The following is a 137109-nucleotide window of genomic DNA, read 5'->3' as shown; positions in this document are numbered from 1 at the left end:
ACGACTGTGGAGCGACGTCTCCAGGTAGATGTCCTCTGAGGACCGCGGTGGAGCGCCTTCTCGAGGTAGATGTCCTTTTAGGACCGCTGTGGAGCGCCGTCTCCAGGTAGATGTCCTCTGAGGACCGCAGTGGAGCGCCTTCTCGAGGTAGATGTCCTTTTAGGACCGCTGTGGAGCGCCGTCTCCAGGTAGATGTCCTTTGAGGACGACTGTGGAGCGCCGTCTCCAGGTAGATGTCCTTTGAGGACGACTGTGGAGCGCCGTCTCCAGGTACATGTCCTTTTAGGACCGCTGTGGAGCGCCGTCTCCAGGTAGATGTCCTTTGAGGACCGCTGTGGAGCGCCGTCTCGAGGTAGATGTCCTTTGAGGACCGTTGTGGAGCGCCGTCCGTGGGGTAGATGTCCCCTGAGGACCACTTTGGAGCGACGTCTGACGGCCGCGGGGTAGATGTCCCCTGAAGATGACTGTGGAGCGACGGCGCGGGTAGCTGTGGTTTGAGTACCGCTGTGGAGCGCCATCTCGAGGTAGATGTCCTTTGAGGACCGTTGTGGAGCGCCGTCCGTGGGGTAGATGTCCCCTGAGGACCACTTTGGAGCGACGTCTGGCGGCCGCGGGGTAGATGTCCCCTGAAGACGACGGTGGAGCGACGGCGCGGGTAGCTGTGGTTTGAGTACCACTGTGGAGCGACGGCCGCGGGGTAGATGTCCCCTGAGGAGCACTGTGAAGCGACGTCTCCAGGGTAGATGTCCCCTGAGGACCGCTGTGGAGCGACGTCCGCAGGTAGCTGTGCTTTGAGGATGACTGTGGAGCTACGTCTCCAGGTAGATGTCCTCTGAGGACCGCGGTGGAGCGCCTTCTCCAGGTAGATGTCCTTTGAGGACCGCTGTGGAGCGCCGTCTCGAGGTAGATGTCCGTTGAGGACCGCTGTGGAGCGCCGTCTCGAGGTAGATGTCCTTTGAGGACCGTTGTGGCGCGCCGTCCGTGGGGTAGATGTCCTCTGAGGACCACTTTGGAGCGACGTCTGACGGCCGCGGGGTAGATGTCCCCTGAAGATGACTGTGGAGCGACGGCGCGGGTAGCTGTGGTTTGAGTACCGCTGTGGAGCGCCGTCTCGAGGTAGATGTCCTTTGAGAACCGTTGTGTAGCGCCGTCCGTGGGGTAGATGTCCCCTGAAGACGACTGTGGAGCGACGGCGCGGGTAGCTGTGGTTTGAGTACCACTGTGGAGCGACGGCCGCGGGGTAGATGTCCCCTGAGGAGCACTGTGAAGCGACGTCTCCAGGGTAGATGTCCCCTGAGGACCGCTGTGGAGCGACGTCCGCAGGTAGCTGTGCTTTGAGGACGACTGTGGAGCGACGTCTCCAGGTAGATGTCCTCTGAGGACCGCGGTGGAGCGCCTTCTCGAGGTAGATGTCCTTTTAGGACCGCTGTGGAGCGCCGTCTCCAGGTAGATGTCCTCTGAGGACCGCAGTGGAGCGCCTTCTCGAGGTAGATGTCCTTTTAGGACCGCTGTGGAGCGCCGTCTCCAGGTAGATGTCCTTTGAGGACGACTGTGGAGCGCCGTCTCCAGGTAGATGTCCTTTGAGGACGACTGTGGAGCGCCGTCTCCAGGTACATGTCCTTTTAGGACCGCTGTGGAGCGCCGTCTCCAGGTAGATGTCCTTTGAGGACCGCTGTGGAGCGCCGTCTCGAGGTAGATGTCCTTTGAGGACCGTTGTGGAGCGCCGTCCGTGGGGTAGATGTCCCCTGAGGACCACTTTGGAGCGACGTCTGACGGCCGCGGGGTAGATGTCCCCTGAAGATGACTGTGGAGCGACGGCGCGGGTAGCTGTGGTTTGAGTACCGCTGTGGAGCGCCATCTCGAGGTAGATGTCCTTTGAGGACCGTTGTGGAGCGCCGTCCGTGGGGTAGATGTCCCCTGAGGACCACTTTGGAGCGACGTCTGGCGGCCGCGGGGTAGATGTCCCCTGAAGACGACGGTGGAGCGACGGCGCGGGTAGCTGTGGTTTGAGTACCGCTGTGGAGCGCCGTCTCGAGGTAGATGTCCTTTGAGAACCGTTGTGTAGCGCCGTCCGTGGGGTAGATGTCCCCTGAAGACGACTGTGGAGCGACGGCGCGGGTAGCTGTGGTTTGAGTACCACTGTGGAGCGACGGCCGCGGGGTAGATGTCCCCTGAGGAGCACTGTGAAGCGACGTCTCCAGGGTAGATGTCCCCTGAGGACCGCTGTGGAGCGACGTCCGCAGGTAGCTGTGCTTTGAGGACGACTGTGGAGCGACGTCTCCAGGTAGATGTCCTCTGAGGACCGCGGTGGAGCGCCTTCTCGAGGTAGATGTCCTTTTAGGACCGCTGTGGAGCGCCGTCTCCAGGTAGATGTCCTCTGAGGACCGCAGTGGAGCGCCTTCTCGAGGTAGATGTCCTTTTAGGACCGCTGTGGAGCGCCGTCTCCAGGTAGATGTCCTTTGAGGACGACTGGAGCGCCGTCTCCAGGTAGATGTCCTTTGAGGACGACTGTGGAGCGCCGTCTCCAGGTACATGTCCTTTTAGGACCGCTGTGGAGCGCCGTCTCCAGGTAGATGTCCTTTGAGGACCGCTGTGGAGCGCCGTCTCGAGGTAGATGTCCTTTGAGGACCGTTGTGGAGCGCCGTCCGTGGGGTAGATGTCCCCTGAGGACCACTTTGGAGCGACGTCTGACGGCCGCGGGGTAGATGTCCCCTGAAGATGACTGTGGAGCGACGGCGCGGGTAGCTGTGGTTTGAGTACCGCTGTGGAGCGCCATCTCGAGGTAGATGTCCTTTGAGGACCGTTGTGGAGCGCCGTCCGTGGGGTAGATGTCCCCTGAGGACCACTTTGGAGCGACGTCTGGCGGCCGCGGGGTAGATGTCCCCTGAAGACGACGGTGGAGCGACGGCGCGGGTAGCTGTGGTTTGAGTACCACTGTGGAGCGACGGCCGCGGGGTAGATGTCCCCTGAGGAGCACTGTGAAGCGACGTCTCCAGGGTAGATGTCCCCTGAGGACCGCTGTGGAGCGACGTCCGCAGGTAGCTGTGCTTTGAGGATGACTGTGGAGCTACGTCTCCAGGTAGATGTCCTCTGAGGACCGCGGTGGAGCGCCTTCTCCAGGTAGATGTCCTTTGAGGACCGCTGTAGAGCGCCGTCTCGAGGTAGATGTCCGTTGAGGACCGCTGTGGAGCGCCGTCTCGAGGTAGATGTCCTTTGAGGACCGTTGTGGCGCGCCGTCCGTGGGGTAGATGTCCTCTGAGGACCACTTTGGAGCGACGTCTGACGGCCGCGGGGTAGATGTCCCCTGAAGATGACTGTGGAGCGACGGCGCGGGTAGCTGTGGTTTGAGTACCGCTGTGGAGCGCCGTCTCGAGGTAGATGTCCTTTGAGAACCGTTGTGTAGCGCCGTCCGTGGGGTAGATGTCCCCTGAAGACGACTGTGGAGCGACGGCGCGGGTAGCTGTGGTTTGAGTACCACTGTGGAGCGACGGCCGCGGGGTAGATGTCCCCTGAGGAGCACTGTGAAGCGACGTCTCCAGGGTAGATGTCCCCTGAGGACCGCTGTGGAGCGACGTCCACAGGTAGCTGTGCTTTGAGGACGACTGTGGAGCGACGTCTCCAGGTAGATGTCCTCTGAGGACCACGGTGGAGCGCCGTCTCCAGGTACATGTCCTTTTAGGACCGCTGTGGAGCGCCGTCTCCAGGTAGATGTCCTCTGAGGACCGCGGTGGAGCGCCTTCTCGAGGTAGATGTCCTTTTAGGACCGCTGTGGAGCGCCGTCTCCAGGTAGATGTCCTTTGAGGACGACTGTGGAGCGCCGTCTCCAGGTAGATGTCCTTTGAGGACGACTGTGGAGCGCCGTCTCCAGGTACATGTCCTTTTAGGACCGCTGTGGAGCGCCGTCTCCAGGTAGATGTCCTTTGAGTACCGCTGTGGAGCGCCGTCTCGAGGTAGATGTCCTTTGAGAACCGTTGTGTAGCGCCGTCCGTGGGGTAGATGTCCCCTGAGGACCAGTTTGGAGCGACGTCTGACGGCCGCGGGGTAGATGTCCCCTGAAGACGACTGTGGAGCGACGGCGCGGGTAGCTGTGGTTTGAGTACCACTGTGGAGCGACGGCCGCGGGGTAGATGTCCCCTGAGGAGCACTGTGAAGCGACGTCTCCAGGGTAGATGTCCCCTGAGGACCGCTGTGGAGCGACGTCCGCAGGTAGCTGTGCTTTGAGGACGACTGTGGAGCGACGTCTCCAGGTAGATGTCCTCTGAGGACCGCGGTGGAGCGCCTTCTCGAGGTAGATGTCCTTTTAGGACCGCTGTGGAGCGCCGTCTCCAGGTAGATGTCCTCTGAGGACCGCAGTGGAGCGCCTTCTCGAGGTAGATGTCCTTTTAGGACCGCTGTGGAGCGCCGTCTCCAGGTAGATGTCCTTTGAGGACGACTGTGGAGCGCCGTCTCCAGGTAGATGTCCTTTGAGGACGACTGTGGAGCGCCGTCTCCAGGTACATGTCCTTTTAGGACCGCTGTGGAGCGCCGTCTCCAGGTAGATGTCCTTTGAGGACCGCTGTGGAGCGCCGTCTCGAGGTAGATGTCCTTTGAGGACCGTTGTGGAGCGCCGTCCGTGGGGTAGATGTCCCCTGAGGACCACTTTGGAGCGACGTCTGACGGCCGCGGGGTAGATGTCCCCTGAAGATGACTGTGGAGCGACGGCGCGGGTAGCTGTGGTTTGAGTACCGCTGTGGAGCGCCATCTCGAGGTAGATGTCCTTTGAGGACCGTTGTGGAGCGCCGTCCGTGGGGTAGATGTCCCCTGAGGACCACTTTGGAGCGACGTCTGGCGGCCGCGGGGTAGATGTCCCCTGAAGACGACGGTGGAGCGACGGCGCGGGTAGCTGTGGTTTGAGTACCACTGTGGAGCGACGGCCGCGGGGTAGATGTCCCCTGAGGAGCACTGTGAAGCGACGTCTCCAGGGTAGATGTCCCCTGAGGACCGCTGTGGAGCGACGTCCGCAGGTAGCTGTGCTTTGAGGACGACTGTGGAGCTACGTCTCCAGGTAGATGTCCTCTGAGGACCGCGGTGGAGCGCCTTCTCGAGGTAGATGTCCTTTTAGGACCGCTGTGGAGCGCCGTCTCCAGGTAGAAGTCCTTTGAGGACGACTGTGGAGCGCCGTCTCCAGGTAGATGTCCTTTGAGGACCGCTGTGGAGCGCCGTCTCGAGGTAGATGTCCGTTGAGGACCGCTGTGGAGCGCCGTCTCGAGGTAGATGTCCTTTGAGGACCGTTGTGGCGCGCCGTCCGTGGGGTAGATGTCCCCTGAGGACCACTTTGGAGCGACGTCTGACGGCCGCGGGGTAGATGTCCCCTGAAGATGACTGTGGAGCGACGGCGCGGGTAGCTGTGGTTTGAGTACCGCTGTGGAGCGCCGTCTCGAGGTAGATGTCCTTTGAGAACCGTTGTGTAGCGCCGTCCTTGGGGTAGATGTCCCCTGAAGACGACTGTGGAGCGACGGCGCGGGTAGCTGTGGTTTGAGTACCACTGTGGAGCGACGGCCGCGGGGTAGATGTCCCCTGAGGAGCACTGTGAAGCGACGTCTCCAGGGTAGATGTCCCCTGAGGACCGCTGTGGAGCGACGTCCGCAGGTAGCTGTGCTTTGAGGACGACTGTGGAGCGACGTCTCCAGGTAGATGTCCTCTGAGGACCACGGTGGAGCGCCGTCTCCAGGTACATGTCCTTTTAGGACCGCTGTGGAGCGCCGTCTCCAGGTAGATGTCCTCTGAGGACCGCGGTGGAGCGCCTTCTCGAGGTAGATGTCCTTTTAGGACCGCTGTGGAGCGCCGTCTCCAGGTAGATGTCCTTTGAGGACGACTGTGGAGCGCCGTCTCCAGGTACATGTCCTTTTAGGACCGCTGTGGAGCGCCGTCTCCAGGTAGATGTCCTTTGAGGACCGCTGTGGAGCGCCGTCTCGAGGTAGATGTCCTTTGAGGACCGTTGTGGAGCGCCGTCCGTGGGGTAGATGTCCCCTGAGGACCACTTTGGAGCGACGTCTGACGGCCGCGGGGTAGATGTCCCCTGAAGATGACTGTGGAGCGACGGCGCGGGTAGCTGTGGTTTGAGTACCGCTGTGGAGCGCCGTCTCGAGGTAGATGTCCTTTGAGAACCGTTGTGTAGCGCCGTCCGTGGGGTAGATGTCCCCTGAGGACCAGTTTGGAGCGACGTCTGACGGCCGCGGGGTAGATGTCCCCTGAAGACGACTGTGGAGCGACGGCGCGGGTAGCTGTGGTTTGAGTACCACTGTGGAGCAACGGCCGCGGGGTAGATGTCCCCTGAGGAGCACTGTGAAGCGACGTCTCCAGGGTAGATGTCCCCTGAGGACCGCTGTGGAGCGACGTCCGCAGGTAGCTGTGCTTTGAGGACGACTGTGGAGCGACGTCTCCAGGTAGATGTCCTCTGAGGACCGCGGTGGAGCGCCTTCTCGAGGTAGATGTCCTTTGAGGACGACTGTGGAGCGCCGTCTCCAGGTAGATGTCCTTTGAGGACCGCTGTGGAGTGCCGTCTCAAGGTAGATGTCCGTTGAGGACCGCTGTGGAGCGCCGTCTCGAGGTAGATGTCCTTTGAGGACCGTTGTGGCGCGCCGTCCGTGGGGTAGATGTCCCCTGAGGACCACTTTGGAGCGACGTCTGACGGCCGCGGGGTAGATGTCCCCTGAAGATGACTGTGGAGCGACGGCGCGGGTAGCTGTGGTTTGAGTACCGCTGTGGAGCGCCGTCTTGAGGTAGATGTCCTTTGAGAACCGTTGTGTAGCGCCGTCCGTGGGGTAGATGTCCCCTGAGGACCAGTTTGGAGCGACGTCTGACGGCCGCGGGGTAGATGTCCCCTGAAGACGACTGTGGAGCGACGGCGCGGGTAGCTGTGGTTTGAGTACCACTGTGGAGCGACGGCCGCGGGGTAGATGTCCCCTGAGGAGCACTGTGAAGCGACGTCTCCAGGGTAGATGTCCCCTAAGGACCGCTGTGGAGCGACGTCCGCAGGTAGCTGTGCTTTGAGGACGACTGTGGAGCGACGTCTCCAGGTAGATGTCCTCTGAGGACCACGGTGGAGCGCCGTCTCCAGGTACATGTCCTTTTAGGACCGCTGTGGAGCGCCGTCTCCAGGTAGATGTCCTCTGAGGACCGCGGTGGAGCGCCTTCTCGAGGTAGATGTCCTTTTAGGACCGCTGTGGAGCGCCGTCTCCAGGTAGATGTCCTTTGAGGACGACTGTGGAGCGCCGTCTCCAGGTAGATGTCCTTTGAGGACGACTGTGGAGCGCCGTCTCCAGGTACATGTCCTTTTAGGACCGCTGTGGAGCGCCGTCTCCAGGTAGATGTCCTTTGAGGACCGCTGTGGAGCGCCGTCTCGAGGTAGATGTCCTTTGAGGACCGTTGTGGAGCGCCGTCCGTGGGGTAGATGTCCCCTGAGGACCACTTTGGAGCGACGTCTGACGGCCGCGGGGTAGATGTCCCCTGAAGATGACTGTGGAGCGACGGCGCGGGTAGCTGTGGTTTGAGTACCGCTGTGGAGCGCCGTCTCGAGGTAGATGTCCTTTGAGAACCGTTGTGTAGCGCCGTCCGTGGGGTAGATGTCCCCTGAGGACCAGTTTGGAGCGACGTCTGACGGCCGCGGGGTAGATGTCCCCTGAAGACGACTGTGGAGCGACGGCGCAGGTAGCTGTGGTTTGAGTACCACTGTGGAGCGACGGCCGCGGGGTAGATGTCCCCTGAGGAGCACTGTGAAGCGACGTCTCCAGGGTAGATGTCCCCTGAGGACCGCTGTGGAGCGACGTCCGCAGGTAGCTGTGCTTTGAGGACGACTGTGGAGCGACGTCTCCAGGTAGATGTCCTCTGAGGACCGCGGTGGAGCGCCTTCTCGAGGTAGATGTCCTTTTAGGACCGCTGTGGAGCGCCGTCTCCAGGTAGATGTCCTTTGAGGACGACTGTGGAGCGCCGTCTCCAGGTAGATGTCCTTTGAGGACCGCTGTGGAGCGCCGTCTCAAGGTAGATGTCCGTTGAGGACCGCTGTGGAGCGCCGTCTCGAGGTAGATGTCCTTTGAGGACCGTTGTGGCGCGCCGTCCGTGGGGTAGATGTCCCCTGAGGACCACTTTGGAGCGACGTCTGACGGCCGCGGGGTAGATGTCCCCTGAAGATGACTGTGGAGCGACGGCGCGGGTAGCTGTGGTTTGAGTACCGCTGTGGAGCGCCGTCTTGAGGTAGATGTCCTTTGAGAACCGTTGTGTAGCGCCGTCCGTGGGGTAGATGTCCCCTGAGGACCAGTTTGGAGCGACGTCTGACGGCCGCGGGGTAGATGTCCCCTGAAGACGACTGTGGAGCGACGGCGCGGGTAGCTGTGGTTTGAGTACCACTGTGGAGCGACGGCCGCGGGGTAGATGTCCCCTGAGGAGCACTGTGAAGCGACGTCTCCAGGGTAGATGTCCCCTAAGGACCGCTGTGGAGCGACGTCCGCAGGTAGCTGTGCTTTGAGGACGACTGTGGAGCGACGTCTCCAGGTAGATGTCCTCTGAGGACCACGGTGGAGCGCCGTCTCCAGGTAGATGTCCTTTGAGGACGACTGTGGAGCGCCGTCTCCAGGTAGATGTCCTTTGAGGACGACTGTGGAGCGCCGTCTCCAGGTACATGTCCTTTTAGGACCGCTGTGGAGCGCCGTCTCCAGGTAGATGTCTTTTGAGGACCGCTGTGGAGCGCCGTCTCGAGGTAGATGTCCTTTGAGGACCGTTGTGGCGCGCCGTCCGTGGGGTAGATGTCCCCTGAGGACCACTTTGGAGCGACGTCTGACGGCCGCGGGGTAGATGTCCCCTGAAGATGACTGTGGAGCGACGGCGCGGGTAGCTGTGGTTTGAGTACCGCTGTGGAGCGCCGTCTTGAGGTAGATGTCCTTTGAGAACCGTTGTGTAGCGCCGTCCGTGGGGTAGATGTCCCCTGAGGACCAGTTTGGAGCGACGTCTGACGGCCGCGGGGTAGATGTCCCCTGAAGACGACTGTGGAGCGACGGCGCGGGTAGCTGTGGTTTGAGTACCACTGTGGAGCGACGGCCGCGGGGTAGATGTCCCCTGAGGAGCACTGTGAAGCGACGTCTCCAGGGTAGATGTCCCCTAAGGACCGCTGTGGAGCGACGTCCGCAGGTAGCTGTGCTTTGAGGACGACTGTGGAGCGACGTCTCCAGGTAGATGTCCTCTGAGGACCACGGTGGAGCGCCGTCTCCAGGTAGATGTCCTTTGAGGACGACTGTGGAGCGCCGTCTCCAGGTAGATGTCCTTTGAGGACGACTGTGGAGCGCCGTCTCCAGGTACATGTCCTTTTAGGACCGCTGTGGAGCGCCGTCTCCAGGTAGATGTCTTTTGAGGACCGCTGTGGAGCGCCGTCTCGAGGTAGATGTCCTTTGAGGACCGTTGTGGAGCGCCGTCCGTGGGGTAGATGTCCCCTGAGGACCACTTTGGAGCGACGTCTGACGGCCGCGGGGTAGATGTCCCCTGAAGATGACTGTGGAGCGACGGCGCGGGTAGCTGTGGTTTGAGTACCGCTGTGGAGCGCCATCTCGAGGTAGATGTCCTTTGAGGACCGTTGTGGAGCGCCGTCCGTGGGGTAGATGTCCCCTGAGGACCACTTTGGAGCGACGTCTGGCGGCTGCGGGGTAGATGTCCCCTGAAGACGACGGTGGAGCGACGGCGCGGGTAGCTGTGGTTTGAGTACCACTGTGGAGCGACGGCCGCGGGGTAGATGTCCCCTGAGGAGCACTGTGAAGCGACGTCTCCAGGGTAGATGTCCCCTGAGGACCGCTGTGGAGCGCCTTCTCGAGGTAGATGTCCTTTTAGGACCGCTGTGGAGCGCCGTCTCCAGGTAGATGTCCTTTGAGGACGACTGTGGAGCGCCGTCTCCAGGTAGATGTCCTTTGAGGACCGCTGTGGAGCGCCGTCTCGAGGTAGATGTCCGTTGAGGACCGCTGTGGAGCGCCGTCTCGAGGTAGATGTCCTTTGAGGACCGTTGTGGCGCGCCGTCCGTGGGGTAGATGTCCCCTGAGGACCACTTTGGAGCGACGTCTGACGGCCGCGGGGTAGATGTCCCCTGAAGATGACTGTGGAGCGACGGCGTGGGTAGCTGTGGTTTGAGTACCGCTGTGGAGCGCCGTCTCGAGGTAGATGTCCTTTGAGAACCGTTGTGTAGCGCCGTCCGTGGGGTAGATGTCCCCTGAGGACCAGTTTGGAGCGACGTCTGACGGCCGCGGGGTAGATGTCCCCTGAAGACGACTGTGGAGCGACAGCGCGGGTAGCTGTGGTTTGAGTACCACTGTGGAGCGACGGCCGCGGGGTAGATGTCCCCTGAGGAGCACTGTGAAGCGACGTCTCCAGGGTAGATGTCCCCTGAGGACCGCTGTGGAGCGACGTCCGCAGGTAGCTGTGCTTTGAGGACGACTGTGGAGCGACGTCTCCAGGTAGATGTCCTCTGAGGACCGCGGTGGAGCGCCTTCTCGAGGTAGATGTCCTTTTAGGACCGCTGCGGAGCGCCGTCTCCAGGTAGATGTCCTTTGAGGACGACTGTGGAGCGCCGTCTCCAGGTAGATGTCCTTTGAGGACCGCTGTGGAGCGCCGTCTCGAGGTAGATGTCCGTTGAGGACCGCTGTGGAGCGCCGTCTCGAGGTAGATGTCCTTTGAGGACCGTTGTGGCGCGCCGTCCGTGGGGTAGATGTCCCCTGAGGACCACTTTGGAGCGACGTCTGACGGCCGCGGGGTAGATGTCCCCTGAAGATGACTGTGGAGCGACGGCGCGGGTAGCTGTGGTTTGAGTACCGCTGTGGAGCGCCGTCTCGAGGTAGATGTCCTTTGAGAACCGTTGTGTAGCGCCGTCCGTGGGGTAGATGTCCCCTGAGGACCAGTTTGGAGCGACGTCTGACGGCCGCGGGGTAGATGTCCCCTGAAGACGACTGTGGAGCGACAGCGCGGGTAGCTGTGGTTTGAGTACCACTGTGGAGTGACGGCCGCGGGGTAGATGTCCCCTGAGGAGCACTGTGAAGCGACGTCTCCAGGGTAGATGTCCCCTAAGGACCGCTGTGGAGCGACGTCCGCAGGTAGCTGTGCTTTGAGGACGACTGTGGAGCGATGTCTCCAGGTAGATGTCCTCTGAGGACCACGGTGGAGCGCCGTCTCCAGGTCCATGTCCTTTTAGGACCGCTGTGGAGCGCCGTCTCCAGGTAGATGTCCTCTGAGGACCGCGGTGGAGCGCCTTCTCGAGGTAGATGTCCTTTTAGGACCGCTGTGGAGCGCCGTCTCCAGGTAGATGTCCTTTGAGGACGACTGTGGAGCGCCGTCTCCAGGTAGATGTCCTTTGAGGACGACTGTGGAGCGCCGTCTCCAGGTACATGTCCTTTGAGGACCGCTGTGGAGCGCCGTCTCGAGGTAGGTGTCCGTTGAGGACCGCTGTGGAGCGCCGTCTCCAGGTACATGTCCTTTTAGGACCGCTGTGGAGCGCCGTCTCCAGGTAGATGTCCTTTGAGGACGACTGTGGAGCGCCGTCTCCAGGTACATGTCCTTTTAGGACTGCTGTGGAGCGCCGTCTCCAAGTAGATGTCCTTTGAGGACGACTGTGGAGCGACGTCTCCAGGTAGATGTCCTCTGAGGACCGCGGTGGAGCGCCGTCTCGAGGTAGATGTCCTTTTAGGACCGCTGTGGAGCGCCGTCTCCAGGTAGATGTCCTTTGAGGACAACTGTGGCGCGACGTCTCCGGGTAGCTGTGCTTTGAGGACGACTGTGGAGCGACGTCTCCGGGTAGATATCCTTTGAGGACGACTGTGGAGCGACGTCTCCAGGTAGATGTCCTCTGAGGACCACGGTGGAGCGCCGTCTCCAGGTACATGTCCTTTTAGGACCGCTGTGGAGCGCCGTCTCTAGGTAGATGTCCTTTGAGGACGACTGTGGAGCGCCGTCTCCAGGTAGATGTCCTTTGAGGACCGCTGTGGAGCGCCGTCTCGAGGTAGATGTCCGTTGAGGACCGCTGTGGAGCGCCGTCTCGAGGTAGATGTCCTTTGAGGACCGTTGTGGCGCGCCGTCCGTGGGGTAGATGTCCCCTGAGGACCACTTTGGAGCGACGTCTGACGGCCGAGGGGTAGATGTCCCCTGAAGATGACTGTGGAGCGACGGCGCGGGTAGCTGTGGTTTGAGTACCGCTGTGGAGCGCCGTCTCGAGGTAGATGTCCTTTGAGAACCGTTGTGTAGCGCCGTCCGTGGGGTAGATGTCCCCTGAGGACCAGTTTGGAGCGACGTCTGACGGCCGCGGGGTAGATGTCCCCTGAAGACGACTGTGGAGCGACGGCGCGGGTAGCTGTGGTTTGAGTACCACTGTGGAGCGACGGCCGCGGGGTAGATGTCCCCTGAGGAGCACTGTGAAGCGACGTCTCCAGGGTAGATGTCCCCTAAGGACCGCTGTGGAGCGACGTCCGCAGGTAGCTGTGCTTTGAGGACGACTGTGGAGCGACGTCTCCAGGTAGATGTCCTCTGAGGACCACGGTGGAGCGCCGTCTCCAGGTCCATGTCCTTTTAGGACCGCTGTGGAGCGCCGTCTCCAGGTAGATGTCCTTTGAGGACCGCTGTGGAGCGCCGTCTCGAGGTAGATGTCCTTTGAGGACCGCTGTGGAGCGCCGTCTCCAGGTAGATGTCCTTTTAGGACCGCTGTGGAGCGCCGTCTCCAGGTAGATGTCCTTTGAGGACAACTGTGGAGCGCCGTCTCCAGGTAGATGTCCTTTGAGGACCGCTGTGGCGCGCTGTCTCGAGGTAGATGTCCTTTGAGGACCGCTGTGGAGCGCCGTCTCGAGGTAGATGTCCTTTGAGGACCGTTGTGGCGCGCCGTCCGTGGGGTAGATGTCCCCTGAGGCCCACTTTGGAGCGACGTCTGACGGCCGCGGGGTAGATGTCCCCTGAAGATGACTGTGGAGCGACGGCGCGGGTAGCTGTGGTTTGAGTACCGCTGTGGAGCGCCGTCTCGAGGTAGATGTCCTTTGAGAACCGTTGTGTAGCGCCGTCCGTGGGGTAGATGTCCCCTGAGGACCAGTTTGGAGCGACGTCTGACGGCCGCGGGGTAGATGTCCCCTGAAGACGACTGTGGAGCGACGGCGCGGGTAGCTGTGGTTTGAGTACCACTGTGGAGCGACGGCCGCGGGGTAGATGTCCCCTGAGGAGCACTGTGAAGCGACGTCTCCAGGGTAGATGTCCCCTGAGGACCGCTGTGGAGCGACGTCCGCAGGTAGCTGTGCTTTGAGGACGACTGTGCAGCGACGTCTCCAGGTAGATGTCCTCTGAGGACCACGGTGGAGCGCCGTCTCCAGGTACATGTCCTTTTAGGACCGCTGTGGAGCGCCGTCTCCAGGTAGATGTCCTCTGAGGACCGCGGTGGAGCGCCTTCTCGAGGTAGATGTCCTTTTAGGACCGCTATGGAGCGCCGTCTCCAGGTAGATGTCCTTTGAGGACGACTGTGGAGCGCCGTCTCCAGGTAGATGTCCTTTGAGGACGACTTTGGAGCGCCGTCTCCAGGTAGATGTCCTTTGAGGACCGCTGTGGAGCGCCGTCTCGAGGTAGATGTCCGTTGAGGACCGCTGTGGAGCGCCGTCTCCAGGTAGATGTCCTTTTAGGACCGCTGTGGAGCGCCGTCTCCAGGTAGATGTCCTTTGAGGACGACTGTGGAGCGCCGTCTCCAGGTAGATGTCCTTTGAGGACCGCTGTGGAGCGCCGTCTCCAGGTAGATGTCCTTTGAGGACGACTGTGGAGCGCCGTCTCCAGGTAGATGTCCCCTGAGGACCGCTGTGGAGCGACGTCCGCAGGTAGCTGTGCTTTGAGGACGACTGTGGCGCAATGTCTCCGGGTAGCTGTGCTTTGAGGACGACTGTGGAGCGCCGTCTCCAGGTACATGTCCTTTGAGAACAACTGTGGGGCGCCGTCTCCAGGTACATGTCCTTTGAGGACGACTGTGGCGCGACGTCTCCGGGTAGCTGTGCTTTGAGGACCGCGGTGGAGCGCCGTCTCCTGGTAGATGTCCTTTTAGGACCGCTGTGGAGCGACGTCTCCAGGTACATGTCCTTTGAGGACCGTTGTGGAGCGCCGTCCGTGGGGTAGATGTCCCCTGAGGACCACTTTGGAGCGACGTCTGACGGCCGCGGGGTAGATGTCCCCTGAGGACCACTTTGGAGCGACGTCTGACTGCCGCGGGGTAGATGTCCCCTGAAGATGACTGTGGAGCGACGGCGCGGGTAGCTGTGGTTTGAGTACCGCTGTGGAGCGCCGTCTCGAGGTAGATGTCCTTTGAGGACCGTTGTGGAGCGACGTCCGTGGGGTAGATGTCCCCTGAGGAGCACTGTGGAGCGACGTCTCCAGGGTAGATGTCCCCTGAGGACCGCTGTTGAGCGACGTCCGCAGGTAGCTGTGCTTTGAGGACGACTGTGGAACGACGTCTGGAGGTAGCTGTCTCCTGAGGACCATTTTGGAGCGATGGCCGATGGCCGCGGAGTAGATGACCCCTGAAGACGACTGTGGAGCGACGTCTGGAGGTAGCTGTCTCGTGAGGACCATTTTGGAGCGATGGCCGACGGCCGCGGAGTAGATGACCCCTGAAGACGACTGTGGAGCGACGGCGCGGGTAGCTGTGGTTTGAGTACCGCTGTGGAGCGCCATCTCGAGGTAGATGTCCTTTTAGGACCGCTGTGGAGCGCCGTCTCCAGGTAGATGTCCTTTGAGGACGACTGTGGAGCGCCGTCTCCAGGTAGATGTCCTTTGAGGACCGCTGTGGAGCGCCGTCTCGAGGTAGATGTCCGTTGAGGGCCGCTGTGGAGCGCCGTCTCCAGGTAGATGTCCTTTGAGGACGCCTGTGGAGCGCCGTCTCCAGGTAGATGTCCTTTGAGGACCGCTGTGGCGCGCCGTCTCGAGGTAGATGTCCTTTGAGGACCGCTGTGGAGCGCCGTCTCGAGGTAGATGTCCTTTGAGGACCGTTGTGGCGCGCCGTCCGTGGGGTAGATGTCCCCTGAGGACCACTTTGGAGCGACGTCTGACGGCCGCGGGGTAGATGTCCCCTGAAGATGACTGTGGAGCGACGGCGCGGGTAGCTGTGGTTTGAGTACCGCTGTGGAGCGCCGTCTCGAGGTAGATGTCCTTTGAGAACCGTTGTGTAGCGCCGTCCGTGGGGTAGATGTCCCCTGAGGACCAGTTTGGAGCGACGTCTGACGGCCGCGGGGTAGATGTCCCCTGAAGACGACTGTGGAGCGACGGCGCGGGTAGCTGCGGTTTGAGTACCACTGTGGAGCGACGGCCGCGGGGTAGATGTCCCCTGAGGAGCACTGTGAAGCGACGTCTCCAGGGTAGATGTCCCCTGAGGACCGCTGTGGAGCGACGTCCGCAGGTAGCTGTGCTTTGAGGACGACTGTGGAGCGACGTCTCCAGGTAGATGTCCTCTGAGGACCACGGTGGAGCGCCTTCTCCAGGTACATGTCCTTTTAGGACCGCTGTGGAGCGCCGTCTCCAGGTAGATGTCCTCTGAGGACCGCGGTGGAGCGCCTTCTCGAGGTAGATGTCCTTTTAGGACCGCTGTGGAGCGCCGTCTCTAGGTAGATGTCCTTTGAGGACGACTGTGGAGCGCCGTCTCCAGGTAGATGTCCTTTGAGGACCGCTGTGGAGCGCCGTCTCGAGGTAGATGTCCGTTGAGGACCGCTGTGGAGCGCCGTCTCCAGGTACATGTCCTTTTAGGACCGCTGTGGAGCGCCGTCTCCAGGTAGATGTCCTTTGAGGACGACTGTGGAGCGACGTCTCCAGGTAGATGTCCTCTGAGGACCGCGGTGGAGCGCCGTCTCGAGGTAGATGTCCTTTTAGAACCGCTGTGGAGCGCCGTCTCCAGGTAGATGTCCTTTTAGGACCGCTGTGGAGCGCCGTCTCCAGGTAGATGTCCTTTGAGGACGACTGTGGAGCGCCGTCTCCAGGTAGATGTCCTTTGAGGACCGCTGTGGAGCGCCGTCTCGAGGTAGATGTCCGTTGAGGACCACTGTGGAGCGCCGTCTCCAGGTAGATGTCCTTTGAGGACGCCTGTGGAGCGCCGTCTCCAGGTAGATGTCCTTTGAGGACCGCTGTGGCGCGCCGTCTCGAGGTAGATGTCCTTTGAGGACCGCTGTGGAGCGCCGTCTCGAGGTAGATGTCCTTTGAGGACCGTTGTGGCGCGCCGTCCGTGGGGTAGATGTCCCCTGAGGACCACTTTGGAGCGACGTCTGACGGCCGCGGGGTAGATGTCCCCTGAAGATGACTGTGGAGCGACGGCGCGGGTAGCTGTGGTTTGAGTACTGCTGTGGAGCGCCGTCTCGAGGTAGATGTCCTTTGAGAACCGTTGTGTAGCGCCGTCCGTGGGGTAGATGTCCCCTGAGGACCAGTTTGGAGCGACGTCTGACGGCCGCGGGGTAGATGTCCCCTGAAGACGACTGTGGAGCGCCGTCTCCAGGTAGATGTCCTTTGAGGACCGCTGTGGAGCGCCGTCTCGAGGTAGCTGTCTCCTGAGGACCATTTTGGAGCGATGGCCGACGGCCGCGGAGTAGATGACCCCTGAAGACGACTGTGGAGCGACGGCGCGGGTAGCTGTGGTTTGAGTACCGCTGTGGAGCGCCATCTCGAGGTAGATGTCCTTTTAGGACCGCTGTGGAGCGCCGTCTCCAGGTAGATGTCCTTTGAGGATGACTGTGGAGCGCCGTCTCCAGGTAGATGTCCTTTGAGGACCGCTGTGGAGCGCCGTCTCGAGGTAGATGTCCGTTGAGGACCGCTGTGGAGCGCCGTCTCCAGGTAGATGTCCTTTGAGGACGCCTGTGGAGCGCCGTCTCCAGGTAGATGTCCTTTGAGGACCGCTGTGGAGCGCCGTCTCGAGGTAGATGTCCTTTGAGGACCGTTGTGGAGCGCCGTCCGTGGGGTAGATGTCCCCTGAGGACCACTTTGGAGCGACGTCTGAAGGCCGCGGGGTAGATGTCCCCTGAAGACGACTGTGGAGCGACGGCGCGGGTAGATGTGGTTTGAGTACCACTGTGGAGCGACGGCCGCGGGGTAGATGTCCCCTGAGGAGCACTGTGAAGCGACGTCTCCTGGGTAGATGTCCCCTGAGTACCACTTTGGAGCGACATCCGACGGCCGTGGGGTAGATGTCCCCTGAAGACGACTGTGGAGCGACGGCGCGGGGTAGATGTCCCCTGAGGAGCACTGTGGAGCGACGTCTCCGGGGTAGATGTCCCCTGAGGACCGCTGTGGAGCGACGTCCGCAGGTAGCTGTGCTTTGGGGACGACTGTGGCGCAACGTCTCCGGGTGGCTGTGCTTTGAGGACGACTGTGGAGCGACGTCTCCGGGTAGATGTCCTTTGAGGACGACTATGGAGCGCCGTCTCCAGGTACATGTCCTTTGAGGACGACTGTGGAGCGCCGTCTCCAGGTACATGTCCTTTGAGGACGACTGTGGAGTGCCGTCCCGAGGTAGATGTCCTTTGAGGACCGTTGTGGAGCGCCGTCCGTGGGGTAGATGTCCCCTGAAGACGACTGTGGAGTGCCGTCTCGAGGTAGATGTCCTTTGAGGACCGTTGTGGAGCGCCGTCCGTGGGGTAGATGTCCCCTGAAGACGACTGTGGAGCGACGGCGCGGGGTCGATGTCCCCTGAGGAGCACTGTGGAGCGACGTCTCCGGGGTAGATGTCCCCTGAGGACCGCTGTGGAGCGACGTCTCCGGGGTAGATGTCCCCTGAGGACCGCTGTGGAGCGACGTCCGCAGGTAGCTGTGCTTTGAGGACGACTGTGGACCGCCGTTTCCAGGTAGATGTCCTTTGAGGACGACTGTGGACCGCCGTTTCCAGGTAGATGTCCTTTGAGGACCGCTGTGGAGCGCCGTCTCGAGGTAGATGTCCTTTGAGGACCGTTGTGGAGCGCCGTCTCCAGGTACATGTCCTTTGAGGACGACTGTGGAGCGCCGTCTCCAGGTAGATGTCCTTTGAGGTCCGTTGTGGAGCGCCGTCCGTGGGGTAGATGTCCCCTGAAGACGACTGTGGAGCAACGGCGCGGGTAGCTGTGCTTTGAGGACGACTGTGGCGCGACGTCTCCGGGTAGATGTCCTTTGAGGACGACTGTGGAGCGCCATCTCCAGGTACATGTCCCCTGAGGACTGCTGTGGAGCGACGTCTGCAAGCAGGTGTCCTCTGAGGACGACTGTGGAGCCACGTCTGCAGGTAAGTGTCCTCTGAGGACGACTGTCCCGGAACAGTTCATTTCATTCGCTAACTGTCCCTGAAGGTTTGTTGTCCTGCTTCACTGAGTGAACCATCGCTGCTCCTTCGTGTCTCTCCAGGAGGTAAGAAATACTTGGGACAGTGGTTGGACACTCAGCGTCATGGCAACGCTGTTGTCTGCTCCCAGTACGGCGTGTATTATGAACAACAGGATGAGTACAAGTATTCATAACATACCTTTGAGGTGTGGCCTGAGGAGCTGCAGGCGCCAGCGGGCTCCGTTCAGGTCATTTGTGTGATTCAGGAATACGTAATAGAAGCATGCTTTTCTAGTTTGTTTGTTTTTTGCATTCTTTCAGTACTTCTAAATACGCACTCGACACGTGTCCCTAAACGGGACATTCTGTTTGTTGGACTGAGGCAACATTATACTGAAGTGTAACTTGAAACATTATAAATGTTGAAAGTGTTTTATTGTGTTCCTGAAAGTCCGCGTCTTCATTCAGCAGCAGCTTCACCCCATCAGACGTTTGGGGAGCCCATACAGGAAGTCAAGCCTGTGCTCCACGGCGACTTCCTGTGGTGCACGGATGACCTGCTTCCTGTCTTCCTCCATGTGGTGCGTTGTCTCACACACACACACACACACACACACACACAGATCTGTTTGCTGCTCTACTCCACAGGATCAGGAATCTGGGAGCTGAGGTCAGTCTGATGGAACATTGAATGGATCCCAATGTCCTGCAGGGGGAGCTGTGACTGAAGGTAGGACCCCCCCCCCCCCCAACACAGATAATAATCTGATCTGCTGCCGACTCTTTGCACATTGTTAAAACACAAAATTCCAATTGCGGTTGATAAATAAATCATCATGGATATATTGCTAAATGATATTTAGAGGGCTGTGCAGCGTTTTTATCTGATATCTAATATTCTGCATCGTCCTTTAACCAGCACTTAATGACTCTGCTACAGGCCAGCAGGAGGCGCCGAGGGAGGAGCTCACACCGAGGAGCCATCAGAAACGAAACCAGTCCAAACCACTGCCCTCTACTGGAGGACTCTGGACACTGCACCGGGCCGAGGCAGTGGGATAAAACCATTCAAACCACTGCCCTCTGCTGGAGGACTCTGGACACTGCACTGGGAGGAGAGCGTTACTCCTTCACATTCTGCCTCAGGACAAGGAGAAGCTCTTCACTGACCAGTGTAACATGGCAGCACATCAGTCCCTGGTTTTCACAGTGAAGCAGCACGGCGCCCTCTAGTGGACAATTTAAAACTCCCCAAAGTGAACTCCAGTGTTTAAAAGTCTATAAATGATATATTTCTAAATGTTTCACTTGACAGTATTTTAATATGACACCATGGTAAATCATTGACAGTCTAAAAAGGTGCAGCTATCCATTATAGCAGGGGCCTAAGTCATATCCTCCGAGGGCCACATCAGCATTATGGATGTCTTCAAAGGGCCAGTAGTAACTAACGCACTGTAAATGTAACTTACGATGCAACGGTGACGCACCGAGCGGTCGGCCGCTTCATTTCAAGATTTATTAGCGCAGCATAACGGTAAAGTTAACTTTCACACTGAGAACCGGGGGTTTCAGACAAGGTGGGGGTCGGAGTCCATGTTCATGGAGGAAGCTGGAGAACCTGCGTGTCTTCTGTGTGGAGGAAGTGAGGCGGTGCTGAAAGAGTATAATCTGAGACATTATGGAACGAAACACGGACAAAAACAAGAATACGGACACGGAACAAAGGCTGCAGAAGGTTGAGGAATTAAAACGAGGCCTCAAATCTCAACAGGCTCTGTTCAGAAAAGCTAAATCACAAATCAGGCTGTTGTCAAGGGCAGTTTGTTTGGCAGAAGAGATCGCTAAATCAACAATTGATGGAATCTTACGAAGATTGTCTGATTTGAAGATTGTATCTGCTGTAAAATCCGGATCTCTGGATATTTATCTCAAATAAACCATTTCTTGCTCTTTAAATTTCATACCTTTAATAATTCTTTGCCAGACCTTAATGTTTCCTATACAAGTGTTTTCTCACGCTGAGTCTGAATATGGCAGATTTTATTAACTGTACCTTATTTGTTTCCGTCACTTATCCAAACATTCACCTGAGCTACTTTCAAGATGTCTCTGTCTGGCAGCCCGAACCCAACCCCCCCCCCCCCCCCCTGCATCCCCTGATTATAGATTATAGCTACAGACATGAGGCCGTGATCCCGGTCACTGAAGGTGCTGAAACCAAGTCGGTGGTAATAAACATGCTACTTGGGACTTAGGAGGTTTCGTGCTACAACCGAGCTGCTGCTGGACCAAGTTGCTCACAAACAGTGTTTTCAGACACGGTCCCTCCATCACGTCCCACCCAGGAAGGCGTCTCTTTATTTTCTCAGCATCAGATTGAATGCATGACGCACAAAGCAGAGTTGATGCATAGTTTCACTTCCTGCCAACGTAACCCCCCCCCCCCCGCTGTGTCATTGACTCATCTAAATAGCTAGCAGTGAGAGTTCAACATTAAACGTTGGCGCTGAAACCGAAAGGAGACAATTAAATGCTGCCCTTTGAAACGCATCGATCCGATTGGTTGATTTGATGTCGGCAGAGCACCGGACAGAGAGTTGATCTGATCTCAGTCCAGTCCGTCGCACTCTAGACTGTTGTCTCCAGAGTCCTACACATGTATACTACAGTATGTGGTAGACCCTACGCTGATGTCATCGGACCCTTTTAGCCAATCATCGAACCCGTCCTCCAGAAGGTTTGTTCAGAACCTTTTGAGTAAACCCAACAACAAACAAACAGACAAAACCTCCTTGGAGGTAAACCTAAACCTAAAATTCAACCCAAAGTGAAGGGAACATGGAGTTCTGATACAAAATCAATATGTTCTAGATTATTAGCATGTCATAATTACAACCATCATTTTTTCCACCTTCCGAAAATAAAACGTTATTACAGTACATCTCATTAAAATGTCAGGCGTTGGTAAGCAGCTGTTCTAAAACCGAGGTCAGCTCCTGGGGGGGCGTGTCGCTGACCCTCGTCAGCTCCTGGGGGGCGCGCTTCGCTGACCCTCGTCAGCTCCTGGGGGGGGCGCGTCGCTGACCCTCGTCAGCTCCTGGGGGGGGCGTGTCGCTGACCCTCGTCAGCTCCTGGGGGGGGCGTGTCGCTGACCCTCGTCAGCTCCTGGGGGGGGCGTGTCGCTGACCCTCGTCAGCTCCTGGGGGGGGCGTGTCGCTGACCCTCGTCAGCTCCTGGGGGGCGCGCGTCGCTGACCCTCGTCAGCTCCTGGAGGGGCGCGTCGCTGACCCTCGTCAGCTCCTGGGGGGGGCGCGTCGCTGACCCTCCCCTCCTCGGTGACAGTAAAGACACGTTGCAGGGAAACGGCACACACAAAGCAGCATCGTGTGAAAACACGGGAGTGAGGTGTGTCGACGCCGCCCATCAGCACCTGTAGCCCCGCCTCTCCTCACTGAGCTCCGAGGCTTCAAGCATTTTCTGCAAACAGAACAAAACACACAATGTGGATTTGCTGCAGGGGGGGGGGGGGCATCCCCTCCTTCCTTGTTAGCTGTGTTTCTAAAAGGCAGGGGGGACGCAGAGCTCAGAGTGGCTGAACGTCAGACCGCATCGAACTGGGAGAGACATGGAGGACATCAATGGACTGTGCGCAGCGCTGGACGACAACGCGGTGCCATGACCTGCCTGAAGGACACATCCAATGGTTGGCTGATGCCCTTTCATTGAGTTCAGTTAATCTGGTGCAATTGATCAGATTCCCTTTTTGAATCAATAAATGCCCACGGTGAGGCGGCGGGCTGGTGTGGGCTTGCTTAGCACCACAACTCAGCCGCCATGTGTTGGAGTTCACCCCAGTGAACGAAAGGGTCGCTTTCCTGGAGGAGACTGAGGGCATTAAGTCCGAGTGGACCATGCTCTCCATGTCGTCTGCAGGCAGCAACCCCCGAACCCGGTGGTGGAGTCTGGAAGTAAGGGATACCGTTAAGCTGAAGAAGGAGTCTGATCGTGTCTTGTTGACTCGTAGGACTCGGGAGGCAGCTAACAGGTACCAGAAGGCTAAGCGTACTGCGGCCCGAGTGGTTATGGAAGCAAAAAACCCGGGCCTGGGAGGAGTTCGGCGAGGCCATGGAAAACGACCATCAGTCAGCCTCGAATACATTCTGGCGAATTGTCCGACGCATCAGGAGGGGAAAGCGATCCACAGCCAACACTTTACAGCGAAAGCGGCGAGCTGCTGACCTCGACTGGCGATATTGTTGAACAGTGGAAAGAACAATTCAAAGGTCTCCTCAATCCCGGTACCGTGTCTTTTATGGAGGAAGCAGAGGCGGACGCCTCCACCGCCGGGCTGAGGTGACTGAGGCGGTTCTCCAGCAGGACGAGATTCACCCTGACTATCTTAAGTCTCTGGATGTGCAGGGACTGTCCTTTTCAAGAAGGGGAAGTGGAGGGTGTGCTTTAACTGCAGGGGGTTCACGCTCATCAGCCTTCCAGGGCGCCGGGAGGAGGATTTGACCAATAGTCAAACCTCGGATTCAGGACGAACAATGTGGTTTTCGTCAAGGTCAGAGAACACTGGATCAACTGTACACCCTCGATCAGGTACTCGAGGGTTCGTGGGAGTTCTCCCAACCAGTCCACATGCGTTTTGTGGATTTGAAAAAGGCTTTTGCCTGGACTAAGTCATATTCAGATGTTGGTTTCTGCTGTTATTTCTCCAGACACCTTGTTCCGAGGCATCACGTTTTGTTTTTGCTGACACTGACAGGATGTTGGGAGGAAACCAGATCAAACTTTTATTGTCACAAATGGAGGCTCATTAAGACCTGAAAGCAAACGCAACATTCCTTCACTAATTACATGGATAACTGATCGTTTCCAGCATTCTACTGTCCCGCCTTCTTGTCCCGTGAGGGTCGCCACAGCAACCCAACCTCACGTAGAGAGGGAGGAAACGAGAGTGTCTGGTGTTGGGGAGGACGATGCAAAGGACAGGGTGAAGTGGAGAAGGTTGATCTGCTGCTGCTCACGGGACAAGACGAAAGGACGGGAGTTCTCAATGTGAGGACAGCACAGAAACAAACGGCACTGTGGTCGCTGTTGTTTGTAGTGTTGACGCCATCTTGCTGACTAAAGTGTTGAGATGTTGTCTTTGAAACGGCGTCTCTGTGGTGCTTCACCTTTTTCTTGAGGGCCTCCAGCGATTCAAACTCCAGGCGGGACAGTTTAATGCGGACGTGTTTGGGAACATCTGGGATGAGGAAGGCCAGGATGAACTTGAAGGCTAGCAGCACATGCTAAAATCACAGAATAGCAAACATCTTACATTAAAATACTTCTGGGACAGCTTTTACACGCATCATTTATTAAATAAAAACAGCGAGGACATGAACACGCTTTGAAAGGGAGGACTGATGCCATGCTTCTTAATAACGTTACCTAAGGGAAGCATATACAGCGTGAACAGAATAGGTCCAAGCACTGAACCCTGTGGAACTCCATATTTAACTTCTGTGTACGTAGAAGATTTATCATGAACACGTACAAACTGAAATCTATCAGATAAATATGATCTAAACCAGTTCAATGCAGATCCTCTAACACCAACAGATTGTTCCAGCCTCTGTAACAGAATCTGATGATCTGTCAACACTGACATTAGCATTAGCATCCTCTCTCTCCCTCCCTCCCTCCCCAGCCGGTCAGACAGATGGCCGTCCACCATGAGCCTAGGTTCTGTCCAAGGTTTCTGCCTGTTAAAGGGAAGTATTTTCTTGCCTCCGTCTCCAAAGTTCTTGCTCTTGTGGGTCACGTTGGGTTCTGTGTTTCCCTGCTACTCCTGTAAAGTACCTTGAGATGACTTCCTGTTCTGATCTGGTGCTATAGAATCTCAATTGACTTAAAATAGAATTGAGTTGAATAACCAACATCTGTGTGTCGGTGAATTACCTCAATGGCTGCTGTCCAAAGTATGAGCTGTGTCTCTGATGCTGGGAAGTAAGCCTTGACTTGTGGAGACATGCCGATCAGCGCACAATTTGTCACAACAGCAATCACACTCATGGCCTCGAAGGCGAGCTAGACAGAGACAGAGACAGAGACGTCAGACACATTGTCTTAAGCTCTTGAGGAGGTGAATTTGCTTGTATAGTCAGATGTTCGGTTTCTTCCATCACCTGCCAGACGCCCATGTTGGCCGCCGGGTCAGAGAAGGGACGTTGGAACACACGACACATCTTGAAGGCATCAGAGTACATCTCTGTGAAGTTGTTCAACAACACCAGGACAGCAGCCAGAGGGTAGACACAGGAGAACAGGCTGACGTACCCGAACAGCAGAAACAGCTCCAGGTAGTCGTCGAAGGTACCCTGACGGGGCGAGACGCAGACACGCAGATCTACGTAGCACACACACGAACGAACAGGAGAGCAAGATGCAGATCTGCGTGAACCTACCAGGTACGTGCTCATGTAGGCCTCCAGCCGGACCTGCTCCGCCAGAGGAAGCTCTTTGTCCTGCAGAGAACTTGTCACCTGGACTTTCCGGATCATCTTCTTGTTACGTCTCCTCTGAAGCCAATAAGGCATGAAGGCTTCCATAAACTGATTCAAGATCTGACTGGTGATCAACAAGGTGGCCAGACTCTGGACAGAAGAGCACAATGCTAACCAGGACGAGTGGAGCAGCGGCTCGGGTGGGCAGACGGGGAGACAGGAAGCCTACCTGCCTCAGAAGCACCATGTCCTGCATGACGAAGGCGATGTAGAACAGTGAGGAGAAACAGTTGACAAAGTTGAACTGTGAAAATGAAAGAAATACTGCACTCTGATCACGGAAGCATGAAAGTGGCAAAGCTGAAAGACATAAGTATGCGATTCCTACTCACGACCAACACTTTGAGGACCAAGTGATTCTGATACGAAGACTCCAGCCTGTGATTTTCTAAAAGCACAGAGAAGAGAAGCCGTTTGGAGCAGGAGCAGGAGCATGGAAGCTACAGCTAATGGCAGCTACAGCTAATGGCAGCTACAGCTAATGGCAGCTGTGTCCACGGAGACACGCTACACGTCCTCACGCATACAGCGTCACAAAAAAAAGTATCTGCTGTACTGCAGTAGTAGCAGGTAGAAGCAGCATCTGCTGTACTGCAGTAGTAGCAGGTAGAAGCAGTATCTGCTGTACTGCAGTAGTAGCAGGTAGAAGCAGTATCTGCTGTACTGCAGTAGTAGCCGGTAGAAGCAGTATCTTCTGTACTGCAGTAGGAGCCGGTAGAAGCAGTATCTGCTGTACTGCAGTAGTAGCCGGTAGAACGTGATACGTAACAGATCCTGCCTGTCAAACAGTCTGAAACTAGCACATATGCGTACTGTTGCGTACACAAACACGTTTCCACCACTGCATTGCAGCATTAAATACGCAGAACGACTCACCCCAGTCGGTCAGGAACTCGGCACCGCATCTGTAGATGAGATTCATCACCTCTATGACCACAGCGTAGACCAGGCATGGGCAAACCCAGGCCCGCGGGCCATATGTGGCCCGTTGGGCTATTTAATCCGGCCCGCCGAACTTGTCCAAATTATATCATTAAATAAAATTGTATTATAATTAAACCTATTTCATTTGACCTTTTCCCTGTAATGCTACCTGTAAAATGCCAAATCCTTTCATGTAATGGCTTTTACACATCATTTCTATTCGCTCACACAAATACTCCATTCATCTGTTCCTCGCCCGGCCCGTCTATCAAATTTTAGAACCCATTGTGGCCCGCGAGTCAAAAGGTTTGCCCACCCCTGGCGTAGACGATACTGGGCACGAACAGCAGCATGCCCGTCCAGAATGTGGGCTCCTCGTCGTGGAGGGCGTGTGCCCATCCCTCCATCACAAAGTAGATCATCATGACATGGAGGGAGAGGGAGAGGCAGAGCAGGACGAAGGGCAGGGACACAAGGTAGATGCGCAGCTGCCTCTTGGTGTTGGGGTAGAGAGGCTCCTCGCGGCCCGTCACGGGGTTGAGCCCGAGGACACCGTGGAACCCAGGACGGGGCTCTTCGAAGGCCTTCTTCCTGCTCAGCGTGCCCCAGCGGTAGGCTAGAGAGGCACTGCGGCGCTTCCACAGCTGGAGGAGGAAAGCTTTTCTTACAAAGATATTCATCCCAGCAACAACTGGTCTCATTAAACTGGTTGTAGGCGTGGTGCTGGTGTGAGTATCTTCTAAGCCGGTGGGTTTATCACTATGTAGTATTTGACTAAGCAGCTGCTGTCAGAGCTCCTACAAACAGGACAGCAGTGGCAGCGCAAGCACCCATCGCCTCGGCCAGGGAGGGCCTGCCTTTGGTTGGAAAGCTGCTGCATGGATCTCGACGGAAATGTGTTTTTTTACCCTCGCCAAAGAGGAGGCGAGGGTATTGCAATTTGGTCCGCTTGTCTGTTTGTTTGAGCGCATAACTCAAAAACTAGTAACCCAATCGACTTGAAATTTTTACACAAGCAAGGTTCCGTCCGTGGCTCGGTCCTCCCCGAGAATGGCGTTGATCCGGATCTGGATCCAGATTCTAGAATTATTTTTACATCTGGAATTGTGCCTGTGCTGTAAACTGCCACTTTAAGAGGGAGGGACATGAATGGCACGATGGGAAAAAGAGTCCAGAAGGAGTCTTGTAGTACGTTCCGGAGCAGCAAGCTAGAGCAGGTTTGGCCCCTCTGATCCGGAAGCCCTGTTTACTGTCTCACAAGATCCAATAGTCTATTGGAGGCGGGGTCTGCAGTCTCTGATTGTCTTTCTAGTTTGAAGATGGTTCCCGGTCTAACTTAGATCCAATGAAATGTTCACTCTGTGGGAGGAGCCAATCGAGTCCAGTAATGAGAGGAAGGCAGTAGCAAGGCAGTCGTCACTGAATCTACATGAATGTTAAAATATCCCACAACAAGTATCTGTTCTGCTTTCAGAACTAAGCTTGTTAAACATTCTGAACATTCTGACATGAAATCAGAGTCTGGGCCTGGAGGGCGGTAAACTAGAACAATCAGGACTGGCTGGCTTGATTTCCATGTTGGAAGTGACAGACTAAGAATAAGACTCTCAAAGGAGGTATAGTTTAATTTAGGTTTAGGGTTCATCTGGAGCTCAGAGTTATAGATGGCTCCGACTCCACCTCCTCGGCCGGCGTCTCCAGAAATGTGAGAGTTAGCATAACTGGGAGGCGTGGCTTCATTTAAAGGGGACATGTTATGAAAAACTCACTTTTCCCATGTTTCTACTCTATTCTGGTGATTTTAGGTCCTGATCAACCAAAAGCAGAGAAATAAACCATCCAGTCGATCCTTCGTCGTTTGGTAGGTCTGGAATCACCTCCTGAAACACGTCTGGAAGAAATCTCTCCTGGCTTGACGTCAAGCGGGGGAACGTGCACATGCGTGCGTCCCTGTATCCGTGCTCTGCGTCTAAATATATTTTATTTTGAAAAGTAACAGTAACCAAGTAACCATTACTAAAAGCTAAATGCCACTAAATAACGCAGACATAACTGTGTCCCACGGTTTATGTATGTAATACATAATCAGTCGGGTAAAACTAACCTAAACTAAGGAACTGTTAGTCATCGCTTTTTTTGTGGAATACCCGATGCCCCCCCCTGGCAATTTCAGTTTGAGACCCCTGATGTAGAGGACTTTAAGGACAGGACAGTTTCAAATAATCACTTTTTTCTTCCTCATGTGGCAAGTATGTGTATTAATTGTAAATAAATTGTTCAATTTTAAACTTTTTTCTTGACCTCTGGAAACTTTAATTCCAGTTCAGCTGAATAAATAAACACAACCGTCCATACCTCCAGGAGAACGGTGCACCAGACCAAGTTGAACACAGCTAAGACGACATATTTGTCGTAGTCCTCCCAGCCAAACAAGTAGTAAGGCACTCCAATGAAAGCCATAGGCAACAGCGCGAAGGTGAAGTACTCCAGGAAGCCAAAGTAGAGGGCCAGACCCTCCCCATAGTAGCGCCTGATGTTATCTAGGGATAATGAGAGAGGAGAGGTAGTGACGAGAAATATGAATGAGCATTTCAGCATTCCTAAAGGTTAACACCTCCATGGAGTCAAGGGCCAACGGGGCATTGTGAAGTCTGAGCTATTTCAGCATACGGGAGGAGCAACAACGAGGAACCAGATTCCCTCTGTACCCGAGAGCTGCTCATCCTGAACGTCGGGGATTCTGTGCTTATCGATGGGAACTTGGTACTGACCTAGAGGCTGAGGCGCCAGCTTCACCTTCTTGCACCAAGAGAAAGACAACCTCTTCAGCGCTTCCAGTTCTTGGAGAGGAAAGATTTGAATCAGGATCCCTTTGGACTGCAGTCTGCGGACTAAGGAGCAAAAAGGTTACTTCCTGTGTTCCGTGTTTCCCTTCCGGTTCTAATCCCTTTATTCCAGCGGCAGCACCACAGCATCCCTGCTTCACTCATCTCACGGGTGGCGGTGCCAGAGGCAAAAACTGAAAGATACTCAACCGCGGAACCAACGACCAGGTCAGAGCAAACAAGGCGGAGCACGGGAGATTCACCGAGGACCAGGGAGCAGGCAAGGCGACAGGCGGACGGAGGACTTGGTGACGGCATGGATGATGATATCCGAGTACCCGGCGCTGGTGGGACCTGGGGTTTTATGGAGGCAGTGTAATCAGGGGTGATGTGGTGCAGCTGCTCCGGTCTCAGGCCATCTCCCGTGCTCCGTGCCGCCATCTGGTGGGCAAAAAGCGGAAACCCAGTTGGCGTACGTCTGGGACCCTGACAGGAATGACGAGAGGATTCTGAAAATCACAAGCGTGCAGCTTTTTGAGGCCAAGGCCAGAGGATATACAAAATGTGTGTAGAAAGTCAGCACCCCGAGAACAGCCCGAATCAGGACATTTTACTGTTAGGCATCGATAGAAGACATTTAGAAATGCGGGACACCCGTCCCTACAGCCGTTCTGTTTCAGTCTGGATGACGGTACTGCCAGCCGAACCGTGGAACCTCGGTTCTCCAACAAAGAAAACGGAGTTTAATATGCCTCGGAAGTCCAACGCATTTTCAGAATTCAAACACACGAGAGGAGCCGAGGCGAACCGAAGGGGGAGTCTCCCCGAGTAGGTTCAGTGTGACTGGAGCAGAAACACTGCAGCTTTTTAGCTTCGTGTGCACGTTTGCTCTGAGTTATTCTTTTGGATCTAAACAAAGGCGGCAGTAAGACGCCTGAAAAAGAGGAAAGCAGAGAGAACAACTGTTGAACTAAAGGAGGACATAATCCACAAATATGAAAATGGCGTCCGTGTCTGGGATCTGCTGCAGGGCGGGACTTTACTATAGAACAGCGTTTCCCAACCGGTGTGTTTTTCTAATATCACCTAATTAACACTGTCGGGTGTCCTGCTGTAATAAAGTGTTTGTGCCGCCCGTAGATCGCGCTTCAGACTTTGAAGTGAACGACAGGAGCTGGTTTCCGTCATTGTGAGCCAAAAAAAAGTCTGTTAAAGTCTAACGTGATTGGTCGAGATGTGTGTGTGGGCGTGTGCGTGTCCACAGCGAGCAGGGGGGGGGGGGGTTACGCACACGCAGCACAGCGAGCGGACGAAACGAAAGGGAGGCAGGGAGAGAGAGAACTTTAGACCAGAGACAAACGACGCGCTAGAAAGGGTGAGAGAAAAAACGAGAGATAGAAAACGTAGAAAAATATGGAGACATTTTAACGCGGTTGACACAAAGGCAAAATAAAATTAAAGCCGCAAGCGGCGTTGTAGGCCCTCGCCGGCCGACAGGCCGTTGAGCTAACCCGCCGACGCACGCCGCTTTTGTCCTGAGTGCTTCGCAAGTGTTTAGATTTGAGCTGCATGAGTAGCTCACAGTTTAGTCAAATCGTTATTTGGATTATATGGCCATCTGCCATCAGGAGTTCCAATCCAATATGGCCGCCTTCCTGTGTGTCTGGGGGCGTGGCCACAATACATTTTTTTTTTTGCCCTGACATGACGCATGTCTGTACCGAATTTTGTGGCTGTCCGACAAAGTTGGCGTCGGACCCCTCCCCGTAGGAGGGGTTGCCATCGTCATGGCAACAGTGTAACAAATGCAGCCTGGGTGTCATTGCCTTTTCAACCGGCATGTGTGTGAGAATGTATGTGGCAAATTTGGGACATTTCCATGCTAATATGCCATTTTCATAAGATTGGTGATTGTTTTGTGTTGCACTCATTTGATTAACATGGGGAATGCCGGCCATTGCCACGGCAACACCGTCAAAAGAACAACATGGTTACGATTGAGTTTTCCGACCGGCATGCGGGTTAGATTGTATGTGGCAAATTTGGGACGTTTCCATGGTAATATGTCTTTTTAAATATAATGGGATAATATCGTGTCGTTTGTCATAGACTAACATGGGGAACTTTGGCCATTACCATAGTAACACCGTAAAAACAACAACATGGTTACGATTGGGTTTTTTCATCGGGACCACATGAGGAAATTTTCTGGTAAGTTTCAATAATTTCTGGCAAACTATATATTTTAATTCCCATTCAAATTTTGTTATCGTTCTCTAGGGGGCGCTGTAAGGCCGATTGTCAAAATGTCACTTTTAAAGTGTCCAGGTAGGAAGGGTCAATAAGTGTTTAAAATTTGGTTTGGATTGGAGTGTGTGTGTGCGAACGGGAGCAATTTTTGGTGTACGAAAACGCTCAAAATTCTACCTCAAGTTTGGAGCTTTGCCGCACGGAAACCGTGAAATGTATAAAAATAATTTGGATAACTTTTGATGCCCCAAGTCTCTAGATGGTGTACACTGAATTTCAGCTCATTTGGTAAAACCCCCGAGGAGGAGTTCGTTCAAATGCACGGTCAGCATTAATGCTGACTCAGCAGTTTTTAAATTTCAATCCAATATGGCCGCCTTCCTGTGTGTCTGGGGGCGTGGCCATAATAATATTTTTTTTATGCCCTGACATGACGCATGTCTGTACCGGATTTCGGGGCTGTCCGACAAAGTTGGCGTCAGACCCCTCTCCATAGGCCCAATGCATTTTGATTTTTGTAGGTGGCGCTGGCGCGCCACTTTTTCATGCCCAATTTTGAAACACATAAAATAATTAATTTTTCGCCGGTTCTGAGCTTGGTTCAAAGTTTGGTGAGTTTTCGAGCATGTTCAGGGGGTCAAATTGCCGTTTAAACAGCAGAACAAAGAAAGAAAGAAAGAAAGAAGAAAAAGAATTTTGCAAAAACAATATAACTTTTTTTCTGAGTATGCGATTTCTACACAAAATACATTTTGGAATGGTCTCAACGAGGGCTACGCGCCTGTGGGGGCACACAGACACACACAAACATGAGTTGACTCGCTGCGCTCGTCAACTCATGTTTGTGTGTGTCTGTATGTGTGTTGTTTAGTGTCAGGGTGAGTGTGTATGTGCTGTTGAGTGTCGTGTGTGTGGGCGTGGGTGTGTTGGTCGCCCGATGGTTGACTCGCTGCGCTCGTCAACCATCGGAAGACAGTTACAAACACGAGTTGACTCGCTGCGCTCGTCAACTCGTGTTTGTGGATCTCTGTGTGTGTGCATTTGTGTTGTTTAGTGTCGGGGTGTGTGTGTGTGCTGTTGAGTGTCGGTGTGTATGTGCGTGAGTGTGTTGGTCGTCCTCAACAGCATGGCAAAGTTGGATGCCGAGGGTTGACTCGCTACGCTCGTCAACTTGTCTTCTGCGTTGCAAAAGCAATAGCCCCTTACGCCTAGAATAGGCGCTCGGGCCTAATAAAGTAAGATCGTATCTCGAGGAGCCGCTTATCCAAAGAAGTGCAGACCCACTGAGCTGGTGGGAGTCCAGGTGTTCAGTCTACCCACGTCTCACACACGCAATGGCACGGAGACTGTCCCCCCAGAGAGAGTCTCCAAAACAGGACAGATGATAACAGAAAGGAGAAACAGGATCAGCCCCTCCAAGCTGAGCCACTCGGTTTCCTTTGATGCCAATCTTCAGTAAAACAGTAGAACTGTTACCTGATGCTGCTTTATCTTTTGCACTTTTTAATTTATGTTTTCTTGATGTGTTGTTTGAGATTTACATGCAGAGATTTGACCTTGTTCTCTGCGAGATGTGTTTGGTTTGGTTTTGTATTTTATATTATATAATATGTTTATTGTAGCTAGCAGTGCAAAGAGGATTTAAATAAAGACATTTAATCAACATTTGATATATTGCATGTTTTTACATTAGTAGCTAATTTTACACAATGCACATGATTTGGTATTAAATTAATTTTGTCAACAAAAAATCTGAGGAGCCACTTGGGAGCCAAAAGAACCGGCTCTCTCAAAAGAGCCGGAATTCCCATCACTACACTGAACTGAAACAAGATGGTGGTTTAAAGCTAAACTTTGCTGATCTTCCTTTGGACAGTTTCTGGTTATCTGTTGCCAAGGAGTTCCCCGTTCTAGCCAACAAAGCTATTCTGACATTGCTCCCGTTTTCAACCACATATCTGTGTGAGCTGAGCTTCTCAAGCTCGACGGCGATAAAAACTACAAACAGAGAGACTGAGGAAGAGCTTTGTGTGTGTCTTTCTACCATTACTGCAGGATATCCATTTTGTGTTCATCAAAACAGCCCCAGGTTTCCCACTAAGTATAAATACATTAAAAAACTATATTATTAACTCTATATATTATAATAAAGCTCATCTAATATAATGTGTACTGTGTTAGAACGTCATTTTGTGTCATTTTGGTTCGTGGTGTGCCGCGGCTCAAAAAAGGTTGGGAAACGCTGTAATAGACCTTTTGGGCAGCCGGACAGTAAGGAGTTGCAGTAGTCCAGTCTGGAAGTCACAAACGCATGGACTATTTGTTCTGCATCTATTCGGGTTAGTAGGTGGACATGTCCAAACCATCAAAGTCTGGTCTCTCTGACCTTGTCTCCAACACGTCTAACCTTCACTGTCCCTCTTATTGTCTCATTTCTAATCCTGTCCAACCTGGTCCCTCCCAAGGAGAACCTCAGCATCTTCATCTCCTCCACTTCTAGCTCCGCCTCCTGTCCTTTCCTCAGATGTTCCACTGATGTTAACTTTCAGATGCCGATTCTTCGTAATCATCTGTCCCTATCCCCTCCCTTGTCCCGTCCCTGATTTCAGTCTGATCGACCGTATGCTTCAGAGGGATCCAAAGCAACGCGCTTCATTGGAGGAGATCGAGAGCCATGCCTGGCTGCGGGGCGTTGACCCGTCCCCAGCGACCAAGTTCAGCACTCCACTGGTGTCCCATAAAAACCTCTCAGAGGAGGAACACGGCAGCATCATCCAGCGCATGGTCCTCGGAGACATCGCAGACCGAGAGGCCATAGTTGAGTAAGTTGTGCTGCATGTTCTTGTTGGACTTCTTTCCCTTCATGTTGAGCATCTAAACACTCCTAACATAATAAACTGCTTCAGCCTGAACGCCGGCCTGAACACCAAAAATGCAGTAAGATACGATTTGACAGCCTTCAATAATGACGACCATTTTTGGTCACACCCTCCTGCTGGACACTGGATTACTGTGGGTCGAAGATAGAGACGAGGAAGAGGAGGAAGACGAGTGCATCAACAACGAGAGAAGAAGGAATGGAAGCGTTTAGGACTGAGAGTAGAGACTCTGAATGTTGGGACGATGACGGGGAAAGCTAGAGAGCCGGTGGACATGATGATGAGGAGGAGGAGGAAGGTTGATGTGTGTCCAGGAGGAAAGGAAGCAAGGCTAGAAGCTGAGGAGCAGATTCAAGTTGTTCATAACGGAGGAGAGGAAAGAGGAATGGAGGAGCAGGAAGAGGAAAGAAGAGTTTGTGCAGAGTGTTCTAGAGGAGAAGGAGAAGTTCTTACGCTCCACAGGTAGGAGGTGAGTTAGAGGAGAAGGAGAAGTTCTTCTGCTCCCAACCAGCATGTTGTCGTTCACCATTCTGAAGCTCCTCTTCCTGAGGTCTGTAACGTTGGTCGTTTTGCAGCAGTCGGTGGAATCATGCATTGTCTCTTTTCAAAACTCCATCCAATGTTGGATTGTCTTGCTTGCTTGAAAGAAGGTGTCCTGTTCCTTAAAGGTGTCCTGTTCCTTAAAGGTGTCCTGTTCCTTAAAGGTGTCCTGTTACTTAAAGAAGGCGTCCGGTTACTTAAAGAAGGTGTCCTGTTACTTAAAGGTGTCCTGTTACTTAAAGAAGGCGTCCTGTTACTTCAAGAAGGTGTCCTGTTCCTTAAAGAGGCCGTCCTGTTACTTAAAGAAGGTGTCCTGTTACTTAAAGAAGGTGTCCTGTTCCTTAAAGAAGGTGTCCTGTTCCTTAAAGAATGTGTCCTGTTCCTTAAAGAGGGCGTCCTGTTACTTAAAGAAGGTGTCCTGTTCCTTAAAGAAGGTGTCCTGTTACTTAAAGGTGTCCTGTTCCTTAAAGAAGGCGTCCTGTTACTTAAAGAAGGCGTCCTGTTACTGAAAGAAGGTGTCCTGTTCCTTAAAGAAGGTGTCCTGTTACTTAAAGGCGTCCTGTTACTTAAAGAAGGCGTCCTGTTACTTAAAGAAGGCATCCTGTTCCTTAAAGAAGGTGTCCTGTTACTGAAAGAAGGCGTCCTGTTCCTGAAAGAAGGTGTCCTGTTACTTAAAGAAGGCGTCCTGTTACTTAAAGAAGGCGTCCTGTTACTTAAAGAAGGCGTCCTGTTACTTAAAGAAGGCGTCCTGTTACTTAAAGAAGGTGTCCTGTTACTTAAAGAAGGCGTCCTTTTACTTAAAGGTGTCCTGTTACTTAAAGAAGGTGTCCTGTTACTTAAAGAAGGCGTCCTGTTACTTAAAGAAGGCGTCCTGTTACTTAAAGAAGGCGTCCTGTTACTTAAAGAAGGTGTCCTGTTACTTAAAGAAGGCGTCCTTTTACTTAAAGGTGTCCTGTTACTTAAAGAAGGTGTCCTGTTACTTAAAGAAGGCGTCCTGTTACTTAAAGAAGGTGTCCTGTTACTTAAAGGTGTCCTGTTACTTAAAGGTGTCCTGTTACTTAAAGAAGGCGTCCTGTTACTTAAAGAAGGCGTCCTGTTACTTAAAGAAGGCGTCCTGTTACTTAAAGAAGGTGTCCTGTTACTTAAAGGTGTCCTGTTACTTACAGGTGTCCTGTTCCTTAAAGGTGTCCTGTTCCTTAAAGAAGGTGTCCTGTTCCTTAAAGAAGGTGTCCTGTTACTTAAAGAAGGTGTCCTGTTACTTAAAGAAGGCGTCCTGTTACTTAAAGAAGGCGTCCTGTTACTTAAAGAAGGCGTCCTGTTACTGAAAGAAGGCGTCCTGTTACTGAAAGAAGGCGTCCTGTTACTTAAAGAAGGCGTCCTGTTACTTAAAGAAGGCGTCCTGTTACTTAAAGAAGGCGTCCTGTTACTTAAAGAAGGCGTCCTGTTACTTAAAGAAGGCGTCCTGTTACTGAAAGAAGGCGTCCTGTTACTTAAAGAAGGCGTCCTGTTCCTTAAAGAAGGCGTCCTGTTACTTAAAGAAGGCGTCCTGTTACTTAATGAAGGCGTCCTGTTACTTAAAGAAGGCGTCCTGTTGCTTAAAGAAGGTGTCCCGTTCCTTAAAGAAGGTGTCCTGTTACTTAAAGGTGTCCTGTTACTTAAAGGTGTCCTGTTCCTTAAAGGTGTCCTGTTCCTTAAAGAAGGTGTCCTGTTCCTTAAAGAAGGTGTCCTGTTACTTAAAGAAGGTGTCCTGTTACTTAAAGGTGTCCTGTTACTTAAAGAAGGCGTCCTGTTACTTAAAGAAGGCGTCCTGTTCCTTAAAGAAGGCGTCCTGTTACTTAAAGAAGGTGTCCTGTTCCTTAAAGAAGGTGTCCTGTTACTTAAAGGCGTCCTGTTACTTAAAGAAGGCGTCCTGTTACTTAAAGAAGGTGTCCTGTTCCTTAAAGAAGGTGTCCTGTTACTTAAAGGCGTCCTGTTACTTAAAGGCGTCCTGTTACTTAAAGAAGGTGTCCTGTTACTTAAAGAAGGCATCCTGTTCCTTAAAGAAGGTGTCCTGTTACTGAAAGAAGGCGTCCTGTTACTTAAAGAAGGCGTCCTGTTACTTAAAGAAGGCGTCCTGTTACTTAAAGAAGGCGTCCTGTTCCTTAAAGAAGGCGTCCTGTTACTTAAAGAAGGCGTCCTGTTACTTAAAGAAGGCGTCCTGTTACTTAAAGAAGGCATCCTGTTACTGAAAGAAGGCGTCCTGTTACTGAAAGAAGGTGTCCTGTTACTTAAAGAAGGCGTCCTGTTACTTAATGAAGGTGTCCTGTTACTTAAAGAAGGCGTCCTGTTACTTAAAGAAGGCGTCCTGTTACTGAAAGAAGGTGTCCTGTTACTTAAAGAAGGCGTCCTGTTACTTAAAGAAGGCGTCCTGTTACTTAAAGAAGGCGTCCTGTTACTTAAAGAAGGCGTCCTGTTCCTTAAAGAAGGCGTACTGTTCCTTAAAGAAGGCGTCCTGTTACTTAAAGAAGGCGTCCTGTTACTTAAAGAAGGCGTCCTGTTACTTAAAGAAGGCGTCCTGTTACTGAAAGAAGGCGTCCTGTTACTTAAAGAAGGCGTCCTGTTCCTTAAAGAAGGCGTCCTGTTACTTAAAGAAGGCATCCTGTTACTTAAAGAAGGCGTCCTGTTACTTAAAGAAGGCGTCCTGTTACTGAAAGAAGGCGTCCTGTTACTGAAAGAAGGTGTCCTGTTACTTAAAGAAGGCTTCCTGTTACTTAATGAAGGTGTCCTGTTCCTTAAAGAAGGTGTCCTGTTCCTTAAAGAAGGCGTCCTGTTCCTTAAAGAAGGCGTCCTGTTCCTTAAAGAAGGCGTCCTGTTACTTAAAGAAGGCGTCCTGTTACTTAAAGAAGGCGTCCTGTTACTGAAAGAAGGCGTCCTGTTACTGAAAGAAGGTGTCCTGTTACTTAAAGAAGGCGTCCTGTTACTTAAAGAAGGCGTCCTGTTACTTAAAGAAGGCGTCCTGTTACTTAAAGAAGGCGTCCTGTTACTTAAAGAAGGCGTCCTGTTCCTTAAAGAAGGCGTCCTGTTACTTAAAGAAGGCGTCCTGTTCCTTAAAGAAGGCGTACTGTTCCTTAAAGAAGGCGTCCTGTTACTTAAAGAAGGCGTCCTGTTACTGAAAGAAGGCGTCCTGTTACTTAAAGAAGGCGTCCTGTTACTTAAAGAAGGCGTCCTGTTACTTAAAGAAGGCGTCCTGTTCCTTAAAGAAGGCGTCCTGTTACTGAAAGAAGGCGTCCTGTTACTTAAAGAAGGCGTCCTGTTCCTTAAAGAAGGCGTCCTGTTCCTTAAAGAAGGCGTACTGTTCCTTAAAGAAGGCGTCCTGTTACTTAAAGAAGGCGTCCTGTTACTGAAAGAAGGCGTCCTGTTACTTAAAGAAGGCGTCCTGTTACTTAAAGAAGGCGTCCTGTTACTTAAAGAAGGCGTCCTGTTACTTAAAGAAGGCGTCCTGTTCCTTAAAGAAGGCGTACTGTTCCTTAAAGAAGGCGTCCTGTTACTTAAAGAAGGCGTCCTGTTACTGAAAGAAGGCGTCCTGTTACTTAAAGAAGGCGTCCTGTTCCTTAAAGAAGGCGTCCTGTTCCTTAAAGAAGGCGTACTGTTCCTTAAAGAAGGCGTCCTGTTACTTAAAGAAGGCGTCCTGTTACTGAAAGAAGGCGTCCTGTTACTTAAAGAAGGCGTCCTGTTACTTAAAGAAGGCGTCCTGTTACTTAAAGAAGGCGTCCTGTTCCTTAAAGAAGGCGTCCTGTTCCTTAAAGAAGGCGTCCTGTTACTTAAAGAAGGCGTCCTGTTCCTTAAAGAAGGCGTCCTGTTACTTAAAGAAGGCGTCCTGTTCCTTAAAGAAGGCGTACTGTTCCTTAAAGAAGGCGTCCTGTTACTTAAAGAAGGCGTCCTGTTACTTAAAGAAGGCGTCCTGTTACTTAAAGAAGGCGTCCTGTTACTGAAAGAAGGCGTCCTGTTACTGAAAGAAGGTGTCCTGTTACTTAAAGAAGGCGTCCTGTTACTTAATGAAGGCGTCCTGTTACTTAAAGAAGGCGTCCTGTTGCTTAAAGAAGGTGTCCCGTTCCTTAAAGAAGGTGTCCTGTTACTTAAAGGTGTCCTGTTACTTAAAGGTGTCCTGTTCCTTAAAGGTGTCCTGTTCCTTAAAGAAGGTGTCCTGTTCCTTAAAGAAGGTGTCCTGTTACTTAAAGAAGGTGTCCTGTTACTTAAAGGTGTCCTGTTACTTAAAGAAGGCGTCCTGTTACTTAAAGAAGGCGTCCTGTTACTTAAAGAAGGCGTCCTGTTACTTAAAGAAGGCGTCCTGTTACTGAAAGAAGGTGTCCTGTTACTTAAAGAAGGTGTCCTGTTACTTAAAGAAGGCGTCCTGTTCCTTAAAGAAGGCGTCCTGTTACTTAAAGAAGGTGTCCTGTTCCTTAAAGAAGGTGTCCTGTTACTTAAAGGCGTCCTGTTACTTAAAGAAGGTGTCCTGTTACTTAAAGAAGGCATCCTGTTCCTTAAAGAAGGTGTCCTGTTACTGAAAGAAGGCGTCCTGTTCCTGAAAGAAGGTGTCCTGTTACTTAAAGAAGGCGTCCTGTTACTTAAAGAAGGCGTCCTGTTCCTTAAAGAAGGTGTCCTGTTACTTAAAGAAGGTGTCCTGTTACTTAAAGGTGTCCTGTTACTTAAAGAAGGCGTCCTGTTACTTAAAGAAGGCGTCCTGTTACTTAAAGAAGGCGTCCTGTTACTTAAAGAAGGCGTCCTGTTACTTAAAGAAGGCGTCCTGTTCCTTAAAGAAGGCGTCCTTTTACTTAAAGAAGGCGTCCTGTTACTTAAAGAAGGCGTCCTGTTACTTAAAGAAGGCGTCCTGTTACTGAAAGAAGGCATCCTGTTACTTAAAGAAGGCGTCCTGTTACTTAAAGAAGGCGTCCTGTTACTTAAAGAAGGTGTCCTGTTACTGAAAGAAGGTGTCCTGTTCCTTAAAGAAGGCGTCCTGTTACTTAAAGAAGGCGTCCTGTTACTTAAAGAAGGCGTCCTGTTACTTAAAGAAGGCGTCCTGTTACTTAAAGAAGGTGTCCTGTTACTTAAAGGTGTCCTGTTCCTTAAAGGTGTCCTGTTCCTTAAAGAAGGTGTCCTGTTCCTTAAAGAAGGTGTCCTGTTACTTAAAGAAGGTGTCCTGTTACTTAAAGAAGGCGTCCTGTTACTTAAAGAAGGCGTCCTGTTACTTAAAGAAGGCGTCCTGTTACTGAAAGAAGGCGTCCTGTTACTGAAAGAAGGTGTCCTGTTACTTAAAGAAGGCGTCCTGTTACTTAAAGAAGGCGTCCTGTTACTTAAAGAAGGCGTCCTGTTACTTAAAGAAGGCGTCCTGTTCCTTAAAGAAGGCGTCCTGTTACTTAAAGAAGGCGTCCTGTTACTTAATGAAGGCGTCCTGTTACTTAAAGAAGGCGTCCTGTTGCTTAAAGAAGGTGTCCCGTTCCTTAAAGAAGGTGTCCTGTTACTTAAAGGTGTCCTGTTACTTAAAGGTGTCCTGTTCCTTAAAGGTGTCCTGTTCCTTAAAGAAGGTGTCCTGTTCCTTAAAGAAGGTGTCCTGTTACTTAAAGAAGGTGTCCTGTTACTTAAAGGTGTCCTGTTACTTAAAGAAGGCGTCCTGTTACTTAAAGGCGTCCTGTTACTTAAAGAAGGTGTCCTGTTACTTAAAGAAGGCATCCTGTTCCTTAAAGAAGGTGTCCTGTTACTGAAAGAAGGCGTCCTGTTCCTGAAAGAAGGTGTCCTGTTACTTAAAGAAGGCGTCCTGTTACTTAAAGAAGGCGTCCTGTTCCTTAAAGAAGGTGTCCTGTTACTTAAAGAAGGTGTCCTGTTACTTAAAGGTGTCCTGTTACTTAAAGAAGGCGTCCTGTTACTTAAAGAAGGCGTCCTGTTACTTAAAGAAGGCGTCCTGTTACTTAAAGAAGGCGTCCTGTTACTTAAAGAAGGCGTCCTGTTCCTTAAAGAAGGCGTCCTGTTACTTAAAGAAGGCGTCCTGTTACTTAAAGAAGGCGTCCTGTTACTGAAAGAAGGCGTCCTGTTACTTAAAGAAGGCGTCCTGTTACTTAAAGAAGGCGTCCTGTTACTTAAAGAAGGCGTCCTGTTACTGAAAGAAGGTGTCCTGTTCCTTAAAGAAGGCGTCCTGTTACTTAAAGAAGGCATCCTGTTACTTAAAGAAGGCGTCCTGTTACTTAAAGAAGGCGTCCTGTTACTTAAAGAAGGTGTCCTGTTACTTAAAGGTGTCCTGTTACTTACAGGTGTCCTGTTCCTTAAAGGTGTCCTGTTCCTTAAAGAAGGTGTCCTGTTCCTTAAAGAAGGTGTCCTGTTACTTAAAGAAGGTGTCCTGTTACTTAAAGAAGGCGTCCTGTTACTTAAAGAAGGCGTCCTGTTACTAAAAGAAGGTGTCCTGTTACTTAAAGAAGGCGTCCTGTTACTTAAAGAAGGCGTCCTGTTACTTAAAGAAGGCGTCCTGTTACTTAAAGAAGGCATCCTGTTACTTAAAGAAGGCGTCCTGTTACTTAAAGAAGGCGTCCTGTTCCTTAAAGAAGGCGTACTGTTCCTTAAAGAAGGCGTCCTGTTACTTAAAGAAGGCGTCCTGTTACTTAAAGAAGGCGTCCTGTTACTTAAAGAAGGCGTCCTGTTCCTTAAAGAAGGCGTCCTGTTACTTAAAGAAGGCGTCCTGTTACTTAAAGAAGGCGTCCTGTTACTTAAAGAAGGCGTCCTGTTACTTAAAGAAGGCGTCCTGTTACTTAAAGAAGGCGTCCTGTTACTGAAAGAAGGCGTCCTGTTACTTAAAGAAGGCGTCCTGTTACTTAAAGAAGGCGTCCTGTTACTTAAAGAAGGCATCCTGTTACTGAAAGAAGGCGTCCTGTTACTGAAAGAAGGTGTCCTGTTACTTAAAGAAGGCGTCCTGTTACTTAATGAAGGTGTCCTGTTACTTAAAGAAGGCGTCCTGTTACTTAAAGAAGGCGTCCTGTTACTGAAAGAAGGTGTCCTGTTACTTAAAGAAGGCGTCCTGTTACTTAAAGAAGGCGTCCTGTTACTTAAAGAAGGCGTCCTGTTACTTAAAGAAGGCGTCCTGTTCCTTAAAGAAGGCGTACTGTTCCTTAAAGAAGGCGTCCTGTTACTTAAAGAAGGCGTCCTGTTACTTAAAGAAGGCGTCCTGTTACTGAAAGAAGGCGTCCTGTTACTTAAAGAAGGCGTCCTGTTCCTTAAAGAAGGCGTCCTGTTACTTAAAGAAGGCATCCTGTTACTTAAAGAAGGCGTCCTGTTACTTAAAGAAGGCGTCCTGTTACTGAAAGAAGGCGTCCTGTTACTGAAAGAAGGTGTCCTGTTACTTAAAGAAGGCGTCCTGTTACTTAATGAAGGTGTCCTGTTCCTTAAAGAAGGTGTCCTGTTCCTTAAAGAAGGCGTCCTGTTCCTTAAAGAAGGTGTCCTGTTACTTAAAGAAGGTGTCCTGTTACTTAAAGGTGTCCTGTTACTTAAAGAAGGCGTCCTGTTACTTAAAGAAGGCGTCCTGTTACTTAAAGAAGGCGTCCTGTTACTTAAAGAAGGCGTCCTGTTACTTAAAGAAGGCGTCCTGTTACTGAAAGAAGGTGTCCTGTTACTTAAAGAAGGTGTCCTGTTACTTAAAGAAGGCGTCCTGTTCCTTAAAGAAGGCGTCCTGTTACTTAAAGAAGGTGTCCTGTTCCTTAAAGAAGGTGTCCTGTTACTTAAAGGCGTCCTGTTACTTAAAGAAGGTGTCCTGTTACTTAAAGAAGGCATCCTGTTCCTTAAAGAAGGTGTCCTGTTACTGAAAGAAGGCGTCCTGTTCCTGAAAGAAGGTGTCCTGTTACTTAAAGAAGGCGTCCTGTTACTTAAAGAAGGCGTCCTGTTCCTTAAAGAAGGTGTCCTGTTACTTAAAGAAGGTGTCCTGTTACTTAAAGGTGTCCTGTTACTTAAAGAAGGCGTCCTGTTACTTAAAGAAGGCGTCCTGTTACTTAAAGAAGGCGTCCTGTTACTTAAAGAAGGCGTCCTGTTACTTAAAGAAGGCGTCCTGTTACTTAAAGAAGGCGTCCTGTTCCTTAAAGAAGGCGTCCTTTTACTTAAAGAAGGCGTCCTGTTACTTAAAGAAGGCGTCCTGTTACTTAAAGAAGGCGTCCTGTTACTTAAAGAAGGCGTCCTGTTACTTAAAGAAGGCGTCCTGTTACTTAAAGAAGGCGTCCTGTTACTGAAAGAAGGCGTCCTGTTACTGAAAGAAGGTGTCCTGTTACTTAAAGAAGGCGTCCTGTTACTTAAAGAAGGCGTCCTGTTACTTAAAGAAGGCGTCCTGTTACTTAAAGAAGGCGTCCTGTTACTTAAAGAAGGCGTCCTGTTACTGAAAGAAGGCGTCCTGTTACTTAAAGAAGGCGTCCTGTTCCTTAAAGAAGGCGTCCTGTTACTTAAAGAAGGCGTCCTGTTACTTAATGAAGGCGTCCTGTTACTTAAAGAAGGCGTCCTGTTGCTTAAAGAAGGTGTCCCGTTCCTTAAAGAAGGTGTCCTGTTACTTAAAGGTGTCCTGTTACTTAAAGGTGTCCTGTTCCTTAAAGGTGTCCTGTTCCTTAAAGAAGGTGTCCTGTTCCTTAAAGAAGGTGTCCTGTTACTTAAAGAAGGTGTCCTGTTACTTAAAGGTGTCCTGTTACTTAAAGAAGGCGTCCTGTTACTTAAAGAAGGCGTCCTGTTACTTAAAGAAGGCGTCCTGTTACTTAAAGAAGGCGTCCTGTTACTGAAAGAAGGTGTCCTGTTACTTAAAGAAGGTGTCCTGTTACTTAAAGAAGGCGTCCTGTTCCTTAAAGAAGGCGTCCTGTTACTTAAAGAAGGTGTCCTGTTCCTTAAAGAAGGTGTCCTGTTACTTAAAGGCGTCCTGTTACTTAAAGAAGGTGTCCTGTTACTTAAAGAAGGCATCCTGTTCCTTAAAGAAGGTGTCCTGTTACTGAAAGAAGGCGTCCTGTTCCTGAAAGAAGGTGTCCTGTTACTTAAAGAAGGCGTCCTGTTACTTAAAGAAGGCGTCCTGTTCCTTAAAGAAGGTGTCCTGTTACTTAAAGAAGGTGTCCTGTTACTTAAAGGTGTCCTGTTACTTAAAGAAGGCGTCCTGTTACTTAAAGAAGGCGTCCTGTTACTTAAAGAAGGCGTCCTGTTACTTAAAGAAGGCGTCCTGTTACTTAAAGAAGGCGTCCTGTTCCTTAAAGAAGGCGTCCTGTTACTTAAAGAAGGCGTCCTGTTACTTAAAGAAGGCGTCCTGTTACTTAAAGAAGGCGTCCTGTTACTGAAAGAAGGCGTCCTGTTACTTAAAGAAGGCGTCCTGTTACTTAAAGAAGGCGTCCTGTTACTTAAAGAAGGCGTCCTGTTACTGAAAGAAGGTGTCCTGTTCCTTAAAGAAGGCGTCCTGTTACTTAAAGAAGGCGTCCTGTTACTTAAAGAAGGCGTCCTGTTACTTAAAGAAGGCGTCCTGTTACTTAAAGAAGGTGTCCTGTTACTTAAAGGTGTCCTGTTACTTACAGGTGTCCTGTTCCTTAAAGGTGTCCTGTTCCTTAAAGAAGGTGTCCTGTTCCTTAAAGAAGGTGTCCTGTTACTTAAAGAAGGTGTCCTGTTACTTAAAGAAGGCGTCCTGTTACTTAAAGAAGGCGTCCTGTTACTGAAAGAAGGTGTCCTGTTACTTAAAGAAGGCGTCCTGTTACTTAAAGAAGGCGTCCTGTTACTTAAAGAAGGCGTCCTGTTACTTAAAGAAGGCATCCTGTTACTTAAAGAAGGCGTCCTGTTACTTAAAGAAGGCGTCCTGTTACTTAAAGAAGGCGTCCTGTTCCTTAAAGAAGGCGTACTGTTCCTTAAAGAAGGCGTCCTGTTACTTAAAGAAGGCGTCCTGTTACTTAAAGAAGGCGTCCTGTTCCTTAAAGAAGGCGTCCTGTTACTTAAAGAAGGCGTCCTGTTACTTAAAGAAGGCGTCCTGTTACTTAAAGAAGGCGTCCTGTTACTTAAAGAAGGCGTCCTGTTACTTAAAGAAGGCGTCCTGTTACTGAAAGAAGGCGTCCTGTTACTTAAAGAAGGCGTCCTGTTACTTAAAGAAGGCGTCCTGTTACTTAAAGAAGGCATCCTGTTACTGAAAGAAGGCGTCCTGTTACTGAAAGAAGGTGTCCTGTTACTTAAAGAAGGCGTCCTGTTACTTAATGAAGGTGTCCTGTTACTTAAAGAAGGCGTCCTGTTACTTAAAGAAGGCGTCCTGTTACTGAAAGAAGGTGTCCTGTTACTTAAAGAAGGCGTCCTGTTACTTAAAGAAGGCGTCCTGTTACTTAAAGAAGGCGTCCTGTTACTTAAAGAAGGCGTCCTGTTACTTAAAGAAGGCGTCCTGTTCCTTAAAGAAGGCGTCCTGTTCCTTAAAGAAGGCGTCCTGTTACTTAAAGAAGGCGTCCTGTTCCTTAAAGAAGGCGTCCTGTTACTTAAAGAAGGCGTCCTGTTCCTTAAAGAAGGCGTACTGTTCCTTAAAGAAGGCGTCCTGTTACTTAAAGAAGGCGTCCTGTTACTTAAAGAAGGCGTCCTGTTACTTAAAGAAGGCGTCCTGTTACTGAAAGAAGGCGTCCTGTTACTGAAAGAAGGTGTCCTGTTACTTAAAGAAGGCGTCCTGTTACTTAATGAAGGCGTCCTGTTACTTAAAGAAGGCGTCCTGTTGCTTAAAGAAGGTGTCCCGTTCCTTAAAGAAGGTGTCCTGTTACTTAAAGGTGTCCTGTTACTTAAAGGTGTCCTGTTCCTTAAAGGTGTCCTGTTCCTTAAAGAAGGTGTCCTGTTCCTTAAAGAAGGTGTCCTGTTACTTAAAGAAGGTGTCCTGTTACTTAAAGGTGTCCTGTTACTTAAAGAAGGCGTCCTGTTACTTAAAGAAGGCGTCCTGTTACTTAAAGAAGGCGTCCTGTTACTTAAAGAAGGCGTCCTGTTACTTAAAGAAGGCGTCCTGTTACTGAAAGAAGGTGTCCTGTTACTTAAAGAAGGTGTCCTGTTACTTAAAGAAGGCGTCCTGTTCCTTAAAGAAGGCGTCCTGTTACTTAAAGAAGGTGTCCTGTTCCTTAAAGAAGGTGTCCTGTTACTTAAAGGCGTCCTGTTACTTAAAGAAGGTGTCCTGTTACTTAAAGAAGGCATCCTGTTCCTTAAAGAAGGTGTCCTGTTACTGAAAGAAGGCGTCCTGTTCCTGAAAGAAGGTGTCCTGTTACTTAAAGAAGGCGTCCTGTTACTTAAAGAAGGCGTCCTGTTCCTTAAAGAAGGTGTCCTGTTACTTAAAGAAGGTGTCCTGTTACTTAAAGGTGTCCTGTTACTTAAAGAAGGCGTCCTGTTACTTAAAGAAGGCGTCCTGTTACTTAAAGAAGGCGTCCTGTTACTTAAAGAAGGCGTCCTGTTACTTAAAGAAGGCGTCCTGTTACTTAAAGAAGGCGTCCTGTTCCTTAAAGAAGGCGTCCTTTTACTTAAAGAAGGCGTCCTGTTACTTAAAGAAGGCGTCCTGTTACTTAAAGAAGGCGTCCTGTTACTTAAAGAAGGCGTCCTGTTACTTAAAGAAGGCGTCCTGTTACTTAAAGAAGGCGTCCTGTTACTGAAAGAAGGCGTCCTGTTACTGAAAGAAGGTGTCCTGTTACTTAAAGAAGGCGTCCTGTTACTTAAAGAAGGCGTCCTGTTACTTAAAGAAGGCGTCCTGTTACTTAAAGAAGGCGTCCTGTTACTTAAAGAAGGCGTCCTGTTACTGAAAGAAGGCGTCCTGTTACTTAAAGAAGGCGTCCTGTTCCTTAAAGAAGGCGTCCTGTTACTTAAAGAAGGCGTCCTGTTACTTAATGAAGGCGTCCTGTTACTTAAAGAAGGCGTCCTGTTGCTTAAAGAAGGTGTCCCGTTCCTTAAAGAAGGTGTCCTGTTACTTAAAGGTGTCCTGTTACTTAAAGGTGTCCTGTTCCTTAAAGGTGTCCTGTTCCTTAAAGAAGGTGTCCTGTTCCTTAAAGAAGGTGTCCTGTTACTTAAAGAAGGTGTCCTGTTACTTAAAGGTGTCCTGTTACTTAAAGAAGGCGTCCTGTTACTTAAAGAAGGCGTCCTGTTACTTAAAGAAGGCGTCCTGTTACTTAAAGAAGGCGTCCTGTTACTGAAAGAAGGTGTCCTGTTACTTAAAGAAGGTGTCCTGTTACTTAAAGAAGGCGTCCTGTTCCTTAAAGAAGGCGTCCTGTTACTTAAAGAAGGTGTCCTGTTCCTTAAAGAAGGTGTCCTGTTACTTAAAGGCGTCCTGTTACTTAAAGAAGGTGTCCTGTTACTTAAAGAAGGCATCCTGTTCCTTAAAGAAGGTGTCCTGTTACTGAAAGAAGGCGTCCTGTTCCTGAAAGAAGGTGTCCTGTTACTTAAAGAAGGCGTCCTGTTACTTAAAGAAGGCGTCCTGTTCCTTAAAGAAGGTGTCCTGTTACTTAAAGAAGGTGTCCTGTTACTTAAAGGTGTCCTGTTACTTAAAGAAGGCGTCCTGTTACTTAAAGAAGGCGTCCTGTTACTTAAAGAAGGCGTCCTGTTACTTAAAGAAGGCGTCCTGTTACTTAAAGAAGGCGTCCTGTTCCTTAAAGAAGGCGTCCTGTTACTTAAAGAAGGCGTCCTGTTACTTAAAGAAGGCGTCCTGTTACTTAAAGAAGGCGTCCTGTTACTGAAAGAAGGCGTCCTGTTACTTAAAGAAGGCGTCCTGTTACTTAAAGAAGGCGTCCTGTTACTTAAAGAAGGCGTCCTGTTACTGAAAGAAGGTGTCCTGTTCCTTAAAGAAGGCGTCCTGTTACTTAAAGAAGGCGTCCTGTTACTTAAAGAAGGCGTCCTGTTACTTAAAGAAGGCGTCCTGTTACTTAAAGAAGGTGTCCTGTTACTTAAAGGTGTCCTGTTACTTACAGGTGTCCTGTTCCTTAAAGGTGTCCTGTTCCTTAAAGAAGGTGTCCTGTTCCTTAAAGAAGGTGTCCTGTTACTTAAAGAAGGTGTCCTGTTACTTAAAGAAGGCGTCCTGTTACTTAAAGAAGGCGTCCTGTTACTGAAAGAAGGTGTCCTGTTACTTAAAGAAGGCGTCCTGTTACTTAAAGAAGGCGTCCTGTTACTTAAAGAAGGCGTCCTGTTACTTAAAGAAGGCATCCTGTTACTTAAAGAAGGCGTCCTGTTACTTAAAGAAGGCGTCCTGTTACTTAAAGAAGGCGTCCTGTTCCTTAAAGAAGGCGTACTGTTCCTTAAAGAAGGCGTCCTGTTACTTAAAGAAGGCGTCCTGTTACTTAAAGAAGGCGTCCTGTTCCTTAAAGAAGGCGTCCTGTTACTTAAAGAAGGCGTCCTGTTACTTAAAGAAGGCGTCCTGTTACTTAAAGAAGGCGTCCTGTTACTTAAAGAAGGCGTCCTGTTACTTAAAGAAGGCGTCCTGTTACTGAAAGAAGGCGTCCTGTTACTTAAAGAAGGCGTCCTGTTACTTAAAGAAGGCGTCCTGTTACTTAAAGAAGGCATCCTGTTACTGAAAGAAGGCGTCCTGTTACTGAAAGAAGGTGTCCTGTTACTTAAAGAAGGCGTCCTGTTACTTAATGAAGGTGTCCTGTTACTTAAAGAAGGCGTCCTGTTACTTAAAGAAGGCGTCCTGTTACTGAAAGAAGGTGTCCTGTTACTTAAAGAAGGCGTCCTGTTACTTAAAGAAGGCGTCCTGTTACTTAAAGAAGGCGTCCTGTTACTTAAAGAAGGCGTCCTGTTACTTAAAGAAGGCGTCCTGTTCCTTAAAGAAGGCGTCCTGTTACTTAAAGAAGGCGTCCTGTTACTTAAAGAAGGCGTCCTGTTACTTAAAGAAGGCGTCCTGTTACTTAAAGAAGGCGTCCTGTTGCTTAAAGAAGGTGTCCCGTTCCTTAAAGAAGGTGTCCTGTTACTTAAAGGTGTCCTGTTCCTTAAAGAAGGTGTCCTTTTCCTTAAAGAAGGCGTCCTGTTACTTAAAGAAGGCGTCCTGTTACTTAAAGAAGGCGTCCTGTTCCTTAAAGAAGGCGTCCTGTTACTTAAAGAAGGCGTCCTGTTACTTAAAGAAGGCGTCCTGTTACTTAAAGAAGGCGTCCTGTTACTGAAAGAAGGCGTCCTGTTACTGAAAGGTGTCCTGTTACTTAAAGAAGGCGTCCTGTTACTTAAAGAAGGTGTCCTGTTACTTAAAGAAGGCGTCCTGTTACTTAAAGAAGGCGTCCTGTTACTGAAAGAAGGTGTCCTGTTACTTAAAGAAGGTGTCCTGTTACTTAAAGAAGGCGTCCTGTTACTTAAAGAAGGCGTCCTGTTACTTAAAGAAGGCATCCTGTTACTGAAAGAAGGCGTCCTGTTACTGAAAGAAGGTGTCCTGTTACTTAAAGAAGGCGTCCTGTTACTTAAAGAAGGTGTCCTGTTACTTAAAGAAGGCGTCCTGTTACTTAAAGAAGGCGTCCTGTTACTGAAAGAAGGTGTCCTGTTACTTAAAGAAGGTGTCCTGTTACTTAAAGAAGGCGTCCTGTTACTTAAGGAAGGCGTCCTGTTACTTAAAGAAGGCGTCCTGTTACTTAAAGAAGGCGTCCTGTTCCTTAAAGAAGGCGTCCTGTTACTTAAAGAAGGCGTCCTGTTACTTAAAGAAGGCGTCCTGTTGCTTAAAGGTGTCCCGTTCCTTAAAGAAGGTGTCCTGTTACTTAAAGGTGTCCTGTTCCTTAAAGGTGTCCTGTTCCTTAAAGAAGGTGTCCTGTTCCTTAAAGAAGGTGTCCTGTCCCTTAAAGAAGGCGTCCTGTTACTTAAAGAAGGCGTCCTGTTACTTAAAGAAGGCGTCCTGTTCCTTAAAGAAGGCGTCCTGTTACTTAAAGAAGGCGTCCTGTTACTTAAAGAAGGCGTCCTGTTACTTAAAGAAGGTGTCCTGTTACTTAAAGAAGGCGTCCTGTTGCTTAAAGAAGTCGTCCTGTTACTTAAAGAAGGCGTCCTGTTGCTTAAAGAAGGTGTCCCGTTCCTTAAAGAAGGTGTCCTGTTACTTAAAGGTGTCCTGTTTCTTAAAGGTGTCCTGTTCCTTAAAGAAGGTGTCCTGTTCCTTAAAGGTGTCCTGTCCCTTAAAGAAGGTGTCCTGTTACTTAAAGAAGGCGTCCTGTCCCTTAAAGAAGGTGTCCTGTTACTTAAAGAAGGCGTCCTGTTACTTAAAGAAGGCGTCCTGTTACTTAAAGAAGGCGTCCTGTTACTGAAAGAAGGTGTCCTGTTCCTTAAAGAAGGCGTCCTGTTACTTAAAGAAGGCGTCCTGTTACTTAAAGAAGGCGTCCTGTTACTTAAAGAAGGCGTCCTGTTGCTTAAAGAAGGTGTCCCGTTCCTTAAAGAAGGTGTCCTGTTACTTAAAGGTGTCCTGTTACTTAAAGGTGTCCTGTTCCTTAAAGGTGTCCTGTTCCTTAAAGGTGTCCTGTCCCTTAAAGAAGGTGTCCTGTTACTTAAAGAAGGCGTCCTGTTACTTAAAGAAGGCGTCCTGTTACTGAAAGAAGGTGTCCTGTTACTTAAAGAAGGCGTCCTGTTACTTAAAGAAGGTGTCCTGTTACTTAAAGAAGGCGTCCTGTTACTTAAAGAAGGCGTCCTGTTACTGAAAGAAGGTGTCCTGTTACTTAAAGAAGGTGTCCTGTTACTTAAAGAAGGCGTCCTGTTACTTAAAGAAGGCGTCCTGTTACTTAAAGAAGGCGTCCTGTTACTTAAAGAAGGCGTCCTGTTACTGAAAGAAGGCGTCCTGTTACTGAAAGAAGGTGTCCTGTTACTTAAAGAAGGCGTCCTGTTACTTAATGAAGGTGTCCTGTTCCTTAAAGAAGGTGTCCTGTTCCTTAAAGAAGGCGTCCTGTTCCTTAAAGAAGCCGTCCTGTTCCTTAAAGAAGGCGTCCTGTTACTTAAAGAAGGCGTCCTGTTACTTAAAGAAGGCGTCCTGTTACTGAAAGAAGGCGTCCTGTTACTGAAAGAAGGTGTCCTGTTACTTAAAGAAGGCGTCCTGTTACTTAAAGAAGGCGTCCTGTTACTTAAAGAAGGCGTCCTGTTACTTAAAGAAGGCGTCCTGTTACTTAAAGAAGGCGTCCTGTTACTGAAAGAAGGCGTCCTGTTACTTAAAGAAGGCGTCCTGTTCCTTAAAGAAGGCGTCCTGTTACTTAAAGAAGGCGTCCTGTTCCTTAAAGAAGGCGTACTGTTCCTTAAAGAAGGCGTCCTGTTACTTAAAGAAGGCGTCCTGTTACTGAAAGAAGGCGTCCTGTTACTTAAAGAAGGCGTCCTGTTACTTAAAGAAGGCGTCCTGTTACTTAAAGAAGGCGTCCTGTTCCTTAAAGAAGGCGTCCTGTTCCTTAAAGAAGGCGTCCTGTTACTTAAAGAAGGCGTCCTGTTCCTTAAAGAAGGCGTCCTGTTACTTAAAGAAGGCGTCCTGTTCCTTAAAGAAGGCGTACTGTTCCTTAAAGAAGGCGTCCTGTTACTTAAAGAAGGCGTCCTGTTACTTAAAGAAGGCGTCCTGTTACTTAAAGAAGGCGTCCTGTTACTGAAAGAAGGCGTCCTGTTACTGAAAGAAGGTGTCCTGTTACTTAAAGAAGGCGTCCTGTTACTTAATGAAGGCGTCCTGTTACTTAAAGAAGGCGTCCTGTTGCTTAAAGAAGGTGTCCCGTTCCTTAAAGAAGGTGTCCTGTTACTTAAAGGTGTCCTGTTACTTAAAGGTGTCCTGTTCCTTAAAGGTGTCCTGTTCCTTAAAGAAGGTGTCCTGTTCCTTAAAGAAGGTGTCCTGTTACTTAAAGAAGGTGTCCTGTTACTTAAAGGTGTCCTGTTACTTAAAGAAGGCGTCCTGTTACTTAAAGAAGGCGTCCTGTTACTTAAAGAAGGCGTCCTGTTACTTAAAGAAGGCGTCCTGTTACTGAAAGAAGGTGTCCTGTTACTTAAAGAAGGTGTCCTGTTACTTAAAGAAGGCGTCCTGTTCCTTAAAGAAGGCGTCCTGTTACTTAAAGAAGGTGTCCTGTTCCTTAAAGAAGGTGTCCTGTTACTTAAAGGCGTCCTGTTACTTAAAGAAGGTGTCCTGTTACTTAAAGAAGGCATCCTGTTCCTTAAAGAAGGTGTCCTGTTACTGAAAGAAGGCGTCCTGTTCCTGAAAGAAGGTGTCCTGTTACTTAAAGAAGGCGTCCTGTTACTTAAAGAAGGCGTCCTGTTCCTTAAAGAAGGTGTCCTGTTACTTAAAGAAGGTGTCCTGTTACTTAAAGGTGTCCTGTTACTTAAAGAAGGCGTCCTGTTACTTAAAGAAGGCGTCCTGTTACTTAAAGAAGGCGTCCTGTTACTTAAAGAAGGCGTCCTGTTCCTTAAAGAAGGCGTCCTTTTACTTAAAGAAGGCGTCCTGTTACTTAAAGAAGGCGTCCTGTTACTTAAAGAAGGCGTCCTGTTACTGAAAGAAGGCATCCTGTTACTTAAAGAAGGCGTCCTGTTACTTAAAGAAGGCGTCCTGTTACTTAAAGAAGGCGTCCTGTTACTGAAAGAAGGTGTCCTGTTCCTTAAAGAAGGCGTCCTGTTACTTAAAGAAGGCGTCCTGTTACTTAAAGAAGGCGTCCTGTTACTTAAAGAAGGCGTCCTGTTACTTAAAGAAGGTGTCCTGTTACTTAAAGGTGTCCTGTTACTTACAGGTGTCCTGTTCCTTAAAGGTGTCCTGTTCCTTAAAGAAGGTGTCCTGTTCCTTAAAGAAGGTGTCCTGTTACTTAAAGAAGGTGTCCTGTTACTTAAAGAAGGCGTCCTGTTACTTAAAGAAGGCGTCCTGTTACTTAAAGAAGGCGTCCTGTTACTGAAAGAAGGCGTCCTGTTACTGAAAGAAGGTGTCCTGTTACTTAAAGAAGGCGTCCTGTTACTTAAAGAAGGCGTCCTGTTACTTAAAGAAGGCGTCCTGTTACTTAAAGAAGGCGTCCTGTTACTTAAAGAAGGCGTCCTGTTACTGAAAGAAGGCGTCCTGTTACTTAAAGAAGGCGTCCTGTTCCTTAAAGAAGGCGTCCTGTTACTTAAAGAAGGCGTCCTGTTACTTAATGAAGGCGTCCTGTTACTTAAAGAAGGCGTCCTGTTGCTTAAAGAAGGTGTCCCGTTCCTTAAAGAAGGTGTCCTGTTACTTAAAGGTGTCCTGTTACTTAAAGGTGTCCTGTTCCTTAAAGGTGTCCTGTTCCTTAAAGAAGGTGTCCTGTTCCTTAAAGAAGGTGTCCTGTTACTTAAAGAAGGTGTCCTGTTACTTAAAGGTGTCCTGTTACTTAAAGAAGGCGTCCTGTTACTTAAAGAAGGCGTCCTGTTACTTAAAGAAGGCGTCCTGTTACTGAAAGAAGGTGTCCTGTTACTTAAAGAAGGTGTCCTGTTACTTAAAGAAGGCGTCCTGTTCCTTAAAGAAGGCGTCCTGTTACTTAAAGAAGGTGTCCTGTTCCTTAAAGAAGGTGTCCTGTTACTTAAAGGCGTCCTGTTACTTAAAGAAGGTGTCCTGTTACTTAAAGAAGGCATCCTGTTCCTTAAAGAAGGTGTCCTGTTACTGAAAGAAGGCGTCCTGTTCCTGAAAGAAGGTGTCCTGTTACTTAAAGAAGGCGTCCTGTTACTTAAAGAAGGTGTCCTGTTCCTTAAAGAAGGTGTCTTGTTACTTAAAGAAGGTGTCCTGTTACTTAAAGGTGTCCTGTTACTTAAAGAAGGCGTCCTGTTACTTAAAGAAGGCGTCCTGTTACTTAAAGAAGGCGTCCTGTTACTTAAAGAAGGCGTCCTGTTCCTTAAAGAAGGCGTCCTGTTACTTAAAGAAGGCGTCCTGTTACTTAAAGAAGGCGTCCTGTTACTTAAAGAAGGCGTCCTGTTACTGAAAGAAGGCGTCCTGTTACTTAAAGAAGGCGTCCTGTTACTTAAAGAAGGCGTCCTGTTACTTAAAGAAGGCGTCCTGTTACTGAAAGAAGGTGTCCTGTTCCTTAAAGAAGGCGTCCTGTTACTTAAAGAAGGCGTCCTGTTACTTAAAGAAGGCGTCCTGTTACTTAAAGAAGGCGTCCTGTTACTTAAAGAAGGTGTCCTGTTACTTAAAGGTGTCCTGTTACTTACAGGTGTCCTGTTCCTTAAAGGTGTCCTGTTCCTTAAAGAAGGTGTCCTGTTCCTTAAAGAAGGTGTCCTGTTACTTAAAGAAGGTGTCCTGTTACTTAAAGAAGGCGTCCTGTTACTTAAAGAAGGCGTCCTGTTACTGAAAGAAGGTGTCCTGTTACTTAAAGAAGGCGTCCTGTTACTTAAAGAAGGCGTCCTGTTACTTAAAGAAGGCGTCCTGTTACTTAAAGAAGGCATCCTGTTACTTAAAGAAGGCGTCCTGTTACTTAAAGAAGGCGTCCTGTTCCTTAAAGAAGGCGTACTGTTCCTTAAAGAAGGCGTCCTGTTACTTAAAGAAGGCGTCCTGTTACTTAAAGAAGGCGTCCTGTTCCTTAAAGAAGGCGTCCTGTTACTTAAAGAAGGCGTCCTGTTACTTAAAGAAGGCGTCCTGTTACTTAAAGAAGGCGTCCTGTTACTTAAAGAAGGCGTCCTGTTACTTAAAGAAGGCGTCCTGTTACTGAAAGAAGGCGTCCTGTTACTTAAAGAAGGCGTCCTGTTACTTAAAGAAGGCGTCCTGTTACTTAAAGAAGGCATCCTGTTACTGAAAGAAGGCGTCCTGTTACTGAAAGAAGGTGTCCTGTTACTTAAAGAAGGCGTCCTGTTACTTAATGAAGGTGTCCTGTTACTTAAAGAAGGCGTCCTGTTACTTAAAGAAGGCGTCCTGTTACTGAAAGAAGGTGTCCTGTTACTTAAAGAAGGCGTCCTGTTACTTAAAGAAGGCGTCCTGTTACTTAAAGAAGGCGTCCTGTTACTTAAAGAAGGCGTCCTGTTACTTAAAGAAGGCGTCCTGTTCCTTAAAGAAGGCGTCCTGTTACTTAAAGAAGGCGTCCTGTTACTTAAAGAAGGCGTCCTGTTACTTAAAGAAGGCGTCCTGTTACTTAAAGAAGGCGTCCTGTTACTTAAAGAAGGCGTCCTGTTACTGAAAGAAGGCGTCCTGTTACTTAAAGAAGGCGTCCTGTTCCTTAAAGAAGGCGTCCTGTTACTTAAAGAAGGCGTCCTGTTACTTAATGAAGGCGTCCTGTTACTTAAAGAAGGCGTCCTGTTGCTTAAAGAAGGTGTCCCGTTCCTTAAAGAAGGTGTCCTGTTACTTAAAGGTGTCCTGTTACTTAAAGGTGTCCTGTTCCTTAAAGGTGTCTTGTTCCTTAAAGAAGGTGTCCTGTTCCTTAAAGAAGGTGTCCTGTTACTTAAAGAAGGTGTCCTGTTACTTAAAGGTGTCCTGTTACTTAAAGAAGGCGTCCTGTTACTTAAAGAAGGCGTCCTGTTACTTAAAGAAGGCGTCCTGTTACTTAAAGAAGGCGTCCTGTTACTGAAAGAAGGTGTCCTGTTACTTAAAGAAGGTGTCCTGTTACTTAAAGAAGGCGTCCTGTTCCTTAAAGAAGGCGTCCTGTTACTTAAAGAAGGTGTCCTGTTCCTTAAAGAAGGTGTCCTGTTACTTAAAGGCGTCCTGTTACTTAAAGAAGGTGTCCTGTTACTTAAAGAAGGCATCCTGTTCCTTAAAGAAGGTGTCCTGTTACTGAAAGAAGGCGTCCTGTTCCTGAAAGAAGGTGTCCTGTTACTTAAAGAAGGCGTCCTGTTACTTAAAGAAGGCGTCCTGTTCCTTAAAGAAGGTGTCCTGTTACTTAAAGAAGGTGTCCTGTTACTTAAAGGTGTCCTGTTACTTAAAGAAGGCGTCCTGTTACTTAAAGAAGGCGTCCTGTTACTTAAAGAAGGCGTCCTGTTACTTAAAGAAGGCGTCCTGTTACTTAAAGAAGGCGTCCTGTTCCTTAAAGAAGGCGTCCTGTTACTTAAAGAAGGCGTCCTGTTACTTAAAGAAGGCGTCCTGTTACTTAAAGAAGGCGTCCTGTTACTGAAAGAAGGCGTCCTGTTACTTAAAGAAGGCGTCCTGTTACTTAAAGAAGGCGTCCTGTTACTTAAAGAAGGCGTCCTGTTACTGAAAGAAGGTGTCCTGTTCCTTAAAGAAGGCGTCCTGTTACTTAAAGAAGGCGTCCTGTTACTTAAAGAAGGCGTCCTGTTACTTAAAGAAGGCGTCCTGTTACTTAAAGAAGGTGTCCTGTTACTTAAAGGTGTCCTGTTACTTACAGGTGTCCTGTTCCTTAAAGGTGTCCTGTTCCTTAAAGAAGGTGTCCTGTTCCTTAAAGAAGGTGTCCTGTTACTTAAAGAAGGTGTCCTGTTACTTAAAGAAGGCGTCCTGTTACTTAAAGAAGGCGTCCTGTTACTGAAAGAAGGTGTCCTGTTACTTAAAGAAGGCGTCCTGTTACTTAAAGAAGGCGTCCTGTTACTTAAAGAAGGCATCCTGTTACTTAAAGAAGGCATCCTGTTACTTAAAGAAGGCGTCCTGTTACTTAAAGAAGGCGTCCTGTTACTTAAAGAAGGCGTCCTGTTCCTTAAAGAAGGCGTACTGTTCCTTAAAGAAGGCGTCCTGTTACTTAAAGAAGGCGTCCTGTTACTTAAAGAAGGCGTCCTGTTACTTAAAGAAGGCGTCCTGTTCCTTAAAGAAGGCGTCCTGTTACTTAAAGAAGGCGTCCTGTTACTTAAAGAAGGCGTCCTGTTACTTAAAGAAGGCGTCCTGTTACTTAAAGAAGGCGTCCTGTTACTTAAAGAAGGCGTCCTGTTACTGAAAGAAGGCGTCCTGTTACTTAAAGAAGGCGTCCTGTTACTTAAAGAAGGCGTCCTGTTACTTAAAGAAGGCATCCTGTTACTGAAAGAAGGCGTCCTGTTACTGAAAGAAGGTGTCCTGTTACATAAAGAAGGCGTCCTGTTACTTAATGAAGGTGTCCTGTTACTTAAAGAAGGCGTCCTGTTACTTAAAGAAGGCGTCCTGTTACTGAAAGAAGGTGTCCTGTTACTTAAAGAAGGCGTCCTGTTACTTAAAGAAGGCGTCCTGTTACTTAAAGAAGGCGTCCTGTTACTTAAAGAAGGCGTCCTGTTACTTAAAGAAGGCGTCCTGTTACTTAAAGAAGGCGTCCTGTTCCTTAAAGAAGGCGTCCTGTTACTTAAAGAAGGCGTCCTGTTACTTAAAGAAGGCGTCCTGTTACTTAAAGAAGGCGTCCTGTCGCTTAAAGAAGGTGTCCCGTTCCTTAAAGAAGGTGTCCTGTTACTTAAAGGTGTCCTGTTCCTTAAAGAAGGTGTCCTGTTCCTTAAAGAAGGTGTCCTGTCCCTTAAAGAAGGCGTCCTGTTACTTAAAGAAGGCGTCCTGTTACTTAAAGAAGGCGTCCTGTTCCTTAAAGAAGGCGTCCTGTTACTTAAAGAAGGCGTCCTGTTACTTAAAAAAGGCGTCCTGTTACTTAAAGAAGGCGTCCTGTTACTGAAAGAAGGCGTCCTGTTACTGAAAGGTGTCCTGTTACTTAAAGAAGGCGTCCTGTTACTTAAAGAAGGTGTCCTGTTACTTAAAGAAGGCGTCCTGTTACTTAAAGAAGGCGTCCTGTTACTGAAAGAAGGTGTCCTGTTACTTAAAGAAGGTGTCCTGTTACTTAAAGAAGGCGTCCTGTTACTTAAAGAAGGCGTCCTGTTACTTAAAGAAGGCATCCTGTTACTGAAAGAAGGCGTCCTGTTACTGAAAGAAGGTGTCCTGTTACTTAAAGAAGGCGTCCTGTTACTTAAAGAAGGTGTCCTGTTACTTAAAGAAGGCGTCCTGTTACTTAAAGAAGGCGTCCTGTTACTGAAAGAAGGTGTCCTGTTACTTAAAGAAGGTGTCCTGTTACTTAAAGAAGGCGTCCTGTTACTTAAAGAAGGCGTCCTGTTACTTAAAGAAGGCGTCCTGTTACTTAAAGAAGGCGTCCTGTTCCTTAAAGAAGGCGTCCTGTTACTTAAAGAAGGCGTCCTGTTACTTAAAGAAGGCGTCCTGTTGCTTAAAGAAGGTGTCCCGTTCCTTAAAGAAGGTGTCCTGTTACTTAAAGGTGTCCTGTTCCTTAAAGGTGTCCTGTTCCTTAAAGAAGGTGTCCTGTTCCTTAAAGAAGGTGTCCTGTCCCTTAAAGAAGGCGTCCTGTTACTTAAAGAAGGCGTCCTGTTACTTAAAGAAGGCGTCCTGTTCCTTAAAGAAGGCGTCCTGTTACTTAAAGAAGGCGTCCTGTTACTTAAAGAAGGCGTCCTGTTACTTAAAGAAGGTGTCCTGTTACTTAAAGAAGGCGTCCTGTTGCTTAAAGAAGGCGTCCTGTTGCTTAAAGAAGGCGTCCTGTTACTTAAAGAAGGCGTCCTGTTGCTTAAAGAAGGTGTCCCGTTCCTTAAAGAAGGTGTCCTGTTACTTAAAGGTGTCCTGTTTCTTAAAGGTGTCCTGTTCCTTAAAGAAGGTGTCCTGTTCCTTAAAGGTGTCCTGTCCCTTAAAGAAGGTGTCCTGTTACTTAAAGAAGGCGTCCTGTCCCTTAAAGAAGGTGTCCTGTTACTTAAAGAAGGCGTCCTGTTACTTAAAGAAGGCGTCCTGTTACTTAAAGAAGGCGTCCTGTTACTGAAAGAAGGTGTCCTGTTCCTTAAAGAAGGCGTCCTGTTACTTAAAGAAGGCGTCCTGTTACTTAAAGAAGGCGTCCTGTTACTTAAAGAAGGCGTCCTGTTGCTTAAAGAAGGTGTCCCGTTCCTTAAAGAAGGTGTCCTGTTACTTAAAGGTGTCCTGTTACTTAAAGGTGTCCTGTTCCTTAAAGGTGTCCTGTTCCTTAAAGGTGTCCTGTCCCTTAAAGAAGGTGTCCTGTTACTTAAAGAAGGCGTCCTGTTACTTAAAGAAGGCGTCCTGTTACTGAAAGAAGGTGTCCTGTTACTTAAAGAAGGCGTCCTGTTACTTAAAGAAGGTGTCCTGTTACTTAAAGAAGGCGTCCTGTTACTTAAAGAAGGCGTCCTGTTACTGAAAGAAGGTGTCCTGTTACTTAAAGAAGGTGTCCTGTTACTTAAAGAAGGCGTCCTGTTACTTAAAGAAGGCGTCCTGTTACTTAAAGAAGGCGTCCTGTTACTTAAAGAAGGCGTCCTGTTCCTTAAAGAAGGCGTCCTGTTACTTAAAGAAGGCGTCCTGTTACTTAAAGAAGGCGTCCTGCTACTTAAAGAAGGCGTCCTGTTGCTTAAAGAAGGTGTCCCGTTCCTTAAAGAAGGTGTCCTGTTACTTAAAGGTGTCCTGTTCCTTAAAGGTGTCCTGTTCCTTAAAGAAGGTGTCCTGTTCCTTAAAGAAGGTGTCCTGTCCCTTAAAGAAGGCGTCCTGTTACTTAAAGAAGGCGTCCTGTTACTTAAAGAAGGCGTCCTGTTCCTTAAAGAAGGCGTACTGTTCCTTAAAGAAGGCGTCCTGTTACTTAAAGAAGGCGTCCTGTTACTTAAAGAAGGCGTCCTGTTACTTAAAGAAGGCGTCCTGTTCCTTAAAGAAGGCGTCCTGTTACTTAAAGAAGGCGTCCTGTTACTTAAAGAAGGCGTCCTGTTACTTAAAGAAGGCGTCCTGTTCCTTAAAGAAGGCGTCCTGTTACTTAAAGAAGGCGTCCTGTTACTTAAAGAAGGCGTCCTGTTACTTAAAGAAGGCGTCCTGTTACTTAAAGAAGGCGTCCTGTTACTGAAAGAAGGCGTCCTGTTACTTAAAGAAGGCGTCCTGTTACTTAAAGAAGGCGTCCTGTTACTTAAAGAAGGCATCCTGTTACTGAAAGAAGGCGTCCTGTTACTGAAAGAAGGTGTCCTGTTACTTAAAGAAGGCGTCCTGTTACTTAATGAAGGTGTCCTCTTACTTAAAGAAGGCGTCCTGTTACTTAAAGAAGGCGTCCTGTTACTGAAAGAAGGTGTCCTGTTACTTAAAGAAGGCGTCCTGTTACTTAAAGAAGGCGTCCTGTTACTTAAAGAAGGCGTCCTGTTACTTAAAGAAGGCGTCCTGTTACTTAAAGAAGGCGTCCTGTTCCTTAAAGAAGGCGTCCTGTTACTTAAAGAAGGCGTCCTGTTACTTAAAGAAGGCGTCCTGTTACTTAAAGAAGGCGTCCTGTTACTTTAAGAAGGCGTCCTGTTACTTAAAGAAGGCGTCCTGTTGCTTAAAGAAGGTGTCCCGTTCCTTAAAGAAGGTGTCCTGTTACTTAAAGGTGTCCTGTTCCTTAAAGAAGGTGTCCTGTTCCTTAAAGAAGGTGTCCTGTCCCTTAAAGAAGGCGTCCTGTTACTTAAAGAAGGCGTCCTGTTACTTAAAGAAGGCGTCCTGTTCCTTAAAGAAGGCGTCCTGTTACTTAAAGAAGGCGTCCTGTTACTTAAAGAAGGCGTCCTGTTACTTAAAGAAGGCGTCCTGTTACTGAAAGAAGGCGTCCTGTTACTTAAAGAAGGCGTCCTGTTACTTAAAGAAGGCGTCCTGTTACTTAAAGAAGGCATCCTGTTACTGAAAGAAGGCATCCTGTTACTGAAAGAAGGTGTCCTGTTACTTAAAGAAGGCGTCCTGTTACTTAAAGAAGGTGTCCTGTTACTTAAAGAAGGCGTCCTGTTACTTAAAGAAGGCGTCCTGTTACTGAAAGAAGGTGTCCTGTTACTTAAAGAAGGTGTCCTGTTACTTAAAGAAGGCGTCCTGTTACTTAAAGAAGGCGTCCTGTTACTTAAAGAAGGCGTCCTGTTCCTTAAAGAAGGCGTCCTGTTACTTAAAGAAGGCGTCCTGTTACTTAAAGAAGGCGTCCTGTTGCTTAAAGAAGGTGTCCCTTTCCTTAAAGAAGGTGTCCTGTTACTTAAAGGTGTCCTGTTCCTTAAAGGTGTCCTGTTCCTTAAAGAAGGTGTCCTGTTCCTTAAAGAAGGTGTCCTGTCCCTTAAAGAAGGCGTCCTGTTACTTAAAGAAGGCGTCCTGTTACTTAAAGAAGGCGTCCTGTTCCTTAAAGAAGGCGTCCTGTTACTTAAAGAAGGCGTCCTGTTACTTAAAGAAGGCGTCCTGTTACTTAAAGAAGGCGTCCTGTTACTTAAAGAAGGCGTCCTGTTGCTTAAAGAAGGCGTCCTGTTACTTAAAGAAGGCGTCCTGTTGCTTAAAGAAGGTGTCCCGTTCCTTAAAGAAGGTGTCCTGTTACTTAAAGGTGTCCTGTTTCTTAAAGGTGTCCTGTTCCTTAAAGAAGGTGTCCTGTTCCTTAAAGGTGTCCTGTCCCTTAAAGAAGGTGTCCTGTTACTTAAAGAAGGCGTCCTGTTACTTAAAGAAGGCGTCCTGTTACTTAAAGAAGGCGTCCTGTTACTGAAAGAAGGTGTCCTGTTCCTTAAAGAAGGCGTCCTGTTACTTAAAGAAGGCGTCCTGTTACTTAAAGAAGGCGTCCTGTTACTTAAAGAAGGCGTCCTGTTGCTTAAAGAAGGTGTCCCGTTCCTTAAAGAAGGTGTCCTGTTACTTAAAGGTGTCCTGTTACTTAAAGGTGTCCTGTTCCTTAAAGGTGTCCTGTTCCTTAAAGGTGTCCTGTCCCTTAAAGAAGGTGTCCTGTTACTTAAAGAAGGCGTCCTGTTACTTAAAGAAGGCGTCCTGTTACTGAAAGAAGGTGTCCTGTTACTTAAAGAAGGCGTCCTGTTACTTAAAGAAGGTGTCCTGTTACTTAAAGAAGGCGTCCTGTTACTTAAAGAAGGCGTCCTGTTACTGAAAGAAGGTGTCCTGTTACTTAAAGAAGGTGTCCTGTTACTTAAAGAAGGCGTCCTGTTACTTAAAGAAGGCGTCCTGTTACTTAAAGAAGGCGTCCTGTTACTTAAAGAAGGCGTCCTGTTCCTTAAAGAAGGCGTCCTGTTACTTAAAGAAGGCGTCCTGTTACTTAAAGAAGGCGTCCTGTTACTTAAAGAAGGCGTCCTGTTGCTTAAAGAAGGTGTCCCGTTCCTTAAAGAAGGTGTCCTGTTACTTAAAGGTGTCCTGTTCCTTAAAGGTGTCCTGTTCCTTAAAGAAGGTGTCCTGTTCCTTAAAGAAGGTGTCCTGTCCCTTAAAGAAGGCGTCCTGTTACTTAAAGAAGGCGTCCTGTTACTTAAAGAAGGCGTCCTGTTCCTTAAAGAAGGCGTCCTGTTACTTAAAGAAGGCGTCCTGTTACTTAAAGAAGGCGTCCTGTTACTTAAAGAAGGCGTCCTGTTACTTAAAGAAGGCGTCCTGTTACTTAAAGGCGTCCTGTTACTTAAAGAAGGCGTCCTGTTACTTAAAGAAGGCGTCCTGTTACTTAAAGAAGGCGTCCTGTTCCTTAAAGAAGGCGTCCTGTTACTTAAAGAAGGCGTCCTGTTACTTAAAGAAGGCGTCCTGTTACTTAAAGAAGGCGTCCTGTTCCTTAAAGAAGGCGTCCTGTTACTTAAAGAAGGCGTCCTGTTACTTAAAGAAGGCGTCCTGTTACTTAAAGAAGGCGTCCTGTTACTTAAAGAAGGCGTCCTGTTACTGAAAGAAGGCGTCCTGTTACTTAAAGAAGGCGTCCTGTTACTTAAAGAAGGCGTCCTGTTACTTAAAGAAGGCATCCTGTTACTGAAAGAAGGCGTCCTGTTACTGAAAGAAGGTGTCCTGTTACTTAAAGAAGGCGTCCTGTTACTTAATGAAGGTGTCCTCTTACTTAAAGAAGGCGTCCTGTTACTTAAAGAAGGCGTCCTGTTACTGAAAGAAGGTGTCCTGTTACTTAAAGAAGGCGTCCTGTTACTTAAAGAAGGCGTCCTGTTACTTAAAGAAGGCGTCCTGTTACTTAAAGAAGGCGTCCTGTTCCTTAAAGAAGGCGTCCTGTTACTTAAAGAAGGCGTCCTGTTACTTAAAGAAGGCGTCCTGTTACTTAAAGAAGGCGTCCTGTTACTTAAAGAAGGCGTCCTGTTACTGAAAGAAGGCGTCCTGTTACTTAAAGAAGGCGTCCTGTTACTTAAAGAAGGCGTCCTGTTACTTAAAGAAGGCGTCCTGTTACTGAAAGAAGGTGTCCTGTTCCTTAAAGAAGGCGTCCTGTTACTTAAAGAAGGCGTCCTGTTACTTAAAGAAGGCGTCCTGTTACTTAAAGAAGGTGTCCTGTTACTTAAAGGTGTCCTGTTACTTACAGGTGTCCTGTTCCTTAAAGGTGTCCTGTTCCTTAAAGAAGGTGTCCTGTTCCTTAAAGAAGGTGTCCTGTTACTTAAAGAAGGTGTCCTGTTACTTAAAGGTGTCCTGTTACTTAAAGAAGGCGTCCTGTTACTTAAAGAAGGCGTCCTGTTACTTAAAGAAGGCGTCCTGTTACTTAAAGAAGGCGTCCTGTTACTTAAAGAAGGCGTCCTGTTCCTTAAAGAAGGCGTCCTGTTACTTAAAGAAGGCGTCCTGTTACTTAAAGAAGGCGTCCTGTTACTGAAAGAAGGCGTCCTGTTACTTAAAGAAGGCGTCCTGTTACTTAAAGAAGGCGTCCTGTTACTTAAAGAAGGCGTCCTGTTACTGAAAGAAGGCGTCCTGTTACTGAAAGAAGGTGTCCTGTTACTTAAAGAAGGCGTCCTGTTACTTAAAGAAGGCGTCCTGTTACTTAAAGAAGGCGTCCTGTTCCTTAAAGAAGGCGTCCTGTTACTTAAAGAAGGCGTCCTGTTACTTAAAGAAGGCGTCCTGTTACTTAAAGAAGGCGTCCTGTTACTTTAAGAAGGCGTCCTGTTACTTAAAGAAGGCGTCCTGTTGCTTAAAGAAGGTGTCCCGTTCCTTAAAGAAGGTGTCCTGTTACTTAAAGGTGTCCTGTTCCTTAAAGAAGGTGTCCTGTTCCTTAAAGAAGGTGTCCTGTCCCTTAAAGAAGGCGTCCTGTTACTTAAAGAAGGCGTCCTGTTACTTAAAGAAGGCGTCCTGTTCCTTAAAGAAGGCGTCCTGTTACTTAAAGAAGGCGTCCTGTTACTTAAAGAAGGCGTCCTGTTACTTAAAGAAGGCATCCTGTTACTGAAAGAAGGCGTCCTGTTACTTAAAGAAGGCGTCCTGTTACTTAAAGAAGGCGTCCTGTTACTTAAAGAAGGCATCCTGTTACTGAAAGAAGGCATCCTGTTACTGAAAGAAGGTGTCCTGTTACTTAAAGAAGGCGTCCTGTTACTTAAAGAAGGTGTCCTGTTACTTAAAGAAGGCGTCCTGTTACTTAAAGAAGGCGTCCTGTTACTGAAAGAAGGTGTCCTGTTACTTAAAGAAGGTGTCCTGTTACTTAAAGAAGGCGTCCTGTTACTTAAAGAAGGCGTCCTGTTACTTAAAGAAGGCGTCCTGTTACTTAAAGAAGGCGTCCTGTTCCTTAAAGAAGGCGTCCTGTTACTTAAAGAAGGCGTCCTGTTACTTAAAGAAGGCGTCCTGTTACTTAAAGAAGGCGTCCTGTTGCTTAAAGAAGGTGTCCCTTTCCTTAAAGAAGGTGTCCTGTTACTTAAAGGTGTCCTGTTCCTTAAAGGTGTCCTGTTCCTTAAAGAAGGTGTCCTGTTCCTTAAAGAAGGTGTCCTGTCCCTTAAAGAAGGCATCCTGTTACTTAAAGAAGGCGTCCTGTTCCTTAAAGAAGGCGTCCTGTTACTTAAAGAAGGCGTCCTGTTACTTAAAGAAGGCGTCCTGTTACTTAAAGAAGGCGTCCTGTTACTTAAAGAAGGCGTCCTGTTACTTAAAGAAGGCGTCCTGTTACTGAAAGAAGGTGTCCTGTTACTTAAAGAAGGCGTCCTGTTACTTAAAGAAGGCGTCCTGTTCCTTAAAGAAGGCGTACTGTTCCTTAAAGAAGGCGTCCTGTTACTTAAAGAAGGCGTCCTGTTACTTAAAGAAGGCGTCCTGTTACTTAAAGAAGGCGTCCTGTTACTTAAAGAAGGCGTCCTGTTACTTAAAGAAGGCGTCCTGTTCCTTAAAGAAGGCGTCCTGTTACTTAAAGAAGGCGTCCTGTTACTTAAAGAAGGCGTCCTGTTCCTTAAAGAAGGCGTCCTGTTACTTAAAGAAGGCGTCCTGTTCCTTAAAGAAGGCGTACTGTTCCTTAAAGAAGGCGTCCTGTTACTTAAAGAAGGCGTCCTGTTACTTAAAGAAGGCGTCCTGTTACTTAAAGAAGGCGTCCTGTTACTTAAAGAAGGCGTCCTGTTACTTAAAGAAGGCGTCCTGTTCCTTAAAGAAGGCGTACTGTTCCTTAAAGAAGGCGTCCTGTTACTTAAAGAAGGCGTCCTGTTACTTAAAGAAGGCGTCCTGTTACTTAAAGAAGGCGTCCTGTTACTGAAAGAAGGCGTCCTGTTACTGAAAGAAGGTGTCCTGTTACTTAAAGAAGGCGTCCTGTTACTTAATGAAGGCGTCCTGTTACTTAAAGAAGGCGTCCTGTTGCTTAAAGAAGGTGTCCCGTTCCTTAAAGAAGGTGTCCTGTTACTTAAAGGTGTCCTGTTCCTTAAAGGTGTCCTGTTCCTTAAAGAAGGTGTCCTGTTACTTAAAGAAGGTGTCCTGTTACTTAAAGGTGTCCTGTTACTTAAAGAAGGCGTCCTGTTACTTAAAGAAGGCGTCCTGTTACTTAAAGAAGGCGTCCTGTTACTGAAAGAAGGTGTCCTGTTACTTAAAGAAGGTGTCCTGTTACTTAAAGAAGGCGTCCTGTTCCTTAAAGAAGGCGTCCTGTTACTTAAAGAAGGTGTCCTGTTCCTTAAAGAAGGTGTCCTGTTACTTAAAGGCGTCCTGTTACTTAAAGAAGGTGTCCTGTTACTTAAAGAAGGCATCCTGTTCCTTAAAGAAGGTGTCCTGTTACTGAAAGAAGGCGTCCTGTTCCTGAAAGAAGGTGTCCTGTTACTTAAAGAAGGCGTCCTGTTACTTAAAGAAGGCGTCCTGTTACTTAAAGAAGGCGTCCTGTTACTTAAAGAAGGTGTCCTGTTACTTAAAGAAGGCGTCCTTTTACTTAAAGGTGTCCTGTTACTTAAAGAAGGTGTCCTGTTACTTAAAGAAGGCGTCCTGTTACTTAAAGAAGGCGTCCTGTTACTTAAAGAAGGCGTCCTGTTACTTAAAGAAGGCGTCCTGTTACTGAAAGAAGGTGTCCTGTTACTTAAAGAAGGCGTCCTGTTACTTAAAGAAGGCGTCCTGTTACTTAAAGAAGGCGTCCTGTTACTTAAAGAAGGCATCCTGTTACTTAAAGAAGGCGTCCTGTTACTTAAAGAAGGCGTCCTGTTACTTAAAGAAGGCGTCCTGTTCCTTAAAGAAGGCGTACTGTTCCTTAAAGAAGGCATCCTGTTACTTAAAGAAGGCGTCCTGTTACTTAAAGAAGGCGCCCTGTTACTTAAAGAAGGCGCCCTGTTACTTAAAGAAGGCGTCCTGTTCCTTAAAGAAGGCGTCCTGTTACTTAAAGAAGGCGTCCTGTTACTTAAAGAAGGCGTCCTGTTCCTTAAAGAAGGCGTCCTGTTACTTAAAGAAGGCGTCCTGTTACTTAAAGAAGGCGTCCTGTTACTTAAAGAAGGCGTCCTGTTACTTAAAGAAGGCGTCCTGTTACTTAAAGAAGGCGTCCTGTTACTGAAAGAAGGCGTCCTGTTACTTAAAGAAGGCGTCCTGTTACTTAAAGAAGGCGTCCTGTTACTTAAAGAAGGCATCCTGTTACTGAAAGAAGGCGTCCTGTTACTGAAAGAAGGTGTCCTGTTACTTAAAGAAGGCGTCCTGTTACTTAATGAAGGTGTCCTGTTACTTAAAGAAGGCGTCCTGTTACTTAAAGAAGGCGTCCTGTTACTGAAAGAAGGTGTCCTGTTACTTAAAGAAGGCGTCCTGTTACTTAAAGAAGGCGTCCTGTTACTTAAAGAAGGCGTCCTGTTACTTAAAGAAGGCGTCCTGTTCCTTAAAGAAGGCGTCCTGTTACTTAAAGAAGGCATCCTGTTACTTAAAGAAGGCGTCCTGTTACTTAAAGAAGGCGTCCTGTTACTTAAAGAAGGCGTCCTGTTGCTTAAAGAAGGTGTCCCGTTCCTTAAAGAAGGTGTCCTGTTACTTAAAGGTGTCCTGTTCCTTAAAGAAGGTGTCCTGTTCCTTAAAGAAGGTGTCCTGTCCCTTAAAGAAGGCGTCCTGTTACTTAAAGAAGGCGTCCTGTTCCTTAAAGAAGGCGTCCTGTTCCTTAAAGAAGGCGTCCTGTTACTTAAAGAAGGCGTCCTGTTACTTAAAGAAGGCGTCCTGTTACTTAAAGAAGGCGTCCTGTTACTGAAAGAAGGCGTCCTGTTACTTAAAGAAGGCGTCCTGTTACTTAAAGAAGGCGTCCTGTTACTTAAAGAAGGCATCCTGTTACTGAAAGAAGGCGTCCTGTTACTGAAAGAAGGTGTCCTGTTACTTAAAGAAGGCGTCCTGTTACTTAAAGAAGGTGTCCTGTTACTTAAAGAAGGCGTCCTGTTACTTAAAGAAGGCGTCCTGTTACTGAAAGAAGGTGTCCTGTTACTTAAAGAAGGTGTCCTGTTACTTAAAGAAGGCGTCCTGTTACTTAAAGAAGGCGTCCTGTTACTTAAAGAAGGCGTCCTGTTCCTTAAAGAAGGCGTCCTGTTACTTAAAGAAGGCGTCCTGTTACTTAAAGAAGGCGTCCTGTTACTTAAAGAAGGCGTCCTGTTGCTTAAAGAAGGTGTCCCGTTCCTTAAAGAAGGTGTCCTGTTACTTAAAGGTGTCCTGTTCCTTAAAGGTGTCCTGTTCCTTAAAGAAGGTGTCCTGTTCCTTAAAGAAGGTGTCCTGTCCCTTAAAGAAGGCGTCCTGTTACTTAAAGAAGGTGTCCTGTTACTTAAAGAAGGCGTCCTGTTCCTTAAAGAAGGCGTCCTGTTACTTAAAGAAGGCGTCCTGTTACTTAAAGAAGGCGTCCTGTTACTTAAAGAAGGCGTCCTGTTGCTTAAAGAAGGCGTCCTGTTACTTAAAGAAGGCGTCCTGTTGCTTAAAGAAGGTGTCCCGTTCCTTAAAGAAGGTGTCCTGTTACTTAAAGGTGTCCTGTTTCTTAAAGGTGTCCTGTTCCTTAAAGAAGGTGTCCTGTTCCTTAAAGGTGTCCTGTCCCTTAAAGAATGTGTCCTGTTACTTAAAGAAGGCGTCCTGTTACTTAAAGAAGGCGTCCTGTTACTTAAAGAAGGCGTCCTGTTACTGAAAGAAGGTGTCCTGTTCCTTAAAGAAGGCGTCCTGTTACTTAAAGAAGGCGTCCTGTTACTTAAAGAAGGCGTCCTGTTACTTAAAGAAGGCGTCCTGTTGCTTAAAGAAGGTGTCCCGTTCCTTAAAGAAGGTGTCCTGTTACTTAAAGGTGTCCTGTTACTTAAAGGTGTCCTGTTCCTTAAAGGTGTCCTGTTCCTTAAAGAAGGTGTCCTGTTCCTTAAAGAAGGTGTCCTGTTACTTAAAGAAGGTGTCCTGTTACTTAAAGGTGTCCTGTTACTTAAAGAAGGCGTCCTGTTACTTAAAGAAGGCGTCCTGTTACTTAAAGAAGGCGTCCTGTTACTTAAAGAAGGCGTCCTGTTACTTAAAGAAGGCGTCCTGTTCCTTAAAGAAGGCGTCCTGTTACTTAAAGAAGGCGTCCTGTTACTTAAAGAAGGCGTCCTGTTACTTAAAGAAGGCGTCCTGTTACTGAAAGAAGGCGTCCTGTTACTTATAGAAGGCGTCCTGTTACTTAAAGAAGGCGTCCTGTTACTTAAAGAAGGCGTCCTGTTACTGAAAGAAGGCGTCCTGTTCCTTAAAGAAGGCGTCCTGTTACTTAAAGAAGGCGTCCTGTTACTTAAAGAAGGCGTCCTGTTACTTAAAGAAGGCGTCCTGTTACTTAAAGAAGGTGTCCTGTTACTTAAAGGTGTCCTGTTACTTATAGGTGTCCTGTTCCTTAAAGGTGTCCTGTTCCTTAAAGAAGGTGTCCTGTTCCTTAAAGAAGGTGTCCTGTTCCTTAAAGAAGGTGTCCTGTTACTTAAAGAAGGTGTCCTGTTACTTAAAGGTGTCCTGTTACTTAAAGAAGGCGTCCTGTTACTTAAAGAAGGCGTCCTGTTACTTAAAGAAGGCGTCCTGTTACTTAAAGAAGGCGTCCTGTTCCTTAAAGAAGGCGTCCTGTTACTTAAAGAAGGCGTCCTGTTACTTAAAGAAGGCGTCCTGTTACTTAAAGAAGGCGTCCTGTTACTGAAAGAAGGCGTCCTGTTACTTAAAGAAGGCGTCCTGTTACTTAAAGAAGGCGTCCTGTTACTTAAAGAAGGCGTCCTGTTACTGAAAGAAGGCGTCCTGTTACTGAAAGAAGGTGTCCTGTTACTTAAAGAAGGCGTCCTGTTACTTAAAGAAGGTGTCCTGTTACTTAAAGAAGGCGTCCTGTTACTTAAAGAAGGCGTCCTGTTACTGAAAGAAGGCGTCCTGTTACTTAAAGAAGGCGTCCTGTTACTTAAAGAAGGCATCCTGTTACTTAAAGAAGGCGTCCTGTTCCTTAAAGAAGGCGTCCTGTTACTTAAAGAAGGCGTCCTGTTACTTAAAGAAGGCGTCCTGTTACTTAAAGAAGGTGTCCTGTTACTGAAAGAAGGCGTCCTGTTACTTAAAGAAGGCGTCCTGTTCCTTAAAGGTGTCCTGTTCCTTAAAGAAGGTGTCCTGTTCCTTAAAGAAGGTGTCCTGTTACTTAAAGAAGGTGTCCTGTTACTTAAAGGTGTCCTGTTACTTAAAGAAGGCGTCCTGTTACTTAAAGAAGGCGTCCTGTTACTTAAAGAAGGCGTCCTGTTCCTTAAAGAAGGCGTCCTGTTACTTAAAGAAGGCGTCCTGTTACTTAAAGAAGGCGTCCTGTTACTTAAAGAAGGCGTCCTGTAACTGAAAGAAGGCGTCCTGTTACTTAAAGAAGGCGTCCTGTTACTTAAAGAAGGCGTCCTGTTACTTAAAGAAGGCGTCCTGTTACTGAAAGAAGGCGTCCTGTTACTGAAAGAAGGTGTCCTGTTACTTAAAGAAGGCGTCCTGTTACTTAAAGAAGGTGTCCTGTTACTTAAAGAAGGCGTCCTGTTACTTAAAGAAGGCGTCCTGTTACTGAAAGAAGGTGTCCTGTTACTTAAAGAAGGCGTCCTGTTACTTAAAGAAGGCGTCCTGTTACTTAAAGAAGGCGTCCTGTTCCTTAAAGAAGGCGTCCTGTTACTTAAAGAAGGCGTCCTGTTACTTAAAGAAGGCGTCCTGTTGCTTAAAGAAGGTGTCCCGTTCCTTAAAGAAGGTGTCCTGTTACTTAAAGGTGTCCTGTTCCTTAAAGGTGTCCTGTTCCTTAAAGAAGGTGTCCTGTTCCTTAAAGAAGGTGTCCTGTCCCTTAAAGAAGGCGTCCTGTTACTTAAAGAAGGCGTCCTGTTACTTAAAGAAGGCGTCCTGTTCCTTAAAGAAGGCGTCCTGTTACTTAAAGAAGGCGTCCTGTTACTTAAAGAAGGCGTCCTGTTACTTAAAGAAGGCGTCCTGTTACTTAAAGAAGGCGTCCTGTTACTTAAAGAAGGCGTCCTGTTTCTTAAAGGTGTCCTGTTCCTTAAAGAAGGTGTCCTGTTCCTTAAAGGTGTCCTGTCCCTTAAAGAAGGTGTCCTGTTACTTAAAGAAGGCGTCCTGTTACTTAAAGGCGTCCTGTTACTTAAAGAAGGCGTCCTGTTACTTAAAGAAGGCGTCCTGTTACTGAAAGAAGGTGTCCTGTTCCTTAAAGAAGGCGTCCTGTTACTTAAAGAAGGCGTCCTGTTACTTAAAGAAGGTGTCCTGTTACTTAAAGGTGTCCTGTTACTTACAGGTGTCCTGTTCCTTAAAGGTGTCCTGTTCCTTAAAGAAGGTGTCCTGTTCCTTAAAGGTGTCCTGTTACTTAAAGAAGGCGTCCTGTTACTTAAAGAAGGCGTCCTGTTACTGAAAGAAGGCGTCTTGTTACTTAAAGAAGGCGTCCTGTTACTTAAAGAAGGCGTCCTGTTACTTAAAGAAGGCGTCCTGTTACTTAAAGAAGGCGTCCTGTTACTTAAAGAAGGCGTCCTGTTACTTAAAGAGGGTGTCCTGTTCCTTAAAGAAGGTGTCCTGTTCCTTAAAGAAGGTGTCCTGTTACTTAAAGATGTCCTGTTACTTAAAGGTGTCCTGTTACTTAAAGAAGGCGTCCTGTTACTTAAAGAAGGCGTCCTGTTACTTAAAGAAGGCGTCCTGTTACTTAAAGAAGGTGTCCTGTTACTTAAAGAAGGCGTCCTGTTCCTTAAAGAAGGCGTCCTGTTACTTAAAGAAGGCGTCCTGTTACTTAAAGAAGGTGTCCTGTTACTTAAAGAAGGCGTCCTGTTACTGAAAGAAGGCGTCCTGTTACTTAAAGAAGGCGTCCTGTTACTTAAAGAAGGCGTCCTGTTACTTAAAGAAGGCGTCCTGTTACTTAAAGAAGGCGTCCTGTTACTTAAAGAAGGTGTCCTGTTACTTAAAGGTGTTCTGTTACTTAAAGAGGGTGTCCTGTTCTTTAAAGAAGGTGTCCTGTTCCTTAAAGAAGGTGTCCTGTTACTTAAAGATGTCCTGTTACTTAAAGGTGTCCTGTTACTTAAAGAAGGTGTCCTGTTACTTAAAGAAGGCGTCCTGTTACTTAAAGAAGGCGTCCTGTTACTTAAAGAAGGCGTCCTGTTACTTAAAGAAGGCGTCCTGTTACTGAAAGAAGGCGTCCTGTTACTTAAAGGTGTCCTGTTACTTAAAGAGGGTGTCCTGTTCCTTAAAGAAGGTGTCCTGTTCCTTAAAGAAGGTGTCCTGTTACTTAAAGATGTCCTGTTACTTAAAGGTGTCCTGTTACTTAAAGAAGGCGTCCTGTTACTTAAAGAAGGCGTCCTGTTACTTAAAGAAGGCGTCCTGTTACTTAAAGAAGGCGTCCTGTTACTTAAAGAAGGCGTCCTGTTACTTAAAGAAGGTGTCCTGTTACTTAAAGAAGGCGTCCTGTTACTTAAAGAAGGCGTCCTGTTGCTTAAAGAAGGCGTCCTGTTACTTAAAGAAGGCGTCCTGTTGCTTAAAGAAGGTGTCCTGTTGCTTAAAGAAGGTGTCCCGTTCCTTAAAGAAGGTGTCCTGTTACTTAAAGGTGTCCTGTTCCTTAAAGGTGTCCTGTTCCTTAAAGAAGGTGTCCTGTTCCTTAAAGAAGGTGTCCTGTCCCTTAAAGAAGGCGTCCTGTTACTTAAAGAAGGTGTCCTGTTACTTAAAGAAGGCGTCCTGTTACTGAAAGAAGGTGTCCTGTTCCTTAAAGAAGGCGTCCTGTTACTTAAAGAAGGCGTCCTGTTACTTAAAGAAGGCGTCCTGTTACTTAAAGAAGGCGTCCTGTTGCTTAAAGAAGGTGTCCCGTTCCTTAAAGAAGGTGTCCTGTTCCTTAAAGGTGTCCTGTTCCTTAAAGGTGTCCTGTTCCTTAAAGGTGTCCTGTTCCTTAAAGAAGGTGTCCTGTTACTGAAAGAAGGTGTCCTGTTCCTTAAAGAAGGCATCCTGTTACTTAAAGAAGGCGTCCTGTTACTTAAAGAAGGCGTCCTGTTACTTAAAGAAGGCGTCCTGTTACTTAAAGAAGGTGTCCTGTTACTTAAAGGTGTCCTGTTACTTACAGGTGTCCTGTTCCTTAAAGGTGTCCTGTTCCTTAAAGAAGGTGTCCTGTTCCTTAAAGAAGGTGTCCTGTTACTTAAAGAAGGCGTCCTGTTACTTAAAGGTGTCCTGTTACTTAAAGAAGGCGTCCTGTTACTTAAAGAAGGCGTCCTGTTACTGAAAGAAGGCATCTTGTTACTTAAAGAAGGCGTCCTGTTACTTAAAGAAGGCGCCCTGTTACTTAAAGAAGGCGTCCTGTTACTTAAAGAAGGCGTCCTGTTACTTAAAGAAGGTGTCCTGTTACTTAAAGGTGTCCTGTTACTTAAAGAGGGTGTCCTGTTCCTTAAAGAAGGTGTCCTGTTACTTAAAGATGTCCTGTTACTTAAAGGTGTCCTGTTACTTAAAGAAGGCGTCCTGTTACTTAAAGAAGGCGTCCTGTTACTTAAAGAAGGCATCCTGTTACTTAAAGAAGGTGTCCTGTTACTTAAAGAAGGCGTCCTGTTACTGAAAGAAGGCGTCCTGTTACTTAAAGAAGGCGGCCTGTTACTTAAAGAAGGCGTCCTGTTACTTAAAGAAGGCGTCCTGTTACTGAAAGAAGGCGTCCTGTTACTGAAAGAAGGTGTCCTGTTACTTAAAGAAGGCGTCCTGTTACTTAAAGAAGGTGTCCTGTTACTTAAAGAAGGCGTCCTGTTACTTAAAGAAGGCGTCCTGTTACTTAAAGAAGGCGTCCTGTAACTGAAAGAAGGCGTCCTGTTACTTAAAGAAGGCGTCCTGTTACTTAAAGAAGGCGTCCTGTTACTTAAAGAAGGCGTCCTGTTACTGAAAGAAGGCGTCCTGTTACTGAAAGAAGGTGTCCTGTTACTTAAAGAAGGCGTCCTGTTACTTAAAGAAGGTGTCCTGTTACTTAAAGAAGGCGTCCTGTTACTTAAAGAAGGCGTCCTGTTACTGAAAGAAGGTGTCCTGTTACTTAAAGAAGGCGTCCTGTTACTTAAAGAAGGCGTCCTGTTACTTAAAGAAGGCGTCCTGTTCCTTAAAGAAGGCGTCCTGTTACTTAAAGAAGGCGTCCTGTTACTTAAAGAAGGCGTCCTGTTGCTTAAAGAAGGTGTCCCGTTCCTTAAAGAAGGTGTCCTGTTACTTAAAGGTGTCCTGTTCCTTAAAGGTGTCCTGTTCCTTAAAGAAGGTGTCCTGTTCCTTAAAGAAGGTGTCCTGTCCCTTAAAGAAGGCGTCCTGTTACTTAAAGAAGGCGTCCTGTTACTTAAAGAAGGCGTCCTGTTCCTTAAAGAAGGCGTCCTGTTACTTAAAGAAGGCGTCCTGTTACTTAAAGAAGGCGTCCTGTTACTTAAAGAAGGCGTCCTGTTACTTAAAGAAGGCGTCCTGTTTCTTAAAGGTGTCCTGTTCCTTAAAGAAGGTGTCCTGTTCCTTAAAGGTGTCCTGTCCCTTAAAGAAGGTGTCCTGTTACTTAAAGAAGGCGTCCTGTTACTTAAAGGCGTCCTGTTACTTAAAGAAGGCGTCCTGTTACTTAAAGAAGGCGTCCTGTTACTGAAAGAAGGTGTCCTGTTCCTTAAAGAAGGCGTCCTGTTACTTAAAGAAGGCGTCCTGTTACTTAAAGAAGGTGTCCTGTTACTTAAAGGTGTCCTGTTACTTACAGGTGTCCTGTTCCTTAAAGGTGTCCTGTTCCTTAAAGAAGGTGTCCTGTTCCTTAAAGGTGTCCTGTTACTTAAAGAAGGCGTCCTGTTACTTAAAGAAGGCGTCCTGTTACTGAAAGAAGGCGTCTTGTTACTTAAAGAAGGCGTCCTGTTACTTAAAGAAGGCGTCCTGTTACTTAAAGAAGGCGTCCTGTTACTTAAAGAAGGCGTCCTGTTACTTAAAGAAGGCGTCCTGTTACTTAAAGAGGGTGTCCTGTTCCTTAAAGAAGGTGTCCTGTTCCTTAAAGAAGGTGTCCTGTTACTTAAAGATGTCCTGTTACTTAAAGGTGTCCTGTTACTTAAAGAAGGCGTCCTGTTACTTAAAGAAGGCGTCCTGTTACTTAAAGAAGGCGTCCTGTTACTTAAAGAAGGTGTCCTGTTACTTAAAGAAGGCGTCCTGTTCCTTAAAGAAGGCGTCCTGTTACTTAAAGAAGGCGTCCTGTTACTTAAAGAAGGTGTCCTGTTACTTAAAGAAGGCGTCCTGTTACTGAAAGAAGGCGTCCTGTTACTTAAAGAAGGCGTCCTGTTACTTAAAGAAGGCGTCCTGTTACTTAAAGAAGGCGTCCTGTTACTTAAAGAAGGCGTCCTGTTACTTAAAGAAGGTGTCCTGTTAGTTAAAGGTGTTCTGTTACTTAAAGAGGGTGTCCTGTTCTTTAAAGAAGGTGTCCTGTTCCTTAAAGAAGGTGTCCTGTTACTTAAAGATGTCCTGTTACTTAAAGGTGTCCTGTTACTTAAAGAAGGCGTCCTGTTACTTAAAGAAGGCGTCCTGTTACTTAAAGAAGGCGTCCTGTTACTTAAAGAAGGCGTCCTGTTACTGAAAGAAGGCGTCCTGTTACTTAAAGGTGTCCTGTTACTTAAAGAGGGTGTCCTGTTCCTTAAAGAAGGTGTCCTGTTCCTTAAAGAAGGTGTCCTGTTACTTAAAGATGTCCTGTTACTTAAAGGTGTCCTGTTACTTAAAGAAGGCGTCCTGTTACTTAAAGAAGGCGTCCTGTTACTTAAAGAAGGCGTCCTGTTACTTAAAGAAGGCGTCCTGTTACTTAAAGAAGGCGTCCTGTTACTTAAAGAAGGTGTCCTGTTACTTAAAGAAGGCGTCCTGTTACTTAAAGAAGGCGTCCTGTTGCTTAAAGAAGGCGTCCTGTTACTTAAAGAAGGCGTCCTGTTGCTTAAAGAAGGTGTCCTGTTGCTTAAAGAAGGTGTCCCGTTCCTTAAAGAAGGTGTCCTGTTACTTAAAGGTGTCCTGTTCCTTAAAGGTGTCCTGTTCCTTAAAGAAGGTGTCCTGTTCCTTAAAGAAGGTGTCCTGTCCCTTAAAGAAGGCGTCCTGTTACTTAAAGAAGGTGTCCTGTTACTTAAAGAAGGCGTCCTGTTACTGAAAGAAGGTGTCCTGTTCCTTAAAGAAGGCGTCCTGTTACTTAAAGAAGGCGTCCTGTTACTTAAAGAAGGCGTCCTGTTACTTAAAGAAGGCGTCCCGTTGCTTAAAGAAGGTGTCCCGTTCCTTAAAGAAGGTGTCCTGTTCCTTAAAGGTGTCCTGTTCCTTAAAGGTGTCCTGTTCCTTAAAGGTGTCCTGTTCCTTAAAGAAGGTGTCCTGTTACTGAAAGAAGGTGTCCTGTTCCTTAAAGAAGGCATCCTGTTACTTAAAGAAGGCGTCCTGTTACTTAAAGAAGGCGTCCTGTTACTTAAAGAAGGCGTCCTGTTACTTAAAGAAGGTGTCCTGTTACTTAAAGGTGTCCTGTTACTTACAGGTGTCCTGTTCCTTAAAGGTGTCCTGTTCCTTAAAGAAGGTGTCCTGTTCCTTAAAGAAGGTGTCCTGTTACTTAAAGAAGGCGTCCTGTTACTTAAAGGTGTCCTGTTACTTAAAGAAGGCGTCCTGTTACTTAAAGAAGGCGTCCTGTTACTGAAAGAAGGCATCTTGTTACTTAAAGAAGGCGTCCTGTTACTTAAAGAAGGCGCCCTGTTACTTAAAGAAGGCGTCCTGTTACTTAAAGAAGGCGTCCTGTTACTTAAAGAAGGTGTCCTGTTACTTAAAGGTGTCCTGTTACTTAAAGAGGGTGTCCTGTTCCTTAAAGAAGGTGTCCTGTTACTTAAAGATGTCCTGTTACTTAAAGGTGTCCTGTTACTTAAAGAAGGCGTCCTGTTACTTAAAGAAGGCGTCCTGTTACTTAAAGAAGGCATCCTGTTACTTAAAGAAGGTGTCCTGTTACTTAAAGAAGGCGTCCTGTTACTGAAAGAAGGCGTCCTGTTACTTAAAGAAGGCGGCCTGTTACTTAAAGAAGGCGTCCTGTTACTTAAAGAAGGCGTCCTGTTACTGAAAGAAGGCGTCCTGTTACTGAAAGAAGGTGTCCTGTTACTTAAAGAAGGCGTCCTGTTACTTAAAGAAGGTGTCCTGTTACTTAAAGAAGGCGTCCTGTTACTTAAAGAAGGCGTCCTGTTACTGAAAGAAGGTGTCCTGTTACTTAAAGAAGGCGTCCTGTTACTTAAAGAAGGCGTCCTGTTACTTAAAGAAGGCGTCCTGTTCCTTAAAGAAGGCGTCCTGTTACTTAAAGAAGGCGTCCTGTTACTTAAAGAAGGCGTCCTGTTACTTAAAGAAGGCGTCCTGTTGCTTAAAGAAGGTGTCCCGTTCCTTAAAGAAGGTGTCCTGTTACTTAAAGGTGTCCTGTTACTTAAAGGTGTCCTGTTCCTTAAAGAAGGTGTCCTGTTCCTTAAAGAAGGTGTCCTGTCCCTTAAAGAAGGCGTCCTGTTACTTAAAGAAGGCGTCCTGTTACTTAAAGAAGGCGTCCTGTTACTTAAAGAAGGCGTCCTGTTACTTAAAGAAGGCGTCCTGTTACTTAAAGAAGGCGTCCTGTTACTTAAAGAAGGCGTCCTGTTGCTTAAAGAAGGCGTCCTGTTACTTAAAGAAGGCGTCCTGTTGCTTAAAGAAGGTGTCCCGTTCCTTAAAGAAGGTGTCCTGTTACTTAAAGGTGTCCTGTTTCTTAAAGGTGTCCTGTTCCTTAAAGAAGGTGTCCTGTTCCTTAAAGAAGGTGTCCTGTTCCTTAAAGGTGTCCTGTCCCTTAAAGAAGGTGTCCTGTTACTTAAAGAAGGCGTCCTGTTACTTAAAGGCGTCCTGTTACTTAAAGAAGGCGTCCTGTTACTGAAAGAAGGTGTCCTGTTCCTTAAAGAAGGCGTCCTGTTACTTAAAGAAGGCGTCCTGTTACTTAAAGAAGGCGTCCTGTTACTTAAAGAAGGCGTCCTGTTACTTAAAGAAGGTGTCCTGTTACTTAAAGGTGTCCTGTTACTTACAGGTGTCCTGTTCCTTAAAGGTGTCCTGTTCCTTAAAGAAGGTGTCCTGTTCCTTAAAGGTGTCCTGTTACTTAAAGAAGGCGTCCTGTTACTTAAAGAAGGCGTCCTGTTACTGAAAGAAGGCGTCTTGTTACTTAAAGAAGGCGTCCTGTTACTTAAAGAAGGCGTCCTGTTACTGAAAGAAGGCGTCTTGTTACTTAAAGAAGGCGTCCTGTTACTTAAAGAAGGCGTCCTGTTACTTAAAGAAGGCGTCCTGTTACTTAAAGAAGGCGTCCTGTTACTTAAAGAGGGTGTCCTGTTCCTTAAAGAAGGTGTCCTGTTCCTTAAAGAAGGTGTCCTGTTACTTAAAGATGTCCTGTTACTTAAAGGTGTCCTGTTACTTAAAGAAGGCGTCCTGTTACTTAAAGAAGGCGTCCTGTTACTTAAAGAAGGTGTCCTGTTACTTAAAGAAGGCGTCCTGTTCCTTAAAGAAGGCGTCCTGTTACTTAAAGAAGGCGTCCTGTTACTTAAAGAAGGCGTCCTGTTACTTAAAGAAGGCGTCCTGTTACTGAAAGAAGGCGTCCTGTTACTTAAAGAAGGCGTCCTGTTACTTAAAGAAGGCGTCCTGTTACTTAAAGAAGGCGTCCTGTTACTTAAAGAAGGCGTCCTGTTCCTTAAAGAAGGCGTCCTGTTACTTAAAGAAGGCGTCCTGTTACTTAAAGAAGGCGTCCTGTTACTTAAAGAAGGCGTCCTGTTACTGAAAGAAGGCGTCCTGTTACTTAAAGAAGGCGTCCTGTTACTTAAAGAAGGCGTCCTGTTACTTAAAGAAGGCGTCCTGTTACTTAAAGAAGGCGTCCTGTTACTTAAAGAAGGTGTCCTGTTACTTAAAGGTGTTCTGTTACTTAAAGAGGGTGTCCTGTTCCTTAAAGAAGGTGTCCTGTTCCTTAAAGAAGGTGTCTTGTTACTTAAAGATGTCCTGTTACTTAAAGGTGTCCTGTTACTTAAAGAAGGTGTCCTGTTACTTAAAGAAGGCGTCCTGTTACTTAAAGAAGGCGTCCTGTTACTTAAAGAAGGCGTCCTGTTACTTAAAGAAGGTGTCCTGTTACTTAAAGAAGGCGTCCTGTTACTTAAAGAAGGCGTCCTGTTACTTAAAGAAGGCGTCCTGTTACTTAAAGAAGGCGTCCTGTTACTTAAAGAAGGCGTCCTGTTACTTAAAGAAGGCGTCCTGTTACTTAAAGAAGGCGTCCTGTTACTGAAAGAAGGCGTCCTGTTACTTAAAGGTGTCCTGTTACTTAAAGAGGGTGTCCTGTTCCTTAAAGAAGGTGTCCTGTTCCTTAAAGAAGGTGTCCTGTTACTTAAAGATGTCCTGTTACTTAAAGGTGTCCTGTTACTTAAAGAAGGCGTCCTGTTACTTAAAGAAGGCGTCCTGTTCCTTAAAGGTGTCCTGTTACTTAAAGAAGGCGTCCTGTTACTTAAAGAAGGCGTCCTGTTACTGAAAGAAGGCGTCTTGTTACTTAAAGAAGGCGTCCTGTTACTTAAAGAAGGCGTCCTGTTACTGAAAGAAGGCGTCTTGTTACTTAAAGAAGGCGTCCTGTTACTTAAAGAAGGCGTCCTGTTACTTAAAGAAGGCGTCCTGTTACTTAAAGAAGGCGTCCTGTTACTTAAAGAGGGTGTCCTGTTCCTTAAAGAAGGTGTCCTGTTCCTTAAAGAAGGTGTCCTGTTACTTAAAGATGTCCTGTTACTTAAAGGTGTCCTGTTACTTAAAGAAGGCGTCCTGTTACTTAAAGAAGGCGTCCTGTTACTGAAAGAAGGTGTCCTGTTCCTTAAAGAAGGCGTCCTGTTACTTAAAGAAGGCGTCCTGTTACTTAAAGAAGGCGTCCTGTTACTTAAAGAAGGCGTCCTGTTGCTTAAAGAAGGTGTCCCGTTCCTTAAAGAAGGTGTCCTGTTCCTTAAAGGTGTCCTGTTCCTTAAAGGTGTCCTGTTCCTTAAAGGTGTCCTGTTCCTTAAAGAAGGTGTCCTGTTACTGAAAGAAGGTGTCCTGTTCCTTAAAGAAGGCATCCTGTTACTTAAAGAAGGCGTCCTGTTACTTAAAGAAGGCGTCCTGTTACTTAAAGAAGGTGTCCTGTTACTTAAAGGTGTCCTGTTACTTACAGGTGTCCTGTTCCTTAAAGGTGTCCTGTTCCTTAAAGAAGGTGTCCTGTTCCTTAAAGAAGGTGTCCTGTTACTTAAAGAAGGCGTCCTGTTACTTAAAGGTGTCCTGTTACTTAAAGAAGGCGTCCTGTTACTTAAAGAAGGCGTCCTGTTACTGAAAGAAGGCATCTTGTTACTTAAAGAAGGCGTCCTGTTACTTAAAGAAGGCGTCCTGTTACTTAAAGAAGGCGTCCTGTTACTTAAAGAAGGTGTCCTGTTACTTAAAGGTGTCCTGTTACTTAAAGAGGGTGTCCTGTTCCTTAAAGAAGGTGTCCTGTTACTTAAAGATGTCCTGTTACTTAAAGGTGTCCTGTTACTTAAAGAAGGCGTCCTGTTACTTAAAGAAGGCGTCCTGTTACTTAAAGAAGGCATCCTGTTACTTAAAGAAGGTGTCCTGTTACTTAAAGAAGGCATCCTGTTACTGAAAGAAGGCGTCCTGTTACTTAAAGAAGGCGTCCTGTTACTTAAAGAAGGCGTCCTGTTACTTAAAGAAGGCGTCCTGTTACTGAAAGAAGGCGTCCTGTTACTGAAAGAAGGTGTCCTGTTACTTAAAGAAGGCGTCCTGTTACTTAAAGAAGGTGTCCTGTTACTTAAAGAAGGCGTCCTGTTACTTAAAGAAGGCGTCCTGTTACTGAAAGAAGGTGTCCTGTTACTTAAAGAAGGCGTCCTGTTACTTAAAGAAGGCGTCCTGTTCCTTAAAGAAGGCGTCCTGTTACTTAAAGAAGGCGTCCTGTTACTTAAAGAAGGCGTCCTGTTACTTAAAGAAGGCGTCCTGTTGCTTAAAGAAGGTGTCCCGTTCCTTAAAGAAGGTGTCCTGTTACTTAAAGGTGTCCTGTTCCTTAAAGGTGTCCTGTTCCTTAAAGAAGGTGTCCTGTTCCTTAAAGAAGGTGTCCTGTCCCTTAAAGAAGGCGTCCTGTTACTTAAAGAAGGCGTCCTGTTACTTAAAGAAGGCGTCCTGTTCCTTAAAGAAGGCGTCCTGTTACTTAAAGAAGGCGTCCTGTTACTTAAAGAAGGCGTCCTGTTACTTAAAGAAGGCGTCCTGTTACTTAAAGAAGGCGTCCTGTTACTTAAAGAAGGCGTCCTGTTGCTTAAAGAAGGCGTCCTGTTACTTAAAGAAGGCGTCCTGTTGCTTAAAGAAGGTGTCCCGTTCCTTAAAGAAGGTGTCCTGTTACTTAAAGGTGTCCTGTTTCTTAAAGGTGTCCTGTTCCTTAAAGAAGGTGTCCTGTTCCTTAAAGGTGTCCTGTCCCTTAAAGAAGGTGTCCTGTTACTTAAAGAAGGCGTCCTGTTACTTAAAGGCGTCCTGTTACTTAAAGAAGGCGTCCTGTTACTGAAAGAAGGTGTCCTGTTCCTTAAAGAAGGCGTCCTGTTACTTAAAGAAGGCGTCCTGTTACTTAAAGAAGGCGTCCTGTTACTTAAAGAAGGCGTCCTGTTACTTAAAGAAGGTGTCCTGTTACTTAAAGGTGTCCTGTTACTTACAGGTGTCCTGTTCCTTAAAGGTGTCCTGTTCCTTAAAGAAGGTGTCTTGTTCCTTAAAGGTGTCCTGTTCCTTAAAGAAGGTGTCCTGTTCCTTAAAGGTGTCCTGTTACTTAAAGAAGGCGTCCTGTTACTTAAAGAAGGCGTCCTGTTACTGAAAGAAGGCGTCTTGTTACTTAAAGAAGGCGTCCTGTTACTTAAAGAAGGCGTCCTGTTACTTAAAGAAGGCGTCCTGTTACTTAAAGAAGGCGTCCTGTTACTTAAAGAAGGCGTCCTGTTACTTAAAGAGGGTGTCCTGTTCCTTAAAGAAGGTGTCCTGTTCCTTAAAGAAGGTGTCCTGTTACTTAAAGATGTCCTGTTACTTAAAGGTGTCCTGTTACTTAAAGAAGGCGTCCTGTTGCTTAAAGAAGGTGTCCCGTTCCTTAAAGAAGGTGTCCTGTTCCTTAAAGGTGTCCTGTTCCTTAAAGGTGTCCTGTTCCTTAAAGGTGTCCTGTTCCTTAAAGAAGGTGTCCTGTTACTGAAAGAAGGTGTCCTGTTCCTTAAAGAAGGCATCCTGTTACTTAAAGAAGGCGTCCTGTTACTTAAAGAAGGCGTCCTGTTACTTAAAGAAGGTGTCCTGTTACTTAAAGGTGTCCTGTTACTTACAGGTGTCCTGTTCCTTAAAGGTGTCCTGTTCCTTAAAGAAGGTGTCCTGTTCCTTAAAGAAGGTGTCCTGTTACTTAAAGAAGGCGTCCTGTTACTTAAAGGTGTCCTGTTACTTAAAGAAGGCGTCCTGTTACTTAAAGAAGGCGTCCTGTTACTGAAAGAAGGCATCTTGTTACTTAAAGAAGGCGTCCTGTTACTTAAAGAAGGCGTCCTGTTACTTAAAGAAGGCGTCCTGTTACTTAAAGAAGGTGTCCTGTTACTTAAAGGTGTCCTGTTACTTAAAGAGGGTGTCCTGTTCCTTAAAGAAGGTGTCCTGTTACTTAAAGATGTCCTGTTACTTAAAGGTGTCCTGTTACTTAAAGAAGGCGTCCTGTTACTTAAAGAAGGCGTCCTGTTACTTAAAGAAAGCATCCTGTTACTTAAAGAAGGTGTCCTGTTACTTAAAGAAGGCATCCTGTTACTGAAAGAAGGCGTCCTGTTACTTAAAGAAGGCGTCCTGTTACTTAAAGAAGGCGTCCTGTTACTTAAAGAAGGCGTCCTGTTACTGAAAGAAGGCGTCCTGTTACTGAAAGAAGGTGTCCTGTTACTTAAAGAAGGCGTCCTGTTACTTAAAGAAGGTGTCCTGTTACTTAAAGAAGGCGTCCTGTTACTTAAAGAAGGCGTCCTGTTACTGAAAGAAGGTGTCCTGTTACTTAAAGAAGGCGTCCTGTTACTTAAAGAAGGCGTCCTGTTCCTTAAAGAAGGCGTCCTGTTACTTAAAGAAGGCGTCCTGTTGCTTAAAGAAGGTGTCCCGTTCCTTAAAGAAGGTGTCCTGTTACTTAAAGGTGTCCTGTTCCTTAAAGGTGTCCTGTTCCTTAAAGAAGGTGTCCTGTTCCTTAAAGAAGGTGTCCTGTCCCTTAAAGAAGGCGTCCTGTTACTTAAAGAAGGCGTCCTGTTACTTAAAGAAGGCGTCCTGTTCCTTAAAGAAGGCGTCCTGTTACTTAAAGAAGGCGTCCTGTTACTTAAAGAAGGCGTCCTGTTACTTAAAGAAGGCGTCCTGTTACTTAAAGAAGGCGTCCTGTTACTTAAAGAAGGCGTCCTGTTGCTTAAAGAAGGCGTCCTGTTACTTAAAGAAGGCGTCCTGTTGCTTAAAGAAGGTGTCCCGTTCCTTAAAGAAGGTGTCCTGTTACTTAAAGGTGTCCTGTTTCTTAAAGGTGTCCTGTTCCTTAAAGAAGGTGTCCTGTTCCTTAAAGGTGTCCTGTCCCTTAAAGAAGGTGTCCTGTTACTTAAAGAAGGCGTCCTGTTACTTAAAGGCGTCCTGTTACTTAAAGAAGGCGTCCTGTTACTGAAAGAAGGTGTCCTGTTCCTTAAAGAAGGCGTCCTGTTACTTAAAGAAGGCGTCCTGTTACTTAAAGAAGGCGTCCTGTTACTTAAAGAAGGCGTCCTGTTACTTAAAGAAGGTGTCCTGTTACTTAAAGGTGTCCTGTTACTTACAGGTGTCCTGTTCCTTAAAGGTGTCCTGTTCCTTAAAGAAGGTGTCTTGTTCCTTAAAGGTGTCCTGTTCCTTAAAGAAGGTGTCCTGTTCCTTAAAGGTGTCCTGTTACTTAAAGAAGGCGTCCTGTTACTTAAAGAAGGCGTCCTGTTACTGAAAGAAGGCGTCTTGTTACTTAAAGAAGGCGTCCTGTTACTTAAAGAAGGCGTCCTGTTACTTAAAGAAGGCGTCCTGTTACTTAAAGAAGGCGTCCTGTTACTTAAAGAAGGCGTCCTGTTACTTAAAGAGGGTGTCCTGTTCCTTAAAGAAGGTGTCCTGTTCCTTAAAGAAGGTGTCCTGTTACTTAAAGATGTCCTGTTACTTAAAGGTGTCCTGTTACTTAAAGAAGGCGTCCTGTTACTTAAAGAAGGCGTCCTGTTACTTAAAGAAGGCGTCCTGTTACTTAAAGAAGGCGTCCTGTTACTTAAAGAAGGCGTCCTGTTCCTTAAAGAAGGCGTCCTGTTACTTAAAGAAGGCGTCCTGTTACTTAAAGAAGGCGTCCTGTTACTTAAAGAAGGCGTCCTGTTACTGAAAGAAGGCGTCCTGTTACTTAAAGAAGGCGTCCTGTTACTTAAAGAAGGCGTCCTGTTACTTAAAGAAGGCGTCCTGTTACTTAAAGAAGGCGTCCTGTTACTTAAAGAAGGTGTCCTGTTACTTAAAGGTGTTCTGTTACTTAAAGAGGGTGTCCTGTTCCTTAAAGAAGGTGTCCTGTTCCTTAAAGAAGGTGTCCTGTTACTTAAAGATGTCCTGTTACTTAAAGGTGTCCTGTTACTTAAAGAAGGCGTCCTGTTACTTAAAGAAGGCGTCCTGTTACTTAAAGAAGGCGTCCTGTTACTTAAAGAAGGCGTCCTGTTACTTAAAGAAGGTGTCCTGTTACTTAAAGGTGTCCTGTTACTTACAGGTGTCCTGTTCCTTAAAGGTGTCCTGTTCCTTAAAGAAGGTGTCCTGTTCCTTAAAGGTGTCCTGTTCCTTAAAGAAGGTGTCTTGTTACTTAAAGAAGGCGTCCTGTTACTTAAAGAAGGCGTCCTGTTACTTAAAGAGGGTGTCCTGTTCCTTAAAGAAGGTGTCCTGTTCCTTAAAGAAGGTGTCCTGTTACTTAAAGATGTCCTGTTACTTAAAGGTGTCCTGTTACTTAAAGAAGGCGTCCTGTTACTTAAAGAAGGCGTCCTGTTACTTAAAGAAGGCGTCCTGTTACTTAAAGAAGGCGTCCTGTTACTTAAAGAAGGCGTCCTGTTCCTTAAAGAAGGCGTCCTGTTACTTAAAGAAGGCGTCCTGTTACTTAAAGAAGGCGTCCTGTTACTTAAAGAAGGCGTCCTGTTACTGAAAGAAGGCGTCCTGTTACTTAAAGAAGGCGTCCTGTTACTTAAAGAAGGCGTCCTGTTACTTAAAGAAGGCGTCCTGTTACTTAAAGAAGGCGTCCTGTTACTTAAAGAAGGTGTCCTGTTACTTAAAGGTGTTCTGTTACTTAAAGAGGGTGTCCTGTTCCTTAAAGAAGGTGTCCTGTTCCTTAAAGAAGGTGTCCTGTTACTTAAAGATGTCCTGTTACTTAAAGGTGTCCTGTTACTTAAAGAAGGTGTCCTGTTACTTAAAGAAGGCGTCCTGTTACTTAAAGAAGGCGTCCTGTTACTTAAAGAAGGCGTCCTGTTACTTAAAGAAGGTGTCCTGTTACTTAAAGAAGGCGTCCTGTTACTTAAAGAAGGCGTCCTGTTACTTAAAGAAGGCGTCCTGTTACTTAAAGAAGGTGTCCTGTTACTTAAAGAAGGCGTCCTGTTACTTAAAGAAGGCGTCCTGTTACTTAAAGAAGGCGTCCTGTTACTTAAAGAAGGCGTCCTGTTACTGAAAGAAGGCGTCCTGTTACTTAAAGGTGTCCTGTTACTTAAAGAGGGTGTCCTGTTCCTTAAAGAAGGTGTCCTGTTCCTTAAAGAAGGTGTCCTGTTACTTAAAGATGTCCTGTTACTTAAAGGTGTCCTGTTACTTAAAGAAGGCGTCCTGTTACTTAATGAAGGCGTCCTGTTACTTAAAGAAGGCGTCCTGTTACTTAAAGAAGGCGTCCTGTTACTTAAAGAAGGTGTCCTGTTACTTAAAGAAGGCGTCCTGTTACTTAAAGAAGGCGTCCTGTTGCTTAAAGAAGGCGTCCTGTTACTTAAAGAAGGCGTCCTGTTGCTTAAAGAAGGCGTCCTGTTACTTAAAGAAGGTGTCCTGTTGCTTAAAGAAGGTGTCCCGTTCCTTAAAGAAGGTGTCCTGTTACTTAAAGGTGTCCTGTTCCTTAAAGGTGTCCTGTTCCTTAAAGAAGGTGTCCTGTTCCTTAAAGAAGGTGTCCTGTCCCTTAAAGAAGGCGTCCTGTTACTTAAAGGTGTCCTGTTTCTTAAAGGTGTCCTGTTCCTTAAAGAAGGTGTCCTGTTCCTTAAAGGTGTCCTGTCCCTTAAAGAAGGTGTCCTGTTACTTAAAGAAGGCGTCCTGTTACTTAAAGGCGTCCTGTTACTTAAAGAAGGCGTCCTGTTACTGAAAGAAGGTGTCCTGTTCCTTAAAGAAGGCGTCCTGTTACTTAAAGAAGGCGTCCTGTTACTTAAAGAAGGCGTCCTGTTACTTAAAGAAGGCGTCCTGTTACTTAAAGAAGGTGTCCTGTTACTTAAAGGTGTCCTGTTACTTACAGGTGTCCTGTTCCTTAAAGGTGTCCTGTTCCTTAAAGAAGGTGTCTTGTTCCTTAAAGGTGTCCTGTTCCTTAAAGAAGGTGTCCTGTTCCTTAAAGGTGTCCTGTTACTTAAAGAAGGCGTCCTGTTACTTAAAGAAGGCGTCCTGTTACTGAAAGAAGGCGTCTTGTTACTTAAAGAAGGCGTCCTGTTACTTAAAGAAGGCGTCCTGTTACTTAAAGAAGGCGTCCTGTTACTTAAAGAAGGCGTCCTGTTACTTAAAGAAGGCGTCCTGTTACTTAAAGAGGGTGTCCTGTTCCTTAAAGAAGGTGTCCTGTTCCTTAAAGAAGGTGTCCTGTTACTTAAAGATGTCCTGTTACTTAAAGGTGTCCTGTTACTTAAAGAAGGCGTCCTGTTACTTAAAGAAGGCGTCCTGTTACTTAAAGAAGGCGTCCTGTTACTTAAAGAAGGCGTCCTGTTACTTAAAGAAGGCGTCCTGTTCCTTAAAGAAGGCGTCCTGTTACTTAAAGAAGGCGTCCTGTTACTTAAAGAAGGCGTCCTGTTACTTAAAGAAGGCGTCCTGTTACTGAAAGAAGGCGTCCTGTTACTTAAAGAAGGCGTCCTGTTACTTAAAGAAGGCGTCCTGTTACTTAAAGAAGGCGTCCTGTTACTTAAAGAAGGCGTCCTGTTACTTAAAGAAGGTGTCCTGTTACTTAAAGGTGTTCTGTTACTTAAAGAGGGTGTCCTGTTCCTTAAAGAAGGTGTCCTGTTCCTTAAAGAAGGTGTCCTGTTACTTAAAGATGTCCTGTTACTTAAAGGTGTCCTGTTACTTAAAGAAGGCGTCCTGTTACTTAAAGAAGGCGTCCTGTTACTTAAAGAAGGCGTCCTGTTACTTAAAGAAGGCGTCCTGTTACTTAAAGAAGGTGTCCTGTTACTTAAAGGTGTCCTGTTACTTACAGGTGTCCTGTTCCTTAAAGGTGTCCTGTTCCTTAAAGAAGGTGTCTTGTTCCTTAAAGGTGTCCTGTTCCTTAAAGAAGGTGTCCTGTTCCTTAAAGGTGTCCTGTTACTTAAAGAAGGCGTCCTGTTACTTAAAGAAGGCGTCCTGTTACTGAAAGAAGGCGTCTTGTTACTTAAAGAAGGCGTCCTGTTACTTAAAGAAGGCGTCCTGTTACTTAAAGAAGGCGTCCTGTTACTTAAAGAAGGCGTCCTGTTACTTAAAGAAGGCGTCCTGTTACTTAAAGAGGGTGTCCTGTTCCTTAAAGAAGGTGTCCTGTTCCTTAAAGAAGGTGTCCTGTTACTTAAAGATGTCCTGTTACTTAAAGGTGTCCTGTTACTTAAAGAAGGCGTCCTGTTACTTAAAGAAGGCGTCCTGTTACTTAAAGAAGGCGTCCTGTTACTTAAAGAAGGCGTCCTGTTCCTTAAAGAAGGCGTCCTGTTACTTAAAGAAGGCGTCCTGTTACTTAAAGAAGGCGTCCTGTTACTTAAAGAAGGCGTCCTGTTACTGAAAGAAGGCGTCCTGTTACTTAAAGAAGGCGTCCTGTTACTTAAAGAAGGCGTCCTGTTACTTAAAGAAGGCGTCCTGTTACTTAAAGAAGGCGTCCTGTTACTTAAAGAAGGTGTCCTGTTACTTAAAGGTGTTCTGTTACTTAAAGAGGGTGTCCTGTTCCTTAAAGAAGGTGTCCTGTTCCTTAAAGAAGGTGTCCTGTTACTTAAAGATGTCCTGTTACTTAAAGGTGTCCTGTTACTTAAAGAAGGTGTCCTGTTACTTAAAGAAGGCGTCCTGTTACTTAAAGAAGGCGTCCTGTTACTTAAAGAAGGCGTCCTGTTACTTAAAGAAGGTGTCCTGTTACTTAAAGAAGGCGTCCTGTTACTTAAAGAAGGCGTCCTGTTACTTAAAGAAGGCGTCCTGTTACTTAAAGAAGGTGTCCTGTTACTTAAAGAAGGCGTCCTGTTACTTAAAGAAGGCGTCCTGTTACTTAAAGAAGGCGTCCTGTTACTTAAAGAAGGCGTCCTGTTACTGAAAGAAGGCGTCCTGTTACTTAAAGGTGTCCTGTTACTTAAAGAGGGTGTCCTGTTCCTTAAAGAAGGTGTCCTGTTCCTTAAAGAAGGTGTCCTGTTACTTAAAGATGTCCTGTTACTTAAAGGTGTCCTGTTACTTAAAGAAGGCGTCCTGTTACTTAATGAAGGCGTCCTGTTACTTAAAGAAGGCGTCCTGTTACTTAAAGAAGGCGTCCTGTTACTTAAAGAAGGTGTCCTGTTACTTAAAGAAGGCGTCCTGTTACTTAAAGAAGGCGTCCTGTTGCTTAAAGAAGGCGTCCTGTTACTTAAAGAAGGCGTCCTGTTGCTTAAAGAAGGCGTCCTGTTACTTAAAGAAGGTGTCCTGTTGCTTAAAGAAGGTGTCCCGTTCCTTAAAGAAGGTGTCCTGTTACTTAAAGGTGTCCTGTTCCTTAAAGGTGTCCTGTTCCTTAAAGAAGGTGTCCTGTTCCTTAAAGAAGGTGTCCTGTCCCTTAAAGAAGGCGTCCTGTTACTTAAAGAAGGTGTCCTGTTACTTAAAGAAGGCGTCCTGTTACTGAAAGAAGGTGTCCTGTTCCTTAAAGAAGGCGTCCTGTTACTTAAAGAAGGCGTCCTGTTACTTAAAGAAGGCGTCCTGTTACTTAAAGAAGGCGTCCTGTTGCTTAAAGAAGGTGTCCCGTTCCTTAAAGAAGGTGTCCTGTTCCTTAAAGGTGTCCTGTTCCTTAAAGGTGTCCTGTTCCTTAAAGGTGTCCTGTTCCTTAAAGAAGGTGTCCTGTTACTTAAAGAAGGCGTCCTGTTACTTAAAGAAGGCGTCCTGTTACTTAAAGAAGGCGTCCTGTTACTTAAAGAAGGTGTCCTGTTACTTAAAGAAGGCGTCCTGTTACTTAAAGAAGGCGTCCTGTTACTTAAAGAAGGCGTCCTGTTACTTAAAGAAGGTGTCCTGTTACTTAAAGAAGGCGTCCTGTTACTTAAAGAAGGCGTCCTGTTACTTAAAGAAGGCGTCCTGTTACTTAAAGAAGGCGTCCTGTTACTGAAAGAAGGCGTCCTGTTACTTAAAGGTGTCCTGTTACTTAAAGAGGGTGTCCTGTTCCTTAAAGAAGGTGTCCTGTTCCTTAAAGAAGGTGTCCTGTTACTTAAAGATGTCCTGTTACTTAAAGGTGTCCTGTTACTTAAAGAAGGCGTCCTGTTACTTAATGAAGGCGTCCTGTTACTTAAAGAAGGCGTCCTGTTACTTAAAGAAGGCGTCCTGTTACTTAAAGAAGGTGTCCTGTTACTTAAAGAAGGCGTCCTGTTACTTAAAGAAGGCGTCCTGTTGCTTAAAGAAGGCGTCCTGTTACTTAAAGAAGGCGTCCTGTTGCTTAAAGAAGGCGTCCTGTTACTTAAAGAAGGTGTCCTGTTGCTTAAAGAAGGTGTCCCGTTCCTTAAAGAAGGTGTCCTGTTACTTAAAGGTGTCCTGTTCCTTAAAGGTGTCCTGTTCCTTAAAGAAGGTGTCCTGTTCCTTAAAGAAGGTGTCCTGTCCCTTAAAGAAGGCGTCCTGTTACTTAAAGAAGGTGTCCTGTTACTTAAAGAAGGCGTCCTGTTACTGAAAGAAGGTGTCCTGTTCCTTAAAGAAGGCGTCCTGTTACTTAAAGAAGGCGTCCTGTTACTTAAAGAAGGCGTCCTGTTACTTAAAGAAGGCGTCCTGTTGCTTAAAGAAGGTGTCCCGTTCCTTAAAGAAGGTGTCCTGTTCCTTAAAGGTGTCCTGTTCCTTAAAGGTGTCCTGTTCCTTAAAGGTGTCCTGTTCCTTAAAGAAGGTGTCCTGTTACTGAAAGAAGGTGTCCTGTTCCTTAAAGAAGGCATCCTGTTACTTAAAGAAGGCGTCCTGTTACGTAAAGAAGGCGTCCTGTTACTTAAAGAAGGTGTCCTGTTACTTAAAGGTGTCCTGTTACTTACAGGTGTCCTGTTCCTTAAAGGTGTCCTGTTCCTTAAAGAAGGTGTCCTGTTCCTTAAAGAAGGTGTCCTGTTACTTAAAGAAGGCGTCCTGTTACTTAAAGGTGTCCTGTTACTTAAAGAAGGCGTCCTGTTACTTAAAGAAGGCGTCCTGTTACTGAAAGAAGGCATCTTGTTACTTAAAGAAGGCGTCCTGTTACTTAAAGAAGGCGCCCTGTTACTTAAAGAAGGCGTCCTGTTACTTAAAGAAGGCGTCCTGTTACTTAAAGAAGGTGTCCTGTTACTTAAAGAAGGTGTCCTGTTACTTAAAGGTGTCCTGTTACTTAAAGAGGGTGTCCTGTTCCTTAAAGAAGGTGTCCTGTTACTTAAAGATGTCCTGTTACTTAAAGGTGTCCTGTTACTTAAAGAAGGCGTCCTGTTACTTAAAGAAGGCGTCCTGTTACTTAAAGAAGGCATCCTGTTACTTAAAGAAGGTGTCCTGTTACTTAAAGAAGGCGTCCCGTTCCTTAAAGAAGGTGTTCTGTTCCTTAAAGAAGGCGTCCTGTTACTTAAAGAAGGCGTCCTGTTACGCAAAGGTGTCCTGTTACGCAAAGGTGTCCTGTTACTTAAAGGTGTCCTGTTACTTAAAGGTGTCCTATTACTTAAAGAAGGCGTCCTGTTACTTAAAGAAGGCGTCCTGTTACTTAAAGAAGGCGTCCTGTTACTTAAAGAAGGCGTCCTGTTACTGAAAGAAGGCGTCCTGTTACTTAAAGAAGGCGTCCTGTTACTTAAAGAAGGCGTCCTGTTACTTAAAGAAGGCGTCCTGTTACTGAAAGAAGGCGTCCTGTTACTGAAAGAAGGTGTCCTGTTACTTAAAGAAGGCGTCCTGTTACTTAAAGAAGGTGTCCTGTTACTTAAAGAAGGCGTCCTGTTACTTAAAGAAGGCGTCCTGTTACTGAAAGAAGGTGTCCTGTTACTTAAAGAAGGCGTCCTGTTACTTAAAGAAGGCGTCCTGTTACTTAAAGAAGGCGTCCTGTTCCTTAAAGAAGGCGTCCTGTTACTTAAAGAAGGCGTCCTGTTACTTAAAGAAGGCGTCCTGTTACTTAAAGAAGGCGTCCTGTTGCTTAAAGAAGGTGTCCCGTTCCTTAAAGAAGGTGTCCTGTTACTTAAAGGTGTCCTGTTCCTTAAAGGTGTCCTGTTCCTTAAAGAAGGTGTCCTGTTCCTTAAAGAAGGTGTCCTGTCCCTGAAAGAAGGCGTCCTGTTACTTAAAGAAGGCGTCCTGTTACTTAAAGAAGGCGTCCTGTTCCTTAAAGAAGGCGTCCTGTTACTTAAAGAAGGCGTCCTGTTACTTAAAGAAGGCGTCCTGTTACTTAAAGAAGGCGTCCTGTTACTTAAAGAAGGCGTCCTGTTACTTAAAGAAGGCGTCCTGTTGCTTAAAGAAGGCGTCCTGTTACTTAAAGAAGGCGTCCTGTTGCTTAAAGAAGGTGTCCCGTTCCTTAAAGAAGGTGTCCTGTTACTTAAAGGTGTCCTGTTTCTTAAAGGTGTCCTGTTCCTTAAAGAAGGTGTCCTGTTCCTTAAAGGTGTCCTGTCCCTTAAAGAAGGTGTCCTGTTACTTAAAGAAGGCGTCCTGTTACTTAAAGAAGGCGTCCTGTTACTGAAAGAAGGTGTCCTGTTCCTTAAAGAAGGCGTCCTGTTACTTAAAGAAGGCGTCCTGTTACTTAAAGAAGGCGTCCTGTTACTTAAAGAAGGTGTCCTGTTACTTAAAGAAGGCGTCCTGTTCCTTAAAGAAGGCGTCCTGTTACTTAAAGAAGGCGTCCTGTTACTTAAAGAAGGCGTCCTGTTACTTAAAGAAGGCGTCCTGTTACTGAAAGAAGGCGTCCTGTTACTTAAAGAAGGCGTCCTGTTACTTAAAGAAGGCGTCCTGTTACTTAAAGAAGGCGTCCTGTTACTTAAATAAGGCGTCCTGTTACTTAAAGAAGGTGTCCTGTTACTTAAAGGTGTTCTGTTACTTAAAGAGGGTGTCCTGTTCCTTAAAGAAGGTGTCCTGTTCCTTAAAGAAGGTGTCCTGTTACTTAAAGATGTCCTGTTACTTAAAGGTGTCCTGTTACTTAAAGAAGGCGTCCTGTTACTTAAAGAAGGCGTCCTGTTACTTAAAGAAGGCGTCCTGTTACTTAAAGAAGGCGTCCTGTTACTTAAAGAAGGTGTCCTGTTACTTAAAGAAGGCGTCCTGTTACTTAAAGAAGGCGTCCTGTTGCTTAAAGAAGGCGTCCTGTTACTTAAAGAAGGCGTCCTGTTGCTTAAAGAAGGCGTCCTGTTACTTAAAGAAGGTGTCCTGTTGCTTAAAGAAGGTGTCCCGTTCCTTAAAGAAGGTGTCCTGTTACTTAAAGGTGTCCTGTTCCTTAAAGGTGTCCTGTTCCTTAAAGAAGGTGTCCTGTTCCTTAAAGAAGGTGTCCTGTCCCTTAAAGAAGGCGTCCTGTTACTTAAAGAAGGTGTCCTGTTACTTAAAGAAGGCGTCCTGTTACTGAAAGAAGGTGTCCTGTTCCTTAAAGAAGGCGTCCTGTTACTTAAAGAAGGCGTCCTGTTACTTAAAGAAGGCGTCCTGTTACTTAAAGAAGGCGTCCTGTTGCTTAAAGAAGGTGTCCCGTTCCTTAAAGAAGGTGTCCTGTTCCTTAAAGGTGTCCTGTTCCTTAAAGGTGTCTTGTTCCTTAAAGGTGTCCTGTTCCTTAAAGAAGGTGTCCTGTTACTGAAAGAAGGTGTCCTGTTCCTTAAAGAAGGCATCCTGTTACTTAAAGAAGGCGTCCTGTTACTTAAAGAAGGCATCCTGTTACTTAAAGAAGGTGTCCTGTTACTTAAAGGTGTCTTGTTACTTACAGGTGTCCTGTTCCTTAAAGGTGTCCTGTTCCTTAAAGAAGGTGTCCTGTTCCTTAAAGAAGGTGTCCTGTTACTTAAAGAAGGCGTCCTGTTACTTAAAGGTGTCCTGTTACTTAAAGAAGGCGTCCTGTTACTGAAAGAAGGCATCTTGTTACTTAAAAAAGGCGTCCTGTTACTTAAAGAAGGCGCCCTGTTACTTAAAGAAGGCGTCCTGTTACTTAAAGAAGGCGTCCTGTTACTTAAAGAAGGTGTCCTGTTACTTAAAGGTGTCCTGTTACTTAAAGAGGGTGTCCTGTTCCTTAAAGAAGGTGTCCTGTTACTTAAAGATGTCCTGTTACTTAAAGGTGTCCTGTTACTTAAAGAAGGCGTCCTGTTACTTAAAGAAGGCGTCCTGTTACTTAAAGAAGGCATCCTGTTACTTAAAGAAGGTGTCCTGTTACTTAAAGAAGGTGTCCTGTTACTTAAAGAAGGCGTCCCGTTCCTTAAAGAAGGTGTCCTGTTCCTTAAAGAAGGCGTCCTGTTACTTAAAGAAGGCGTCCTGTTACGCAAAGGTGTCCTGTTACGCAAAGGTGTCCTGTTACTTAAAGGTGTCCGGTTACTTAAAGGTGTCCTATTACTTAAAGATGTCCTGTTACTTAAAGAAGGTGTCCTGTTACTTAAAGAAGGCGTCCTGTTACTTAAAGGCGTCCTGTTACTTAAAGAAGGCGTCCTGTTACTTAAAGGTGTCCTGTTACTGAAAGAAGGCGTCCTGTTACTTAAAGGTGTCCTGTTACTGAAAGAAGGCGTCCTGTTACTTAAAGGTGTCCTGTTACATAAAGAAGGCGTCCTGTTACTTAAAGGTGTCCTGTTACATAAAGAAGGCGTCCTGTTAATTAAAGATGTCCTGTTACTTAAAGAAGGTGTCCTGTCCCTTAAAGAAGGCGTCCTGTTACTTAAAGAAGGTGTCCTGTTACTTAAAGAAGGCGTCCTGTTACTGAAAGAAGGTGTCCTGTTACTTAAAGAAGGTGTCCTGTTACTTAAAGGTGTTCTGTTACTTAAAGAGGGTGTCCTGTTCCTTAAAGAAGGTGTCCTGTTCCTTAAAGAAGGTGTCCTGTTACTTAAAGATGTCCTGTTACTTAAAGGTGTCCTGTTACTTAAAGAAGGTGTCCTGTTACTTAAAGAAGGCGTCCTGTTACTTAAAGAAGGCGTCCTGTTACTTAAAGAAGGCGTCCTGTTACTTAAAGAAGGTGTCCTGTTACTTAAAGAAGGCGTCCTGTTACTTAAAGAAGGCGTCCTGTTACTTAAAGAAGGCGTCCTGTTACTTAAAGAAGGTGTCCTGTTACTTAAAGAAGGCGTCCTGTTACTTAAAGAAGGCGTCCTGTTACTTAAAGAAGGCGTCCTGTTACTTAAAGAAGGCGTCCTGTTACTGAAAGAAGGCGTCCTGTTACTTAAAGGTGTCCTGTTACTTAAAGAGGGTGTCCTGTTCCTTAAAGAAGGTGTCCTGTTCCTTAAAGAAGGTGTCCTGTTACTTAAAGATGTCCTGTTACTTAAAGGTGTCCTGTTACTTAAAGAAGGCGTCCTGTTACTTAAAGAAGGCGTCCTGTTACTTAAAGAAGGCGTCCTGTTACTTAAAGAAGGCGTCCTGTTACTTAAAGAAGGTGTCCTGTTACTTAAAGAAGGCGTCCTGTTACTTAAAGAAGGCGTCCTGTTGCTTAAAGAAGGCGTCCTGTTACTTAAAGAAGGCGTCCTGTTGCTTAAAGAAGGCGTCCTGTTACTTAAAGAAGGTGTCCTGTTGCTTAAAGAAGGTGTCCCGTTCCTTAAAGAAGGTGTCCTGTTACTTAAAGGTGTCCTGTTCCTTAAAGGTGTCCTGTTCCTTAAAGAAGGTGTCCTGTTCCTTAAAGAAGGTGTCCTGTCCCTTAAAGAAGGCGTCCTGTTACTTAAAGAAGGTGTCCTGTTACTTAAAGAAGGCGTCCTGTTACTGAAAGAAGGTGTCCTGTTCCTTAAAGAAGGCGTCCTGTTACTTAAAGAAGGCGTCCTGTTACTTAAAGAAGGCGTCCTGTTACTTAAAGAAGGCGTCCTGTTGCTTAAAGAAGGTGTCCCGTTCCTTAAAGAAGGTGTCCTGTTCCTTAAAGGTGTCCTGTTCCTTAAAGGTGTCCTGTTCCTTAAAGGTGTCCTGTTCCTTAAAGAAGGTGTCCTGTTACTGAAAGAAGGTGTCCTGTTCCTTAAAGAAGGCATCCTGTTACTTAAAGAAGGCGTCCTGTTACTTAAAGAAGGCGTCCTGTTACTTAAAGAAGGTGTCCTGTTACTTAAAGGTGTCCTGTTACTTACAGGTGTCCTGTTCCTTAAAGGTGTCCTGTTCCTTAAAGAAGGTGTCCTGTTCCTTAAAGAAGGTGTCCTGTTACTTAAAGAAGGCGTCCTGTTACTTAAAGGTGTCCTGTTACTTAAAGAAGGCGTCCTGTTACTGAAAGAAGGCATCTTGTTACTTAAAAAAGGCGTCCTGTTACTTAAAGAAGGCGCCCTGTTACTTAAAGAAGGCGTCCTGTTACTTAAAGAAGGCGTCCTGTTACTTAAAGAAGGTGTCCTGTTACTTAAAGGTGTCCTGTTACTTAAAGAGGGTGTCCTGTTCCTTAAAGAAGGTGTCCTGTTACTTAAAGATGTCCTGTTACTTAAAGGTGTCCTGTTACTTAAAGAAGGCGTCCTGTTACTTAAAGAAGGCGTCCTGTTACTTAAAGAAGGCATCCTGTTACTTAAAGAAGGTGTCCTGTTACTTAAAGAAGGTGTCCTGTTACTTAAAGAAGGCGTCCCGTTCCTTAAAGAAGGTGTCCTGTTCCTTAAAGAAGGCGTCCTGTTACTTAAAGAAGGCGTCCTGTTACGCAAAGGTGTCCTGTTACGCAAAGGTGTCCTGTTACTTAAAGGTGTCCTGTTACTTAAAGGTGTCCTATTACTTAAAGATGTCCTGTTACTTAAAGAAGGTGTCCTGTTACTTAAAGAAGGCGTCCTGTTACTTAAAGGCGTCCTGTTACTTAAAGAAGGCGTCCTGTTACTTAAAGGTGTCCTGTTACTGAAAGAAGGCGTCCTGTTACTTAAAGGTGTCCTGTTACTGAAAGAAGGCGTCCTGTTACTTAAAGGTGTCCTGTTACATAAAGAAGGCGTCCTGTTACTTAAAGGTGTCCTGTTACATAAAGAAGGCGTCCTGTTAATTAAAGATGTCCTGTTACTTAAAGAAGGTGTCCTGTCCCTTAAAGAAGGCGTCCTGTTACTTAAAGAAGGTGTCCTGTTACTTAAAGAAGGCGTCCTGTTACTGAAAGAAGGTGTCCTGTTCCTTAAAGAAGGCGTCCTGTTACTTAAAGAAGGCGTCCTGTTACTTAAAGAAGGCGTCCTGTTACTTAAAGAAGGCGTCCTGTTGCTTAAAGAAGGTGTCCCGTTCCTTAAAGAAGGTGTCCTGTTCCTTAAAGGTGTCCTGTTCCTTAAAGGTGTCCTGTTCCTTAAAGGTGTCCTGTTCCTTAAAGAAGGTGTCCTGTTACTGAAAGAAGGTGTCCTGTTCCTTAAAGAAGGCATCCTGTTACTTAAAGAAGGCGTCCTGTTACTTAAAGAAGGCGTCCTGTTACTTAAAGAAGGTGTCCTGTTACTTAAAGGTGTCCTGTTACTTACAGGTGTCCTGTTCCTTAAAGGTGTCCTGTTCCTTAAAGAAGGTGTCCTGTTCCTTAAAGAAGGTGTCCTGTTACTTAAAGAAGGCGTCCTGTTACTTAAAGGTGTCCTGTTACTTAAAGAAGGCGTCCTGTTACTTAAAGAAGGCGTCCTGTTACTGAAAGAAGGCATCTTGTTACTTAAAAAAGGCGTCCTGTTACTTAAAGAAGGCGCCCTGTTACTTAAAGAAGGCGTCCTGTTACTTAAAGAAGGTGTCCTGTTACTTAAAGGTGTCCTGTTACTTAAAGAGGGTGTCCTGTTCCTTAAAGAAGGTGTCCTGTTACTTAAAGATGTCCTGTTACTTAAAGGTGTCCTGTTACTTAAAGAAGGCGTCCTGTTACTTAAAGAAGGCGTCCTGTTACTTAAAGAAGGCATCCTGTTACTTAAAGAAGGTGTCCTGTTACTTAAAGAAGGTGTCCTGTTACTTAAAGAAGGCGTCCCGTTCCTTAAAGAAGGTGTCCTGTTCCTTAAAGAAGGCGTCCTGTTACTTAAAGAAGGCGTCCTGTTACGCAAAGGTGTCCTGTTACGCAAAGGTGTCCTGTTACTTAAAGGTGTCCTGTTACTTAAAGGTGTCCTATTACTTAAAGATGTCCTGTTACTTAAAGAAGGTGTCCTGTTACTTAAAGAAGGCGTCCTGTTACTTAAAGGCGTCCTGTTACTTAAAGAAGGCGTCCTGTTACTTAAAGGTGTCCTGTTACTGAAAGAAGGCGTCCTGTTACTTAAAGGTGTCCTGTTACTGAAAGAAGGCGTCCTGTTACTTAAAGGTGTCCTGTTACATAAAGAAGGCGTCCTGTTACTTAAAGGTGTCCTGTTACATAAAGAAGGCGTCCTGTTAATTAAAGATGTCCTGTTACTTAAAGGTGTCCTGTTCCTTAAAGAAGGTGTCCTGTTCCTTAAAGAAGGTGTCCTGTTACTTAAAGGTGTCATGTTACTTAAAGATGTCCTGTTACTTAAAGGTGTCCTGTTACTTAAAGAAGGTGTCCTGTTACTTAAAGAAGGCGTCCTGTTAGTTAAAGAAGGTGTCCCGTTCCCTAAAGGTGTCCCGTTCCTTAAAGAAGGTGTCCCGTTCCCTAAAGGTGTCCCGTTCCTTAAAGAAGGTGTCCCGTTCCTTAAAGAAGGTGTCCCGTTCCCTAAAGGTGTCCCGTTCCTTAAAGAAGGTGTCCCGTTCCTTAAAGAAGGTGTCCCGTTCCTTTAAAGAAGGTGTCCCGTTCCCTAAAGGTGTCCCGTTACTTAAAGAAGGTGTCCCGTTCCCTAAAGGTGTCCCGTTACTTAAAGAAGGTGTCCCGTTCCCTAAAGGTGTCCCGTTCCTTAAAGAAGGTGTCCCGTTACTTATTGACTGACTTTACCAATAGATGAGCTTTTCTTTTAGGACCCTAAGTCTGGACGGTTTCCTCCGATGCTCCTTGTGTTTACCTGGGCAGCGCCATGGAGGTAGACTGGCCCCTCTCCAGTCAGCAGTCCTCACGCCGTATTGTCTTCTGGGCCGGGAATTGAACCGTTGACCCTTCAGTTCCCAACTCACTAAGCCACTGCCACCCGATAGTAATTAAATAGATAATATGTTCTTTACTCGTATTCAATGTTCCTCATAAACTATACCTGTGTCCTTCCAGAGCGTTGGAGACCAACAAATACAACCACATAACAGCCACGTACTACCTGCTAGCAGAACGGATCCTCCGGGAGAAGCAGGAAAAGGACGTTCCCACCCGCTCCTCCAGCCCCAGCAACATCAAGGCACAATTCAGGTAAAGAACAGCGCAGGTCACAGCAGCCACGCGCACAGCTGCACGCTGCCATGGTAACCGAGCACACGCCCAGGCAGTGGCGGGCCGTGCACTTCACTCCTCGGCATTCGGTGATGTATTCTTGAATATATACCCCTCATAGTACCACGGCTGCAGAAATGATGTACAGAAACACACTTCGCAGTATTTGGTGTGGCATCACCTCAATCGTGTACAACACGGGCTATTTTCCGGAGCATTTAAAAATCAATAAACCTGCATCAGCAATTAAAACTTATCACTATACGCGGTACTGTCAAACTTACAAATAAAAGGGGATTTCAAATAATTTGTCCAAAAAGTTTGAATAAATCCACCAAGAATAGGAAAGCTTTAACAATTGTGTACACTAAATAGCGAAATTTCAGTTTAATATAAGAAAGACAGTTTAGGTAGCTCATTGTGTGTGTGTGCGTGTGTGTGTGTGTGTGTGTGTGTGTGTGAAACCGTGGAGTGGAGATAGAAGTGTGTAGTGAGGGAAAAGGACGACTGGTATCCAATCACAGGACGCGTAAATGTCACGTTCAACGTGAGGCCAGCTAGAAGGCGGTACTGTCGCCAACTCGTGATCTGATTGGCTATCGCAACTATCTCTCAACTATATGTGCCCGTTTTATATATTTATATACATATATAGGGAGAATAGATGTAAAATTAAATTAACTTTTATCATAAATATGATCATGACTTCTGGTTATCTTAGGCCAGCAGAGGAGGCCTTGCTGGCCCCGACGGCCCACCACTGCACCTCGGTCGTTTTCACACTGGCCCAAGAGGACTCGGTTCGATTGGGGAGCTGAGAGTCCCAACGCTGCTGCATTTATAGTTTATGGAAGGTCTGCTTTCACACCGTGGTCTCTAACGCGAAGCGAACTCTCTGAGCGGCGTCACGTGGCTGAACTGGGCACTCGTCCGACTCCCATCGAGTCTGCGAGCTCCTGATCGGGCCGGGACATCCCGAGTATTGATTATTGCACGTGTCACCCTGTATGCATCGTGACTAAAAGCATGTTTGAGCTTGGAAGACATCTACTCGGTGTCTCAGGTCTGGGTTGACCCGGTCCGTCTGACTCCTCCAGGCAGTCGTGGCCGACCAGGGTGGACATGCACCAGGACATCGAGGACAGCCTGGCTGCGTCCCCCATCTCCCACGGTGGAGGCCCCCAGTCCCCGGCCCGCAGCACGGATAACCTGCTCAATGGACATCGCTCCAAAGGCTTGCTGGAGCTGGGTCGGCGAGAGGAAACGGCGAGCGACTCTCCGGGGCAGCCGGCACAGGTCCGCTCATCGGCATCACGCCGTGGTCGGTCGCACCCCCTGAATGATCCTAACACGAGTGCCTCGTCTTTTTGTTCATCTCCTATCAGGGTGCCTGTGCTGCCACCTCGGGCCCCGCTCCTGGTTCTGGTACCAGCAGGGCCCCCGCGCCGTCCACTTCAGCAGCAGCCAAGCAGAGGGCCTGCCTCTTCAGGTCAGCGGCGTGTTTGTGTCCATTCTGGTTCTGGTTCTGGCTGATCCAGTTCCCGTCGAGCGTCCCGTGGGAACCCGCTAAAGAACCGCTGCACCGGAGATCGCCGTTCGTCTCGTCTCTTCTGATCTGGTGGTTAAAGTCTCGCCAATCGTGTTTTTTCAGGGTGGAGGAAGACGAGGAGGAGGAGGAAGAGCAGGAGCCACCCCCCGTCCGGACGCAGGTGGTCCTGCGCCGTAAGCCTCCCTCCATCACCAACCGCCTCACGTCCAGGAAGAGCGCTCCAGTGCTCAAGCAGATCTTTGAGGAGGGGGAGTCGGACGATGACTTCGGCCTGGACGAGGGCCTGCCCCCCAAACTCAGCCGCCTCAGGATGAACATGGCGGGACACGCCACCAACCTGAGCGCCGGTGCCAGGGCCTCCTCGTCCCCGGGGGCCACACAGAAGCGCTACCACTGGCGCAAAAGTCAGGGGAGGGGCTCCTCGTGTTCCAGCTCTGAGACCAGCGACGACGACTCCGAGAGTCACCGGAGGCGCCTGGACAAAGACTCCGGGTTTGGGTACAGCTGGAACCGGAGAGACAGCAGTGAGGGGCCGCCCAGCAGCCCGGGGGGGGGCAACGGGGGCAACGGGGGCGGCAGCAGCTCAGAGCCAAGCAAACCTCCTGGAGAGGGAGGGGGGACCTCTGGTCCAGACCGGGGAAGTCCTCCTGCTGGGGGTAGAAATGGAGGAGGCGGGGGAGGGGGGTGTAACAAAGGACAAGACAGCCCCTCCAGTTGTTGTAACAACAGCAGCACGACCAGCCCCTCCCTCCGTGCCCCGCCCCACACGACCAGCCCCTCCCTCCGTGCCCCGCCCCACACAAGCAGCCCCTCCCTCCATGCCCCGCCCCACACGACCAGCCCCTCCCTCCGTGCCCCGCCCCACACGACCATCCCCTCCCTCCGTGCCCCGCCCCACACGACCAGCCCCTCCCTCCGTGCCCCGCCCCACACGACCAGCCCCTCCCTCCGCGCCCCGCCCCACACGACCAGCCCCTCCCTCCGTGCCCCGCCCCACACGACCAGCCCCTCCCTCCGTGCCCCGCCCCACACGACCAGCCCCTCCCTCCGCGCCCCGCCCCACACGACCAGCCCCTCCCTCCGCGCCCCGCCCCGCACGCCCAGCCCCTCCCTCCGCGTCCCGCCCCACACGCCCAGCCCCTCCCTCCGCGTCCCGCCCCACACGCCCAGCCCCTTCCTCCGCGCCCCGCCCCACGCGGCCAGCCGCAGCGCTGCGCTGGTGGAGAGCCTGAAGCTGATGAGTCTGTGCCTGCAACACCACCGCAGTGGGGGGGGGGCGCTTCATCATAGACCCCCGCAGCCTCTCAGGGGGGGAGATCCAGGAGAAATTAGCCTGGGGGGTGTGCATCAGCTCCACCGAGAGGCTGGACACCCTCCCCCTCCCCCCTCCCGCCCCGGCTCGCACCCATTCGGTGCAGCACCACCACCGCAGGGCGGGGGGGCACGGACGGGCCGGCAGGGACCCCCCCAGCAACCTGAGCGCTCTGCTTCAACTACCTCTGTGTGAGAAGACCATCTCTGTCAACATCCAGCGGGGGGGGGGGCTGTACCTCGGCCCCGCCCAGCTGCTGCCGGGTCATCTAAGCTCCACCCACCTCTGTCCCCTCACGCGCCGCTGCTCAGTGTGTCTGTCCAGTGTGGTCCCTCACGTCCCCCTCACCAGTTGTCCCGTCGTCTGACTTGTCCTCCATGCTTGTCTTCTCATGATGGACGGCGCAGGAGAAGACGTCGGGTAGACGTACGCGTCTTTACTCGCAGCAGAGTACTAGGTGCAAGAAAATATTTTTTTAAAGTACATTCTGAGTATAAGTATACGTAAATATTAGTAATTTATCAAGAATACTTTTAGGAGAAACGTTCATTTTGTGACGGACTGAGTTCATTTTAACGAATGAATGACGATAAATGTCTTTTTGTCCTCTCAAAATGACGACGTCCTCTTTTATTGTTCTCAAATGGAATGCTGACTTTCTGTCGGGCTCGTCTTTCTGTCCTTCCTGTTGAGCAGAGACAAGGAGGAGGAGCTATATGTCATGTGACAAAGGGAATCAACCAACCACAGCAAACTTCTTAACAATATTGTTTTTGACTGCCTCATTGTGATGAACGAAAACGCTCCAAATGCCACATTTAAGGGTTGTCCTGTCCTGCTTGTGTCCTCCCTTGTTCTGTCCTGCTTGTGTCCTCCCTTGTCCTGTCCTGTTTGTGTCTTCCCTTGCCCTGTCCTGCTTGTGTCCTCGTGTGGTTAGCGAACAGGGTGTCGGCACACTCGTCCTCCGGTGCTCTCTGGGAGTGTCTCCTGATGTCTTTGTTCCGTCGTCTCTTTAAGCCGCGGTTTGTTAAACCCTTTAAACGCCAGCTTGGTGACCGGGACGTGGCCCTTACTGCTGACCCTTACTGCTGACCCTTACTGCTGACCCTTACTGCTGACCCTTACTGCTGACCCTTACTGCTGACCCTTACTGCTGACCCTGACTGCTGACCCTTACTGCTGGCCCTTACTGCTGGCCCTTACTGCTGACCCTTACTGCTGGCCCTTACTGCTGACCCTTACTGCTGACCCTTACTGCTGACACTTACTGCTAGCCGTTACTGCTGACCCTTACTGCTGACCCTTACTGCTGACCCTTACTGCTGGCCCTCACTGCTAGCCGTTACTGCTGACCCTTACTGCTGACCCTTACTGCTGGCCCTTACTGCTGGCCCTTACTGCTGACCCTTACTGCTGACCCTTACTGCTGGCCCTTACTGCTGGCCCTTACTGCTGACCCTTACTGCTGACCCTTACTGCTGGCCCTTACTGCTGACCCTTACTGCTGATCCTTACTGCTGACCCTTACTGCTGACCCTTACTGCTGGCCCTTACTGCTGACCCTTACTGCTGGCCCTTACTGCTGGCCCTTACTGCTAGCCGTTACTGCTGGCCCTTACTGCTGGCCCTTACTGCTGGCCCTTACTGTTGACCCTTACTGCTGGCCCTTACTGCTGGCCCTTACTGCTGGCCCTTACTGCTGGCCCTTACTGCTGACCCTTACTGCTGACCCTTACTGCTGACCCTTACTGCTGACCCTTACTGCTGGCCCTTACTGCTGACCCTTACTGCTGACCCTTACTGCTGACCCTTACTGCTGGCCCTTACTGCTGACCCTTACTGCTGGCCCTTACTGCTGGCCCTTACTGCTGGCCCTTACTGCTGACCCTTACTGCTGATCCTTACTGCTGACCCTTACTGCTGACCCTTACTGCTGGCCCTTACTGCTGACCCTTACTGCTGACCCTTACTGCTGACCCTTACTGCTGACCCTTACTGCTGGCCCTTACTGCTGACCCTTACTGCTGGTCCTTACTGCTGACCCTTACTGCTGACCCTTACTGCTGACCCTTACTGCTGACCCTTACTGCTGACCCTTACTGCTGGCCCTTACCGCTGACCCTTACTGCTGACCCTTACTGCTGACCCTTACTGCTGGCCGCTCTTAGAGGACGCTGCTCGTCTGGAGAAACTACAACAAGCCGCTCTGATTCTGCAAACTGGCAGAATATCAATAAAACGACATTCATTTCTTTCTGTTTTTGATCCTTTCTGACCTAAATTTCATTGAATGCGTTTCTGAACCCCGACTCTGATGCTGTTGCTGTTTCTCATCGTCACGGCGACCCCCTCGTGTTTCCTTCTGGACAACTGGAGGGTTCCATCGAACCTCGTCCAATCAGCTGTCTGATGGGCCCGATGTCCCCAGGCGTGTTGCTCCTCATGCTCAGTGATCAGGGAGATTCAGTCGGTTCTTAGACTAGAATAGAAAGCCGTTATCGTCATGGCGTAGCGGCTACACAATGAGATTAGCAGCGCTGCTCCGTCTGGGGTCGAATAACGGCATCAATGTCAAGTAATAGAAGACTAAGACGACGTCCTAGATCCGTCCTTTCAGCTCGGTCCCGTGTCCCCCGGCGCCCCACTGGGTTGGTCTCGGTGTTCTGGTGCGCTCTGCTTCGGACGCCTACCGTGCGTGGCTGAAGTGTGTCCACTTGTATCAGTATGTATATAGAATATGTTAAAGTAAATTTATTTTTAAAGCGTGTACATTTATTGTGTGATCTGATAGTCGGCTTGTTAAAGGAAAGGCGTGTTCAACGGTGGAAGCTGGCGGGTGCGGCGGGTGAAGCGGCAAAGTTCAGATGGGATTTTTTAAGGGCATTGGCAATAAGTTCTATTGTGTGTTGCAGCTATCTGTACAGCTCTACTTTCTAAACGGCCACATTGGACTAAAGAAAAAAGGACGCTGTTTTTAACGTTTTACTTCTCTTTGATTGTTGTCTGAGCTTTCCTTTGAAGACAAAGTGTAAATATGGTGCTCTTCATGTAGAACAGCGGGTTGCTAGCTGTACGCTAATCTAGCCTTATGATGATAGAAGTACACGAGCAGGTTCTGTTCACGCCGCCGGCCGTCTCTCTCGGATGTATCCAGATGTGCGTGTTTCAATGTTTGACATTCAGAGTCGACCACAGAAATGTTGCTGGACCAAAAAACACCAGGGGGAGGGGAGCGAGAAATACTCTGTGTATTATTCTGTAGTTGATACCTGTTGTCAGAAGTTGCATATAACTATGGTAATATCCAAAATAAATGTGGACTGTCTCCCTTGTGTGTCCCCTTCTTTGTCTCCCACTGGCTGGTTATCCGGGACCGGAAGGATTTGTCTTCATGGAGTCGGTTTGAACGACCGTATTTATTCGTGTGACTCTCGGTGTGTCCGGAGGAGGAGGAGGAAGAGGAAGAGTGAACGTGCTGCTGCAGAGGTCACCCCACGGGCTGGGGGTCAGCGACGCTCTGGAGCCGCTCTGTCTCTTCGCTGGAAACCAGTAACGGGTGGAGTCGGATGGATTCCATCAACCATCAGAGGAAGATGAGGCTTGGGCTTCATCACATGTCCCTAAAGGACAGCGATCACAAGCTCACCAAGGCTTGGGTCCAGAAGAAGCTCTGGATTGTTTCAGAGTGGCGGTGAGAAGGTCACGGCAGTGAGAGACGACCGTTCTGGACCTGACGAATGGACTGAGTCCTCAGAAAGGACACCTTATAACTAGCATAGGGTTAGCCTAGCGCATCCAGTTTCTCCCTGGAGCCGGTCCCGGGCCCGGATGAATACAGAGGGTAAAACTTTGCCAGACTAAAGCACGCAATCAACCTTAGTGATCCCTGACTGTTTTGACTAATCGGTCTAAAAACACAAGTATTTACCGCTACTACGTAAATACATAGACAAAAATATACAAGAATTTCTTAAGCCATAACCTCCGTTTTGTTTGCGGGACGCCAATGTTGTTTAGGTCACAAGGCATTCTGGGTGTATATAATCATTTGGTCAAATCGATAAATGGCAATAATTAATCTGACCTGTGACCAGTTCTTATTGGGCGGATCCTCGAGGGGTCCGATGATGTTCGGAGGCTCTGCTGCTGACGCCCGACAGACGTGTGTCTGTTTATAAATGATAAATGTCCTTCATCGACCATGAAGGACATTTATCTTCTCATTTTACTTCACTTATTTTATTGTATCAATCAATTCCTTACATCTGGTGAATTACTTTTCCTCCATTCCTTTGTAAGTATTTTTAATGCTGTAATTCAGAGTATGTGGAAAAAGTACTTTTAATCTGAAGTTATGTTCGTGTGAGTTTTTCCTACTATAATATTTTCTGTTTAAAGTCCAATTTCTCTCCAAATGTGAAATCTGTCCTTTGAAGTACTTCTTTCCAGTAAGATTGTGTTGTTTTTGCATGCATAACGAATATGTACGTAGTCTGCGTTTTTCTCCCCACAGTTCCTACAACATTTACTATTTGCCCCCTTATATCTTTATATCTGGTGTCAAGAATACAAAAAAATACTCACAAAAACCAACAATGGATCCTGATGTCTTGGCTAACTATCGGACAATTTCAAACTCCATTCCTGTCGAAGCTTTTAGAGCACATATGTTAAAGTCAAGGCCCCGGGGCCACATCAGGCCCGCGAGAAGGTTTTCTCCGGCCCCTGGGATGATATTGATTTATTATTGGAACCGGCCCGCAGTAAGCCGCCAGCCTGCAGATCTTTTACACGCACCAATACTACATTTCCCACAATGCAACGGTGACACACCGAGCAGTCGACCGCTTCGATTCAATATTTATTAACGCAGCAGTCGTTAGCATAACGGTAAAGTTAACTTTCACACTGAGAACCGGGGGTTTCAGACAAGGTGGGGGTCGGAGTTCATGTTCATGGAGGAAGCTGGAGAACCTGCGTGTCTTCTGTGTGGAGGAAGTGAGGCGGTACTGAAAGAGTATAATCTGAGACATTATGAAACGAAACACGGACAAAAACAAGAATACGGACACGGAACAAAGGCTACAGAAGGTTGAGGAATTAAAACGAGGCCTCAGATCTCAACAGGCTCTGTTCAGAAAAGCCAAATCACAAAGCAGGCTGTTGTCAAGGGCAGTTTTATTCTGGCTGAAGAGATCGCTAAATCAGCCCGGCCGTTTACAGACGGGGATTTCATCAAGAAATGAATGCTTAAAGTTTGTGACGTAGTTTCCCCTGAAAAAAAGAAACTCTTTAAACGTGAGCCTGAGCAGGAACACCGTTCAGAGCGAATAGACCAGTCGATCAATAGATCAATCTAAAGAGCAGCTTGACTATATGCGGCCATTTTAACATTTATCAATGAGCATTCGATCAGTCCGGCCCTCGGCTTGTAGCTACATGTTTTATTTGGCCTTCTGTCCATTTGACTTTGACCCCCCTGCTTTACAACATCAGAATGTCCTTTTCTGCAATATCAAATATCAAGCTCATTAGTGTTCACATATCTAATCCTTATGAATAAAGGATAAAATAATGATTGCACTGTTCTCTGTAAATGTGTTATTCACAGTATACATAACTTTATAATGATGCCATTATCCTTTGTTCCTCTGCATTAGAGCAGTTTCAAAGAAACATGGCCAACCCGACAACCTTAATACATTTCTTTCTCAGTGCACATGAGCATGAATACCTCAAGTTTCTTCCGGGTCAAAGTGCTCCCGGGTCTGCTTTAGGTTTTGGATTTCACTGTTGAGAAACGTCTCTCACAGCCGACTGGACAGTGTTACTAGCAACTCAGTTAGCAGCGTCTCGTTCAAAGTGTTTACCACACACTGAAACATTTTTGCCCTTTTTCACCGGAATATTACCACGAAAAATACACTTTATGCAGTGAAAATGCAGCAGGTAGCGGGGTCGACCCTCAGAGCGCAGACACACGTGCACGTTCTCTCGGCTTGATGTTAAACCGGGGGAGATTTCTTCCAGACGAGTTTCAGGAGGTGATTACAGACCTACCCAAACTGCGCAGGATTGACTGGATCAGGGGTCAGGAACCTATGGCTCGGGAGCCAGATGTGGCTCTTTTGATGGCTGCATCTGGCTCGCAGACAAATCTTGGATTATAAAAAAAATTGTTTTGTTTCAATCTTTGTAACTTTGTGCATGTGTGAACCGGCGACGAGAAAGCCGGTTCGCTATGAGGCAGCGATCAGGAAGTCCGGCTTACAAACGGCGTTCTGCTCACTGGGAAAGGGACAAACGGTGATTGATAGCGGGTCGATCTGCGTTCAGAAACAGTCAAAGCAGTCATTTCAGTAGGTAAGTAACATGCATGTCGTTGTGTCTGTATCTATCTATCTATCGCCTAGGCAACGCAGATGAGGCAGCGACACTGTTCAAGTGGGGTTGCTGTATTTCGCTGTCGAAAATAGCGGTCAATGTGCAAAAGTGTCCGCCCAACGGCCGGTTGTGAGATCAGGAAGTAAACTTCCCTCGTTTTAATCGCGTTGTCGGCTCGCTAACTTTAGAAACCCTTTGGAGAAGATGGCTGAAAGAAAAAAAGACGAGGAGAATCGTACTTTTCACTTTGTTTTAGTTTTAGTGCAGCATTAATGGTAAGAAATATCCATCGTTGGTTAGAAACAGCATAACAATGTTATTACAAAGAATTCAGAGACTTATTGGCCTTTAAAAGTGTCATTACATAAAATGCACACATTTACTTTTATTTAGTTTTAAACATATTTTATGGCTCTCCCGGAATTACATTTAAAAATATTTGGTGTTCATGGCTCTCCCAGCCAAAAAGGTTCCCGACCCCTGGACTGGATGGTTTATTTTGCTGTTCATCCATGTGAAGGCGTTACGGTGCCTTACATGAGAATAAGGAGGAAACTCGGCCTTCATCCAGCCATGGTAAGTCATATCAATATTATAAACACACTATGACAATGTTTCCATGGTTACTTCTGATTATTGTGCAAATAAATAATGGTGTGTGTTTATTCTCTTTTAAGCAGCCACCAGAAAACAGGATCTGGATGAAGCCCCTTGTCCCCCTGTCCCCCTGTCCCCCTGTCCTGTACATCATTGTCCTCGTTCCTCGCCCTCTGCCTGATTATGCCTATAAAACATTGCACAACCTGCCATATTATATTACCATTTTGGGAACATTTAAGCTCATAGAATACATTCAAAAATGTATTAAACATATATGTGTTAATTTATGTACAGCAATTCTTTTTTTTACTTCATAGTCATTCCCAACAGACACAAAAATTCAATGCATCACACATGATGTGGTTCAGATACCGCTGCCTGCCATTAAACACTTGTCCAGTAGGGGGTTTCGTGAGCACCATTACTACTTGCCCCCAGTCCACCCAGACTGGACCTGATTATGTCTGAGAGTCTCATGAAGAGGTCAACATAAAATGGTTGTAACGTGCTAGAAATGGACTGTTGTGACTGTTAATGCTCATTTGTCACATTCTGCAGCGTTTGTAGAGCAAAAATGAAGAATGATTTTCAGTTCCACATTATTTCAATTTTATTCACAGTTTACTTATTTTAAATGTATGTATTTTATTACCACATAATTGTATTCATCAGAAATTCAGTTCAATATTTTTGGATTTCAGATTTAGCTAATATTGACTTATATATTTGTTCTTGAAGCAACTTTATTTGTTCTAATTGCTCGCCTGTTCAGTGTTTCCAGGAACCCAAGTTACCTGAGATACCTGTATGAGATAAAGCAACGTCCTTCAGATGATCACGCGTTTATTTTACAGGGTTTTATCCTGTTAAACTATCAGCGGACCTGATTTAGTTATTGAACACAAATCAAACCAAGACTCGAAATGAAAGTGTATATTAATATTTAAACGGGCCCCGGGCCCCTGTGTCCTGGGGAAACCCGGATCCAGAATGAGCGTCCGGACCCAGCGCTCCTCCTGCCGGCCTTTTCAGACATAACCAACCGATCGTGACGGGAACCCCTTTCGGCTTCTGCAGGCATAACTAATCAATTGTGGTCCGTCGATCACTCGTCCTGGATTCACTATTTGTTGTTTTCAAATATTTATGAGCCCAAAATAAAGGCTTTTACAATAATATATCTTCAACACGGAGCTTTCCAGTTTCAGACGTTTAAATGAAAGGAACAGAAACAGAAACATTTGTAGCGACGGGACACGATCAAAGCGAAATGACGCCGGTTATTGTGACGTCATCTGCGACTATAAAAGACGCCTTCCCGCGGGCGGCTTTCATTCGTTGACTCTTTGAGGTGGAGGGCGGACGCGGAGGGACCCGGACCCGGACCCGGAGGGACCCAGACCCGGACCCGGACCCGCACCTGCAGACGCAGCGACAGGAAACCTTCATTTAGTAACTTTTCTTGAGAATATCTTCATCAAAGATTTCTTCTTCTTCTTGACAACTTTTCACGACTTTGTCTTTCGTTTAGGAGAAAATCTACGAACACGGTAAGTGCAAGTTTCAATTTAATCAAATGTAATTTCTCCATTCCAGTATTTTGAGAATCTTGGAGTAAGAATTAGCAAGTAGAGGAGATAATTTCTGAGTCAATTGTAGGTATGTGTGTTGGATGTAGAGGAGCTAATGCTAATGCTAATGCTAAGGCTAAAACTGCCGTTTGGCCCCGTCAGTTGAGCCGGTAGCTTTTATCCGGTTATCCATCCCTTCTAATTCAGTATTTTGAGAATCTTAGAGCAATAATTAGCAAGTAGAGAAGGTCACTTCTGAGAAAATGCTTGCTGTAGAGGAGCTAATGCTAATGCTAAAGCTAAAACTGCCGTTTGTCCCCGGCGGTTGAGCCAATAACGTGTGATTAAGGTAAGATATTGTATGGATTAAGGGTGATGCTAAACTAATCCGCTATGTTTCATGTGAATTAAGGTCTGGTCAACGTACAATAATTTAGAAAATTAAAAAATCTTCCAGTTCAGAGAAGCGAATCTGATTAAAGCAGAAACTGTTATTGATCCTGTTATCAGGAGACGCTGGAGAATCTTCTGTCTCTGCAGAAATCTGTAGAAATGAAGCAGACCGTTTGTTTCTGTTAAAAATCACGGGACAGAATTTCTGTAGGACGTTGGAGAGTGTCTTCCTGCTCTAACCCACTCGGCTTTAACAACAACAACAACAACTTTGGTGTCCTCTTTGAGCTCAGCCTCGGCGTCCCACTGACGGGCAGCGTCACGGTTACGGCTGAGCTCCGGAACGCGAGCCAATAATTCCCCCAGTGGGCGTATGTGACGACGTCTCCAGGTACATGTCCTTTTAGGACCGCTGTGGAGCGCCGTCTCCAGGTAGATGTCCTTTGAGGACCGCTGTGGAGCACCGTCTCCAGGTAGATGTCCTTTGAGGACCGCTGTGGAGCGCCGTCTCCAGGTAGATGTCCTTTGAGGACCGCTGTGGAGCGCCGTCTCCAGGTAGATGTCCTTTGAGGACCGCTGTGGAGCACCGTCTCCAGGTAGATGTCCTTTGAGGACTGCTGTGGAGCGCCGTCTCGAGGTAGATGTCCTTTGAGGACCGTTGTGGAGCGCTGTCTGACGGCCGCGGGGTAGATGTCCCCTGGAGACGACTGTGGAGCGACGGCGCGGGTAGCTGTGGTTTGAGGATGACTGTGGAGCACCGTCTCCAGGTAGATGTCCTTTGAGGACTGCTGTGGAGCGCCGTCTCGAGGTAGATGTCCTTTGAGGACCGTTGTGGAGCGCTGTCTGACGGCCGCGGGGTAGATGTCCCCTGGAGACGACTGTGGAGCGACGGCGCGGGTAGCTGTGGTTTGAGGATGACTGTGGAGCGCCGTCTCCAGGTAGATGTCCTTTGAGGACCGCTGTGGAGCGCCGTCTCCAGGTAGATGTCCTTTGAGGACCGCTGTGGAGCGCCGTCTCGAGGTAGATGTCCTTTGAGGACCGTTGTGGAGCGCCGTCCGTGGGGTAGATGTCCCCTGAGGACCACTTTGGAGCGACGTCTGACTTCCGCGGGGTAGATGTCCCCTGAAGACGACTGTGGAGCGACGGCGCGGGTAGCTGTGGTTTGAGTACCACTGTGGAGCGACGGCCGCGGGGAAGATGTCCCCTGAGGAGCACTGTGGAGCGACGTCTCCAGGGTAGATGTCCCCTGAGGACCGCTGTGGAGCGACGTCCGCAGGTAACTGTGCTTTGAGGACGACTGTGGAGCGACGTCTGGAGGTAGCTGTCTCCTGAGGACCATTTTGGAGCGATGGCCGACGGCCGTGGAGTAGATGACCCCTGAAGACGACTGTGGAGCGACGACGCGGGTAGCTGTGGTTTGAGTACCACTGTGGAGCGACGGCCGCGGGGTAGATGTCCCCTGAGGAGCACTGTGGAGCGACGTTTCCGGGGTAGATGTCCCCTGAGGACCGCTGTGGAGCGACGTCCACAGGTAGCTGTGCTTTGAGGACGACTGTGGCGCGATGTCTCCGGGTAGCTGTGCTTTGGGGACGACTGTGGAGCGCCGTCTCCAGGTACATGTCCTTTGAGAACGACTGTGGAGCGCCGTCTCCAGGTACATGTCCTTTGAGAACGACTGTGGAGCGCCGTCTCCAGGTACATGTCCTTTGAGGACGACTGTGGAGCGCCGTCTCCAGGTAGATGTCCTTTGAGGACCGCTGTGGAGCGCCGTCTCCAGGTAAATGTCCTTTTAGGACCGCTGTGGAGCGCCGTCTCCAGGTAGATGTCCTTTGAGGACGACTGTGGAGCGACGGCCGCAGGTAACTGTGCTTTGAGGACGACTGTGGAGCGACGTCTGGAGGTAGCTGTCTCCTGAGGACCATTTTGGAGCGATGGCCGACGGCCGCGGAGTAGATGACCCCTGAAGACGACTGTGGAGCGACGGCGCGGGTAGCTGTGGTTTGAGTACCACTGTGGAGCGACGGCCGCGGGGTAGATGTCCCCTGAGGAGCACTGTGGAGCGACGTCTCCGGGGTAGATGTCCCCTGAGGACCGCTGTGGAGCGACGTCCGCAGGTAGCTGTGCTTTGAGGACGACTGGCGCGATGTCTCCGGGTAGCTGTGCTTTGAGGACGACTGTGGAGCGCCGTCTCCAGGTACATGTCCTTTGAGAACGACTGTGGGGCGCCGTCTCCAGGTACATGTCCTTTGAGGACGACTGTGGCGTGACATCTCCGGGTAGCTGTGCTTTGAGGACTGCGGTGGAGCGCCGTCTCCAGGTAGATGTCCTTTTAGGACCGCTGTGGAGCGCCGTCTCCAGGTAGATGTCCTTTGAGGACGACTGTGGAGCGCCGTCTCCAGGTACATGTCCTTTGAGAACGACTGTGGAGCGCCGTCTCCGGGTACATGTCCTTTGAGGACGACTGTGGAGCGCCGTCTCCAGGTAGATGTCCTTTGAGGGCCGCTGTAAAGCGCTGTCTCCAGGTAGATGTCCTTTGAGGGCCGCTGTGGAGCGCCGTCTCCAGGTAGATGTCCTTTGAGGACGACTGTGGAGCGCTGTCTCCAGGTAAATGTCCTTTGGGAACGACTGTGGAGCGCGGTCTCGAGGTAGATGTCCCATGAGGACCATTGTTGAGCGACGTCTGACGGCCGCGGGGTAGATGTCCCCTGAAGACGACTGGAGCAACGTCCGCAGGTAGCTCCTTTGAGGACGACTGTGGAGCGCCGTCTCCAGGTACATGTCCTTTGAGAACGACTGTGGAGCGCCGTCTCCAGGTACATGTCCTTTGAGGACGACTGTGGAGTGCCGTCTCCAGGTAGATGTCCTTTGAGGACCGCTGTGGAGCGCCGTCTCGAGGTAGATGTCCTTTGAGGACCGTTGTGGAGCGCCGTCCGTGGGGTAGATGTCCCCTGAGGACCACTTTGGAGCGACGTCTGACGGCCGCGGGGTAGATGTCCCCTGAAGACAACTGTGGAGCGACGGCGCGGGTAGCTGTGGTTTGAGTACCGCTGTGGAGCGCCGTCTCGAGGTAGATGTCCTTCAAGGACCGTTGTGGAGCGCCGTCCGTGGGGTAGATGTCCCCTGAGGACCACTTTGGAGCGACGTCTGACGGCCGCGGGGTAGATGTCCCCTGAGGACCACTTTGGAGCGACGTCTGACGGCCGCGGGGTAGATGTCCCCTGAAGACAACTGTGGAGCGACGGCGCGGGTAGCTGTGGTTTGAGTACCACTGTGGAGCGACGGCCGCGGGTAGCTGCTTTGAGGACGACTGTGGCGCGACGTCTCCGGGTAGCTGTGCTTTGAGGACGACTGTGGAGCGCCGTCTCCAGGTACATGTCCTTTGAGAACGACTGGAGCGCCGTCTCCAGGTACATGTCCTTTGAGGACGACTGTGGAGCACCGTCTCCAGGTAGATGTCCTTTGAGCACCGCTGTGGAGCGCCGTCCCGAGGTAGATGTCATTTGAGGACCGCTGTGGAGCGCCGTCCCGAGGTAGATGTCCTTTGAGGACCGCTGTGGAGCGCCGTCCCGAGGTAGATGTCCTTTGAGGACCGCTGTGGAGCGCCGTCCGTGGGGTAGATGTCCTTTGAGGACGACTGTGGAGCGCCGTCCCGAGGTAGATGTCCTTTGAGGACGACTGTGGAGCGCCTTCTCCAGGTAGATGTCCTTTGAGGACCGCTGTGGAGTGCCGTCTCCAGGTAGATGTCCTTTGAGGACGACTGTGGAGCGCCGTCTCCAGGTAGATGTCCTTTGAGGACGACTGTGGAGCGCCGTCCGCAGGTAGCTGTGCTTTGAGGACGACTGTGGAGCGACGTCTCCGGGTAGCTGTGATTTGGAAACGGCTGTGGAGCGCCGTTTCCAGGTACATGTCCTTTGACAACAACTGTGGAGCGCCGTCTCCAGGTACATGTCCTTTGAGGACAACTGTGGAGCGCCGTCTCCAGGTAGATGTCCTTTGAGGACCGCTGTGGAGCGCCGTCTCGAGGTAGATGTCCTTTGAGGACCGTTGTGGAGCGCCGTCCGTGGGGTAGATGTCCCCTGAGGACCACTTTGGAGCGACGTCTGACGGCCGCGGGGTAGATGTCCGCTGAAGACGACTGTGGAGCGACGGTGCGGGTAGCTGTGGTTTGAGTACCACTGTGGAGCGATGTCTCCAGGGTAGATGTCCCCTGAGGACCGCTGTGGAGCGACGTCCGCAGGTAACTGTGCTTTGAGGATGACTGTGGAGCGACGTCTGGAGGTAGCTGTCTCCTGAGGACCATTTTGGAGCGATGGCCGACGGCCGTGGAGTAGATGACTCCTGAAGACGACTGTGGAGCGACGGCGCGGGTAGCTGTGGTTTGAGTACCACTGTGGAGCGACGGCCGCGGGGTAGATGTCCCCTGAGGAGCACTGTGGAGCGACGTCTCCGGGGTAGATGTCCCCTGAGGACCGCTGTGGAGCGACGTCCACAGGTAGCTGTGCTTTGAGGACGACTGTGGCGCGATGTCTCCGGGTAGCTGTGCTTTGAGGACGACTGTGGAGCGCCGTCTCCAGGTACATGTCCTTTGAGAACGACTGTGGGGCGCCGTCTCCAGGCACATGTCCTTTGAGGACGACTGTGGCGCGACGTCTCCGGGTAGCTGTGCTTTGAGGACCGCGGTGGAGCGCCGTCTCCAGGTAAATGTCCTTTTAGGACCGCTGTGGAGCGCCGTCTCCAGGTAGATGTCCTTTGAGGACGACTGTGGAGCGCCGTCTCCAGGTACATGTCCTTTTAGGACCGCTGTAGAGCGCCGTCTCCAGGTAGATGTCCTTTGAGGACCGCTGTGGAGCGCCGTCTCGAGGTAGATGTCCTTTGAGGACCGTTGTGGAGCGCCGTCCGTGGGGTAGATGTCCCCTGAGGACCACTTTGGAGCGACGTCTGACGGCCGCGGGGTAGATGTCCCCTGAAGATGACTGTGGAGCGACGGCGCGGGTAGCTGTGGTTTGAGTACCGCTGTGGAGCGCCATCTCGAGGTAGATGTCCTTTGAGGACCGTTGTGGAGCGCCGTCCGTGGGGTAGATATCCCCTGAGGACCACTTTGGAGCGACGTCTGGCGGCCGCGGGGTAGATGTCCCCTGAAGACGACTGTGGAGCGACGGCCACGGGGTAGATGTCCCCTGAGGAGCACTGTGGAGCGACGTCTCCAGGGTAGATGTCCCCTGAGGACCGCTGTGGAGCGACGTCCGCAGGTAACTGTGCTTTGAGGACGACTGTGGAGCGACGTCTGGAGGTAGCTGTCTCCTGAGGACCATTTTGGAGCGATGGCCGACGGCCGCGGAGTAGATGACCCCTGAAGACGACTGTGGAGCGACGGCGCGGGTAGCTGTGGTTTGAGTACCACTGTGGAGCGACGGCCGTAGGGTAGATGTCCCCTGAGGAGCACTGTGGAGCGACGTCTCCGGGGTAGATGTCCCCTGAGGACCGCTGTGGAGCGACGTCCGCAGGTAGCTGTGCTTTGAGGACGACTGTTGCGCGATGTCTCCGGGTAGCTGTGCTTTGAGGACGACTGTGGAGCGCCGTCTCCAGGTACATGTCCTTTGAGAACGACTGTGGGGCGCCGTCTCCAGGTACATGTCCTTTGAGGACGACTGTGGCGTGACATCTCCGGGTAGCTGTGCTTTGAGGACTGCGGTGGAGCGCCGTCTCCAGGTAGATGTCCTTTGAGGACGACTGTGGAGCGCCGTCTCCAGGTACATGTCCTTTTAGGACCGCTGTGGAGCGCCGTCTCCAGGTAGATGTCCTTTGAGGACGACTGTGGAGCGCCGTCTCCAGGTACATGGCCTTTGGGAACGACTGTGGAGTGACGTCTCCAGGTACATGTCCTTTCAGGACCGCTGTGGAGCGCCGTCTCCAGGTACATGTCCTTTCAGGACCGCTGTGGAGCGCCGTCTCCAGGTAGATGTCCTTTGAGGACCACTTTGGAGCGACGTCTGACGGCCGCGGGGTAGATGTCCGCTGAAGACGACTGTGGAGCGACGGTGCGGGTAGCTGTGGTTTGAGTACCACTGGAGCGATGTCTCCAGGGTAGATGTCCCCTGAGGACCGCTGTGGAGCGACGTCCGCAGGTAACTGTGCTTTGAGGATGACTGTGGAGCGACGTCTGGAGGTAGCTGTCTCCTGAGGACCATTTTGGAGCGATGGCCGACGGCCGTGGAGTAGATGACTCCTGAAGACGACTGTGGAGCGACGGCGCGGGTAGCTGTGGTTTGAGTACCACTGTGGAGCGACGGCCGCGGGGTAGATGTCCCCTGAGGAGCACTGTGGAGCGACGTCTCCGGGGTAGATGTCCCCTGAGGACCGCTGTGGAGCGACGTCCACAGGTAGCTGTGCTTTGAGGACGACTGTGGCGCGATGTCTCCGGGTAGCTGTGCTTTGAGGACAACTGTGGAGCGCCGTCTCCAGGTACATGTCCTTTGAGAACGACTGTGGGGCGCCGTCTCCAGGCACATGTCCTTTGAGGACGACTGTGGCGCGACGTCTCCGGGTAGCTGTGCTTTGAGGACCGCGGTGGAGCGCCGTCTCCAGGTAAATGTCCTTTTAGGACCGCTGTGGAGCGCCGTCTCCAGGTAGATGTCCTTTGAGGACGACTGTGGAGCGCCGTCTCCAGGTACATGTCCTTTTAGGACCGCTGTAGAGCGCCGTCTCCAGGTAGATGTCCTTTGAGGACCGCTGTGGAGCGCCGTCTCGAGGTAGATGTCCTTTGAGGACCGTTGTGGAGCGCCGTCCGTGGGGTAGATGTCCCCTGAGGACCACTTTGGAGCGACGTCTGACGGCCGCGGGGTAGATGTCCCCTGAAGATGACTGTGGAGCGACGGCGCGGGTAGCTGTGGTTTGAGTACCGCTGTGGAGCGCCATCTCGAGGTAGATGTCCTTTGAGGACCGTTGTGGAGCGCCGTCCGTGGGGTAGATATCCCCTGAGGACCACTTTGGAGCGACGTCTGGCGGCCGCGGGGTAGATGTCCCCTGAAGACGACTGTGGAGCGACGGCCGCGGGGTAGATGTCCCCTGAGGAGCACTGTGGAGCGACGTCTCCAGGGTAGATGTCCCCTGAGGACCGCTGTGGAGCGACGTCCGCAGGTAACTGTGCTTTGAGGACGACTGTGGAGCGACGTCTGGAGGTAGCTGTCTCCTGAGGACCATTTTGGAGCGATGGCCGACGGCCGCGGAGTAGATGACCCCTGAAGACGACTGTGGAGCGACGGCGCGGGTAGCTGTGGTTTGAGTACCACTGTGGAGCGACGGCCGTAGGGTAGATGTCCCCTGAGGAGCACTGTGGAGCGACGTCTCCGGGGTAGATGTCCCCTGAGGACCGCTGTGGAGCGACGTCCGCAGGTAGCTGTGCTTTGAGGACGACTGTTGCGCGATGTCTCCGGGTAGCTGTGCTTTGAGGACGACTGTGGAGCGCCGTCTCCAGGTACATGTCCTTTGAGAACGACTGTGGGGCGCCGTCTCCAGGTACATGTCCTTTGAGGACGACTGTGGCGTGACATCTCCGGGTAGCTGTGCTTTGAGGACTGCGGTGGAGCGCCGTCTCCAGGTAGATGTCCTTTGAGGACGACTGTGGAGCGCCGTCTCCAGGTACATGTCCTTTTAGGACCGCTGTGGAGCGCCGTCTCCAGGTAGATGTCCTTTGAGGACGACTGTGGAGCGCCGTCTCCAGGTACATGGCCTTTGGGAACGACTGTGGAGTGACGTCTCCAGGTACATGTCCTTTCAGGACCGCTGTGGAGCGCCGTCTCCAGGTACATGTCCTTTCAGGACCGCTGTGGAGCGCCGTCTCCAGGTAGATGTCCTTTGAGGACCGCTGTGGAGCGCCGTCTCGAGGTAGATGTCCTTTTAGGACCGCTGTGGAGCGCCGTCTCGAGGTACATGTCCTTTCAGGACCGCTGTGGAGCGCCGTCTCCAGGTACATGTCCTTTCAGGACCGCTGTGGAGCGCCGTCTCCAGGTAGATGTCCTTTGAGGACCGCTGTGGAGCGCCGTCTCGAGGTAGATGTCCTTTTAGGACCGCTGTGGAGCGCCGTCTCCAGGTAGATGTCCTTTGAGGACAACTGTGGAGCGCCGTCTCCAGGTACATGTCCTTTTAGGACCGCTGTGGAGCGCTGTCTCCAGGTAGATGTCCTTTGAGGACGACTGTGGAGCGCCGTCTCCAGGTACATGTCCTTTGGGAACGACTGTGGTGTGACGTCTCCAGGTACATGTCCTTTCAGGGCCGCTGTGGAGCGCCGTCTCCAGGTACATGTCCTTTCAGGACCGCTGTGGAGCGCCGTCTCCAGGTAGATGTCCTTTGAGGACCGCTGTGGAGCGCCATCTCGAGGTAGATGTCCCTTGAGGACCGTTGTGGAGCGCCGTCCGTGGGGTAGATGTCCCCTGAGGACCGTTGTGGAGCGACGTCTGACGGCCGCGGGGTAGATGTCCCCTGAAGACGACTGTGGAGTGACTTCTGGAGGTAGCTGTCGCCTGAGGACCACTGTGGAGCGACATCCGTGGGGTAGATGTCCCCTGAAGACGACTGTGGAGCGACGGCGCGGGTAGCTGTGGTTTGAGGACGACTGTGGAGCGACGTCTCCGGGTAGCTGTGCTTTGAGGACGACTGTGAAGCGCCGTCTCCAGGTACATGTCCTTTGAGAACGACTGTGGAGCGCCGTCTCCAGGTACATGTCCTTTGAGGACGACTGTGGAGCGCCGTCTCCAGGTAGATGTCCTTTGAGGACCGCTGTGAAGCGCCGTCTCAAGGTAGATGTCCTTTGAGGACCGTTGTGGAGCGCCGTCCGTGGGGTAGATGTCCCCTGAGGACCACTTTGGAGCGACGGCGCGGGTAGCTGTGGTTTGAGTACCGCTGTCTCGAGGTAGATGTCCTTTGAGGACCGTTGTGGCGCGCCGTCCGTGGGGTAGATGTCCCCTGAGGACCACTTTGGAGCGACGTCTGACGGCCGCGGGGTAGATGTCCCCTGAGGAGCACTGTGGAGCGACGGCTGCGGGGTAGATGTCCCCTGAGGAGCACTGTGGAGCGACGTCCGCAGGTAGCTGTGGTTTGAGGACGACTGTGGAGCGACGTTTGGAGGTAGCTGTCTCCTGAGGACCATTTTGGAACGACGGCCGACGGCCGCGGAGTAGATGACCTTTGGGAACGACTGTGGAGCGCCGTCTCCGGGGTAGATGTCCCCTGTGGACCGCTGTGGAGCGACGTCCGCAGGTAGCTGTGCTTTGAGGACGACTGTGGAGCGACGGCGCGGGTAGCTGTGGTTTGAGTACCACTGTGGAGCGACGGCCGCGGGGTAGATGTCCTTTGGGAATGACTGTGGAGCGCCGTCTCCGGGGTAGATGTCCCCTGTGGACCGCTGTGGAGCGACGTCCACAGGTAGCTGTGCTTTGAGGACGACTGTGGCGCGACGACTCCGGGTCGCTGTGCTTTGAGGACGACTGTGGAGCGACGTCTCCGGGTAGATATCCTTTGAGGACGACTGTGGAGCGACGTCTCCAGGTAGATGTCCTCTGAGGACTGCAGTGGAGCAACGTCTCCAGGTAGATGTCCTCTGAGGACGACTGGAGCACCGTCTCCAGGTAGATGTCCTTTGAGGACCGCTGTGGAGCGCCGTCCCGAGGTAGATGTCCTTTGAGGACCGTTGTGGAGCGCCGTCCGTGGGGTAGATGTCCTTTGAGGATGACTGTGGAGCACCCTCCCGAGGTAGATGTCCTTTGAGGACGACTGTGGAGCGCGTTCTCCAGGTACATGTCCTTTGGGAACGACTGTGGAGCGCCGTCTCCAGGTACATGTCCTTTGGGAACGACTGTGGAGCGCCGTCTCCAGGTACATGTCCTATGAGGACCGCTGTGGAGCGCCTTCTCCAGGTAGATGTCCTTTGAGGACCACTGTGGAGCGCCGTCTCCAGGTAGATGTCCTTTGAGGACGACTGCGGAGCGCCGTCCGCAGGTAGCTGTGCTTTGAGGACGACTGTGGAGCGACGTCTCCGGGTAGCTGTGATTTGGAAACAACTGTGGAGTGCCGTTTCCAGGTACATGTCCTTTGACAACAACTGTGGAGCGCCGTCTCCAGGTACATGTCCTTTGAGGACGACTGTGGAGTGCCGTCTCCAGGTAGATGTCCTTTGAGGACCGCTGTGGAGCGCCGTCTCGAGGTAGATGTCCTTTGAGGACCGTTGTGGAGCACCGTCCGTGGGGTAGATGTCCCCTGAGGACCACTTTGGAGTGACGTCTGACGGCCGCGGGGTAGATGTCCCCTGAAGACAACTGTGGAGCGACTGCGCGGGTAGCTGTGGTTTGAGTACCGCTGTGGAGCGCCGTCTCGAGGTAGATGTCCTTTGAGGACCGTTGTGGAGCGCCGTCCGTGGGGTAGATGTCCCCTGAGGACCACTTTGGAGCGACGTCTGACGGCCGCGGGGTAGATGTCCCCTGAAGACAACTGTGGAGCGACGGCGCGGGTAGCTGTGGTTTGAGTACCACTGTGGAGCAACGGCCGCGAGGTAGATGTCCCCTGAGGAGCACTGTGGAGCGACGTCCGCAGGTAGCTGTGCTTTGAGAACGACTGTGGAGCGACGTCTGGAGGTAGCTGTCTCCTGAGGACCACTTTGGAGCGACGTTTGACGGCCGCGGGGTAGATGTCCCCTGAAGACGACTGTGGAGCAACGTCCGCGGGTAGCTGCTTTGAGGACGACTGTGGCGCGACGTCTCCGGGTAGCTGTGCTTTGAGGACGACTGTGGAGTGCCGTTTCCAGGTACATGTCCTTTGACAACAACTGTGGAGCGCCGTCTCCAGGTACATGTCCTTTGAGGACGACTGTGAAGCGCCGTCTCCAGGTAGATGTCCTTTGAGGACCGCTGTGGAGCGCCGTCTCGAGGTAGATGTCCTTTGAGGACCGTTGTGGAGCGCCGTCCGTGGGGTAGATGTCCCCTGAGGACCACTTTGGAGCGACGTCTGACGGCCGCGGGGTAGATGTCCCCTGAAGACGACTGTGGAGCGACGGCGCGGGTAGCTGTGGTTTGAGCACCGCTGTGGAGCGCCATCTCGAGGTCGATGTCCTTTGAGGACCGTTGTGGAGCGCCGTCCGCGGGGTAGATGTCCCCTGAAGACGACTGTGGAGCGACGGCGCGGGTAGCTGTGGTTTGAGGACGACTGTGGAGCGACGTCTGGAGGTAGCTGTCTCCTGAGGACCACTTTGGAGCGACGTTTGATGGCCGCGGGGTAGATGTCCCCTGAAGACGGCTGTGGAGCAACGTCCGCAGGTAGCTGCTTTGAGGACGACTGTGGCGCGACGTCTCCGGGTAGCTGTGCTTTGAGGACGACTGTGGAGCGCCGTCTCCAGGTACATGTCCTTTGAGAACGACTGTGGAGCGCCGTCTCCAGGTACATGTCCTTTGAGGACGACTGTGGAGTGCCGTCTCCAGGTAGATGTCCTTTGAGGACCGCTGTGGAGCGCCGTCTCGAGGTAGATGTCCTTTGAGGACCGTTGTGGAGCACCGTCCGTGGGGTAGATGTCCCCTGAGGACCACTTTGGAGTGACGTCTGACGGCCGCGGGGTAGATGTCCCCTGAAGACAACTGTGGAGCGACGGCGCGGGTAGCTGTGGTTTGAGTACCGCTGTGGAGCGCCGTCTCGAGGTAGATGTCCTTTGAGGACCGTTGTGGAGCGCCGTCCGTGGGGTAGATGTCCCCTGTTGACCACTTTGGAGCGACGTCTGACGGCCGCGGGGTAGATGTCCCCTGAAGACAACTGTGGAGCGACGGCGCGGGTAGCTGTGGTTTGAGTACCACTGTGGAGCAACGGCCGCGAGGTAGATGTCCCCTGAGGAGCACTGTGGAGCGACGACTCCAGGGTAGATGTCCCCTGAGGACCGCTGTGGAGCGACGTCCGCAGGTAGCTGTGCTTTGAGAACGACTGTGGAGCGACGTCTGGAGGTAGCTGTCTCCTGAGGACCACTTTGGAGCGACGTTTGACGGCCGCGGGGTAGATGTCCCCTGAAGACGACTGTGGAGCAATGTCCGCGGGTAGCTGCTTTGAGGACGACTGTGGCGCGACGTCTCCGGGTAGCTGTGCTTTGAGGACGACTGTGGAGCGCCGTCTCCAGGCACATGTCCTTTTAGAACGACTGGAGCGCCGTCTCCAGGTACATGTCCTTTGAGGACGACTGTGGAGCGCCGTCTCCAGGTAGATGTCCTTTGAGGACCGTTGTGGAGCGCCGTCCGTGGGGTAGATGTCCCCTGAGGACCACTTTGGAGCGACGGCGCGGGTAGCTGTGGTTTGAGTACCGCTGTGGAGCGACGGCGCGGGTAGCTGTGGTTTGAGTACCGCTGTGGAGCGCCGTCTCGAGGTAGATGTCCTTTGAGGACCGTTGTGGAGCGCCGTCCGTGGGGTAGATGTCCCCTGAGGACCACTTTGGAGCGACGTCTGACGGCCGCGGGGTAGATGTCCCCTGAGGAGCACTGTGGAGCGACGGCTGCGGGGTAGATGTCCCCTGAGGAGCACTGTGGAGCGACGACTCCAGGGTAGATGTCCCCTGAGGACCGCTGTGGAGCGACGTCCGCAGGTAGCTGTGGTTTGAGGACGACTGTGGAACGACGTTTGAAGGTAGCTGTCTCCTGAGGACCATTTTGGAACGACGGCCGACGGCCGCGGAGTAGATGACCCCTGAAGACGACTGTGGAGCGACGGCGCGGGTAGCTGTGGTTTGAGTACCACTGTGGAGCGACGGCCGCGGGGTAGATGTCCCCTGTGGACCGCTGTGGAGCGCCATCTCGAGGTAGATGTCCTTTGAGGACCGTTGTGGAGCGCCGTCCGTGGGGTAGATATCCCCTGAGGACCACTTTGGAGCGACGTCTGGCGGCCGCGGGGTAGATGTCCCCTGAAGACGACTGTGGAGCGACGGCCGCGGGGTAGATGTCCCCTGAGGAGCACTGTGGAGCGACGTCTCCAGGGTAGATGTCCCCTGAGGACCGCTGTGGAGCGACGTCCGCAGGTAACTGTGCTTTGAGGACGACTGTGGAGCGACGTCTGGAGGTAGCTGTCTCCTGAGGACCATTTTGGAGCGATGGCCGACGGCCGCGGAGTAGATGACCCCTGAAGACGACTGTGGAGCGACGGCGCGGGTAGCTGTGGTTTGAGTACCACTGTGGAGCGACGGCCGTAGGGTAGATGTCCCCTGAGGAGCACTGTGGAGCGACGTCTCCGGGGTAGATGTCCCCTGAGGACCGCTGTGGAGCGACGTCCGCAGGTAGCTGTGCTTTGAGGACGACTGTTGCGCGATGTCTCCGGGTAGCTGTGCTTTGAGGACGACTGTGGAGCGCCGTCTCCAGGTACATGTCCTTTGAGAACGACTGTGGGGCGCCGTCTCCAGGTACATGTCCTTTGAGGACGACTGTGGCGTGACATCTCCGGGTAGCTGTGCTTTGAGGACTGCGGTGGAGCGCCGTCTCCAGGTAGATGTCCTTTGAGGACGACTGTGGAGCGCCGTCTCCAGGTACATGTCCTTTTAGGACCGCTGTGGAGCGCCGTCTCCAGGTAGATGTCCTTTGAGGACGACTGTGGAGCGCCGTCTCCAGGTACATGGCCTTTGGGAACGACTGTGGAGTGACGTCTCCAGGTACATGTCCTTTCAGGACCGCTGTGGAGCGCCGTCTCCAGGTACATGTCCTTTCAGGACCGCTGTGGAGCGCCGTCTCCAGGTAGATGTCCTTTGAGGACCGCTGTGGAGCGCCGTCTCGAGGTAGATGTCCTTTTAGGACCGCTGTGGAGCGCCGTCTCGAGGTACATGTCCTTTCAGGACCGCTGTGGAGCGCCGTCTCCAGGTACATGTCCTTTCAGGACCGCTGTGGAGCGCCGTCTCCAGGTAGATGTCCTTTGAGGACCGCTGTGGAGCGCCGTCTCGAGGTAGATGTCCTTTTAGGACCGCTGTGGAGCGCCGTCTCCAGGTAGATGTCCTTTGAGGACAACTGTGGAGCGCCGTCTCCAGGTACATGTCCTTTTAGGACCGCTGTGGAGCGCTGTCTCCAGGTAGATGTCCTTTGAGGACGACTGTGGAGCGCCGTCTCCAGGTACATGTCCTTTGGGAACGACTGTGGTGTGACGTCTCCAGGTACATGTCCTTTCAGGACCGCTGTGGAGCGCCGTCTCCAGGTACATGTCCTTTCAGGACCGCTGTGGAGCGCCGTCTCCAGGTAGATGTCCTTTGAGGACCGCTGTGGAGCGCCATCTCGAGGTAGATGTCCCTTGAGGACCGTTGTGGAGCGCCGTCCGTGGGGTAGATGTCCCCTGAGGACCGTTGTGGAGCGACGTCTGACGGCCGCGGGGTAGATGTCCCCTGAAGACGACTGTGGAGTGACTTCTGGAGGTAGCTGTCGCCTGAGGACCACTGTGGAGCGACATCCGTGGGGTAGATGTCCCCTGAAGACGACTGTGGAGCGACGGCGCGGGTAGCTGTGGTTTGAGGACGACTGTGGAGCGACGTCTCCGGGTAGCTGTGCTTTGAGGACGACTGTGAAGCGCCGTCTCCAGGTACATGTCCTTTGAGAACGACTGTGGAGCGCCGTCTCCAGGTACATGTCCTTTGAGGACGACTGTGGAGCGCCGTCTCCAGGTAGATGTCCTTTGAGGACCGCTGTGAAGCGCCGTCTCAAGGTAGATGTCCTTTGAGGACCGTTGTGGAGCGCCGTCCGTGGGGTAGATGTCCCCTGAGGACCACTTTGGAGCGACGGCGCGGGTAGCTGTGGTTTGAGTACCGCTGTCTCGAGGTAGATGTCCTTTGAGGACCGTTGTGGCGCGCCGTCCGTGGGGTAGATGTCCCCTGAGGACCACTTTGGAGCGACGTCTGACGGCCGCGGGGTAGATGTCCCCTGAGGAGCACTGTGGAGCGACGGCTGCGGGGTAGATGTCCCCTGAGGAGCACTGTGGAGCGACGTCCGCAGGTAGCTGTGGTTTGAGGACGACTGTGGAGCGACGTTTGGAGGTAGCTGTCTCCTGAGGACCATTTTGGAACGACGGCCGACGGCCGCGGAGTAGATGACCTTTGGGAACGACTGTGGAGCGCCGTCTCCGGGGTAGATGTCCCCTGTGGACCGCTGTGGAGCGACGTCCGCAGGTAGCTGTGCTTTGAGGACGACTGTGGAGCGACGGCGCGGGTAGCTGTGGTTTGAGTACCACTGTGGAGCGACGGCCGCGGGGTAGATGTCCTTTGGGAATGACTGTGGAGCGCCGTCTCCGGGGTAGATGTCCCCTGTGGACCGCTGTGGAGCGACGTCCACAGGTAGCTGTGCTTTGAGGACGACTGTGGCGCGACGACTCCGGGTCGCTGTGCTTTGAGGACGACTGTGGAGCGACGTCTCCGGGTAGATATCCTTTGAGGACGACTGTGGAGCGACGTCTCCAGGTAGATGTCCTCTGAGGACTGCAGTGGAGCAACGTCTCCAGGTAGATGTCCTCTGAGGACGACTGGAGCACCGTCTCCAGGTAGATGTCCTTTGAGGACCGCTGTGGAGCGCCGTCCCGAGGTAGATGTCCTTTGAGGACCGTTGTGGAGCGCCGTCCGTGGGGTAGATGTCCTTTGAGGACGACTGTGGAGCACCCTCCCGAGGTAGATGTCCTTTGAGGACGACTGTGGAGCGCGTTCTCCAGGTACATGTCCTTTGGGAACGACTGTGGAGCGCCGTCTCCAGGTACATGTCCTTTGGGAACGACTGTGGAGCGCCGTCTCCAGGTACATGTCCTATGAGGACCGCTGTGGAGCGCCTTCTCCAGGTAGATGTCCTTTGAGGACCACTGTGGAGCGCCGTCTCCAGGTAGATGTCCTTTGAGGACGACTGCGGAGCGCCGTCCGCAGGTAGCTGTGCTTTGAGGACGACTGTGGAGCGACGTCTCCGGGTAGCTGTGATTTGGAAACAACTGTGGAGTGCCGTTTCCAGGTACATGTCCTTTGACAACAACTGTGGAGCGCCGTCTCCAGGTACATGTCCTTTGAGGACGACTGTGGAGTGCCGTCTCCAGGTAGATGTCCTTTGAGGACCGCTGTGGAGCGCCGTCTCGAGGTAGATGTCCTTTGAGGACCGTTGTGGAGCACCGTCCGTGGGGTAGATGTCCCCTGAGGACCACTTTGGAGTGACGTCTGACGGCCGCGGGGTAGATGTCCCCTGAAGACAACTGTGGAGCGACTGCGCGGGTAGCTGTGGTTTGAGTACCGCTGTGGAGCGCCGTCTCGAGGTAGATGTCCTTTGAGGACCGTTGTGGAGCGCCGTCCGTGGGGTAGATGTCCCCTGAGGACCACTTTGGAGCGACGTCTGACGGCCGCGGGGTAGATGTCCCCTGAAGACAACTGTGGAGCGACGGCGCGGGTAGCTGTGGTTTGAGTACCACTGTGGAGCAACGGCCGCGAGGTAGATGTCCCCTGAGGAGCACTGTGGAGCGACGTCCGCAGGTAGCTGTGCTTTGAGAACGACTGTGGAGCGACGTCTGGAGGTAGCTGTCTCCTGAGGACCACTTTGGAGCGACGTTTGACGGCCGCGGGGTAGATGTCCCCTGAAGACGACTGTGGAGCAACGTCCGCGGGTAGCTGCTTTGAGGACGACTGTGGCGCGACGTCTCCGGGTAGCTGTGCTTTGAGGACGACTGTGGAGTGCCGTTTCCAGGTACATGTCCTTTGACAACAACTGTGGAGCGCCGTCTCCAGGTACATGTCCTTTGAGGACGACTGTGAAGCGCCGTCTCCAGGTAGATGTCCTTTGAGGACCGCTGTGGAGCGCCGTCTCGAGGTAGATGTCCTTTGAGGACCGTTGTGGAGCGCCGTCCGTGGGGTAGATGTCCCCTGAGGACCACTTTGGAGCGACGTCTGACGGCCGCGGGGTAGATGTCCCCTGAAGACGACTGTGGAGCGACGGCGCGGGTAGCTGTGGTTTGAGCACCGCTGTGGAGCGCCATCTCGAGGTCGATGTCCTTTGAGGACCGTTGTGGAGCGCCGTCCGCGGGGTAGATGTCCCCTGAAGACGACTGTGGAGCGATGGCGCGGGTAGCTGTGGTTTGAGGACGACTGTGGAGCGACGTCTGGAGGTAGCTGTCTCCTGAGGACCACTTTGGAGCGACGTTTGATGGCCGCGGGGTAGATGTCCCCTGAAGACGGCTGTGGAGCAACGTCCGCAGGTAGCTGCTTTGAGGACGACTGTGGCGCGACGTCTCCGGGTAGCTGTGCTTTGAGGACGACTGTGGAGCGCCGTCTCCAGGTACATGTCCTTTGAGAACGACTGTGGAGCGCCGTCTCCAGGTACATGTTCTTTGAGGACGACTGTGGAGTGCCGTCTCCAGGTAGATGTCCTTTGAGGACCGCTGTGGAGCGCCGTCTCGAGGTAGATGTCCTTTGAGGACCGTTGTGGAGCACCGTCCGTGGGGTAGATGTCCCCTGAGGACCACTTTGGAGTGACGTCTGACGGCCGCGGGGTAGATGTCCCCTGAAGACAACTGTGGAGCGACGGCGCGGGTAGCTGTGGTTTGAGTACCGCTGTGGAGCGCCGTCTCGAGGTAGATGTCCTTTGAGGACCGTTGTGGAGCGCCGTCCGTGGGGTAGATGTCCCCTGAGGACCACTTTGGAGCGACGTCTGACGGCCGCGGGGTAGATGTCCCCTGAAGACAACTGTGGAGCGACGGCGCGGGTAGCTGTGGTTTGAGTACCACTGTGGAGCAACGGCCGCGAGGTAGATGTCCCCTGAGGAGCACTGTGGAGCGACGACTCCAGGGTAGATGTCCCCTGAGGACCGCTGTGGAGCGACGTCCGCAGGTAGCTGTGCTTTGAGAACGACTGTGGAGCGACGTCTGGAGGTAGCTGTCTCCTGAGGACCACTTTGGAGCGACGTTTGACGGCCGCGGGGTAGATGTCCCCTGAAGACGACTGTGGAGCAATGTCCGCGGGTAGCTGCTTTGAGGACGACTGTGGCGCGACGTCTCCGGGTAGCTGTGCTTTGAGGACGACTGTGGAGCGCCGTCTCCAGGCACATGTCCTTTTAGAACGACTGGAGCGCCGTCTCCAGGTACATGTCCTTTGAGGACGACTGTGGAGCGCCGTCTCCAGGTAGATGTCCTTTGAGGACCGTTGTGGAGCGCCGTCCGTGGGGTAGATGTCCCCTGAGGACCACTTTGGAGCGACGGCGCGGGTAGCTGTGGTTTGAGTACCGCTGTGGAGCGACGGCGCGGGTAGCTGTGGTTTGAGTACCGCTGTGGAGCGCCGTCTCGAGGTAGATGTCCTTTGAGGACCGTTGTGGAGCGCCGTCCGTGGGGTAGATGTCCCCTGAGGACCACTTTGGAGCGACGTCTGACGGCCGCGGGGTAGATGTCCCCTGAGGAGCACTGTGGAGCGACGGCTGCGGGGTAGATGTCCCCTGAGGAGCACTGTGGAGCGACGACTCCAGGGTAGATGTCCCCTGAGGACCGCTGTGGAGCGACGTCCGCAGGTAGCTGTGGTTTGAGGACGACTGTGGAACGACGTTTGAAGGTAGCTGTCTCCTGAGGACCATTTTGGAACGACGGCCGACGGCCGCGGAGTAGATGACCCCTGAAGACGACTGTGGAGCGACGGCGCGGGTAGCTGTGGTTTGAGTACCACTGTGGAGCGACGGCCGCGGGGTAGATGTCCCCTGTGGACCGCTGTGGAGCGACGTCCGCAGGTAGCTGTGCTTTGAGGACGACTGTGGCGCGACGACTCCGGGTAGCTGTGCTTTGAGGACGACTGTGGAGCGACGTCTCCGGGTAGATATCCTTTGAGGACGACTGTGGAGCGACGTCTCCAGGTAGATGTCCTCTGAGGACCGCAGTGGAGCAACGTCTCCAGGTAGATGTCCTCTGAGGACCGCGGTGGAGCGCCGTCTCCAGGTACATGTCCTTTTAGGACCGCTGTGGAGCGCCGTCTCCAGGTAGATGTCCTTTGAGGACCGCTGTGGAGCGCCGTCTCCAGGTGGATGTCCTTTGAGGACCGCTGTGGAGCGCCGTATCCAGGTACAGGTCCTTTTAGGACCGCTGTGGAGTGCCGTCTCCAGGTACATGTCCTTTGGGAACGACTGTGGAGCGCCGTCTCCAGGTACATATCCTTTTAGGACCGCTGTGGAGCGCCGTCTCCAGGTACATGTCCTTTTAGGACCGCTGTGGAGCGCCGTCTCCAGGTAGATGTCCTTTGAGGACGACTGGAGCGCCGTCTCCAGGTACATGTCCTTTGAGGACCGCTGTGGAGCGCCGTCTCCAGGTAGATGTCCTTTGAGGACCGCTGTGGAGCGCCGTATCCAGGTACATGTCCTTTTAGGACCGCTGTGGAGCGCCGTCTCCAGGTACATGTCCTTTGGGAACGACTGTGCGACGTCTCCGGGTAGCTGTGATTTGGAAACGACTGTGGAGTGCCGTTTCCAGGTACATGTCCTTTGACAACAACTGTGGAACGCCGTCTCCAGGTAGATGTCCTTTGAGGACCGCTGTGGAGCGCCGTCTCGAGGTAGATGTCCTTTGAGGTCTGTTGTGGAGCACCGCCCGTGGGGTAGATGTCCCCTGAGGACCACTTTGGAGCGACGTCTGGCGGCCGCGGGGTAGATGTCCCCTGAAGATGACTGTGGAGCGACGGCGCGGGTAGCTGTGGTTTGAGTACCGCTGTGGAGCGCCATCTCGAGGTAGATGTCCTTTGAGGACGGTTGTGGAGCGCCGTCCGTGGGGTAGATGTCCCCTGAGGACCACTTTGGACCGACGTCTGACGGCCGCGGGGTAGATGTCCCCTGAAGACGACTGTGGAGCGACGGCGCGGGTAGCTGTGGTTTGAGTACCACTGGAGCGACGGCCGCAGGGTAGATGTCCCCTGAGGAGCACTGTGGAGCGACGACTCCAGGGTAGATGTCCCCTGAAGATGACTGTGGAGCGATGGCGCGGGTAGCTGTGGTTTGAGTACCACTGTGGAGCGACGGCCGCGGGGTAGATGTCCTCTGAGGACCGCGGTGGAGCGCCGTCTCCAGGTAGATGTCCTTTGAGGACGACTGTGGAGCGCCGTCTCCAGGTAGATGTCCTTTGAGGACCGCTGTGGAGCGCCGTCTCGAGGTAGATGTCCGTTGAGGACCGCTGTGGAGCGCCGTCTCCAGGTAGATGTCCTTTGAGGACGACTGTGGCGCGACGTCTCTGGGTAGCTGTGCTTTGAGGACGACTGTGGAGCGACGGCGCGGGTAGCTGTGGTTTGAGGACGACTGTGGAGCGACGTCTCCGGGTAGCTGTCGCCTGAGGACCACTGTGGAGCGACATCCGTGGGGTAGATGTCCCCTGAAGACGACTGTGGAGCGACGGCGCGGGTAGCTGTGGTTTGAGGACGACTGTGGAGCGACGTCTCCGGGTAGCTGTGCTTTGAGGACGACTGTGGAGCGCCGTCTCCAGGTAGATGTCCTTTGAGGACCGCTGTGGAGCGCCGTCTCGAGGTAGATGTCCGTTGAGGACCGCTGTGGAGCGCCGTCTCCAGGTAGATGTCCTTTGAGGACGACTGTGGAGCACCGTCTCCAGGTAGATGTCCTTTGAGGACCGCTGTGGAGCGCCGTCTCGAGGTAGATGTCCGTTGAGGACCGCTGTGGAGCGCCTTCTCCAGGTAGATGTCCTTTGAGGACGACTGTGGAGCGCCGTCTCCAGGTAGATGTCCTTTGAGGACCGCTGTGGAGCGCCGTCTCGAGGTAGATGTCCGTTGAGGACCGCTGTGGAGCGTCGTCTCCAGGTACATGTCCTTTTAGGACCGCTGTGGAGCGCCGTCTCCAGGTAGATGTCCTTTGAGGACGACTGTGGAGCGCCGTCTCCAGGTAGATGTCCTTTGAGGACCGCTGTGGAGCGCCGTCTCCAGGTAGATGTCCTTTGAGGACCGCTGTGGAGCGCCATCTCGAGGTAGATGTCCCTTGAGGACCGTTGTGGAGCGCCGTCCGTGGGGTAGATGTCCCCTGAGGACCGTTGTGGAGCGACGTCTGACGGCCGCGGGGTAGATGTCCCCTGAAGACGACTGTGGAGTGACTTCTGGAGGTAGCTGTCGCCTGAGGACCACTGTGGAGCGACATCCGTGGGGTAGATGTCCCCTGAAGACGACTGTGGAGCGACGGCGCGGGTAGCTGTGGTTTGAGGACGACTGTGGAGCGACGTCTCCGGGTAGCTGTGCTTTGAGGACGACTGTGAAGCGCCGTCTCCAGGTACATGTCCTTTGAGAACGACTGTGGAGCGCCGTCTCCAGGTACATGTCCTTTGAGGACGACTGTGGAGCGCCGTCTCCAGGTAGATGTCCTTTGAGGACCGCTGTGAAGCGCCGTCTCAAGGTAGATGTCCTTTGAGGACCGTTGTGGAGCGCCGTCCGTGGGGTAGATGTCCCCTGAGGACCACTTTGGAGCGACGGCGCGGGTAGCTGTGGTTTGAGTACCGCTGTGGAGCGCCGTCTCGAGGTAGATGTCCTTTGAGGACCGTTGTGGAGCGCCGTCCGTGGGGTAGATGTCCCCTGAGGACCACTTTGGAGCGACGTCTGACGGCCGCGGGGTAGATGTCCCCTGAGGAGCACTGTGGAGCGACGGCTGCGGGGTAGATGTCCCCTGAGGAGCACTGTGGAGCGACGTCCGCAGGTAGCTGTGGTTTGAGGACGACTGTGGAGCGACGTTTGGAGGTAGCTGTCTCCTGAGGACCATTTTGGAACGACGGCCGACGGCCGCGGAGTAGATGACCCCTGAAGACGACTGTGGAGCGACGGCGCGGGTAGCTGTGGTTTGAGTACCACTGTGGAGCGACGGCCGCGGGGTAGATGTCCTTTGGGAACGACTGTGGAGCGCCGTCTCCGGGGTAGATGTCCCCTGTGGACCGCTGTGGAGCGACGTCCGCAGGTAGCTGTGCTTTGAGGACGACTGTGGCGCGACGACTCCGGGTAGCTGTGCTTTGAGGACGACTGTGCAGCGACGTCTCCGGGTAGATATCCTTTGAGGACGACTGTGGAGCGACGTCTCCAGGTAGATGTCCTCTGAGGACCGCAGTGGAGCAACGTCTCCAGGTAGATGTCCTCTGAGGACCGCGGTGGAGCGCCGTCTCCAGGTACATGTCCTTTTAGGACCGCTGTGGAGCGCCGTCTCCAGGTAGATGTCCTTTGAGGACCGCTGTGGAGCGCCGTCTCCAGGTGGATGTCCTTTGAGGACCGCTGTGGAGTGCCGTATCCAGGTACATGTCCTTTTAGGACCGCTGTGGAGTGCCGTCTCCAGGTACATGTCCTTTGGGAACGACTGTGGAGCGCCGTCTCCAGGTACATGTCCTTTTAGGACCGCTGTGGAGCGCCGTCTCCAGGTACATGTCCTTTGGGAACGACTGTGGAGCGCCGTCTCCAGGTACATGTCCTTTTAGGACCGCTGTGGAGCGCCGTCTCCAGGTAGATGTCCTTTGAGGATGACTGGAGCGCCGTCTCCAGGTAGATGTCCTTTGAGGACCGCTGTGGTGCGCCGTCCCAAGGTAGATGTCCTTTGAGGACCGTTGTGGATCGCCGTCCGTGGGGTAGATGTCCTTTGAGGACGACTGTGGAGCACCCTCCCGAGGTAGATGTCCTTTGAGGACGACTGTGGAGCGCGTTCTCCAGGTACATGTCCTTTGGGAACGACTGTGGAGCGCCGTCTCCAGGTACATGTCCTTTGGGAACGACTGTGGAGCGACGTCTCCGGGGTAGATGTCCCCTGTGGACCGCTGTGGAGCGACGTCCGCAGGTAGCTGTGCTTTGAGGACGACTGTGGCGCGACGACTCCGGGTAGCTGTGCTTTGAGGACGACTGTGGAGCGACGTCTCCGGGTAGATATCCTTTGAGGACGACTGTGGAGCGACATCTCCAGGTAGATGTCCTCTGAGGACCACAGTGGAGCAACGTCTCCAGGTAGATGTCCTCTGAGGACCGCGGTGGAGCGCCGTCTCCAGGTACATGTCCTTTTAGGACCGCTGTGGAGCGCCGTCTCCAGGTAGATGTCCTTTGAGGACCGCTGTGGAGCGCCGTCTCCAGGTGGATGTCCTTTGAGGACCGCTGTGGAGCGCCGTATCCAGGTACATGTCCTTTTAGGACCGCTGTGGAGTGCCGTCTCCAGGTACATGTCCTTTGGGAACGACTGTGGAGCGCCGTCTCCAGGTACATGTCCTTTTAGGACCGCTGTGGAGCGCCGTCTCCAGGTAGATGTCCTTTGAGGATGACTGTGGAGCGCCGTCTCCAGGTAGATGTCCTTTGAGGACCGCTGTGGAGCGCCGTCCCGAGGTAGATGTCCTTTGAGGACCGTTGTGGAGCGCCGTCTGTGGGGTAGATGTCCTTCGAGGACGACTGTGGAGCACCCTCCCGAGGTAGATGTCCTTTGAGGACGACTGTGGAGCGCGTTCTCCAGGTACATGTCCTTTGGGAACGACTGTGGAGCGCCGTCTCCAGGTACATGTCCTTTGGGAACGACTGTGGAGCGCCGTCTCCAGGTACATGTCCTATGAGGACCGCTGTGGAGCGCCTTCTCCAGGTAGATGTCCTTTGAGGACCACTGTGGAGCGCCGTCTCCAGGTAGATGTCCTTTGAGGACGACTGCGGAGCGCCGTCCGCAGGTAGCTGTGCTTTGAGGACGACTGTGGAGCGACGTCTCCGGGTAGCTGTGATTTGGAAACAACTGTGGAGTGCCGTTTCCAGGTACATGTCCTTTGACAACAACTGTGGAGCGCCGTCTCCAGGTACATGTCCTTTGAGGACGACTGTGAAGCGCCGTCTCCAGGTAGATGTCCTTTGAGGACCGCTGTGGAGCGCCGTCTCGAGGTAGATGTCCTTTGAGGACCGTTGTGGAGCGCCGTCCGTGGGGTAGATGTCCCCTGAGGACCACTTTGGAGCGACGTCTGACGGCCGCGGGGTAGATGTCCCCTGAAGATGACTGTGGAGCGACGGCGCGGGTAGCTGTGGTTTGAGCACCGCTGTGGAGCGCCATCTCGAGGTCGATGTCCTTTGAGGACCGTTGTGGAGCGCCGTCCGTGGGGTAGATGTCCCCTGAGGACCACTTTGGAGCGACGTCTGACGGCCGCGGGGTAGATGTCCCCTGAAGACGACTGTGGAGCGACGGCGCGGGTAGCTGTGGTTTGAGGACGACTGTGGAGCGACGTCTGGAGGTAGCTGTCTCCTGAGGACCACTTTGGAGCGACGTTTGATGGCCGCGGGGTAGATGTCCCCTGAAGACGGCTGTGGAGCAACGTCCGCAGGTAGCTGCTTTGAGGACGACTGTGGCGCGACGTCTCCGGGTAGCTGTGCTTTGAGGACGACTGTGGAGCGCCGTCTCCAGGTACATGTCCTTTGAGAACGACTGTGGAGCGCCGTCTCCAGGTACATGTCCTTTGAGGACGACTGTGGAGTGCCGTCTCCAGGTAGATGTCCTTTGAGGACCGCTGTGGAGCGCCGTCTCGAGGTAGATGTCCTTTGAGGACCGTTGTGGAGCACCGTCCGTGGGGTAGATGTCCCCTGAGGACCACTTTGGAGTGACGTCTGACGGCCGCGGGGTAGATGTCCCCTGAAGACAACTGTGGAGCGACGGCGCGGGTAGCTGTGGTTTGAGTACCGCTGTGGAGCGCCGTCTCGAGGTAGATGTCCTTTGAGGACCGTCGTGGAGCGCCGTCCGTGGGGTAGATGTCCCCTGAGGACCACTTTGGAGCGACGTCTGACGGCCGCGGGGTAGATGTCCCCTGAAGACAACTGTGGAGCGACGGCGCGGGTAGCTGTGGTTTGAGTACCACTGTGGAGCAACGGCCGCGAGGTAGATGTCCCCTGAGGAGCACTGTGGAGCGACGACTCCAGGGTAGATGTCCCCTGAGGACCGCTGTGGAGCGACGTCCGCAGGTAGCTGTGCTTTGAGGATGACTGTGGAGCGACGTCTGGAGGTAGCTGTCTCCTGAGGACCACTTTGGAGCGACGTTTGACGGCCGCGGGGTAGATGTCCCCTGAAGACGACTGTGGAGCAACGTCCGCGGGTAGCTGCTTTGAGGACGACTGTGGCGCGACGTCTCCGGGTACATGTCCTTTGAGGACGACTGTGGAGCGCCGTCTCCAGGTACATGTCCTTTGAGGACCGCTGTGAAGCGCCGTCTCAAGGTAGATGTCCTTTGAGGACCGTTGTGGAGCGCCGTCCGTGGGGTAGATGTCCCCTGAGGACCACTTTGGAGCGACGGCGCGGGTAGCTGTGGTTTGAGTACCGCTGTGGAGCGCCGTCTCGAGGTAGATGTCCTTTGAGGACCGTTGTGGAGCGCCGTCCGTGGGGTAGATGTCCCCTGAGGACCACTTTGGAGCGACGTCTGACGGCCGCGGGGTAGATGTCCCCTGAGGAGCACTGTGGAGCGACGGCTGCGGGGTAGATGTCGCCTGAGGACCGCTGTGGAGCGACGTCCGCAGGTAGCTGTGCTTTGAGGACGACTGTGGAGCGACGTTTGGAGGTAGCTGTCTCCTGAGGACCATTTTGGAACGACGGCCGACGGCCGCAGAGTAGATGACCCCTGAAGACGACTGTGGAGCGACGGCGCGGGTAGCTGTGGTTTGAGTACCACTGTGGAGCGACGGCCGCGGGGTAGATGTCCCCTGAGGAGCACTGTGGAGCGACGTCTCCGGGGTAGATGTCCCCTGTGGACCGCTGTGGAGCGACGTCCGCAGGTAGCTGTGCTTTGAGGACGACTGTGGCGCGACGACTCCGGGTAGCTGTGCTTTGAGGACGACTGTGGAGCGACGTCTCCGGGTAGATATCCTTTGAGGATGACTGTGGAGCGACGTCTCCAGGTAGATGTCCTCTGAGGACCGCAGTGGAGCAACGTCTCCAGGTAAATGTCCTCTGAGGACCGCGGTGGAGCGCCGTCTCCAGGTACATGTCCTTTTAGGACCGCTGTGGAGCGCCGTCTCCAGGTAGATGTCCTTTGAGGACCGCTGTGGAGCGCCGTCTCCAGGTGGATGTCCTTTGAGGACCGCTGTGGAGCGCCGTATCCAGGTACAGGTCCTTTTAGGACCGCTGTGGAGTGCCGTCTCCAGGTACATGTCCTTTGGGAACGACTGTGGAGCGCCGTCTCCAGGTACATGTCCTTTTAGGACCGCTGTGGAGCGCCGTCTCCAGGTACATGTCCTTTTAGGACCGCTGTGGAGCGCCGTCTCCAGGTAGATGTCCTTTGAGGACGACTGGAGCGCCGTCTCCAGGTACATGTCCTTTGAGGACCGCTGTGGAGCGCCATCTCCAGGTAGATGTCCTTTGAGGACCGCTGTGGAGCGCCGTATCCAGGTACATGTCCTTTTAGGACCGCTGTGGAGCGCCGTCTCCAGGTACATGTCCTTTGGGAACGACTGTGGAGCGCCGTCTCCAGGTACATGTCCTTTTAGGACCGCTGTGGAGCGCCGTCTCCAGGTAGATGTCCTTTGAGGACGACTGGAGCGCCATCTCCAGGTAGATGTCCTTTGACGACCGCTGTGGAGCGCCGTCCCGAGGTAGATGTCCTTTGAGGACCGTTGTGGAGCGCCGTCCGTGGGGTAGATGTCCTTTGAGGACGACTGTGGAGCACCCTCCCGAGGTAGATGTCCTTTGAGGACGACTGTGGAGCGCGTCCTCCAGGTACATGTCCTTTGGGAACGACTGTGGAGCGCCGTCTCCAGGTACATGTCCTTTGGGAACGACTGTGGAGCGCCGTCTCCAGGTACATGTCCTATGAGGACCGCTGTGGAGCGCCTTCTCCAGGTAGATGTCCTTTGAGGACCACTGTGGAGCGCCGTCTCCAGGTAGATGTCCTTTGAGGACGACTGCGGAGCGCCGTTCGCAGGTAGCTGTGCTTTGAGGACGACTGTGGAGCGACGTCTCCGGGTAGCTGTGATTTGGAAACGACTGTGGAGTGCCGTTTCCAGGTACATGTCCTTTGACAACAACTGTGGAGCGCCGTCTCGAGGTAGATGTCCTTTTAGGACCGCTGTGGAGCGCCGTCTCGAGGTAGATGTCCTTTGAGGACCGCTGTGGAGCGCCGTCTCGAGGTAGATGTCCCTTAAGGACCGCTGTGGAGCGCCGTCCGTGGGGTAGATGTCGCCTGAGGACCACTTTGGAGCGACGTCTGACGGCCGCGGGGTAGATGTCTCCTGAAGATGACTGTGGAGCGACGGCGCGGGTAGCTGTGGTTTGAGTACCGCTGTGGAGCGCCGTCTCGAGGTAGATGTCCTTTGAGGACCGTTGTGGAGCGCCGTCTCGAGGTAGATGTCCTTTGAGGACCTTTGTGGAGCGCCGTCCGTGGGGTAGATGTCCCCTGAAGACGACTGTGGAGCGACGGCGCGGGTAGCTGTGGTTTGAGGACGACTGTGGAGCGACGTCTCCAGGTAGATGTCCTCTGAGGACCGCTGTGGAGCGCTGTCTCGAGGTAGATGTCCTTTGAGGACGACTGTGGACCGCCGTCTCCAGGTAGATGTCCTTTGAGGACCGCTGTGGAGCGCCGTCTCGAGATAGATGTCCTTTTAGGACCGCTGTGGAGCGCCGTCTCCAGGTAGATGTCCTTTAAGGACCGCTGTGGAGCGCCGTCCGTGGGGTAGATGTCCCCTGAGGACCACTTTGGAGCGACGTCTGACGGCCGCGGGGTAGATGTCTCCTGAAGATGACTGTGGAGCGACGGCGCGGGTAGCTGTGGTTTGAGTACCGCTGTGGAGCGCCGTCTCGAGGTAGATGTCCTTTGAGGTCCGTTGTGGAGCGCCGCCCGTGGGGTAGATGTCCCCTGAGGACCACTTTGGAGCGACGTCTGACGGCCGCGGGGTAGATGTCCCCTGAAGATGACTGTGGAGCAACGGCGCGGGTAGCTGTGGTTTGAGTACCGCTGTGGAGCGCCATCTCGAGGTAGATGTCCTTTGAGGACCGTTGTGGAGCGCCGTCCGTGGGGTAGATGTCCCCTGAGGACCACTTTGGAGCGACGTCTGACGGCCGCGGGGTAGATGTCCCCTGAAGACGACTGTGGAGCGACGGCGCGGGTAGCTGTGGTTTGAGTACCACTGGAGCGACGGCC

General features: G+C 50.2%; 2 protein-coding genes across 2 annotated transcripts; one reads left to right on the top strand and one right to left on the bottom strand.

The window, feature by feature from the left end:
- Window positions 1–21627: 21627 nt before the first annotated feature.
- Window positions 21628–29032, bottom strand: LOC137914791 (anoctamin-10-like). The gene is made up of 12 exons (XM_068758287.1): window positions 28762–29032; window positions 28538–28666; window positions 28122–28306; window positions 26096–26410; window positions 25719–25788; window positions 25175–25230; window positions 25012–25086; window positions 24744–24932; window positions 24465–24656; window positions 24238–24366; window positions 23469–23585; window positions 21628–21765 (listed from the first exon to the last, which is right to left on the bottom strand). Exons 1-12 carry the CDS (start codon window positions 29030–29032, stop codon window positions 21712–21714), a joined length of 1782 nt encoding a protein of 593 aa, XP_068614388.1. The 3' UTR covers window positions 21628–21711.
- A 307-nt stretch (window positions 29033–29339) lies between these two features.
- LOC137914790 (SNF-related serine/threonine-protein kinase-like) lies at window positions 29340–100463 on the top strand. The gene is given in 9 exon segments (XM_068758286.1): window positions 29340–29419; window positions 33451–33663; window positions 97080–97214; window positions 98333–98531; window positions 98621–98724; window positions 98887–99569; window positions 99955–99977; window positions 99980–100036; window positions 100038–100463. Coding segments are annotated over 9 exon segments (1920 nt in total).
- The last annotated feature ends 36646 nt before the right edge of the window (window positions 100464–137109 follow it).

The sequence above is a fragment of the Brachionichthys hirsutus genome, unplaced genomic scaffold (genome assembly GCF_040956055.1).
Source record: "Brachionichthys hirsutus isolate HB-005 unplaced genomic scaffold, CSIRO-AGI_Bhir_v1 contig_478, whole genome shotgun sequence".
Lineage (NCBI taxonomy): Eukaryota > Metazoa > Chordata > Actinopteri > Lophiiformes > Brachionichthyidae > Brachionichthys > Brachionichthys hirsutus.
Note: the sequence above shows the minus strand (reverse complement) of the source record. Positions and strands in the feature narration are given on the sequence as shown.

What these genes read in the sequence shown, in the direction of transcription:
- LOC137914791 (XM_068758287.1), bottom strand. Translation starts at nt 29,032, where the DNA reads ATGGCGGCACGGAGCACGGGAGATGGCCTGAGACCGGAGCAGCTGCAC. An exon ending in TGCCTCTGGCACCGCCACCC is followed by an intron (nt 28,667 to 28,761) that starts GTGAGATGAGTG and finishes AGTAACCTTTTT; the next exon opens with GCTCCTTAGTCCGCAGACTG. An exon ending in TGGAGGCCCTCAAGAAAAAG is followed by an intron (nt 21,766 to 23,468) that starts GTGAAGCACCAC and finishes TTCTGTTTGCAG; the next exon opens with AAAATGCTTGAAGCCTCGGA.